This window comes from Nicotiana sylvestris, chromosome 3, assembly GCF_000393655.2.
Source record: "Nicotiana sylvestris chromosome 3, ASM39365v2, whole genome shotgun sequence".
NCBI lineage: Eukaryota > Viridiplantae > Streptophyta > Magnoliopsida > Solanales > Solanaceae > Nicotiana > Nicotiana sylvestris.
Window position 1 is genome coordinate 113,971,691 of NC_091059.1, and position 144,179 is coordinate 114,115,869.

At 38.4% G+C, this 144,179-nt stretch overlaps 1 protein-coding gene and 2 pseudogenes across 1 annotated transcript; 2 read left to right on the forward strand and 1 right to left on the reverse strand.

Moving 5' to 3' along the window:
- The first annotated feature begins 35,610 nt into the window (after nucleotides 1–35,610).
- On the forward strand, nucleotides 35,611–65,258 carry LOC104241438 (histone-lysine N-methyltransferase, H3 lysine-9 specific SUVH5-like; annotated as a pseudogene).
- Nucleotides 65,259–81,103: 15,845 nt separating this feature from the next.
- Nucleotides 81,104–93,379, forward strand: LOC104241382 (histone-lysine N-methyltransferase, H3 lysine-9 specific SUVH5-like; annotated as a pseudogene).
- Nucleotides 93,380–109,258: 15,879 nt separating this feature from the next.
- Nucleotides 109,259–111,005, reverse strand: LOC138887859 (uncharacterized). Its single transcript, XM_070169650.1, has 3 exons — nucleotides 110,417–111,005; nucleotides 110,175–110,332; nucleotides 109,259–110,035 (listed from the first exon to the last, which is right to left on the reverse strand). Exons 1-3 carry the CDS (start codon nucleotides 111,003–111,005, stop codon nucleotides 109,259–109,261), a joined length of 1,524 nt encoding a protein of 507 aa, XP_070025751.1.
- Between the last annotated feature and the right edge of the window lie 33,174 nt (nucleotides 111,006–144,179).

A 144,179-nucleotide genomic window follows, 5' to 3' on the forward strand; every position in this document is an offset into this window, starting at 1 on the left:
ATCTCATTTGACACTAATACATGTTTATCACGTAGAAATCCCGCTCCTAGGTCAATAAACAGCATTAATACAAAAGTTGTTACTCCTGTACATCCTGAAATCATGTTTTAACAATTCTGTAACTCTTTTGTGCATTTAGAGATCATGTTTTAGGAATTCTATTAATTTAAATATCATTGTCATAAAAACTGTCGTTTCTGTGCATTTAGAAATCATGTATTAGGCACTCTGTTTGCATTTGCTTAGCCACGCCTAGTTAAACTACTGATCATGAAAGGATGTAAAAACAGTCTCATATATGATCATCTTGTTTCAAATAAAACTAGTAACAATCCCTGTATTCTTAGCATGCTCTTGAACTGTTATGATTTTGTAACTATTACGCATGATCCCACGCTTAGGCAAGCCTTAGGTAATCAATCTAATAACAATTGGAGAACTATTTTCGTTTGTGTTTACTACTTAACGACTTACAGGTTTAAAATCAGTAGGCAAACTGATTAGGACCTTACTGTCGAGTTTATAAATAACAAAGTTGCATATTATTGTTCATTGACATCCACTTAGATATCCTGTTTAGGTCTTTTCTCTAATAAAAACTGCTCTTGTTTGTGTTTGAGATGTACTGCTTATGTGCATTACTTGTGGAGGTAAACATGGGCATCTTAATTGCTTTTTTCTGCATTTATCTGTTAAGTCTTATGTGTTCTTGTCTGTCGCCTAGAAATTTTTTCCTTTTCAAACACCTTAGGGGTTGTCTAGAACTGCCCAGATTTAGAGGTCCTAAAATACCTCCAGGGCCACGAGGAAGGGACGGGTACTGCACGCATAGGATATTGTCAAGGTTACTAGAACGCTTTAGGCTATGACCAAGGGGAGGGATTTGGGTAGAACAGGATATGATGACTACGCGCTAATGTCACGTGTAGCCCCTCGTTGAGGAGTGTTTACCGGACATTGCGTGGGGTGATCCTGTAGGCTAACCATCCTAGGACCCCTCTTTCCCAAATTCCCTTTACTTTCCATGTGTATACAATTTGTTTAAGCCTTTCCTTTGTCTCATTATTTGAGTCATGCAATGACCAAAACCTGCTCTTATTTGGAATTATGTGTTTAAAACTATTTTTTTGTTAATGCACTAGTTCATAAGTATAAGTTAGGCCGATACCCATCGTTGTGGATCGAGAGGGGCGCCTAACACCTTTCCCTCAAGGTTATTTCCATCCATTAACCTAAATCTCTGGTAATGCAAACAAATCCAAGAGTTATTCGCTCTAGATGCCCTAACGCACCATAATCCGTTAGGTGGAGACTCTTCAAATACCCAAATCCCAAAAGGAAACGAGTTATTACTCCCATAAATGTCGAAACCCGGACTTCTCTCCACAGAGGAAAAAAGGGGGCGCGACAGCATGGCGACTCTGTTGGGATACCTTTAGGCTCTTACCATAACAAACTTGTCTTTTGTGAATCAGTCCAAGCATGTTTTACCCCCTACCCTTTCCCCTTATTTGAATTTAACCTCCTATTTTAAGCATTTATGTTCCTTTTATTCATGAAACTGACTTTTCTCTTTGTTTTCCTTTTCCATAACTATATTTCAATTATTTAAATACTGTATTTATTTTTCCTACATACAAATACTTGACTACATGCTATTTATTGCTGCATATATCATGCTCCACATCATATTCCACTCGTGCGTATCAAATCCTATAGCAACCGTTAATGAGTGGTTGCGCTCTTCCTATTTATTACCCTTAAATTCGGAAAGGCTTATTTACGGTAAAACCAATCGATCAGCGGTGCAGTCAATGGTTTCGTGCCTTTCCCGCTTAAGTTGTCCGCTTAAGGGTACCAGTCTAAAACCCCATAGTAACCCTACTCTGATCAAAATTGTGCATGCATCATGGTCAAACCTAACCGGATCAGTTATGTTGTCAACATTATGATCCCTTAAGATAAGCCTTATCAAAAGTCCACCGAGGTTTCCATAATCCCAATGGACACAACCACGTTCTGTGGATTAATTTGGAGAAACTAAATACCAATATGCTAATCATGAATGTATAAATAGTCGAGTTTGGTGGGGGAGAAAGGCCTAACCCTTTGTTTTGCAGAAAATGAGGCACGAGGTCCTCAGATTCGGTATGGTTAGCAACGTTCCACCATTGTTGCTAGATTGGTGGGAGGACCTTTCCTCAAGTGACAAGAAACATGTAAGGAAGTACCTGGGTAACTTGCCTTCCCTGCTAGACATTGAGCCAAACAACAAGTTAATCGAGGCTGCCACTTTGTTCTGAGACAGTGAGAGGTTTGTGTTCATTTTTTGTGACATAGAAATGACACCCCTTCTAGAAGAAATTGGAGGGCTTGCAGGATTGACTTGGTATAGTCCCGGATTATTGGTGCTGGAAAACCGTACCAGTAAAGGGTTCTTAAATATGATGGGATTGAAGAAGAATGCTGACCTGGTATGCCTGAAAGAATCTTACATACCCTTCGAATATCTGAATGAGATGTATAGCCATAGCAAGTCCTACCATACCTACCATGATGATATCTCTCTCACTTCTCTGGGTCACTTCCATCACAGAGTGTTCGTGTTCATTGTATGCTTCTTGGGCCTGATAGTGTTCCCAATGAAAAGGGAAAAAATCTACACTAGGTTGGCCATGGTCGTCAAGACTTTGATGGAAGGAATCAATCGAAAAACATACACTATAGTCCCTATGATCATAGCCGACATCTACAGGGCTCTGAAGCACTGCCAAATAGGGGTCAAGCATTTCGAGGGTTGTAACTTGTTGCTGCAATTGTAGTTGTTAGAACATTTTCAAAAGGGTCACTACCGCCAAGAATTTCCGCGAAAGGCTTGGAATGACCATATTTCCTTCCATCACCCCAAGAAGATGACTTACATTCCAGACAGATTTTCTCAGCCAGAAAGTGCCAAAAAATGGGTATAGTTCTTCGACAATCTGACCGATGAACAAGTGCAATGGATGTTTGAATGGTTCCCGACAGACGAATTCATCATCAGATCCAGAGACGCTCTACACTTGGTGCTGATTGGGTTGAGAGGGATATACCCTTACGTCCCTATCTGAGTTATGAGGCAAGCAGGTAGGATATATGTTGTACCAAGGGTTGCCAAGATGAGTCACTTTAGAGCAGACTTTCAAGACGACAACGTCCCTTACAAGTGCCAAGCTCAGCACATGTGGCACTGCAAGATCATCGTTGAAAAGAACATCGTTGAGCCAGACAGGTATCATGCTAGGTGTGAACCTCTATACCCAGCATGGATAGAAGAAAATCTAAAAGGAATGGTGATGCCAGGAGCCAGTCGAGGGAATAGAGTCATAGATGAAGAAGCTGAAGCTCAAGTCAAGTATAACAGGCTGCGCAAGAGGGTCCATGACTCTGAGAATGAGCATCGAGATATACATGAGAGGAATGCGAGGTTGATTGAAGAATGGAAAGAAATGGTAGTCACTTCCAATAGAAAGTTGGAATATCTGGAGCGAGGAATAGTGGAGCTGGAAGGTAAAATCATAAAGAGGATCGAGGATTGCCAGAATGCTGAAGGAACTGAAGGAGGACATCTGGCCAGAGCCTACTTGCTGCAGGGTCTGCGTGAGCCGGGGGATCTATATGATGGAGTCAGGAATATCGAATCTGGGGAAGGTCCTTCTGGGACCAAATAGGCTAGATTTATTTGCTTTCCTAAAATGTAATAAGGCTAAGTGTCGGTGGTGACTTATTTTTATTATCTTAGTGTCATTTTGGGATTCGTCTATTTTTATATTATGAAATGAATCATTCATTGGCATTTAAAGTTTTCCAAATCTATTTGTCGCTAGGACTACCTCAGGTACAACGAGACTCCCAAATTAAGACACGAATTTACATTTCCGCAATATGTGTTTAAATACTGCAAACGTTTCAAAATCCTCACTGACTTGTTACCTTTTTGTTTTTTCCTTATTTTTATTATTCTCATCCCCTTAGGTTGGTTCACTCATACTGGCCTCATCAGCATATCACACCAGATCTCGAGGCCCTCCACCTCCTCCTCCTCCAAGCAACATAAAAGGCAAAGGAAAAGCAAAAATGAACGACTTAAGTGGCATCCGAAAAGAGAATGTTGAGAACGCAGAAACCTGCGATAGTCGTAGTACTCCGTCCCCAAATGATCTTGTCTTGAGACTGGAACAAAAGATACTAAAACTAGAAGGAGAACTTAAGCAGGTTCGCACATTGGCAAACTTGTCACTCACCTTAAATGTTCCCGACATCCACCAACAAAACACAAAGAACCCAGCACCTCCCTAGAACACACAAAACCACACAAAATCATCCCGCGCCAAATCAATACGCAACTCCACCCCAAAATCTCAATCCATTTCCAATACCAACTCCGCCACAACATCACCATCAACCAATTCAGTACCCACCAACCACCACTTACCACACTCCCCAGAACACACCACAACCCATTCCCGATCCCCAAAACTCCACCAACGACCATCATTACGCCCAAGTTCCTGGCACCCATCAAAGCAACCCTATATACGTAGAAATTGTAAATCACTCCATCCAACCCATATCCTATACATCGGAATCCTCTAAAAAGGACCTTCTCATTAAAAACATGGCTGAAGAACTCAAGAAGTTGACAAGCCAAGTTCAAGGTGTCGAAGGCGGCAAAGGAATAGAAGGTTTGAATTATGAAGACCTATGCATATAGCTAGATGTAGAACTGACAGAAGGACACAAACCTCCCAAGTTTGAGATGTTTGATGGCACAGGAGATCTCAGGGTTCATCTGAGGACTTATTGGCGACAAACTTATCGGGGTCGGGAAACATAAAAAGATCCGAATGAAACTCTTTATGAGGAGTCTTACTGGGGATGCTTTGTCCTGGTACACCAGCCAAGATCCGAAGAAATGGTCCAATCGGGTAAGTAGGGCGTCAAATTTCATGGACCGGTTCAGGTTCAACATACAAAATGCACAAGGATGTTTTCTACATCCAGAATCTTAAGAAGAAACCACTGAAACCTTCCGCGAATATGCTACTCGTTGGAGGTCGGAAGCGGCCAAGGTCAGGTCATCTTTGGACGAGGAAAAGATGAACAAGTTCTTCGTTAGAGCACAAGATCGTCAATATTATGAAAGACTGATGGTCATTGATGTAGACATGTGATTTTTGACCCTCCCCAAGATTTTTTATATTTTAGCATGTAAATATTTAGTTTAGGCCTAATATATTTATTTCAACTAATTTTGACTCTTTTACTTTATTTCGTCACAAAAAATAAAAGTTACAAAAATTATTTTAGTTTATGTATCTTTCGTAAATTTAAATAAAACAATATACAAAAATAGTACCTTATTTTTATTTTTATATAATCTTGAAAACACAAAAATAGTTTCATGTTTTAATATAGTTTAGTTTAATTAATTCAGATTAGTTTTATATTTTTATATTATAAATTGTATATTTAGAAGGAATAGTTAGTTTTGGGTTGGTTTATCTCATTTTAATCTTGTAGTCCTTTTTTTAGTCTTTGGCCCAATTTTAAGGCCCAATAATACCAAACTCATACCCCATAACCTAAATATAGCCCTAAAACCCTAAACCTAAAAAAAGGAAGCTAACCTAAAATGCCTAAGATCCCTAGGAGCTGAAAATACACAAAAAATACGCCTAAGATCTTAGACATATACACCCTAAGGGGAGCCGTTTTCTGGGTGGAGAAAAGGAAAAAACAAAAAACATATCTTCTTCTTCTTCATGAAGAACGAAGAAAGAACACATCAGAACCTAACAGGGTGAGAATTCAACCGTTTTGGACACAAAAATGAAGAAGCTAACCAAAAGACCTAATGCTCAGCCGGTGTTTTTATTGGAAAAAGATCTACAAAAACTCTTGAGCTCCTTCTTCTTCAAAAGCTGCTGCTCCTTCTTCTTCGAAAGCTGCTACTGCTTCTTCATCCCTCGCCGTTCTGCTTTTTCTTCAACCAACCAACAAACCAGCCCTCCCAAATCTCCTCTTGAAACCAAACGACAACTCCACACTTTCAGAGAACGAGCAACCACTTCGTCACCAACCACCAGCCGGGTAGACCCGTCTCTAGCCACCACTACCAAGGCTTGCCGTTGAAGATCTGACCGGTTCCCATTTTACACCTCGACAGAGTTGATTTGAGATCCGTTCGTTGGTCATTAATTCTGTTCGAATTGACGATGAGGTGCGTCGAGGTTTTCGTTGAGGTCTCCGGTCGCCGGCTTTTACTTGTATTTCCAAACAGAAATCGTTAAAGACCATTAAAGGTTCATCTCTTCTTTCTCCTTAATGTTAGTGTTCTAATTATTTGTGAAGATTTTCTTTACACATTCATGGATCATATCATGTTTGCTTTACTTTTTCTTGTTATTTGGGTTTGATTATTCTTGTGTGCTATGATTCCATAATTTGATATCTAATTGTCTTGTGGTGACATTACTAGACCGATCATGCAGTTAGTTTGGTTTGAATCTAGTTTGATTCCATAAAGAAGAAGAATGCGTTGTTGTTCGAAATGTCATGGAGATTTGATCTTGAAAAATGTAATGTGTGTTGTTGGGTGTTAATTGAAATGTTAGTGATTCAAAACAGTATTGGGGTCTTGGTATTTGGACTTGATAATTCCAAAGACTTTGAGCTGCTAGATAAACATTAATATCCGTAGCTTGCTTTAGGCACATTTAATATACGATCATGGTTATGTACATGTTCCCGTGACATAATTACGATCTTAAAAAAATAAAATCGGGATATGTGTTCGCGCAACTTCGACCAAACATTCTTAATAATAAAAAAATGTTGTTAATTGTGGACACGTTCGCGTGACATGATTTTGATGCGCCAAACAAACGGGTACACGTGCACGTGACCTATTTCAAGATAATTTCTTAATAAAAAAGGGGCAAATGCACATAGGTTCTAAAATAAGTAATTAGACATTTTGTTTAAGCCAAGTATGATCAAAGCGACCGTGCTAAAATCACGGAACTCGGGAATGCCTAACACCTTCTCTCGGGTTAACAGAATTCCTTACCCGGATTTTTGTGTTCGCAGACCGTAAATAGAGTCAAACTTCCTCGATTCGGGATTTCAAATTGGTGACTTGGGACACCATAAATTATCTTAAGTGACGACTCTGATTTTAAATAAATAATCTCGTTTCGATTGTCACTTAAATGGGAAAAAGTCCCTCATACCCCTCTAGGGGGTAATAACAAGGAGGTGTGACAGCTCTAGCGACTTTGTTGGGGATAAGAACCCAGAACTTTTGGTTCAGGGTTCAAGAATTTGAGCTTGTTAATATGATCTATGCTTGGCTTTATTGTTTGTTGATATTACTGTATTTGTGAACCTAATGTACTAATTGTTGTTTATTTATCATTTCAATATTATTTGAATTGTATTAAAATGTCTTCTTATGCCTCCCTTCTGAGTCTTCAAAAAATGGTGCACACGTTCGCGTGGCCCACTTTTTCTATTAGAAATTATACCAAATAGAACGAGGTTGGGCTAGCAATAAGGCCGGGTAGACTTTTGTGCTCCCGGTACGTTGCCCCCTCTTCGGCTCGAGTTGTCCGCTCGGGTAAGCCAGGTCAAGAACACACCCAGGTTTGAACTTAGAATAACACAACCTCATGTAGGAACGTTTGTTTGCATCACGTGCATTTGACTTTGGGGACTCAACACAGGGGTTGGGTCCGTCTAGAACAGGTGTGCCCAAAAATAAAAGACCATCCTGATGCATCCTATGTGCTACATGTTGCAATCTTCAAAGGTAAAAGGGTCATTTCGCGGACCAATGATAGGTGAGGGCAAATAAAAAAAAAAAGAAAAAGAGGGCGAAGTGTGAAAATAAAGCAAGTAGGGCCTACTTATGTTTTTTCTTTCACATTTTTTTAAGAAAAAATTTGAATATGAAAATTCCATAAAGATTTTGCATTTTCCCATCATTTTCCAAAAAATCAAAAAAAAAAAAAAGGAAAAGAAAATCCAAATTTTTTTTACATGTTTCATCATTTCTCAAAAAAAGACAAAAATATATTTTTCTAAATCAGTTATTTTTTTAAATTCCTGCCCGTATCCAATCTGCCTGAACTACGCGAACCTGATTCTCGTCTCTCGGGGCGGGATACGTAGGCAACCCACATAGGGTTCGTTCTTCTTAGTAAGTTTTAGGTTATTGGCTTCGCGGGGTCTTAGCCAAATCTTGTATTTTTAGCCACTTTTAGCCACATAGATTAATTTTAGAAAAATAGTCACAATCATGTCTTGCATATGTCCAACAAGAAGGGTTATCGTCTCACATAGTGTTCTAGGTCTTTAACCTTATTTGGTCTTAATTTTCTCATACAGGTGTGGATCTACTTACTGGAGTTTGGGCATGACAGACACCCTAGGACCATCCAGTCAGGGTCGCTCATTCAGGAGTTTGCTTAAGGAGATTTTTTTTAGTTATTATATTTCGAGTCTGTTGTTCTTTTTATGTCGTCCTTTACCTTCTAGTTTTGTACAGTAATGTCGAGTCTTTTGTTATTGTACTTCCTTTTTCTGTATTTGAAAAATGTATTGTAAATCAAAAATCCAAAAAAATGAGATTTTGCAATTTTATATTTCCATTAGAAGTTTCTTTAGAAATACTACTCCTAGAAATTAAAAAAAAATATTGTGAGGTGGTTTTTCCTTTAGAAAATTAATATTTAGAACTCAAAATAAAAATTGCTTTTATATTTTCTTTAGTATATTAAGACTAAAAATTCAAAAAAAATGAATTTTCTTTTAGTACTTCTTTAAAAGTTTTCTTTAAGATATTAATTCCAAAAATCCAAAAAGATTTTATTTTGAGGTTCTTCTTTGGGAAATTAATGAATAATGAATAGAATAAAAACTTCTTTTTATTTTTACTAGAACTTTAGGACATTGTACATAGAAAAAAAATAACATACTTTATCTTCGGTATATCTTCAGAGTTTCTCCCTTAAGTAATCAAAACTGAAATCCAAAAATATTTTTTTATCTTTTTCAATTCTTAGTTCGAAATCTTTCTTTCAGGATATCAAACGAAAACTCAAAATATTTTTCTTTGGTTCATTCTTTAGACTTCCTTCCTAAAAAAAGAATCAAAAAAAAATATTTTTCTCTTGTAGGGTTTTTTCCTTAATAGTTTCCCATAGAGTGTATGTTTCAAAAAGGAAAAAAGAAAAAATATATGCTCGTTAAGCTTTAGTTTAGAATAAGTTATAGAATATTAACTCTAGAAAATTCAAAAAAAAAAGGAATTGCTTCTTTTATTTCTCTTTTCTCATCAGAGTAGTTATTAAGGTAAAGAAAAAAGAAAAAAAAGAGAAAAAGAGAATGTTAGTTTGTTTACTTTATTCACGATCTTCCCGAACTACGCAAAGATCTGATTCATGCGGCATCATGATACGTAGGCAACCTACATAGGGTTCGATCGAATCATTTTTTTATTATTAAAAGAAAAAAAAGAGGAAAAAGAAAAAGAAAAAAAGAGAAAAATTATGGGATGTGAGAAATGAGAGGAAAGAAAAGAGTGATAATTAGAAAAAAAAAGAGGAAGGAAAATGAGCAAGCAAGTGCTAGAAAAGCAAAGAAAAGAGAGGATTGAAATGAACAAATTGGGATAATACCAACTGACTCTCATACCCTCGAAGTCATTTTAGAACTGATAACTGTGGCTAGGTGCATTGCACATAAAGTGAGATTATCTTATGTTAAATGCCCTAACGCTAACGTGATGACTTCATCTTCATTAAAGAAAGGTGGTTGGTTTGTGGTTCTTAAAGTGGTAACCCTTCTCTACAACATAAGGCCGAAAGGCAATGACAGACGGCAAGGGAATCGAGTCGGTTGATACTGGTTCCCAAAAGCAATTGGTTGAGTAGGACAATGGGTTGGTTGAAGAGGTAAGGATGTTAAGACAACACATGGAGGACATGTATCAGGCTTGGATGACTGGGAAGGCACCATCCCCGTCACCACCTAGCTTCTTAGATGCTATCCTTACCCAAACTCCGGTCATAGTTCCAGATGATCCCCCATACTCTCCAGATCCACCCGCTTATCACAGTTTTCCCAACCACCCTAGTAGCTCCATCACTTGTCCTCCAATTACCTTTCCCCAAAATTGCCCTCCTGTCATATCCACTATTCCCAACAATGAACACCCACTCAAAGCTCATGAGGCCCAATATTACCCCTCAGAGGTTGCCCACAAGGTTCCTGACTCATACAATCAGAACCCTCGAAATGAGCCTCATGTTGAAAATGAAATGGTCACAGGAAAAGAAGGGCGAGATAAGATATCCAGGAAGCTGAAAGGTATAGAATAGTCCTTAAGGAGCATGCAAGGGATGGGAAATTAGATTAACATGTCTCACAACGACTTGTGTATGTTCCCTGATGTTCATCTGCCCGTGGGGCTTAAAATGCCAAAGTTTAACTTGTATGATGGGCATGGAGATCCAGTAGCCCATCAGAGGGTTATTGCAGTGAAATGAGAGGTGTTGGCGGGAAAGAGGATTTGTTGATGACATATTTCAGCAAGGGCTTGACTAGGGCAGCCTTGCAATGGTATACTCGTCGTAATGTCAATAAGTGGCATACATGGGATGACATGGCTCAAGATTTTGTTTGACACTTTCAGTACAATCTAGAAATTATCCCATACCGCTCCTCCCTATCTAAGATGGAAAAGAAACCCGAGGAAAGTTTTAGGGAGTTTGGGCTCTGATGGAGGGAACAAGCTGCTCGGGTCAGCCCCACAGTTAGTGAAGAAGAAATGATTAAGCTTTTCCTACAAGCCCAGGGGCCCACCTACTTTAGTCATTTGATCCCGGCCTTGGGTAAACCTTTCAGTGATATGGTAAAAATGGGGGAGGTGGTAGAGGAATGAATCAAGTCAAGAAAAATCATGAGTTATTCTGCATTGAAAGATACTACAAAAGACGTTCAGAACATCTCAGTAAGTTTGGGTGGAAGAAAGAGAAATAGAAAAGATGTTGTTGAGCCCCGCCAACGACAAGATCCAGTGGGCATTCCTGCTCAATGCTTTCAGCCTCAATATCAACCACATGGATATCCCTATGCTCCAGATAATCATCCCCAATGATACTTCTCTCTACAAAATTCCCAAAGTCACACCATACCTTCGTAGTACTCCATCCACAATGCACCACCATATTCTCCACATCCACAGGACCTGCGGTGGCCTGCACCATTTTCGCAAATATCCTACCCTCCTCCTCAAGCATATCAACCACCTACTAGCTAAAGGTTCCAACCTAGGCCAGAGTACAAAATGAAAAGGCAATAGAAAAAAGAAAAGACTTTCAATCCTATTGGAGAATCATATGCCAATTTGTTCCAAAAGTTTAGGCAATTGGACATGTTGAAGCTGATTCAGATAAAAATGTCGAACCCTCATCCAAAGAATTTTGATTATTCTCAAAGGTACACATATTGCTCTAATGCCCCGGGTCACAACATAGAAAAGTGTTGGCATCTGAAAAGAGCATTTCAAAAGCTTATTGATGCAGGCGACATTATCGTGCAAAATCCAGATGCAGTAGATGCTAGCCAAAGTCCATCGCCTGTTCATAATGAGGCGCATATGGTGGGTATGATTTGTGTTGAAAATTAATATGAGAATTCTTCTGAGATCCTCAGAGGGCCACTTGCCGCAAAGTTTTCAGCGCTATCAGTCTCGGTTCCAGAAGGTGATCTTAAGAACGAGCCGACAAAAGGGACCCAAAAGAAATTTGCTAAGGTTAATGTGATGGAGACTTGTGAAGGTCCTAGTACTGCTGATACAGAACTCAGTGTATAAGATGTTAAGCTTGGTGATTGGAATATGCTCCTTTCTTGGCTAGCCAGGGAGGAGTCTTGGTGGTTCATTTCATTGTCATTTTTGTTGACCGAGTTATTTCAGGGTTGTAATCTGGATATTGTCTTGTGACTCAAACCCTTCTATCCTTTTATTTTGCCTAGTTTGTTTAGTCGTAGTGACTCGTTTAGTGTTGTCTAGGCTTGTTCCAGGATTGTAACCCCAGTTTATTTTGCTTGTTTTGTTGTTCAAACCCTTTCGTTGCCTATCCAATGCAATTTTCTATTTTATGTTATTTCTAGTCATTTTTTGTTCAGTTCTCTTCTCCTTTATAGTTCTTTTCATGCTGGCTCTTGTGATATGACATGCACACATAATTCTAGGTCTGGTCTTAAAATTTAGTTTAATCATGAAGCAATGAAACAATTTTGAGGATGATAGGGACACTTGAGGGAAATAAGTACAGATGTGGGCATTTTAAGATCATTTGAAGCTCGAACCATGTGAAACTGAGGTAGATAGTTTGGAAAGTTTGAAGAGAGTGCGTCCCAACAATTTGAAGCAAAAAACTTTGAGTTCAAGTGCATCTCAAGTTACACAATAAAGTCAAGAAATTTTTCTCCAAATTGACGGAGGATATCCATTATGAAGAGGGAATCAACCAACGAGGGTTCTGTACTTGACAAGGTGCTAAAGAAAAGTGGAAGGCATATCAATGATATCAATGTCGAAGCCGCAAAAGAAATATTATGCATGATCTTTAATCCTCAAGTTGTATGTGTTGTACTTGGCATTTTCAGGAATTGGGAGGCCCTCTTTCAGCTACCCAAACACTTATATCATTCGATACCCTTTTGAGACTGTACTGATTTGTTTGACCTTCCCTCTTTTGGAATCAAGTTAGAGTCATACAAAAAAAAAAGTTCATGTCCCAATAGGTTTATTTTAGAAAGTTCATTCCAAAAGAAAAATTCAAAAAAAAGAGAAAAATAGAGATAAAGAAAAAAAATAAAAAAGAAAAAGAAAAAGAAAAAGAAAAAAAGAAGGAAGAAGAAAAAGAAAAAGGAAAATAGTAACAAAAATAATCGTGTGAACTACGTTTGACCTGATTCTTATCACCACAAGATACATAAGCAGCCTTAGGGTTCGGTAATACCAAAAAAGAAATATTTCATAATCCCACAAAGTCGAAAGTGGGGCAGTATTTCTTAGAAATTTCATCTCAAAAAAAAAGAATCAGATTCCCTTTCTTCAGAAACTAGGGCAAAGTTTTTAAAATGGATTCAAAAAGTTGTAAATAAATTAACCCTATTATCTTAGTTGTTTTGAGCTTTTATGATATCTTTTCTTTCTAACCCTGTCCAAAAGCCATATTACGATCCAATAAAGACCTCCCAGATAATCTTTAAGAGTGGCGAGCTAGACATGCCAGGAACACATGATGTTTTTACTATGGGTAATGCCTTGTCATCTATGGAATCAGAGGAAATAAAAAGAAAAGAATAAAATGGGAGAGTCTTATTGGTGAAAACCTGCATAGGCACCATAAGACGATGGTGAGTTGAGAGAAAGAACAAAATAAGAGAGGCTTGATGGTGAAAACCTTTCGGGCATCACAAGTCGAACAAGGATCGTGAATCAGATAGAATAATCGGAGCATTGAAGCCCAGTTTCACGGTGAAGAGGTACAACAAGAGTTGAACATTAGATTTTCTTGGCAGATTAGGCCACTAATCTAAAAACGTGTGCCATGGTCATTAGAGTTGGTATCTACATTTGATAAGTTTCTACTTTATAGTTTTCTTGCTAGATCTCATGTCTTTCCATTGTCCCTTACTCTGCTCCTTTTGTTGTTCAAGTCCTCTTATGAGTGATGGTCAAAACAAGTGAGAAATGACTTCAAAATATGCTACCAACTTTCCAATTGCACAAAGCGGAGTCTGGCTAGTGCATCAAAGTGGTATAAGACAAGAAAGATCAGTATGCGCACTGAGTTGGTAACAATAAACGTGCTTTGGGGTTCATGTGAAATACAAAGGTTCGGTATATGTCAATTCATGAACAATGCAACAGATAGAGGATTTTGGGTGAACGCATCAAAGGTATTTTCTGTGATAAGGTTGACAGAGAAAGTGGTTAACCAATGACAAGCAAGGTCTTCCAAGCAGAAATCAAAGTTATCATGGCGAGTGAAGGAGCAATAAACCTCAAGGCCAAGGCCGGTGGTTTAAGTTAGGAAAGAACAGCATGCACACTAAGTGGATGGCAATTGACGTGCTTTGGGATTCATGTGAAACACAAAGGTTCAGTATATGTCAATACATAAGCACAATGCAACAGATGAATGGTATTGGGTTTGAACGGATCAGAGGTATTTTCCGTGATAAGAGTGACAGAGAAATTGGTCAGTCAATAAACAGGCAAGTTCTTTCGAGTTGAAATCGCAGTTATCATGGGAAGTGAAGGAGAAATCGCCCTCAAAGTCAAGGCCGCAAACCAACCACCATGCTTAAACTCACAAGTTTTCTTTGATTGAAATAGGGGCAGGAAATTTGGTTGTTCTGGAGAAACCCTCTATGAGGAAGGCAGGTGCTTGATAGGCTCGGCAGTAAGTTTCTAGTACCCTCCTGGATAACAGGATTTAGTAATATTTTGAGACCCTCGCAAGTGACAAGGTCTGATGAGAGTTTTACTTTTGGGTAGTATAATTTAGCATTTAAGTTTTTCACTTTTGAGATGAGACTTGGTTTGAAATTTTCCAGGATAAGGGAATTTGGATTAGAACTTATTTTGATAACAAGACTTGGTTAACACTCATAGATTTTTCCAATATCAAACTAGGGCAGAAAAATTTCTTGTGTTTTGTCTGTTTTATTGCAATCAGGCGCCCACCTAGAGACAAGGGAAGACGACACAAGTTCAAAGGAAAGCGGGTCAAGCTCAGCAATCAGGAGCCCACCTGGAGAAAAAGGAAAATGGTTCAAGCTTCAAGGGAAAATAGTTTCAAGTAACAAGAGGAGATGGGTCAAGTCCAGCAGTCAGGCGCCCACCTGGAAAACAATGGAAAATGATTCGAGTTTCAAGGAAAGCGGTTCAAGTTCAGCAATCAGGTGCCCACTTGGAGAACAAGGGAAAACGGCTCAAGTTCCGAAGGAAGACATGTCAAGTTCAGCAATCAGGTGCCCACCTGGAGAACAAGGGAAAGCAGTTCAAGTTTCAGGGAAAAGCAGTTCGAGTTTCAGCAATCAAGCACCCACCTGGAGAACAAGGGAAGACAGTTCAAGTTTCAAGGGAAAGCAGTTTCGAAGGAAAGCAGCTCAAGTTTCAAGAGGAGTCAGTTCGATGTTCAGGAATCAGGCGCCCACTTGGAGAACAAGGGAAGACAGTTCAAGTTTCAAGGGAAAGCAGTTTCAAAGGAAAGCGGTTTAGGTTCAGAAATCAGGCACCCACTTGGAGAACAAGGGAAAACAACTCAAGTTTCAAAGGAAAGTAGTTTCAAAGGAAAGTGGTTCAGGTTCAACAATTAGGCGCCCACCTAGAGAACAAGGGAAAGCCGCTCAAGTTTCAGGGAAAAGCAGTACGAGCTTCAGCAGTCAGACGCCCACCTGGAGAACAAGGGAAAATAGCTCAAGTTTCAAAGGAAAAAAGTTCATGTTCAACAATCAGGAGCCCACATGGAGAACAAGGGAAAGCAGCTCAAGTTTCAGGGAAAAGCAGTTCGAGTTTCAGCAATCGGGCGCCTACCTGGAGAATAAGGGAAGGCAGTTCAAGTTTCGAAGGAAGACAGTTTAAGTTTTGGCAATCAGGCACCCACCTTAAAAACAAGGGAATTCACTTCAGAATGCAATTCAAGTCAGCAACAAAAGAAGCTCACGGCAAGAATGCAGGTCAATAGTCCGAGATGACCAACATAAGTAGTCACAATCCAGAATAAAAAAAAGAGGGGAAAAAGAAAAAAAAAGAAGTGAATCCAAAATACAGAAATAGAGAAAGATGTGAACTGCTCAAGACGTGGTTGAAGTCACAAGCACCACATGTCCGATCTTGATCCGAAAAGCTGAAGAAGAGTGATCTAGCATCTACAGCTAACAAGCGTCAAGGTTCAAATCTAGAGTCTGCATAATGAGCCATTCAAGACTCAAGATCAAGCTTCAGAAGACTTATTGATAGGAATCTTGTAACTCATAGTTGACAAGCTTAGCTAGTTTTTTTCATTTATTGATTTTTGATGTAATAACAGGACCGCGGACCGGAACCTCGACGGAAGGGAACTTCGACAGGCTCTCCACCTTAGTATACTCCATCATCTCACTCACTTCTGAACTACACGTGGCCTGATTCCCTTGTAGCCAAGGATGTGTAGGCATCTCAGATACCAGAGCTCAGTCACATTCTCCTTTCTTTTAGCTTTTGGTCTCTCAAAATAAGGGTTGGCAAAAAACCTGTCTAGTCGTTCTTTGTCTGAAAACTCTTCGCGTTCCCAGTCAAAGAGGGGCAGCTGTAGACATGTGATTTTTTACCCTCCCCAAGATTTTTTATATTTTAGCATGTAAATATTTAGTTTAGGCCTAATATCTTTATTTCAACTAATTTTGACTTTTTTTACTTTATTTCGTCATAAAAATTACAAAAAATATTTTAGTTTATGTATCTTTCGTAAATTTAAATAAAACAATATACAAAAATAGTACTTTATTTTTATTTTTATATAATCTTGAAAACAAAAAAATAGTTTCATGTTTTAATATAGTTTAGTTTAATTAATTGAGATTAGTTTTATATTTTTATATTATAAATTGTATATTTAAAAGGAAGAGTTAGTTTTGGGTTGGTTTATACCATTTTAATCTTGTAGCCCATTTTTTTTAGTCTTTGACCCAATTTTAAGGCCCAATAATATCAAACCCATACCCCCTACCTAAATATAGTCCTAAACCTAAACCTAAAAAAAGGAAGCTAACCTAAAACGCCTAAGATCCCTAGGAGCTGAAAATACACAAAACATACGCCTAAGATCTTAGACATATACACCCTAAGGGGAGCCGTTTTCTGGGTAGAAAAAAAAGATAAAACAAAAACCTATATTCTTCTTCTTCATGAAGAACGAAGAAAGAACACATCAGAACCTAACAGGGTGAGAAGTTAGTCGTTTTGGACACAAAAATGAAGAAGCTAACCAAAAGACCTAATGCTCAGCCATTTTTTTTATTTGAAAAAGATCTACAAAAACTCTTGAGCTCCTTCTTCTTCGAAAGTTGCTGCTCCTTCTTCATCAAAAGTTGTTGGTGCTTCTTCATCCCCCATCGTTCTGCTTCTTGTTCAAACAACCGACGAACCAGCCCTCCCAAATCTCCTCTTGAAACAGAGCGACCACTCCACACTTTCAGAGAACGAGCAGCCACTTCGTCACCAACCACCCGCCTGCCAGACTCGTCTCTAGCCACCACTACCAAGGCTCGCCATCGCGGATCTGATCGATTCCCATTCCACGCCTCGACGGAGTTTATTTGAGGTCCGTTCGGTGGTCATTAATTCTGTTTGAATTGACGATGAGTGTGTCGAGGTTTCCGTTGAGGTCTCCGGTCGCCGGCTTTTACTTGTATTTCCAAATAAAAATCGTTAAAGACCATTGAAGGTGCATCTATTCGTTCTCCTTAACGTTAGTAGTCTAATTATTTGTAAAGTTTGCTTTATACATTTATGGACCATATCATGTTTGATTTACTTTTTCTTGTTATTTGGGTTTGATTATTCTTGTGTGTTATGATTCCATAATTTGATATATAATTGCCTTGTGGTGACATTACTAGACTGATCATGTAGTTAGTTTGGTTTGAATTATTATTTGTTATCATTATTTTAATTTAAAAAAAAAAAGAGAAAGAATAAAGAAGAAGAATGAGTTGTTCGAAATGTCATGGATCTTTGATCTTGAAAAATGTTATGTGTGTTGTAGGGCGTTAATTGAAATGTTAGTGATTCAAAGTAGTATTGGGGTCTTGGTATTTGGACTTGATAATTCCAAAGACTTTGAGCTGCTAGATAAACACGAATATTCGTAGCTTGATTTAGGCACGTTTAATATACTATCGTGGTTGTGTACACGTTCGCGTGACCTAATTACGATCTTAAAAAAGTAAAATCGCGGTATGCATTCGCGCAACTTCGACCAAACATTCTTAATAATAATAAAGCGTTATTAATTATGGACACGTTCCCGTGACATGATTTTGATGCGCCAAACAAATGGGTACACGTGCGCGTGACCTGTTTCAAGATAATTTCTTAATAAAAAAAGGGGGCAAATGCACATAGGTTCTAAAATAAGTAATTAGACGATTTGTTTAAGCCAAGTATGATTAAAGCGATCGTGCTAAAACCACAAAACTCGGGAATGCCTAACACCTTCTCCCGGGTTAACATAATTCCTTACTCGGATTTCTGTGTTCACAGATCGTAAATAAAGTCAAACTCCTCGATTCGGGATTTCAAACCGGTGACTTGGGACACAATAAATTATTCCAAGTGGCGACTCTGATTTTTAAATAAATAATCCCGTTTTGATTGTCACTTAAATGGGAAAAACTCCCTTATACCCCTCTCTGGGGTGGTAAAAAGGAGGTGTGACAATTGAAAATCATAAGTTCTCTGATATCATCAAGCTTTGAGAAAGGATCGAAGAAGGAATCAAGAGCAGGGTGGTAACGAATTTTGAGCCACTACAGGCCACAAATAAGGTATTACAATTAGGCGGCATATCAAAGAACAAAGATGTTGGGGCAGTTATGGTGGCTTAGGGCCCGAAATCTCTACTTACCTATCAAACACCTCCACCTACATATCAAACACCTCCACCCACATATCAGACACCTCCACCCACATACGAAGCACCACCACCCACATATCAACCCTCATCTCCCAGATATTTCCAACTAGCCACTGTCCACCACACCTATAGCTCCCAACTACCCCATTTCCAATCACCTCCAACTTGTCAAAACTTTCCAAGACCAAGACCCAACTTTGACCGCAAGCCACCCAGACAATACACCGCCATTGCTGAGCCCATCGACCAGTTGTATGAAAGGTTGAAAGTTGTGGGTTACGTCACTCTTGTTCCCGTTGTGGCATTAGAAAACCCATCCCAATGGGTTAATCCGAACAAAACTTGTGCGTACCATTCTGGTATGAAGGGGCACACCACTGCTTAGTGTCGAACATTGAAGGATAAGATCCAGACGTTGATTGACAACAAGGTCATACAGGCAAAGGAAGTCGCACCTAATGTCCGTGATAACCCCCTCCCTAATCATAGAGGTGGTGAAGTACATGTGATAGAGATGAACGAAGAGTAGGACCCTGAGGGGTCGATTGGGATTATTTGAGAAGGTGATGACTTTAAAGTTGCAGTCACACTTACTCCTATCGTGGTATAGACTTAGTCACCAATCGAGGTTGAGGTAACTACATCAGTTCCATTCGAGGTAGAGGTGGTTCCGCCTACGGCCACCCCCGCTCCATTTGAAGTAGAAGTGGTCACACCTTTCACTATGAAAGTATCAAACACACCTCCATTAAACTCAAAAGCAATACCCTGGGATTATGTTGCCGAGGCTCAGCAAAAAGGGAAAGCCAAGGTAGAGAAATTTGATACTGCACAAGGAATGACTAGGACCGGAAGGGTCTATACACCTGAACATTTGGGAGGTTCAAGTAAGGATGCCACTACTAAGCAGTGTATCATTGAGATAGGGCCAAAAGACCTGTGGAGGAAAGTACAAGCAAATGAGTATTCTGTCGTTGACCATCTGAACAAAACCCCAGCTCAGATATTTATCCTGTCATTGTTGCAAAATTTAGAGGCGCATCATTACTCTTTAATGAAAGTGCTGAGCGAAGCTTATGTACCCAAAAACATCACTGGTAGAGAAATGGCCAATATGGTAGAGCAAGTACTGGAAAGTCATAAGATTATCTTCCACGAGATGAGCTACCGCCTGAGGGGTTGAATCACAATCGAGCATTGCTTATTACAGTGCAATTTGAAGACAAGTTCATTACCAGGGTCCTGGTTGACGGAGGTTCAAGCCTAAATATTTGTCCGTTAGACACTCTGAAAAGGTTGGACAAAGATTTCCACAAAATACGAGTAGGAAGCATGAACGTGAAAGCCTTTTATGTGTCTCAAAGGGCCACAATCGGGAAAATCAACCTTTGCTTACAAATGGGGCCAACCTAGTTCGACGTTGAGTTTCAGTTGCTTGACATACTAGCCTCATATAATCTTTTGTTGGCCGACCATGGATCCATGCCACTGAGGCCGTGCCTTCCACACTACATCAAGCCGTGAAATTCGAATGGAATTGTCAGGAGGTGATCATTCACGCAGACGGGAGTAATCCCATTTACACTAGTCAAACCATCCCTGCCATTGGACATAGAATAAGGCTAGGAGGGGAAACATATCATCACATTTAATGGGTCAACGCCGTCGAGAAGGATAAATGGTGGAGTGGTAAAATAGAAAGTATACTGGCTTGGTCTGGATATGAACCCGGCAAGGGATTAGGAAAGAACCTTCAAGGTATCACTAAACCGATACAGCTGAAAAATCATGGTACCACATTTGGGCTCGGATACCAGTACACATGGCAAGAGTATAGAAATTGGTCGCCTCCATGGCATGGACCGTACTACCCTCTCGAGCAACCAGTGCCACACTTGGAACAAGCTTTTCACCAAGCTGATACAATATGGGGGACTGCAGAAGAGGAAGCACTAGCGGGGTTGAAGAATTTGTTCTTGGAGGATGAGGACATGGACTGTAGAGCCATAATTGAAGAGAAGGAGAAAGAAAGCCTCACCATTCAGACCGTAAAGAAGGGAGTTGTTCTCAGGAATTGGACCGCTACACCATTCTAGGTAGCTTGGCAGTTTTTACTTCTATAGCCATTCTAGGCATTTGAGATTTCCCGTAGTTTTGTTTTAAGATTTACTTATTTCAAAATAAATGGTCGTACTTTGTCCAGATGATTTTTCAGTTTTATCAAATACATTTGCTTTTTATTATTCACTACTATCTTCACATTTTTCCTTTCTACAGTGTTATTATTACTTTTCCTGATGAACCAGTGAATGTGACATGTAACGAGGCAACGCAACATGAGAATAGTGATTCAGATGAAGAAGATGAGATACCCGAGGAAATTGTCAGGGAGGTTGAAAAAATTGAGAATAAGCCTAAGTCCAATCTGGACGAAACCGAAGCAGTAAATTTGGGAGATGCCGTGACCGTCAAGGAAACTCACATCAGCATTCACTTGTCACCAACAGAGAAGGAAGAGTACACTCGTTTCCTAAAACAATATGAGGACATTTTCGCATGGTCATACGATGACATGACCGGTTTGAGCATATCCATAGTGGCTCACAAGCTGCCCACTAATCCCATGTGTCCGCTAGTGAAGTAGAAACTCAGAAAGTTCAAACCAGACATGAGCTTGAAAATCAAGGAGAAAGTTACCAAGCAGATCAAGGCCAAAGTTCTCAGGGTGGTTTAGTACCCAACCTGGTTAGCTAACATTGTGTCAGTTCCGAAGAAGGATGGGAAGGTCGGAGTATGTGTTGACTATCGAGATTTAAACAGAGCAAGTGCCAAGGACGTCTTTCCACTGCCAAATATAAATATCCTGATCAATAACTGCGCCAAACATGAACTCCAATCCTTTGTAGATTGCTTCGCGGGCTATCATCAGATCTGGATAGATGAAGAAGATGCAGAGAAAACAACTTTCATCACACCGTGAGGTGTATACTGTTACAAGATGATGCCATTCGGTTTGAAGAATGCTGGGGCCATTTACATAAGAGCCATGACAACTATCTTCCATGACATGATCCACAAAGAAATAGAGGTCTATGTGGACAATGTCATTATCAAATCCAAGAGGGCCGCAGATCACATAGCGAACCTGAGAAAGTTCTTTGACAGGATAAGGAGGTACAATTTGAAACTAAATCCCGCAAAGTGTGCATTCGGGGTTCCCGCAGGAAAATTATTGGGATTCATTGTTAGACGTAGAGGGATCAAGCTAGATCCATCTAAAGTCAAGGCTATTCAGGAGTTACCACCACCTAAGAGCAAAGAGGACGTGATGAGCTTCCTAGGACGTCACAACTACATCAGTCGCTCCATAGCCCAATCCACAGTCATATGTGAACCCATCTTCAAGGTGCTAAAGAAGGATGTCGAAACAAGTTGGACAGAGGATTGTCAGAAAGCTTTTGACAAAATCAAGGAGTACCTGTCCATACCGCCAGTTCTGGTCCCGCAAGAACCAGGATGACCTTTTTTACTTTATCTATCTGTATTAGATGGAGCCTTCGGATGTGTTTTAGGACAACATGACGATACAGGAAGAAAGGAGCAAGTCATATATTACCTGAGTAAGAAGTTCACACCTTATGAAGCCCGGTACTCTCTTCTTGAACGAACGTGTTGTGCTTTGACCTGGACAGCTCAAAAATTGAGGCATTACTTATATGCCTACACTACATACCTCATATCCAGGATGGACCCTCTGAAGTACATATTCCAGAAACCCATGCCGACTGTAAAGTTGGCCAAGTGGCAAATACTGTTAAGTGAGGTCGATATCATCTACGTAACTCAAAAGGTGGTCAAAGGGCAAGCATTGGCAGATAACCTTGCTGAAATCCGGTGGGAGGAGAATACAAACCCTTGAAAACATATTTTCCTGGTGAAGAAGTATCATTCGTGGGAGAAGACATTACCGAAGCATACGACGGTTGGAGGATGTTCTTTGATGGAGATGCAAATTTTAAAGAAGTAGGTATTGGAGCAGTCTTGGTATCAAAAACGGGTCAACAATATCCACTATCTGTTAAACTCAGATTTTCCTACAACAACAAAATGGCGGAGTATGAAGCTTGCATACTAGGACTCAACATGGCAGTTGACATGAACATTCAGGGGCTACTGGTGATCGGTGATTCAGATTTGCTTGTGCACCAGGTACAAGGAGAATGGGCCACCAAGAATTCCAAGATATTGCCATATATGCACCATGTGCAGGAATTGAGAAAGAGGTTCACAAAGATAGAATTATGACACGTGCCCATAATTTCAAAATGAGTTTGCCAATGCATTGGCCACCTTGTCATCTAAGATACAACATCCAGATAAGAATTACATTGATCCAATTCCAGTGAGGATCCATAATCAGCCGATATATTGTGCTCATGTTAAAGAAGAAAAAGATGGAAAGCCTTGGTTCCATGACATCAAGGAGTATTTGTCAAAGGGAGAATATCTGGAGCATGCAAACCACACTCACAAACGCATACTCCGGAGATTGTTGAATCACTTCTTACATAGTGGAGGAAATCTATATAGAAGAACTCCTAATTTGGGATTGCTAAGATGTGTCGACATAAAGGAAGCTTCTAAGCTACTTGAGGATGTACATGCCGGGACCTGTGTCCCGCACATGAATGGTTCCGTTTTGGCTAAGAAGATACTCAGGGACGGTTACTTTTGGATGACCATGGAGACAAATTGCATCCAATATGTCCACAAATGCTTTCAATGCTAGGTGCATGCCAATATGATAAAAGTGTAGCCAAACGAGCAGCAACAAGCTCACCTTGGCCATTCACCGCCTAGGGAATGAATATCATTGGTTCGATCGAGCCTACTACTTCAAACGGACACAGGTTTATCTGGTAGCCATTTATTACTTTACAAAATGGGTAGAGGTTGCGTCCTACAAAGTTGTAACCAAGAAAGTCATCGCAGATTTTGTCAAGGATCGAATTGTTTACCGATTCGGTGTTCCCGAATCCATTGTTACTGATAATGCCGCCAACCTCAACAGTGATCTGATGAAAGCCATGTGTGAAACTTTCAAAATCAAGCACAAGAATTCCACAGCCTACAAACCTCAGATGAATGGAGCCGTAGAAGCTGCCAACAAAAACATCAAGAAGATACTAAGGAAAATGGTAGAGAACCACAAACAATGGCATGAGAAGCTACCTTTTGCTTTATTGGGATACAACACTACAATTCGCATATCAACCGGGGCAACCCCCTACATGCTGGTTTATGGTACCGAAGCTGTCATCCCAGCCGAAGTAGAGATTCCTTCTTTGAGAGTCATACAAGAAGCTGAACTCAGCGATGTAAAGTGGATAAGGAGCCGCTATGAACAATTGGCCCTCATCGATGGAAAAAAGATGAACGCAGTGTGTCATGGCCAACTTTATCAGCACAGAATGTCCAGAGCTTTCAACAAAAGGGTCAAACCACGGCAATTCGCACCAGGTCAGTTGGTATTGAAGAATATCTTCCCACATCAAGATGAAGCCAAAAGGAATTCTCTCCCAATTAGCAAGGTCTGTACATGGTTCACAAGGTGCTGACAGGGGGAGCACTCATACTTGCAGAAATGGATGGAGAAATCTGGCCAAAACCAATCAATTGAGACGCAGTCAAGAGATACTATGCTTAGATTATTCACATTCCCTCATCTGATATAATTGAACTACGCATGACCTGATTCCCATTTAAGAGGGGATACGTAGGAAGCCCTGTGTGTTCGGTCATATCATAATAAAATTTTCATTTCCCCCAAGATCAGAAACTGGGGCAGAATTTTGAGAAGGATTCTCAAAATTCTGAAGCAAGTCGAGCCAACGCCATCATGCTAGAAAGTCAGAAATTGGTTAAGAAATTGGGGCAGAATTTTGAGAAGGATTCTCAAAATTCTGAAGAAGGTTCGGCAAGACCCATTATCCAAAAACGGTCAAAAGATCATCTACTAAACTGGTGCAGTATTTTGAGGAGGACCCTCACAATTCTAACATGAGAAAGCTTCAATGCCTCTGAAATATGACACAGTCACTAGTTCATCAAAATTACATAACGTATCAATATATTTCTAAATAACGCTATTTTTATCAACAATTGCATATTTTTCGAAAAATCTATTTCCATAACACTCAGGTGTTACCTATGGGAACTCGGAAGGGCTTTCAGAACGAAGCCTAGCAAGGCCAGTAGACGAAGCACGAACCAACCTCCCCCTCATAAAACTTACAATTTTTCTTTGAACGCAAGCACATCTGACGTAATGATAACATCCGTAAATATAGGCACGCAGCAAGATTACCATCAATCAGGCCATCAAACACCGAATATACATATCTAACTAAGACATATGCTACTCTTACCTACTATTCACTCTCTACATAAGGCTAATCCCTGCCTCCCTATCTGTATGAGGCTAGTCCCTGTCTCCATATTTGCATGAGGCTAATCCCTGCCTCCATATTTGTATGAAGCTAATACCTGCCTCCCCATTTGCATGAGGCCAATCCTTGCCTCCACACCTGCATGAGGCTAATATTTGCCTTCATATTTGCATGAGGTTAATCCCTGCCTCCCTATTTGCATGAGGTTAATCCCTGCCTCCACACCTACATGAGGTTAATCCTTGCCTCCATACCTACATGAGGCTAATCCCTGCCTCCCTATTTACATGAGGCTAATCCTTTCCTCCACACGTGCACGAGGCTAATCCTTACCTCCATACCTGCATGAGGCTAATCCCTGCCTCCATATTTGCATAAGGCTAATCCTTGCCTCCTCATTTGCATGAGGCTAATCCTTACCTCCATACTTGCATGAGGCTAATCCCTGCCTCCCTATTTGCATGAGGATAATTATTGCCTCTACACTTGCATTAAGGCTAATCCTTGCCTCCATACCTGCATGAGGCTAATCCTTGTCTCCATATTTGCATGAGGCTAATCCCTACCTCCCTATTTGCATGAGGCTAATCCTTGCCTCCACACCAGCATGAGGCTAATCCTTGCCTCCATACCTGCATGAGACTAATCCTTGCCTCTATATCTGCATGAGGCTAATCTTTGCCTCCCTATCTGCATGAGGCTAATCCCTGCCTCCATATTTGCATGAGGCTAATCCCTTTATCCTTATTTGTATGAGACTAATCCTTGCCTCCACACCTGCATGAGGCTAATCCTTGCCTCCATACCTCCATGAGGCTAATCCTTGCCTCCATACCTCCATGAGGCTAATCCTTGCCTCCATATTTTCATGAGGCTAATCCCTGCCTCCCTATTTGTATGAGGCTAATCCTTGCCTCCACACCTGCATGAGGTTAATCCTTGCCTCCATACCTGCATGAGGCTAATCCTTGCCTCCATATTTGTATGAGGCTAATCCCTACCTCCTTATTTGCATGAGGTTAATCCCTGCCTCCATATTTGCATGAGGCTAATCCTTTCCTCCATATCTGCATGAGGCTTATCCCTGCCTCCATATTTGCATGAGACTAATCCTTGCCTCCCTACCTGCATGAGGCTAATCCCTGTTTCCATATTTGCATGAGGCTAATCCTTGCCTCCATATCTGTATAGGGCTAATCCCTGCCTCCATATTTGCATGAGGCTAATCTTTGCCTCTATACCTGCATGAGGCTAATCCCTGCCTCCATATCTGTTTGAGGCTAATTCCTTCCTCCCTATTTTGCATGAGGCTAATCCTTGCCTCCGTACTTGCATGAGGCTAATCTCTGCCTCCCCACTTGCATGAGGCTAATCCTTGCCTCTATACTTGCATGAGGCTAATCCTTGCCTCCTCATTTGCATGAGACTAAGCGTTGTCCCTCTTCGCACAAATATTGCTCTATTTCTAGTACTATCTACTTGCTTTTCAATCGGGCTAAGCTCTACCCTTCATTTCACAAGACTAAGCTTTGTCTTGTTAACATCATTACTGCATATCATGGGCTGAAATATCGCCAATCTATCTGAAGGCATCATAGTCTAAAAGGCATCATCCTCATAGCCGAAAGACATCATGCCATGTCCTGAGGATCCCTCAAATTTGCATATCATTACATTATTTCATAGCCTGCGAATCCCTCACTAAACAATTCATGTCCTGAGACATAATGGTCTGAGGATGTCATCTTTCGCCGTCCAAAGACAACCTTCATGGTCCAAAGGGAATCTGCATCATGTTTAAATTTTTGCAAATAAATGTTTATAGCATCTTTTATCTGCAGGTGACCCGTAAGCAACTGCTATCCTAGCAGGAGTAATCTCGCTCTAGTTCCTTCAACTATCTCAAACCTTAATCGCTCACCATAGCCGCTTTCGCATCTCGTGTCCGTTCTTGCAAAGATTTCATTGGCATATTCCGCCGATAAACCCAGAACTACACATGGCCTGATTCCTGTAAAACTAGGGATATGTAGGCAACTTGAAGATCGGAGTCCAGCCTCTGCATTTCGAAACATCCTGCCCGGTCAAAATTGACCATCATTTCTTTACCCGAAAACTCTTTCATCCTTCCCGAGTAAAGAGGGGGCAGCTGTTGATACCCAATTTTTCTCTATATATTTTTTAATACATATATATACTTTCAAAATATCATATATGCATATATAAGAATGCCCAAGCTTATTATAAATTTTCTATAATTTTTAAAGGCTTTAAATTGATTTATTTCTTCCCCTTTTACTTATAAAATTTCCAATAATTATCCTTCAAATTATTGTTGTGGTAATTTAGCCATCTAAATCCTATATTTATGCCAAAATATTTCTTAAATAATTTTTTGTGCATTTTTATAATTGCATTTACATTTTGCTAAGCCAATTTGCATATAATTGCAATACTAGCCCTATTAAGGCACAATTACATTATTAATGCATAAAGGATCTTTTTTATTTTTAAAATATTAAACAATTATTTTTAATCATTTTCAGTACACGAAATATTTTGAGAAATCATTTTGTTATTTTTATAAATTATATAGTACTGAAAGTGGTAATTTAAAACTTAGCCAAATTTATTTCAATTTCAGCCTAAATTCAACCCAATACCCAGCCCAATTTCTAATTAAATTACCCGACCCAGGCCCCAAACAAATTTTACCTGACCCAGGCCCCCTAATCCTGGTCGTTGATCTCTGAGATCAACGACCCGTATTACTCTTACCATTTTTAATTACAATCGACCCCCCAAAACCTAATTCATTCTACAACCCACCCCACCGCCCTAAAATCCTCTCTACTCCCAAAACACTCTCAACCTAACCCTAATCTTCAAATGCCGACCTCCCATCTTCGGCCATCACCGGTGACCTCTCATCGTCTCTCAAGTATCCAATGGCTTCTCTCATGCCGTTCTTGCCTTCTCTAAGGCCCTCAAGGGCCCAAGACCTTGCCAACTTGCATCTAGGGTCATCTCCTGCGTGTTCATGGCTATTCCAGTGTGATTTCAAGCGAAGTCGTTCTATATTTGCTACGATATATGGGTTTTTAAACAGGTTTCTTCATCTCTGTATGGGTCTCTTTCGAAACCCAAATTTCTTTTCTATACCTCCTAGATCTGTATAAATCTAGGACGGTTTGAGTTTGTTTCATGAGTAATTTACATTATCCTTGAGATTCTTTACGAGAATCATATGATTTCAAGTGTTTCTTCACCTTTTCTAAAACTAGGGTTTTCGGAATTTCTTTTAAAAACTTTGTTTAAATGATTCTTTGTGTTTAAACTTCTATTTCTCACATATTTTGACTGATTCTATGAGTTTACTACAAGCTTAACTCGCCTATGCTGAAAGCCCTAATTTTTTAGGGTTCTTCATTGGTTTTTGAGTATTAGCATGACTGACCGGTTCTCGTTTTGAGTTTTTGTGATTTCTCGTGACTATCTTGCCTTGATATGCTTCTACTAAGTTTCTTAGTCTAAACTTTTACTAATTCTATGTGTTTGTGTTCATCTTGACTGTTCACATCAACTTGCATCTTTCTCACTGAATCAGTATTGTTTAACTTTCATCTTTTGCTAGAGTTGTGTGTCGATTCCTGACTATCCATGTCTTACTTCATTTATATATTAAACATGCTGACTCTTTTCATGACTTTCTCTTTGATTGAGCTATGTAATATTCTGAATTCCTTATCTCTTGGTTTGATTTGAACACTTTCCTTTAAACCTTCGATTCTTACCTTTCTACTCAATTTGATTGATTTGCTTGCCTTAATTAATTTTTCCGTACCTTGTTTGCATTGTTACTTGATTTTTACTGATTATTTCCTTAACTAGAATTTTCTGAACCTAGCCCTAATTGCATGTTCTATAGTTGCATTGTTTGAAGTCTTTCCTTATTTGTTATACTCTAGCTATATATGGTTTCTTTCCTTATTTGTCACCTACTTTTTACTGTTTGAATTAATCCTCTTAATTAATGGAAGACTCGAACTGATTTTATTCTGAGTTCTATGATTACTGAACAATTTGATTCTTACCTTATTTACCTAGCTTCCAAACTACTATATATTGCTCTCTTCTACAGTTTTGAAACACAGACATTAGTTCGCATCTCTCTTACACTCAAAGGCGCTTCTGCTTTCTTTATTACTTACTATTATTACTGAATTAGCCAGCTGCAAGCCAAGGCTAATTATTACACTCTCCTGTTCTTTACCTTTCGTTTGCTCTCTTTACTGGTATGTACTGATTTTAAATTCAATCTCTCAAACCACTGTGTTTCATATTGCTTCAGTTGATCATATTCCTAATCTATTTCTATCTATCATTTTGCTGTCAACATGTAATTGACCTATTACTTCACCTAGTTATGTCTTATGACTTCTAGAATCAGCATGTCTTATGAACTAGTAGTCTGTTTAAATTTGACTCTACCTTGTCTTTGAATGCTAGTTTACTTGCTAGTTAGTTTCTAGCATGAACCTTTCTTTGCAAAGTATGGTTCTGAGATTATTACTATGTTGCATCATTAGCTATCCCTAATCCCATGACCCCTTAAAGCATCTCTGATTTTGTCACTATGTTCTAATTAGCACCCCTAAATTCATGTCTTATTGTTTGCATTATTAGCTACCCCCTTAATTGCAAAGAATGTTGTTTACTTGTACTGTCTGTTCCCAGCCCCCAATCACCCTTGTATAAAGGTTTATTATTTGAGTGTTGTTGAACCTGTTTTGGCTTTATGTTTGATTTGTTGTTACATAACTCTTGTCAAAAACTATTTTACCGAACAATTCTCCTACTTATAAACTATTTCAACTGAGTCTTTTCAAATATTTCCTTCTATTAAAACCTTTTCTAAACCATGTCAAGAACTCCCACTCTACTCTAAGGTCCTTAAGTTCTGCCCCTCCAGTGTGTGACTGCCTTAGGATCCCTATGAGATCCCTCTGAACTCTAATGCACTGGAGCTGGCTCTTCCACACTGCACTTACTCAGTTCTAGTTATAAATTCTAGGTGTGAGCACTGCTCGGGATCCTTGAGATCCTTAGGAAACTCTGACGCACCTAGATAATGATATCGTCTTGGAATTTAACATTTGAGGCTATTGGAGGTTTGGGAAAGTCATTTGGGCATGCTTCAAGCTCCTTATAGTGTAACTTCTTCTTTTCCTTTATCTATTTATGTAATTTATTCAGCTGGCCTGTGATAATTATTTGTAAACAAATATTGGGTATGACTAGTGAAATGGGGAGGGTAGTTATATATTTCTATCAATATCATTGGGGTAGAAAGCATGTTATAGTCTTTACCTTATTTATATATTAGAATCCTTGCTTTAGGACCAATACATTCAAATCGTTTCATGCACTAGATATCATGCTCTTAGGTTTCACGTATACTGCTTCAGCATCTCATTTGACACTAATACATGTTTATCACTTAGAAATCTCGTTCCTAGGTCAATAAATAGCATTAACACAAAAGATGTTACTCCTGCACATCCTGAAATCATGTTTTAACAATTCTGTAACTCTTTTGTGCATTTAGAGAGCATGCTTTAGGAATTCTGTTAATGTAAGTATCATTGTCATAAAAACTATCATTTCTGTGCATTTAGAAATCATGTATTAGGCTCTTTGTTTGCATTTGCTTAGCCACGCCTAGTTAAACTACTAATCATGAAAGGATGTAAAAACAGTCTCACATATGATCATCTTGTTTCAAATAAAACTGGTAACATTCCCTGTATTCTCAGCATGCTCTTGAACTGTTATGATTTTGTAACTATTACGCATGATCCCACGCCTAGGCAAGCCTTAGGTAATCAATCTAATAAAAACTGGAAAACTGTTTTCGTTTGTGTTTACTGCTTAATGAATTATAGGTTTAAAATCAGTAGGCAAACTGATTAGGACCTTACTTCGAGTTTATAAAAAACAAAGTTGCATATTGTTGTTCATTGAGATCCACTTAGATATCCTGTTTAGGTCTTTTCTTTAATAAAAATTGCTTTTGTTTGTGTTTGAGACATGCTGCTTATGTGCATTACTTGTGGAGGTAAACTTGGGCCTCTTAATTGCTTCTTTCTGAATTTATCTATTAAGTCTTATGTGTTCTCTCCTGTCGCCTAGAAATTTTTTCCTTTTCAAACATCTTAGGGGTTGTCTAGAACTGCCCAAATTTAGAGGTCCTAAAATACCTCCAGGGCCATGAGGAAGGGATGGGTAGTGCACGCATAGGACATTGTCAAGGTTACTAGAACGCCTTAGGCTATGACCAAGGGGAAGGATTTGGGTAGAACAAGATATGATGACTACACGCTAATGTCACGTGTAGCCCCTCATTGAGGAGTGTTTACCGGACATTGCGTGGGGTGATCCTGTAGGCTAACCAACCTAGGACCCCTCCTTCCCAAATTCCCTTTACTTTCCATGTGTATACAATTTGTTTAAGTTTTTCCTTTGTCCCATTATTTGAGTTATGTAATGTCCAAAACCTGCTCTTATTTGTAGTTATGTATTTAAAACTATTTATTTGTTAATGGACTAGTTCATAAGTATAAGTCCGGTCGGGACCTACCATTGTGGACCGAGAGGGGTGCCTAACACCTTCCCTTCAAGGTTATTTCGAGCCCTTACCCTAAATCTTCGGTAATGCAAACCAATCCAAGAGTTAATCGCTCTAGGTGCCCTAACGCACCATAATCCGTTAGGTGACGACTCTTCAAATACCCAAATCCCAAAAGGAAATGAGTTATTACCCCCATAAATGTCGAAACCCAGACTTCTCTTCGCGGATGGAAAAAAGGGGGCACGACAATTTCCAAACCCCCTCCCCCTACATCCGTGAAGGGAGTGAGGAGCTTCTTGGGTCATGCAGGTTTCTATCGCCAATTCATCAAGGACTTTTCCAAGGTGGTGAACCCATTGTGCAAACTTTTGGAGAAGGATTCCAAGTTCTATTTCAATAAAGATTGTATGAAGGCATTCGAGTTGCTTAAGTTCAAGTTGACTACTACTCCTATTATCACTGTGCCGGATTGGATCTTGCTTTTTGAGCTCATGTGTGAGGCTAGTGATGTTGTGGTTGGAGCGGTGTTTAGGTAAAGAATCAACAAAATCTTCCATCCATTCTACTATGCTAGCAAGACCATGAATGATGCCCAAGTCAACTACGTAGTGACCAAAAAGGAGCTATTTGATATTGTTTTTGCTATGGAGAAGTTCCGGCCGTATTTGATAGGTACTAAGGTGATTGTTCGCATTGACCATGCAGCGCTTCGGTATTTGATGAGCAAGAAAGATTCTAAGGCAAGGTTAATGCGGTGGGTGCTTCTATTGCAAGAGTTTGATCTAGGGATTCAAGACCGCAAGGGTAGTGAAAATCAAGTGGCGGATCATTTTTTCTTGATTGGAGGAGGAGGGGAGGCCACATGATGGCCTTGAGATCAATGATTCATTTCCCGACGAGCAACTCCCCGTTTCAAAGATCGGGATTCCATGGTTTGCCGATTTAGCAAACTATCTTGTGAGCGGCATTGTATCGAATGAGTTCTCTTTAAACCAAAAGAAGAAGCTGAAACAAGATTGCCTCGACTATTATTGGGATGAGTTGTATCTCTTTTGGATATATATCGATGGTGTGATCCGGCGATGTGTGCCGGAGGAAGAACAAATAGTCCGATTCTCTATAGTTGAAGTAGGTCTAGGCTAGTTCTGAGCTGCCTCAATCTTCCTAAGATCCACTTTAATGCCCTCGGAAGATACAACATGGCCCAAAAAAGCAATCGAGTCCAACCAAAACTCTCATTTTGAAAACTTGGCATATAACAGACTATCCCTCAAGGTCTGAGTACGACCCGAAGATGTTGTTCATGCTCCTCTCGACTACAGGAGTAAACCAAAATATTGTCAATGAATGCGATCACCAAAGAATCAAAATAGGGCTTGAATACCCGGCTCATCAAATCCATAAATGTTGTTGGGCATTAGTCAAACCAAATAACATCACTAAGAACTCGTAGTGACCACACCGAGTCCGAAAAGCTGTCTTAGGGACATCAGATGCCCTAATATTCAACTAGAGTAGCCAGATCTCAAGTCAATCTTCTAAAATATTTTGACACCCTAAAGCTGATAAAATAAGTCATCAATCCTCGGCAAAGGATACTTGTTCTTGATAGTGATGTTGTTCAACTGCCGATAATCTATACACATCCCCATCATTCCATCCTTCTTCTTCACAAACAACATTGATTCACCCCCAAGGCAAGAAACTAGGTCTAATAAATCCATTTTCAACCAAATCTTGCAGTTGTTCCTTCAATTCCTTCAATTCAACTGGGTCCATACAGTATGGTGCGGTAGAAATGGGTTGAGTTCCCAGAACTAGATCAATGCAGAAGTCAATATCTCTATCGAGTGGCATTCCTGACAAAATATATAGGAAACACCTCTGGGAACTCACGCACAACTGGTGCTAAATCCATGGAGGAACCTCCGCACTAGGATCAAGGATATAGGCCAAATATGCAAGACATCCCTTCTTGACCATACGCCGAGCATTCACATAAGAAATAACCCTTCTAGTGGAATGGTCAGGAGTCCCTCTCCCCTCTAATCGAGGAAACCCTGGCAAGGATAATGTCACAGTCTTAGCGTGACAATCCAAAATAGTGTGACAAGGTGACAGCCAATCCATGCCCAAGATAACATCAAATTCCACCATATCAAGAAGTAAGAGATCTACCCTAGTCTCAAAGTTCCCTATAGAAACCACATACGAGTAATAAACACGATCTACCACAATAGAATCTCCCACGAGCATGGACACATAGATAGGAGCACTCAAAGAATCACGAGGCATAACCAGATGTGAAGCAAAATAGGATGACACATATGAATAAGTAGAGTTTGGATCGAATAAAATTGAGCATCTTTATGGCAAATCGGAACAATATGTGATGACAACATTAGATGATTCTTCCTTAAGTCTGGCTAAAAATGCATAAAAATAGGGTTGGGCCCCACCACTCTGACCTTCGCCTCTCCGACGGCCTTTAGTTGGCTGGCCTCCACCTCTAATGGCCTTACCTCCACCTCTAATGGCCTGACCTCTACCTCTAGCATCCTAACCCCCACCTCTAACTAGATGAGCGAGCAGTGGAGCAACCGGTGCCAGAACCATGGAACGAGAACCCTATTGTGGCATGTTGCCATGTGACCTAGGGCAAAATCTCACGACGTGCCTCAGATCTCTCCAAGTATAAACAGTCCTCAGTTGCTGTGACTGCTAACCCTGAAACTGACCCTGTCGACCTGCATAACTACCCTGATAACTCTAGATCAGATGTGCACTAATAGGAGTTGAAGATGCGTTGTAGGCTAGCTGCTCAGGATGAGACCCATAAGAACCACGACTACCCAAAGCACCATGGGATACCTGAACCGCTGACTGAATTGACCTGGAAAGATGGCCTCTACCAAATGAACTCCTGCCTCCAAACGAGGCACCACTAAAACTACCAAAGTGATGAGGTCTCTTCTCATATACCACATTCCTACCCTAACTATGAATCATCTCGATCCATCTAGCAATCTTTACTTCCCGCTAGAAAGAATATCATCCCTAGTCTCCTTGGCCATCTGTATCCTGATACCAAAATCAAGACCATCAATGAGTCTCCTCAGTCTCTCCCACTCAGTAGGAAGCAATTCAACTGCATGGCAAGCTAAATCTACGAATCTAGTCTCATATTGGGTAACAGTCATGCTACCTAGCTGAAGGCGATCAAATTGCATGTGGTACTCCTTTCTCAGAGTAAAATGAATGAACTTCTCCAAAAATAGCTGCAAAAATTGATCCCAAGTGATTGGAGGTGAACATGCTAGTCTGCCCTGCTCATAATCCTGCCACCACCTCTTGGCAGAACCGGTCATCTGAAATACTACAAAGTCGACTCTATTGAGCTCCACAATACCCATGTTGCACAACACCTCATGGCAACAGTCAATGAAATCATGTGGGTCCTCAGAAGGTGTGCCACCAAAGTGAATAGGAAATAACTTTGTGAACTTGTCTAATCTCATCAATACCTCATAAGACATAGCGGGCCTCTCCTCGATCTATCGCTGAGCCACTCCAACTTGCAGAACTGCCAGAGTTTGATATTTTTGAGCCATCTGCTCTGGTGTGTGAGTAATGGGAGTCTGTGCTTCTCCCCCAGCCTGAGAGATAGCTGGTGCCACCAGAAATGCACTAGTCTGGGCCATGTTCTCTATAAGGCTCACCAAGCAGACTAGAGCATCCTGAAGTACCAGGGTAGTAATAAACCCCTCCAAGACTTGAGCTAGTCCAAATGGCATGGTCTGAACAGGAACCTCCTCCTCCTGCTAGATCTGGGGCTCCAGAAGAGGTGCTACTGCACATGCTCTAGGTTGAGCTTTGCCTCTACCTCTGCCACTGGATCGACCTCGGCCCCAGCCTCTACCCCTAGTAGTGGTAGCAATATGGGACTATGGCTTCTGACCCATCGTGGATACTGTGCATGTCCTCACCATCTGCGAGAGAACAAGAATGGAATGATTCAAACCTAGAATAAAATGGCACGATAGAGAAAAAAAGAAGCAAAATTTTCCTAAAGCTCTATAGCCTCTAGAAGATAAGTACAGACGTCTCCGTATCGATCCTCCAGACTCTACTAAGCTTGCTCATGACTCGTGAGACCTATACAATCTAGTGCTCTGAGACCAACTTTTCACGATGAGGAATTTCCAACCTTGGGACCATGATGACGCCTAACATCTATTTGCTACGCAAGCCGACGTTATTAAATTAATTAACTAGTCTTTAATAATTATTACAAAGTAGATATTACTGATTAATAAACTTAGAAATTAACACAGTGTTAACAGAAATGACGTGATGCTAGCTACTCCCGGAAATTTGGAGTCACAAGCACATGAGCAGTTAGAATACTACATATACGATCTGAAACAAGGTACAACTGTTTGAAACTAAATAAACAGTAAAGTGGCTAAAGAAGGGGACATCAGGGCTACGGATGTCGTGCAGCTATACCTCAAGTCCCCAATATAGCTGAATCCGAGCAGAAACACCACTAGACGCCGCTGGGACCAACACCAGTATCTGTACAAGAAGTGCAAAAGTGTAGAATGAGTACAACTGACCTAGTGTACTCCATAAGTATCGATCCTAACACCGACGACATGGTGACGAGGCTATGACAAGAAACCTGTGTAAATCTTGTACAGGTATATACATAAAGTAACAAAATAACAAGTAGGACAATTAAAATATTCACTGGGAGGGGACATGTAGAAAGGGGAGCACGATAAGAATGACAAGTACAAAATCACCGAATAACATTTTTTCAAAAAACAATAATAATGCAACTAATTAAATCATCAAACTGGAAAATCAAGTAAAGCAATGAAATCAATAATGGCACGGTATCACCCTTCGTGCTTTTACTCTCGTCCTCATCATGTAATATCATAAATAAAATGGCACGGCATCACCCTTCGTGCTTTTACTCTCAACCTCATTTAATGTGATAAAGGATAATAAGCAATCAAATGCACGACATCACCCTTCGTGCTTTAATCCTCACAATCTCTCAAATAAATGATATTGTATGCAAATAACGCACGACAACACCCTTCGTGCTCACTCTTCCTCACCAAGCAACAACATAAATCCAAATAGCAAAATAAGGTAGGAAGTTATTTCACTTCAATCTTAGTGTAATGATAATTCATCTCAACTTTCAGAATTCTAAAACTCCAAAATAATCCATAGATATGAAGGCGAACAGTTAAAGAAGTGATAATCTAACTATGATACGGAAAACATAGTCATGGAAATGTTACACCCCATGTTTTCATACGTAAAAGTATGCCATAAGCAAATTGATGAAAGCTGGGAAATGAGATATTACATCCTGCATTTTCATACGTTAAAGTTTCGTCGTAAGTTAATCAACATAAGTTCGGGAATGGGATTATTTTGAGATTATAAGCATTATGCTATTTCAAACAAGTGATGAGTAAATTCGTGAAGTTGAGAGGGTAAGCAAATCGAAGGAAATGAATTTCATTGAAGTTTAACATATTGGGATAAAATACAGCCCGAGCTAAAATAACCGGTATTTATGGACTAGTACCATACAAGGTACCACATGACCATGATAGTAAGGTGTATAAGGTGTGTTAAAAGTGAGTAATATTTTAAGTAATTTGAGATAATTCTTAATTATATGGGTAATTGGTTAATGTGAGATTAATTAGTTAAATAATGAATTAGTGAATAATTAATACTTTTGATAAGGATTAATAAACCCTCCCAAACGTGGCAGCCCAAGAATATTGATTTAAGTGACTCTTTAGTCACATTGCTAGATGACATTCTAAGGGATTTGGGTGGCTAATGTAAGCATTATTAAGTGGGGCCAACACACTATAGAAAAAGGGACATTTCTAAAGAAATTCATTCATGTTTATGAAGTCATACGGATCAGCTATGAAATACTTCAACAAAAAATCATAGTTTTCACTAGTAACGTGAATCACTTCACCAAGAATTCATATGAGACTTCGTAGCGTAGTAGCAACAGGATTTTGTGATTCTAAGGGAGCACAGTATAATCTTTCTCAAGAATATCATATGGATTTTTCCCTACTTCGATCCGCCGCTACGTATTGTCACAATCAATGGGTGTTAAAGGGATTGTCAAGAGATATGATTCAGGTATGTTAAGGCTATCCCTTTTTTATTTTTGGCATGATCTATACCACACAAGCGAAACGAGCAAATCCACAACTTTCATAAATTACTTTATTTGTAGAAATGCTAGAGATGTGTATATTCTTATTCTCCCATGTGTCATATTATTCTATCACCTGTTCATGGGTCTCAAAAATACATAAGTTGGTAAAGTTTATTTCATGATATAAATCAGAGGCATAATGGTGTTATAATGTACCAAGAGATTTTATTAACGTATTTTATATGCATTTCATGCATTTATACATGCACATTGACCCATGATCGGATGGCGTTATATATATATATATATATATATATATATGTATATGGGATATGGGAAAGGTTATGGCATTATATACGTACCACCACCTGATCAGCTGGTATACATTGATGATTTTGCCCACAGTGGCCGAGATAATGTGATAGGATGACCTCAGAGGCTTGATGATTCTATGAACACATGTACCTATGCTTGACATGGCATTCATACACATATGCATGACACTATAATTATTTCATGAATTACAGAGTTATCCAGACTTACAGGTTGAGTCATTTACTCTATATTTCTTCCATGTCTGTTACATACTTATTTATGTGCCTTTCATACTTGGTACATTATTCGTACTGACGTCTCTTTTGCTTGGGGACGCTGCATTTCATGTCTGCAGGTCCCGATAAATAGGTTGAGAGCCCTCCAAGTAGGCTATCAGCTCAGCAAAAGATTTGGTGCGCTCTATTTGCTTCGGAGTTGCTTGTTTGGGCAGTATGACTTAGACGTGTATTGTTTGGTATGGAGGGACTCTATCCCGACCTTTATGAAAATTATGTATTCTTAGAGGCTTGTAAACAGAGTCATGTACGTAAAAGATTGTATGGCCTTGTCAGTCTATGTTTAGTATACTAGTGGTTATTTTGGTCATATAGGCCCGTATGTCTTACGTATAAGTTGGTATCACATGATGTATTCTACTTATCTCACAGTAGCCTTCTGGCTCAATTATCTATGCCAGTATGACATGAAAAGATACATTATGTTGGTACTCATTTGAGTAAGGTACCGGGTGCCCATCGCGGCCCATCGGTTTGGGTTGTGACAAAAGTGGTATCAAAGCAGTTCTTTCTTAGGGAATCTACAAGCCGTGTCTAGTAGAGTCTTGTTTATAGGTGTGTCGTGCACCACACTTATAAGCAGGAGGCTACAGGGCATTTAGGACTATCACTCTTTCTTCTTACTCTAGATCGTGTGGTAGAGCTCAGTTGTAAGAACTTAATTTTCTAAACTCTATCTTAGACATAATACGATGATGCTTACGTCCAGAAAGACAGTTGGTAAGACATATCTCTATGGAACAGTTGAGTCAGAGGAACTCGATTTTATGTGATGCTTATGATGAGTAAATATACGATCTTCACCAGATCATGTGTGCACTAAGACGTGTAATCTTCTTGATAAGGATCCTTAAGGCATGAGTATCTATCCACCCTTATAAAAGAAAGCAACGAGAAAATCAGAAGGTAGATACATGTTTCAACAAGTGAAAGAAGCAAGGTGAAGAAGGGTACGAGGCGCCCAGTTAATGAAGATTAACAGTATTCACAATTCAAGCAAAGGAATATAAGACTTTTGAGTTACCTTCAACAATAACAGAGGTACGTACAATTGGCCACACCTATCTCATTTATGCCCCATGGGGGCTAACATAAGTAGTATAAGAGAAAGATGGAAATCAGGATCCGGCTGGGATTAGAGTGACCCAAAATGATGGATGGATTGTTTGCGTCAGTTGACATTTCTGAAGAATATTGCAAATGTGCTAATACATCTCCTTGTGAGACTCTAAAATAGTATAGCTAGATATGAGCATTACAAAGATAGGCACTGAAATCCTGGAAAAGGATAAATATTACCTTAGTATTGTTACACCTCCTTTTTTACTACACCCCGAAGAAGGGAGTATAAGGGAGTTTTACCAATTAAAGTGACAATCGAAACGGGATTGTTTAAATTAAGAAATTTAGATTCGCCACTTGGGAGATTTATGGTGTCCCAAATCACCAGTTAAATCCCGAATCGAGGAGAAGATTGACTCTATTTTACAGTCCGCGAACCAAAAATCTGGGTAAGGAATTCTGTTAACCCGGGAGAAGGTGTTAGGCATTTTCGAGTTCTGTGATTCTAGCATGGTCGCTCAACTGCTATAATTGGCATAATTATATGATTTTAAGACGTTTTGAACCTATGTGCATTTTAACCTTAAAACCGCTTTTATTCATTTTAACAAAAATTTAACGTCATCTAAAACATGTCTTTGGACTACGCCACATGAAATGCACCCGCAATCCGAAACACATTTAATTCAACGTTGTTGAGATTTGGATTTGGGTCACATGAAATGTACACCCGAGTTTAGGAAGGTAATGTTATTAAAATAACGCGCCTAAAATAATTACGCATTTTTAACTTTGCGAGGGCCATGAAAATTTGCTAAATGGCGCACCTCGAATTCTAAGGATTAAACAAGATTAATTAAATGAGGGCCACGCATTTTGAGATTTTGTTGGGCGTGGCACACCTCAATTTATTTTTAAAAGGGAATTCAAACTAAATTTCGGAGGGCCATAAACTATTTTTGTTATTTAACATGGCTCACCTCCACTAATTAAATAAGGAAGATTGAAGGATTCTAATTATTTTTTAACCAAAAGGTTCTACCCGGCTAATTTACTAAAGCACATCGTATTAATGAATCAAATGCTAAAAGGGAAACTACTTCAAACATGCAACTGAACAAACCCCTTTAAAAAGTGCCTTTCAGCTTTGGGCTCAAGGTAAGCCCAATTCATAACTTGGATTTGTGGGATTGAGTTGCCTGACTCAAACTTTGGATTTAAAAATATTCAGCATACATTAAAAGGAATCTAGATCTCCTACAACTCTTTTTATATCATGTACTTCGGATCCAATCCGCTCTCACGATGATCCAATAATCAACGGATGAGTTGTTGGGCCCTAAAGACCAGACCAGCCAAACAAATTGTCTTTGCAAATGATTTCAAGTTTCAAAGCTCGATGGGCCCAAAACCTGGAAGGACAAGGCTAAGGACCCGGACTCGACATTGAGTCCTTACTACAACAGACGGCCCTTTTGCATTTAATCATAATCAACAGCCCTTTCTAATACTAACATTAATCAATCCGAAATAACAATTAAATTCATGCCTCAACTTCACTATTCTAATTTGGTAACTAATGAACGTTTTGTGTAATCTAAAATTACCAACACATTGTGGAATACAGAATCAACTACTCTTCTAATAATAATAAAAAACTGAAGAATTAAAACAAATGGGAATCATCAGGCGTTAAATATCATTCCATTTACATTTTGGCATGAGTCTCACTACTCATAGCATAGCTTTATTCTAAGCATGCTAAAATAAGAGAGTGAATCAATGAGTCAAATGGGAAAGTGAACAAAAGAGACATATAATGAAACAGAAATCTTCATTTTCTTCCTCTAAACATCACATGAGTCATCCTTTACATTTTTGAGATCAAAGGCAGGTACCTGATTATGGCAAAATAGAATCAGAAATCGAATTAGAGATCCAGAAGAAACAGCAACAGTAGTAAACAGCAGGAGCATGAATCAGCTCGAACCAACAATAAAATAGTGTTTTCCAAGCAATAAACCCAAACCAGCTTTTATAATATCTAAAATTCAACTCATTTTTAGCCTAGAATCAGTTTTCAAAACCAGATTAAACTATCCTCAAATCCATGTGAATCAGAGATGCTTCAAAAATTTGAAACCTCAGGAATTATAGAAAGCAATTCAATGGAACAATAGTTTTCTATCCAAAATCTTAGTCGTTTTTGATTTTCAGACTTTTATGCCTTATTTTCTCTTCAAAAGTCCCCCTTAAATGCCAAGTAGATATGCCTTTATAGGCAAGGCATTAGGGCAGCCCTTAGGAACTAGTTTTGCATTTTGCCCCTTTTTTAAATTTTCATATTAGCTCAAATACCCCTAAGTAGTTTTCAGAATTTCAAAACAATCCCCAATCCCACTTCCCAGAAGCTTCCCAAGCAGTTACAAAAAAGATTCCTTACCTACACTTCCCAAATTAACCCCTGAAATTACCCCTGAACCCAAACGGGTCATGGGTCAATTTTGACCCAACTGTTTCAATTCTAATTCTGGGCTAACCCCTTTCCTTTGGACCCAAGTCCATTTCAATAATTCAAATAGAGAAGTCTAGAGGACAGACAAACAGACTAGTATTGAAATCAGATGAACTTTTGTACTAATGCTCCCACTACGACCCAAAATTTAGAAATAAGGAAATTAAGCTACAACTAAACTAATGAATCCAACCAACCTAAAAGGGAAAACAACAATTAACTTCAAAACTGAACTAAGAAAAAACATGGAAAGATGATTTTTGAGAATACGGAATGAAAGAAAAAAAATAAAAGAAGATAACAATACAAACAATGGAAAAGAAAAAGCTGAGAATACCTACAAAATTGAACGAACAACCGACTTGGACCAATCTTTGAGGACTCTTCAAATTTTGGCCAAAATAGACCCTAATTGAGTGTTCTCGACTGAAAACATGCGATTAAGGTCAAATTCGACCTTAAATTCCCAACCGTTTTGTCGGTTTGATTTTCTGGGGTTTTAGGGTTCACTCTCGATCTAATATTCGAGGAGTTCTGGGGGAATTTGAAGACAGCGGAGTGGGGATTTGAGATAGGGGAGTGAGGTGGTTCTGGGGTGTAATTTTGGGGCCGATTGTTGGCCGACCGCCGCCATAGGCGATTTCCGGTGGGTGGCTGGCGGTGGCGATTTAGAGAGACAAAGGGGTCTCTGGGAGTGCAAGGTGAGAGATAAAATGGGGGGTAGGCGTTTGGACATATAAATATTAAAAAGACCTTACTTTCAGACCGTCCAATTAAATAAAATCAACGGTCCAGATCGAGGGGCCTTCAAACGGGGTCGTTTGGTCGATGGGGGGAGTGGACCGGGTATGGAGTAGGTTTTGGGCTGGGGCTGGGCGGGTATTTGGGAATTTTAATTGGGCTGGGGGAAAATGAATTGATTTTGGCCCAAAACAGATTTTTCCTCTTCTATTTCCTTTTCAATTCTTTTGTTTTCTTTAATTTCTTTGTAAATTAAAATTAAAAAAAATAAACCTAAATTAATTCCTAATCCAAATTATCTAATCAAATTAATTATTACAAACAATACTTACTACTATTAATTAAAACCAAATTAAAGGAAAACTACCAAAATTCAAGAATTAAAAAGCAAAAATAAACTATTTTTTGTGATTTTTCCAATTCTTATAAAACAACTAATTTACTACTTAATTCGAAAATGCAAAGTTAAATCCTAAATGAAAATGAAACATATTTTATATTTTTCATTAATTAAATAAAATAACATGCACAGACAAATGCAAAAAATACCACAAAAATGCACAAAATTGCAAACAATGGGAAAAATTGTTTTGTTTTGAATTTGTGGGAGTAATTCGTATAGGGCAAAAAATACGTGCTCACAAGTATGACTCTCATCCCTAGTAGAGTGAGGACGTTTAGAAACCCGAAGAGACGATCAATGAAGCAAGGAGAGCTAAAAGCGAAAGAATGTCGTGTTGAAGTTTTCACAAGAAAGGGATAGGCAGTATTAGCAGAGTAATGCGAAGAGAGATACGGAAGAATTATGAGTGAGATGTGATACATGGATGGCAACGGTAGAGTGTTACAGAGTCTATAGTCATATGAAGAAAGGGATGAAAGGTGATGGGCCTTAAGACAACAAAAGAGTATAGGCCATACAGTCACATCCTTATTTCGAGAAATAAGTTCATAACTCTAACGTGATTAACAGAAGGAAAAGTTAGACCCTAGAGTAAAAGAAATCAGTATGGACTGGTGAACAAGATAAACTAAAAATGAATTAGGGACTAAGTGATTTGATAATAGCCAGCAGCATGAGAATTTCAGGTTGCATTCCAACGATAATAGAATAGACAACAGAAGAAGATACATGATGTATTCGAAGAAGGGTTATTTAGGAAGACGCTTCCCTAAAGCAAGGTATGCAAGAAAAGTTAAGCTTAAGGGACTGTATGTGCTAGCTATACTAAGTGTCACCCTCACGAGTAAGGAAAGTTATTATACTTGGTACAGAAGGATTACCGCAAGGCATGTAAGGGTCATCGATGATGTGAGAAGACGCCAAAGCTGAATTGGTAAACATCTATAGGTAGATTGTTATAGCGCTAAATCTTAGTACTCCCCTAAGAGGGGGATATGGAGTAATATGGCATTAAGTCATAATTAAGTGATTCTAGCAATTTTGGAATGGTAAAGGAAGAATGCGATAAAAATTAGAAAAGGACGAGATTGCACTTACTCAAATCCTACTGATATGCTACGATTCCGGAACATTATGCAAACATGACATCAAGGAAAGGAATCAAGGGTTCCTGCCTGAAATGTTATTGATGGATAAGGAGCTAACGAGAGATGTAATATAAGACAGAGGAAATAACTCAAGAAAAATCTCGTAGAATATCAATATGAGAATGGGCCAGCAAATAGTTGATAGTTAATTCAGGAAGAGCCTAGTTATGGCTAGACAAGAGGATACAAACAAATCAGCAGATCATGCAAGATAAATATAGTAAAACCCAATATAGTGGATTCAGCCTCGCAGTTATGACAATACTTGAGATATATTCAGATAGGAGTTGGGATAGTTAAAGGTACCGTATGAGTATTACGGAAATAAAGAGAGTCCCACTGGGAAGATAGCCAAAACTTCAGCCTTCGAAGCAACCATACGAGCTCATAAGTGTGGAGGTAAGTAACTAAGGAATGTGTAAGTACTAATATCAAAGATTCTATTGGGAATACGATATAATAAGCTTGCAGCTTTACAAGAGTCAGAGGGTCTTCCTTAAGTACAACAACGAAAGACTAGCTGAGGAAATAAGGAAAAAGGCTTCAACCTAAGCACAGTGACCTAAAGAGTAAATGGTCTTGTAACAACAGTCTTATTACAACATTGTATGCACCCCATAAGAAAGTGGCACCTATCGTGGCCAATATGTGTGGGCACTAAGATAAACCAAGTATTCATGCAACAAGTGGCAAAACGACTAGGAAAAATAATTGCTTGCATTTAAAGAGAGTTGAGAAGGAATGAGAGGAATTATTCGATCAATGATACAGAGATAATTATATTATGAATGCACCTAAGATTTTGTGGTATTATGCAGCATATATGATTGACAATCATACATCCGCAGAAGACTCTGGTATAAGTTAAAAGAAATAATTAAGTCCAGGTTATAGACAAAGGGTTGAATTATTAGAAGATGGTATCATGGATATTCCATAGCTTCCATGAAAGGCTAAAGTAATAACTAATGTCATGAGCTAAAGATCGGAAGATAGATTAAGCCTACATAAAGGTTGATTAGAGGGAGGAGGAAATTAAAGAGTTACACCAACTAAGTAAATCAGGAGCCTGATTATTGGACCTAGAAAATTATAGACCTCATGATTGAGAACATTACAGGATCACTCTTAAATATCAGCGGTACAAGAGAGATAGTACAGTAGCCATATGCTATAAGGGCATCAGAAGAATACTAGCCTCATAAGAAGTCAGTACGAAGCTCTCACCGGATTATGTATGCACCAGAGGTGCAAGTATGATAATAAAGCTTCAAGTTATGGATGTGAATTATACCTATGTTGAAGGAAGGTCATGAAAGAGATACAAGATGTGATGCAAGATTTTAAGGTAAGTAAGGTAAAGGTGAATAACGTACGCAATACTCAAATGTAGGAGGTTATGAATAGTCCATACTTTGGATAGAAAGCTAGAAGCGCGGGGACTCAGTATCCAGGAATGATAGCGGCATCGTCAGTGGCATATATTCCAGCCTATGGTTTTTAGGTATCAAGACGTCCACTTAAAAAAGTAAAGAAATGTTAGAGACAATGTGATGTCTCGCTTGGTGTTCTAAAATAACATAAGGAAATCTATGGGGCAAGCAAGTTGAATGAAGGTTGCGAATAGTATAAATAGAGATGTATAGGTCGCAAGCTAAAGTATAGTAAAGAGACAAGGTTTTAGGACAGGAGTAAGGATGAGGAAGGGCGAGTGAGAAGGTGACGAGAATGGATAAGGTTCCAACGTATGAGAGGAGATAAGGATTCTATCTTTTAGATCAACAATAATAAGGAAACATTGAAGGACTTGGATCTATACATCTATGACAAGAAGCGAGAGAATAAGCTGGAATTTGGTAGCAGACCTCAGTAAAGATAAATCGAAGTAAGAGCGACGGTATACTAATCTACTTAGATGCAGTAAAGTCATATGAATGGATAAGCGAGACTATGAAATAAGATATAGCAATATTCGTAAGTTCAACAAAGTGTCGAGCAAAGAACTTTAGTATACTTATAGATGCCTAGAGGGACATCATATCAAGCTATGTATATGTTCACAAAGTAAGGCCTAGAGATTGGCTAAACACTGGAGGAAAAAGGAGAGAAGAGTCGCATAGGTGCACTTACAAGGCTAGAATCGTACAGGCTGCATAAAAGAAGGTAGCAACAATTACGAGATTGGAAGGATTCCGGCCACAAGACATGGCATGAGAAAGAGGTTTAAAGGGCGGGAATGCCCTGGACTTTGGATTTATTCACAGAACAATTGCCTAAATGGTAAGGAGAGTATTAAGGTATTCACAAAGAGCTATAAGTAATGAAAATGATAAGAGCATTAGTCAACATTCGAGGACGAATGTTCCAAAGGGGGGAATGATGTTACACCTCATGTTTTACTACGCCATAAACAAACTGATGAAAGCTGGGAAATGAGATATTACATCCTACATTTTCATACGTTAAAGTTTCGTCATAAGTTAATCAACGTAAGTTCGGGAATGGAATTATTTTGAGATTATAAGCATTATGCTATTACAAGTGATGAGTAAATTCGTGAAGTTGAGAGGGTAAGCAAATCGAAGGAAATAAATTTCGTCAATGTTTAATATTGGGATAAAATATGGCCCGAGCTAAAATAACCAGTATTTATGAACTAGTATCATACAGGGCACCACATGACCATGATAGTAAGGTGTATAAGGTGTGTTAAAAGTGAGTAGTATTTTAAGTAATTTGAGATAATTCTTAATTATATGGATAATCGGTTAATGGGAGATTAATTAGTTAAATAATGAATTAGTGAATAATTAATACTTTTGATAAGGATTAATAAACCCTCCCAAATGTGGCATCCCAAGAATATTGATTTAAGTGACTCTTTAGTCACATTGCTAGATGGCATTCTATGGGATTTGGGTGGCTAAGGTAAGCATTATTAAGTGGGGCCCACACACTATAAAAAAGGGATATTTCTAAAGAAATTCATTCATGTTTAGGAAGTCATACGGATCAGCTATGAAATACTTCAACAAAAAAACCATAGTTTTCACTAGTAACGTGAATCACTTCACCAAGAATTCATACGAGACTTCGTAGCGTAGTAGCAACCGGATTTTGCGATCACTACAGGAAAAACAGCTTTAGCGACAAGAAAAACGGTCCCTAAAAATTAAAATCTGGTCCCTAAAGATTAATAGCGACTAGGTTCACCTAGTCGCGATCCGTCGTTGTAGGCTTTGCCGCTAAAGGTCAATAGCGACGGGTTTTTTACACTGGTCCCTAAAGGGTTCCAACGACCAGCTCATTTCTGGTCTCTAAAAGATTTTTGAGGACCAAATTTCCGGTCCATAATAAAACAAAAATAACACCTTAAATCAATCATTATCTGGTCCTTAATTGATTTAGAGACTACTTTTCTTGTCCCTAATGATAAACTAACTGGACATTAAACTTGTCAAAATTAATATTTTAGGGGCAATCACTCTGGTCCATAAAAATATTATTGTTGGTCCCTAAAAATTTGTATCAATAAATCTCAATATTAATCAAATTCTCTAAAAACCATTGGCACAAAAAATAATATAAAGATAAATCTTTCTATTAAAATTGAGTAAGCCATGGCAAGATATATAGCCATGATGTAAGTCACAATAACTTTTACAATATCCTATAGCAAAAATACCTAATTAATATCCCTAAATTAGAAATATAATAACATATTTTGCAATAATATCCTAGCAAAATGATAGTCATCTTCTAAGATAATAGTCTTTAAAAGTTGCATCTTGACTTGTAAGTTATACTCTCCAAAACCTAGAAAAAGGATGCAAACAATTATTGTTAAGAAAAAAATATAAAGAAACTAGAAAATCAATTAATTTATTGGAATAGAAACTAGAAAATCAATTAATCTAGAATAAATAATCTATGTAGATGCAGTGCAACAAAAGTCTAGTCAGGGACACCCAGAAACACTAGATACAATAATCTATGGAGATGCAATTCTAAGGGAGCACGGTATAATCTTTCTCAAGAATATCATATGGATTTTTCCCAACTTTGATCTGCCGTATGTATTGTCGCAATTAACGGGTGTTAAAGGGATTGTCAAGAGAATTGGTTCAGGTATATTAAGGCTATCCCTTCTTTCTTTTTGGCATGATCTATACGACACAAGCGAAACGAGCAAATTCACAACTTCCATAAATTATTCTATTCGTAGAAATGCTAGAGATGTGTATATTCTTATTCTCCCATGTGTCATATAATTCTATCATTTGTTCATGGGGCTCAAAAATACGTAAGTTGGTAAAGTTTATTTCATGATATAAATCAGAGGCATAATGGTCTTATGACATACCGAGAGATTTTATTAACGTATTTCATATGCATTCCATGCATTTATATACGCACATTGACCTATGATCGGATGACATTATATACGCGTATATATATGTATATATATATATATGTATGTGGGATATGGGAAAGGTTATGGCATTATATACGCACCACCACCTGATCAGCTAGTATACGTTGTTGATTTTGCCCACAGTGGCCGAGATAATATGATGGGATTCCCTCAGAGGCTTAATGATATTATGAACACATGTACATATGCATGGCATGACATTCATATGCATATGCATGACACTATAATTATTTCATGAATTACAGAGTTACCTAGACTTACAAGTTGAGTCATTTACTCTATACTTCTTACATGTCTGTTACATACTTATTTATGTGCCTTATATACTCGGTACCTTATTTGTACCGACATCCCTTTTGACTGGGGACGCTGCGTTTCATGCCCGCATGTCCCGATAGACAGGTCGAGAGCCCTCCAAGTAGGCTATCAGCTCAGCGAAAGATATTGGTGCGCTCCATTTGCTTCAGAGTTGCTTGTTTGGTTAGTATTACTTAGACGTGTATTGTTTGGTATGGAGGGACTCTGTCCCGACCTTTATGAAAATTATGTATTCTTAGAGGCTTGTGGACAGATGTCATGTACGTAAAAGATTGTATGGCCTTGTCGGCCTATGTTCAGTATACGAGGGGTTATTTTGGTCATATAGGCATGTATGTCTTGTGTATAAGTTGGTATCACATGATGTATTCTACTTATCTCTTGGTAGCCTTCCGACTCAGTTATCTATGATAATATGACATGAAAAGATATGTTATGTTGATACTCGGCTGAATAAGGTACCAGGTGCCTATCGCAGCCCATCGGTTTGGGTCGTGATAGGAAACAATATAATATAATAAAATAATTTCCACCTGCATGCTTTAACCCAATGACAACATGTATATACTCGTCACCTTATATATATGCCATCCCCACACATAATTCACGTAGCAAATAGACCAACAAGTCTGTCACACCCTAAAATCTCTCCTTAGGAATCGTGATGGCACCTAGTCCCTAGGACTAGGTAAGCCTAACACATAAGGAGTTATTAACAGATTTAAACCAATTAACCATTAAATATGAACCAGTAGTCCCCGTACATAACCAACAACCATCAACAAATATACAACATCCCAAAACCGATAGTACAAGTCATAAGTCTCTCTAAGAGTAACTAAGAATATCAAATACATCACTGTTCGAAATAAAAGTAAACAGTAACAAAGTAAAGCTCCAGAAGGTGGCTCCAAGGCCTGCGAGCGTAGTGGCAGCTATACCTTGAAGACTCCGTAGCAAATCTTCAACAACTAGCTAACAACCGGCATGCTCAGAGGTACCTGGATATGCACAAAATATGCAGAAACGTAGCATGAGTACACCTTAGCGGTACCCAGTAAGTATCAAAACTAACCTCGGTGGAGTAGTGATGAGGTACAGTCAAGACACCTACTAGACATAATAACATGCGCAAGTACTAATATAAACTAACAGAGGAACGAATATCAATATAAGGCTAAACAAGGAAAGAATAACAATATAACACTAGCAAATGGAAAGTAGGAGCAACACATAGCAACAAGGAGTAAACAGGTGATAACGCCACAAAGTAATCAGAACGTAGCTAAAGTACCAGTGAACCCAACTAAGGAAAATCAAAAGACAACCAAATGATCAACCGTTCTTTCATAGATCACCCTCAGGTACTACATCTCATAATCACAAGTCATGGGTCCCAAATTACGAATAATAATCACATGGCATCTCGTGCCCATATTATCAATTATAACCATATGAAAAACTCACGTGTTAATACCATTGTTACATCGGATCTGCACGGACAACTCACGTGCCAATGACAACAATACCTCATAACCGCATGGACAACTCACGTGCCCATAGTAATATTATCTCATATCCGCCCGAATAACTCACATGCCACAGTCCAATCCACGCACATAAGGCATGTATACAAGAACCCATGCACATGATCATTAAACATTAAGATTCATACTCCTGAACTGATATAGGTGACATGTTATGGTATATGCTTGTGCAAGTGTACTATCACAGTTCAATTCAACAGGTAAAATGAGAGACACTGAGTAGCACATTGGAACCAACACCACAAAACCTGTAATATGCATGACACACACAAAAAGGTCACACCATACACAAATATCATCAATAATAATGCCCCCAAGGCCATCAAAAATTATCCCCAACATAGCCCAGCTTGTCCTGTCACGCACTCAACAATAAGGTAAATGCTCGCCTTGTCTTGCCACACACACATAATAATCATCCCACATATATATATATATATATATATATCCCTCATTGTCATGTCGTATGTGCAAATATTAATAATAACAATAGCAAGGGCAACTCACGTGTACCCCGAGAATTCTCTCAACAATCTCACATATGCCGAAATATAACAACACAATATAAAAACTCGCACCACATGTGACCATATGCCACAATCACACATAGCTCACGGCTCAACAACACTAGGTAGAACAGCAACAATAATAACACGGGAGTACGACAAATAAATCAACACAAAAATTATAATAACGCAATGAAACGTAAGCATAAGCTCAACAATGAAAGACATAATAAGTAATAATGAATTCAAATAAAAATAAATCAACAATGGGAGAGGTAATAGGTAACAACGACTTCAAATAAGGATAACTCAACTATGAAAGAGATAACATGGCAAATAAAGAGGCAACAACTTCAATTAAAGCATGTAAGAGTATAATTGACAATAAGAGATAGAACATGAACTAACAACTTCAAATAAAGCATGTAAGGGTAGATTTAACAATGGAAGATATAACATGATAGGGCAACCTCAATTTAATGTACATAAGAAACCTAAGAGTCTAAACCGGTCAAATTTCCACATATAAGGCCATATATACACTCGCCACCTCGTATACACGTCTTCCACGTAATTCAAATAGTGCAATCAAACAAATCCCTACGGGGTAGTTCCCCCATACAAAATTAGGCAAGATACTTACCTCAACTAGGCCAAATCAACACTAAAAAAAATAGCTTTTCCTTTATAATTCACCTCCTCTCGGCTCAAATCTAACCAAAATCGACTTAATAACATCAAATAATGCAAGAGAAACCAATTCTAATAAGTAAAGTTATGATCTTTATACAATTCCTCAAAAGTCAACAAAAGTCAACCCGGACCAGCCCGGTCAAAACCTGGGTCCAAGGGTAGATCTTGACTACCCATAACCCCACGAGTTTGTTATAAAATCTGATTCCAATTCGACTCTTAAATTCCAAATTTTCATTTTTCAAACTTACACAAAAATCCCCAAAGTTTCTCATTGATTCTCATAAATTTCGATGTTAAATCTCATATATAATCGTGAAATATAATTGAAAATTGATTAAAATCATTTACCCAAAAGTTGGTATGAAAATCTCTCCACAAAATCATCTCCCATCGAGTCTAGGGCTCAAAGTATGTTAAAATAAGACTAAGTCCTGAAATACAAAACATAACCAGCCTGTGTCACGACCCAAACCGATGGGCCGGGATGGGTACCTGGTACCTTACTCAACCGAGTACCAACGTAACATATTTTTCTTAATAGATCATCATATACACATGCATACGGGCCTAATAGGCCAACATGATCCTTTATAAACTCAAAACATAGGCCGACAAGGCCGTACAATCTTTTATGTACACGACATATGTCTACAAGCCTCTAAGAATACATAAATGTCATAAGGGTCGGGACAGAGTCCCGTCATACCAAACAATACACGTCTAAATCATACTAACCAAACGAGCAACTCCGAAGCAAATGGAGCGCACCAACATCTTCCGCTGAGCTGATAGCCTACTTGGAGGGCTCTCGACCTGTCTATCGGGACCTGCGGGCATGAAACGCAGCGTCCCCAGGCAAAAAGGACGTCAGTACGAATAATGTACTGAGTATGTAAGGCACATAAATAAATACATGAGAGATATGGAAGACATATAGAGTACATGACTCAACCTGTAAGTCTAAATAACTTTGTAAATCATAAATTACTTTTAACGTCATGCATATGCGTATGAATGTCATGTCGTGCATAGGTACATGTTTCATAACATCATCAGCCTCTGAGGGCATCCCATCATATCATATCGGCCACTGTGGGCAAAATCATCATCGTATACCAGCTGATCAGGTGGTGGTGCGTATATAACGCCATAACCTTTCCCATATCCCATATACATATATATACATACATATATACGCGTGTATAATGTCGTTTGAGTGCATACATATATATGCGTATATAACACCGTTTGAATCATATTTCGGCCACTGTGGGCAACATCATCATCATATACCAGCTGATCAGGTGGTGGTGCGTATATAACGCCGTAACCTTTTCCCATTCCATATACATATATTTACATATATACGCGTATATAACGCCATCTGGTCATGGGTCAATGCACATGAATGCAATGCATGAAAAGTACGTCAATAAAATCATTCGGAAGGTCATAAGACCACTTTGCCTCTTGAGCAATATCATAAAGTAACATCTTTTCAACTTTCGTATTTTTCTGAGACCCATGAACAGATGATAAAATATTATGACACATGAGAATTAAAGAACATAGATATTTCTATTACTTCTATGAGTAGAGTCACTTATGGAATTTGTGCATTTGCACGTTTCGTTCATATCGTATGGATCGTGCCAAAAGAAAGAAGGGATAACCTTAACATACCTGGAGTAGGAAAAATTCCGTATAATATTTCGTTGGAAAACATTCGTTGATTGAACGAAATTGGCCCCTGCTCCTTAGAAATTCACGGACAAAAATTGTTTCTGGTTTCCGAAAATTTTTGGAACGAAATCACGTTTTTGGTTTTCCTTGAAATCGTGAGAGGAACGTTTCTGAAGTTTGGTTGAATTTGAAATTTGTTCTACTTCAAATGTTCTTGATTATATTGCCAAAGCAATGAAAATGAAGCCAAGACACTTAAATGAGGCTAAGGACAGGTTCTCGATGAGATTTTACTAAAGAAAGACTTAGTCTTTTAAGTCATTATTAAATTAGTCCTAGATAGCCACCTAGATGTATAACTGCTTAGTTATTCCTAAGATTTGTGGCTTCTTGCCACATTTGGGGGTTAGTTATTAATTTGTTTATCCATTTGTTAGTTAACCGGGTAATGTTCTATTACTCGGTAATTAATCAATTACTCGCATAATTTAAAAATTACCACAAATTACTTAAAGTTCTATTTATTTTTAAAATATTTCATATATTTTTTTATATATATATATTACCGTGGTCATATGGTACCTTGCATGGTACTAATTCATAATTATCGGGCATTATCGCTCGACCCGTATTTTATTCCAAATTGACTACTTTCAACGAAACTCATTTTCTTTAATCCGTGTACCCTCTTATTCTTCATAACACTTATTTATTGCTTGCTATAAATAGCGTAAGTACGTTAACGTCAAGATGATCTCATCCCCGAGTCTTACATCGGTTAACTGAAAATAAAATTTTAACGTACAATACTTCAGGGTGCAATATCGTTGTAACTTAATACTGCGAAATGTAACATCACCGTAATGTAATACTATGGGACGTGACATCTCATTTCCAGGTTCTCATTAAATTATTTATGGCGTATTTTCATGTGCGAAAATATGGGGTTTTACACTTTGATGTCGCATTTGCGACCTGGGTTCGCAAATGCGATCGTCGCAAAAGAAAAACCTGACCCAGACCTGCTTTTATCGCAAGTGCAATAATAAGTCCGCGAATGTAAACCCAGCAGGCTCGCAAATGCGAGATATCCATCGCAAAAACGACCTGCTACAGTTCCAGCTCCCCTTCGCAATTACGCTCAAATGTTCGCAGGTGCGAACCCAGAACCCATCGCAAATGCGATATAAGTTCCGAAAATGCGAAAGTTGTTCCCCTAGCCCAACATCGCAAAAGCGAGAAGGATCTTGCAAATGCGACCAATTCCTTGCAAGTGCGAGGATTGGACGCCAGCAAAATTTCAAACTCTCTCAAACACTCCGAAACATGTCTGAAACTCACCCGAGCCCTCTAGGCTCCACACTAAAAAATCAACACAAGTCTAAAAATATCATAGGAACTCGCTCGCGCAATCAAAACACCAAAATAATATCTAGAACCACAAATTTGATACCAAAATGCATGAATTTATATTAAAACTCAAGAACTTCTAAAAACACAAATCGCGCGTCTGATTCCCATCAAATCAATTCAGAATGACGTCAAACTTTGCAGACAAGTTCCAAATAGCAAAACGGACCTATTCCAAGTTCCAAAGTAGAAATCCAAATAAAATAGCTATGAAGTCAACTTACGGCCAAACTTCGCAAGAATTCTAAATCTTTAAAATTGCCAACTTTCGCCAAAACAAACCAAATCAATATAGGAACCTCCAAATCCAATTCTGGGCATATGCCCAAGTCCAAGATCACGATATGAACCTATCGGAGTCATGAAAACACCGATTTGGTGTCGTTTTTATAAAAGTCAAACCTCGGTCAATATTTCCAACTTAAGCTTCTAAAATGAGAACTACTCATCCAAATTAATCCCGATAACATCCAAAAATTAAATTTGACTATACACACAAGTCGTAATACACAATATGAAGCCACTTAAGACCTCGAACCACTGAACGGAACGTTAAAGCTCAAAATAATCGGTCGGGCCGTTATAAAGTCCTAATCCCCAAGTCAAGGTTAACCACGATACTTACCTCACTCTGCAACTAATTAAATCAACCAACCACGACCTTACCTTTTGAACAAGCCTCCAAACCAACCAAATCTAACCAATTATCGATCAAACAATTCAAAATAAGCTTTAGAAACTACTCATGAGTGAAAAAGATTCAATCTTTAATGAATTTGAAAAAAGTCAACAAAAGTCAATCACGGGCCCGCTAGGTCAAATCTCGAGATTCGGAGCAAAACTCAGTTATCCATTCATCCCCGAGCCTGGTTCTATGATTTATTTCGAAATCCGATCTTAATTTGAGGTCTAAATCTCAATTTTATAAAATTTCCAATTCTACCAAAATCTCTAATTTCTATCATGAAAAATCCTAGATTAAAGGTTAGGATCAATGGATGTTTATGAAAATATAACAAAACACGTTAAAATTTACTAACCAATAAAGTTGGGATGAAAACCCTCTTCAAATCACCTCTAGTCCAAGCTCTAACTTCAAAATGGTGAAAAATAGTTCAAATCCTGACTTTCAGCTATTTTAATACTTGGGCGTTAGGTGTTCTTCGCATTCGTGAATAACCTGATGCGTTCCCGAAGAGCAGTGGCCAAATAGCCTTTGCGTTCATGAAGGCTTAATTGTCTTCTCGTTCGCGAACCAAAATCCGCATTCGCGAAGTGGAACAACCCGACCTTCCCCCAGATCCCACAAAACTTCGCGTTCGAGAGGGGTAAGCCCCCCTCTACTTCGCGTTCGCGACCAGCTCCTCGCGTTCGCGAAGAATAACCATCCCCCAACACAAATTTCCTTTGACGCAATTGCGAGAGATGTTTTGCGTTCGCTAAGCACAACACACCAGACACCAGAAACAGTTGAAAACCAGCAATTTCTTAAGTCTAAAATGGTCTGAAGCCTATCTGAAACATACCCGAGCCCTCGGGCTCCAAACCAAACAATACGAACTCGCTCGCATGATCAAACTACCAAAATAACACCTAGAACTACGAATCGGATGTCAAAACGCATGAAATTTCAAAGTAAACTCAAGAACCTGTAAAATCACAACCAAGCTTCTGAATCCTATCAAACCAACTCCGATTTGCACCAAATTTTGTAGACAAGTTTCAAATAGCATAACAGATCTATACAAGTCCCAAATTCAAAATCCGAACTCAATAGTCATGAAGTTAACCTACGGTCAAAACTAGGAAGTTTCCAAACTTTTAAATTGCCAACTTTCAACAAAACAAGTCAAATCAATCTAGGGACCTCCAAATTCAATTTCGAGCATACGACCAAGTTTAAAATCACAATACGGACCTGTCAGAATCGTCAAAATATTGATCCGGGATCGTTTATACAAAATATTTACCGTGGTCAATTTAGGTTGTTTTTAAAGCAAAAAACCATATTTTCTTCAACTTTTTACGTAAAAACATTCCGGAAGAAGACACGGACTGTGCACACGAATCAAGACACATCAAATGAAGTTAATAGATGTCTCAAAATATGAAAATAAGGGTTAGTACTTAAAACGGCTTATCGGGTCGTCACAACCAACGAGACAAGAAAATAAATTAATTTTACCAATATAAATAGACAGAATTTCGTGAAAGTACATCCGACGCATTCTCTTTGTTAAAATTGGTCGATATTTATAATTCTTACCCGGTTTAACCCATTATATATATATATATATATATTGAAATTTATTTTCATCGTCACGTCATATAAAAGGAGGAAACACCACATTTTCTCACAATCTTAAATTTGGGAATGTAAGGGAGAAAATGATTCACTGTTGAAAAGTCATATGAGCTGGGCTATATTAGACCCACCGTTGAGAAGGTTTGGTGTGAAAAATAATTCTCATAGTCAAAGGTGTTTAAAGGGAATTTGGGTACAAACTCAGGGGTAATTTCAGGGGCGACCCTTCCATAAAACAAGTAAAGCACTGCTTTTGTGGGGCTCCATTTTTTGTTACGCCTAATAGGCTATATATAAATTTAAAAAAAAAATTATATGAAGTGAAAATTTGATTTCTTAATGAGTATAGAGAATAAGTATTTGCAACTGCTATGATTTCTGTGAAGAAAATTGCACTTGAAATGAAAATAGAACCCCAATTTCGTAAGAAACATATGATATATAGGAAGTAACAATTTGATGAGAATGTTGATAATAAAATATTAAAATCTTTCGAAGAGTCCTTTGGAGTTGATTAATTTATACATAGTAGACAAAGCTATTTTTTTCACTTCAAAATAGATTTGAACAATTCGAAGCATATGAAAATATTTTTGGTTTTCTATTTAACGGTAAAAATTAAGATCACTACATGATGAAAATTTAAAAAAATATTGCTTTAATCTTGAATGTTCCTCAAAGCATAATAATCAATTCGATATTGATGGTTTAGATTTATTTTCACAATTAAAAGTATTAAGGAAAATAGTGCAATTAGAAGATAGTAGTTTAATTGATACACTCGGTCAAAAAAAAAAGATTTGATTCTTTTTCCAATGCCTATATTGCCTATGGAATAATATTAATAACTCTTGTTACCGTCGCTTCAGCGAAAAGAAGTTTTCAAAATTAAAATTGATAAAATCTTACCTAAGATCATCAACGTCTCAAGAAAGATTAAATAGATTAGCTATATACGATTAAGAAAGACTTATTAGGAGTTATTGATTATAAGAAAATTATTAATAACTTTGTGTATAAGAAACGCTAGAAAAATAGACTTCAAATAAATAAATATTTTAAAAAAAAAAAGTTAAGACCCCTCATAAAGTTTGGTTTTAGGTCACAAAACTTGTTGGGCCGCCCCTGGGTAATATATGTATTAAGCCCCTACTATAACCATAAAAGCGAAATAGAAGTTTAGCAGAATAGTACCATGATATAGTTGGAAAACTTTGTTCCCACTTGATATCTATATTTATATTATATTAAAAGGAGAGTAGTATGCATTTATTATTATATTTAAAGGAGAGTAGTATGCATTGTGATTAAGCCAAGTGGCAAGCTAAATGAAAGCCACTTGGCAATTTTAGGACAACATTAATAATTAGAAATTATATATAAAAACATAATTAATGGAAGTAGTTTAATGAATCTTATACATAATCTAACTAGATCTTAGACAAATTTAATCTATATATCTATAATTAAATTTATATGTATATTTGTATCTATATCTATATCTATATCTATATCTATATCTATATATATATATATATATCTATATTTATATATTGATCTACTCATAGATTGTTTTCTATATTAGCTAGAAATATGGAGGTAAAAAATTAATTAAAAACTATAATAAAAAAAATATAAAGACGTAAATTGAGATAACCTATAACTATTTATACTTTGGAGTAAGTTAAAATATAGAATAAAACTAAAATTTACTTAAGATATTAAGGATTTATTGAGTTTAAAAATTAAATAATTTCAAGCAGCAAAATAAGATCTTACATAAAGTATACAAATTATTTATAAGGTAAGAGAAAAATTAAATAATTAACAAAAGATATTTTAATAACAAGAATAATAAATTCATATTAATACTGATAAATTGTGCAATCGAATATTTTATACGTAAATATTACTACAACATTTAGATATAATGTGTTCGAACAATTAAGAAAAATATTTTTCTATGATTATATTTGAATTAAGTTCAGTTAATTTTTTAAAAATATGGTCCAATTAAAAAAATAGAATGATAAAAATTATTTGAATTAGAGATGAGAAAGTTTTTAAATCTTTATATATATTATATTAGAATGAGTGTAGCAAAAATAAATACTAATAGCAAAAATAAATACTAAATTCAAACAGACTAATAAAAATTCATATGACAATGTAATAATATTAGGTATTGAATAATATAAAATCAAAAATAACGAATAAATAAAGAAAAAATAAAAATTCATATTTTATATCATAGGAAAAAGGGTCAAACTTATTTAAATTTCAGATGAGAAAGTTTTTTATATTATACTAAGAAAAGGCATAATATAAGTCCACATAACTCAAGTCTAATAGTTAAAATCAAAAACTAAAAAAATTGAACAATAAAAATAAATTAGAGATAATGTAAGGACATTTATAAATCATAAGTTTAGAAAATAAAATAAAATAAATATGCAATACTTAAAAATATTATTAAATTTTAAATAATTTAAAATTTTCGAGCAATGTTTTTAAAACAAAATAAATATTTATTTCATTTATAAAAAAATTATATATTTATCTTATATTATTAAATAAAAGTAGTTGATAATGATATTAAATAAATTTACAAGTTAATGAAAAGCGACATAAAATGTAATAAGACTATATATTAGATTAAAAAAATAGCAAAATTATGTTAAATTATTAGAAATTTACTATTAGAAATTAAAAGAAAAGGCTATTTGAATTTGAGATTAGAAAGTTCTTAAAACTATGATGCGAATGTTCAAATTATGGATAATACCAGGAAATTCAAGTCTTACTTATGAAAAATAAAACAATAATAAAAAATAAAATTTTTAAATGACAAAATAAATTTCTAATATAGGTAATTTTACAAAAATTAAATTTGTATCTTAAAACTAAAAAAGAAAGAAAATTTATGTAAAGAAATAAAATAACAGTTAAAATATTATTACAACATTTAGATATGTTCAAACAATTACAAAATATTTTTCTATGATTAATATCTAAATCGAGTGAAGTTAGTTTGAGTTTGAATGCATAGCACAATTTTGTAAAAGTGCGGTCCATTTTAGAAAATAGAATGATGAGAATTATTTGAATTTGAGATGAGATTATTTTTTTGTTTTTTAAAATATTATGTAAAGAACTAAAATAACAGTAAAAATATTACTACAATATTTAGAAATAATATGTTCAAACAATTAAGAAATTTATTCTATGATTAAATAAAATTTTAAAAATACAAAATAAATTTCTAATATTGGTAATCTTACTAATGAAAATTAAAAATTAAATTGTATCTTATAGCTAAAAAAGAAAGAAAATTTAACTGCATCTAATACAAAATTAATTATAAGAGAACTCAACACATTTGGAACATGAGAATCAAATAACTTATGTATTAATATTTTAGACTAATTAAAAGATACAATTTAAAACAAAATATGACATTATTTTGGCTCTAGGTAAAACATTAATATAAAAACTAATTAACATTTGTAGTAGGAAGGGAATGTACATAAAAAAAATAGAGGTAGTGCGAGGATACTTATACTTTAAATTAATTTTAAAATAGATAAAATAAAATAATTAAATTATATTTAAAAATATTATTGATAAATTTAAATGATTAAAATATTATGAATAAGAGGATAAAAGCATAAAAATATACCAAATTTCAAGAATAAAATATTTATTTTTATTAAATACTATTAAAAAGATAAAAAGTAAGACATTAATTTATTTGTAAGCTAATAAACAAATTATATGATAGTATAATAATATTAAACATTAAATAATATAATAACTATAAGAAAAGAACAAAAAAAAAGAATTTATGTAAAAGTGAAGTGATGAATAAGATATATTTGACTTCCAGATAAAAATAAAGTGATAATAAGAATTTTGTTAAGATAATATGATCTAATGTGCTCGAACAAGATAGATCACAATATGACATGTTTAGTATTCTTTAATATCAACAGCGGAACGAAATACAAGTACCAAAATCAAGGGGTTAGGTTGCTACAAATATATACGAAAAAGATTGGTTGTTCACAACGAGATTTGAGCAATAATTTCATATCATGTTTCATAATTAAATTCTCATGTTATATAATTTTTATCTGAGAGGTTTATATTTTAAGGTTATTTTACATGATTCAAACAACTTACATCGCAATTTGAAATAATTTGTCTGTGCATCGCGCGGGTACTGATACTAGTATATATATTAAAGCAAGAAAGTTACCATATATAATTGACATTATGGTTAAGCCAAGTGGCGAGCCAATAAATATCAATAGTATATGGTCACTTTATTCTATATTTGACTATTTTAGTTAAATATATATATTTAAGTGAAAAGATAATTTTGAATTTATATATAAAGTTCTAAAATTCGAATTTAAATTAAAAATAAAATTTATCTTTTTTTATCATGTTAGGAACTTTTGTTATTTTTTCTAATTATTTAAATACTACTTCGCCTCTAGCAAAAAAAAAAACTACTCCATATAACTATAAAACCCTTCACATTTAAAATCATATAAGTATAGTTCTTTGAAACACTGTAGCTAGATTTGAATAAAACGAAATTATTTTAAAATAAATTTAATATATAAGGTACATGTCTATGTTTATCTAAATAACAAAAAAGAGTTTACAAAATCAAATAAAAGCTTACTTACATATATAATAAAGTAAACATACATGCTGGAGAAAGAAACATCACAAAATCAGTCAACATTAAAAAAAAAGTTATTTCTTTTTTCTTCTTGAAGAATATTTGTTTGAAGAGTCAATTTGCATAAATGGACATCAAAGAAATAACAAAACTTTGGATATACAATTGCTATCATTAATTTCAATTTAGCACATTCAAGGAATTGAAGGGTAGAATTGAAACCCCTTAATTTAGCTGTAGTCAGGCCAATAATGCAAGGATATAATATTTTTTTCGTTGAATAATATTAGTTTTGAATCATTAGATTATGTGAAAGGTTTTTTTTTTCAAGCTCAACAAGAGAGAAATTTGTTTCTAATTGATAGTTTCTATAACGACTTTTAAGTGTAACAAAGAGTATATATAAAGAAAAAATTGGTATGACGTGATTTTTTTTAAAATGTAAACAAATTATTTCGAACAAACTCTTTACTTTTTTTAATTCAAAGATAATAAAAAGATAAGATATTTTTGAACATTAGTAGAGAGTTTTATAATTATTTATAATAGAAGTTATATCATGGATAAACTTAAAAAACCGAAATCTTATGGAATATTTACATAATATCCGGCCATATTTATTGTTTACTTTTTATAGCTGATATAAATAATTATATACCGATAACACACGATATGTACATATTATATATGGATTATATATAAATTACATCATTCAATTTTTTAATTTAAGTGGTCGGGTGAGCACCTATTTAGGCTGATTAGATAAAGCCAAAAGAAAGATATGAAAGAATTTCAACCAAAGAGTAAAAATATAATTAAAGTTTATATGTTGACAATATTTTATTAAAACTCATCCTTTTATAGTGAAATAAATTAATTTTTTGTAACAAAAAATATAATGACATAAAAATAAGATAAAAGAAAATAAATATTGAAAAAAAATGTTCGAAAGATCTAAAAAGGAGAAATAAAAGATGACAACAAATTTCTTCTTATGTTTCATCTTTGTTGAATATAAAAAATTTGAAATTAATCTCATTGATTTCAAATATTTGTTTTTCCCAACTCAAATACATAGATTATAAGATAAGGATATCTTAGAATATTTTCTTAATTTACATTATATATCGTTTTTAAAAATCACTATTACTAACAAACTGATATGATATTTGAATTTGAATTGGAATGCAATTTGAGTAGTTTGCATTGAGGTTAAGCCAAGTATGGTATCGAAAAATAAACTACTTGACAATTTTAAGACAATATATGCAATATTTTATAATAATAATCAACTAATTTAACATTTAATGATTCAGAGAACAAAATTTTTGTATATATAGGGTTTTAAAAATTCAAATTCTGGGGCTAGAGATATCGATAAACCTAAAGTGGAGTTATACTGAAATAAATCCGGTCAAAGAATCATTTAAATTTTAGATAGCTTATTAAAGTAAATTTTAAACTAATGATAGCATCTTCACTTGCATCATTATAAAGATAATCATTATTATAATATATATAAAGTTTTAGAAATTGAAATTTCAAAATAGAAATATTTTTTGAAAGATAAAATCATACCAAATAAGAGTTCAAATCGTAGTATAAGAGTCACGTCGTAATCAAAGAATCGTTTATATCGTGTCAACCTTTGTGCTTTGCCATAAATATAAGTTATTATTTCACTTTGTGGTTATTTTTAGGTTCCAATAATACCTATGAGAATAGTGCAAAAATAAAATTATTATTACGAGAATTGAGAAAATGTTAGTCTTTTTTCATGTAGTGTTTCTTAATTAATATCTGACGATTATCTATAATTATTTAGAAGGTTTAAATGCTAAGGTTATTTACATATAATTCAAATAACTTAGATATTTAACATGGTTAATGTCAAATATCAAAATGGAGTAAAAAAAATTCACTAGCTAAAGAATTTTTTATGTTTTTAGATAACCAACTAAAATGAGTTTTGAATTAAGAATAATATTTTCAATTACATTATTATAAAAATAATTATTATTGAAAAATAATGTTTTAGTAACAGAAATTTTAAGAAAGAAATTGTGACGACCCGGCCAGTCGTCTCATGAGTCACCGCTTCGTTTTCCCCATTTCTGCTTCTTTATGCTTGTTATCCGTGTTTTATGTGGTCGAGTTGATTGGTTTGCGTTTGGTGTGATTTTGGTAAGAAATGAGACACTTAGTCTCTTTTAAGAAGGCTTAAGTTGGAAAAGTCAACCGAAAATTAGAAAATTAGTGTTTCTTAATTAATATCTGACGATTATCTATAATTACTTATGAGTTTGTTGTGGACTATGATATCTCGCAAGGAAAGGAGAAGATACCGATCCCTGCTGTCAATGCAATAGATGACGAGAGACCCCCACCGTTCACTTACATTACCAGAATGCAATATCCAGATTGGTATTATATTTCTATGCCACAAGGTTGCAGTTGCACAAATGGATGCTCGGATTCTTAGCAATGCTCTTGTGCTTCTAAGAATGGAGGTGAGATTCCATTTAACTCAAGAGGGGCTATTACTAGAGCAAAGCCACTTGTTTACGAGTGTGGTCCGTCTTGCAAGTGCCCCCCTTCTTGCAAAAACAGAGTTAGCCAACGTGGTCCTCGGTACCATTTGGAGGTTTTCAAGACCGAATCAAGAGGATGGGGTTTGAGGTCTCGGGATTATGTATCATCTGGAAGTTTTAGATGTGAATATGTTGGAGAGTTGCTTGATGAAAAGGAAGCCGAAAAAAGAATAGATCATGATGAGTACTTGTTTGATATCGGCAACTATGATGAAGAAATCCCCAAAAGGAATAATAAGTTCGACGTAGAGTCAAATTGTTTTCAGAGGGAGGATGAAGATGGCTTTACCCTTGATGCAGCAAGATATGGGAATGTTGGAAGATTTATCAACCATAGCTGCTCGCCGAACCTTTACGCTCAAAATGTCATGTATGACCATGGTGATAGGAGAGTACCTCACATAATGTTTTTCGCTTCCAAAAGTATTGCTCCATTAGAGGAGCTTACTTATCACTACAACTACAAGATTGATCATGCTTATGATGCAAATGGGAATCTGAAGAAAAAGAATTGTAGATGTGGTTCTCCTAAGTGTTCGGGGAGAATGTACTAAGAAGTAGTCGTGTAAACTATTCCTTTGTACTTTGAAATTTCAAGCATACTTCCATGTTATTACAATCTGACGTGCATTTAGATACAGTTGTCTCAGGTTTTCTTGAAATATCATTTGTTGATATTGCAATTGTTGTAAAATGAGTTTTATTTTTGTTGTTTTGACAAATTGATGATTGTGATTTATTCTTTATGATATTTGAAACTTATTAATTAAATTTAAGCTCATTTGACGTAAATTTGGGTGTTGAACAGTATTTTTGAAAAAGAACACGTTATAGTTAATTTTTATTTTGTAATAACTTCAACACTATTGCATTATTTATATTTATAAAAAATTCTAGATATTTTATTTTCTATGAGTTTTTTTAATTCTTTAACTCTTAATGTACTTTATATATATATATATATATATATATATATATATTTTTTTTTAATGTATTTTAATTTATTAATTAAAAATTTGAAGATCCATAGGGCTTACGTTCCATGTCTCGAAGCTTACGCCTAGCCCTACATTAAGTAAAATGCCCCTCTCACACATCCACCTTTTAAAACACTGGTGTTTGAACGGTGTGTTGAATTGTTGGAATTCGAATAATGAATTATTGTTTCTGGGCATAAATTTATTCACTTGAACTTCTTGTGAAATGTCTGTAGTGAAGCCATAAATGTACCTGAATTTCATGCCAAAATATTTAAAGTGCAGCCATTATATGTCCGTAGTTTGGCCTTGCTAAAGTCACAACTTCCATAAAGAAAAATGCCCAAAGTTTGATCTTGCCATTGCCACAACTTCTCTCAAAATATGTCCGAAGTTGACCTTGGTAAGCCAAGGCACACTTCCGACAAAAAGTCCAAGTTTGACTTGACATGGCCATACTTCATGCAAAAGATGTTCAAAGTTTGCCAAACTTCGTACATGATTTTTTCGCTACTTGAGACTCATATGTCTAAAGTGTATTTGAAGTGGATAAATTTATAATTTTTTTGTATATTAGGTATGACTTCAATGATAGCCCTAAAATCGGGTATATATCTATACTTACCCTTCGAATGTCATATTTGTGCAAATCTCCCTGTATAGAATGACAGCCCACAAAACATTAACCATTATGGTATTAACTAGTTGGCCTATAGAGCGTCAACACAGGGGCGACTGGAACGTGAAGCAACTAAGGCAGTTGCTTTAGCCCCCAAATTTAGGGAGGCCCATTTTTCAGAAATAATAGGCCTTTAATTTTATCTCTCTCTCTCTCTCTCTCTCTATATATATATATATATATATATATATATATAATTATTTTTTTGGAAAAATTTGCCAAGTTTTTAGCTCTCTAAAGTGACCCTTTAACTTAAAAAAATTAGATGAATCATTACTCTCTTTTACCCTTTTTCATTAGAAAAATGTGAAGCTTTATACTCTCTTTCTTGGTTTGTGAATCACAATCTTTCATTTTACCTCTCTCATTAACTTACATACATTGGGGGCCGGGGGGATCAATTTACATACTTTGTCTTCTATTTTTTCTGACTTTCTTCGAGAGTTTATGTTACGACCCAATTGGTCGTTTTGAGCTCTAGCATGTCGTTCCGAGGTTTAAGATCTTGAGTAACTTCACTTCATGTTTTATGACTTGTACATATGGTCGGAATTGAATTTTGGGAGGTTCGGAGTTGATTCGGATGAACTTGGGCGTATGTTCGGGTTGATTATCGGGTGGTCCGAGAGTATTTCGACGCTTATTGTGGAAAGTTGGCAATTCGAAGGTTTTAGAATTTTCTAAGTGTGGTTTGAAGTGCACTTTGGTGTTATCGATATCCGTTTGAGGTTCTGAGCCTTGAAATAGGTTTATATTGTGATTTATGACTTGTACGTAAAGTTTGGTGTCATTTCGGAATGTTAAGTGTAACGCGGACGTGTTCGTCAAAGTTTGAATGTTTGAAAGTTAAGAGAAGGATTTTATCATCGATTCGTGGTTTTGATATTGTTTTGTGTAATTTGAGGCCTCGAATAGGTTCATATTATGTTTTGGGACTGGTTTGTGTAATTTGACGGGGTCCCAGGGGCTTCGGGTGTGTTTCGCATGTATTTGGGTTATATCATGCTCTTATTCGATGTTTCAACGTCATTTATTTGGACATAAAAGGGTACCCTATTGAGCAAACGACCTTTAATTTGTGATTGGATCGAACCATTAGATCCATATGTAATTAGGGAACCATAGCAACAAGAATCATCGATTCCGAGGTCGTATGAGTGGGTAATGCTCATTTTCGTGTCATGAATAAATACTAGTTTCTGGTGCGGACTTTGTTTTTCGCAAAAGCGAGGGAGGTCCCGCGAACGTGAAGAATGAAATTTGGGTTGACCGGTCAACACAAAAAAATTGCTTTTCGCGAATGCGAAGGTGTCTCACTAAGGCGAAGAACAAAAATCGCTTGGATAGTGGTTTAAATGGACAGACCGGGCAATTTATTATTTTGAGCATATCTTGAGTTCTATAGCTCCGTTTGAGGTGATTTTTGCGGAGTTATTCTCGTCTCAACAAGGGGGTAAATATCTGACCTTTATTTTGATATTTTTCCATGATTATATTTATTGTAGAAATTGGGGTTTTGAGCCCCAAAGTTATGAGATGGTAAATCCTTGATTTGAGGTTCATCTCAAGGGCAAAATTGGATTATTTTCGAAATTTATACTATATAAGTTATGGGTAATAATTATTTTTGATAATTTTCTGAATCCGGACGCGTGGGCACAGAGATTGACTTTGTTGACTTTTCTTAAGGAGTTGAGAATTATTTCTAATTGTTAAATTACGAGCATTGGAGTATATTTTGATTGATTTGCACATTGTTTGATTAGTTTCGGACCGTCTGGCGTCGGTTTGAGGTGTTAGAAAGGCGTTGAAGCCGGTTATTAGATTTCGGAGCGAGGTAAGTCTCATGTCTAACCTTGTGAGGGGAAAATTACCCCGTAGGTATTATATTTGTTATGTGCTATATGTTGTGGGACCTACGCACGTATGAGGTGACGAGTGTCCATGCGTATGCTAGAATTTCTGATGCAGACTTAGACTCACGCCATGCTTTCATTGTATTATTTATGTTATTCTTGCCTATTCAATTGCTTTAATTTGCCTTATGACCTGAGACTAGAATAGCGTAACGTAATGGACTCGCTATTTTAGATACTTGACAAGCTACTTTTTCAGCCATATAAATTGTACTTCCCTTAGTGATTTCTCCCGCATTATGCATATCCATCGGAAAGTTTTCTTCAATTTCATAACTCACATATATATTCATGAGTGGAATCAAAGACCCGTAACATCTTCATATTCTAATTGGATCGGGCCGTTCGCCTCTGCATTATCATGTAACACTCTTATGGGATTGGACCGTTCGCATTGGCAGTATCATGTAACACTCTTATGGGACCGAGTCGTTCGCATCAGCAGTATTATGTAACACTCTTATGGGATCGAGTCATTTGCCTCAGCAATATTATGTAACACACTCTTATGGGATCGAGCCATTCGCCTCGGCAGTATCATGTATCATACTCCTATGAGATCGGATCATTCGCCTCGACAACTTCATGAAATACTCTTATGGGATCGGACCATTCGTTTCGGCAGAATCATGCGTAATATTTGACAAGAAACCAGTGTATCCGTGAGTTTTTCTGACTTGAGTTGTGATGACCTATCTTGTGGGGACCACATTATATACTCTATTTGAGGAGGTAATCGATATTTGAGGACTTGTGTTTACTGTTCAGATGAGGATCGTATCATGTACCTATATTTGCTTTCACTGTTCAAATATCGTGCTTCATACTTGTTTACTTTCTACTGTACTTGATTTATTGGACCACTAGTAAGTATCGATGTTGACCCCTCGTCACTACTTCTCCGGGGTTAGGCTAGATACTTACTGTGTACGCATTAATGTATGTACTCATACTACACTTCTGCACTTATTGTGCAGGTATATATATTTCTAGTGGTCTTTTAGGTGCAAAGGCACAGCTATTGCGGGGACTTTACGGTGAGCTGCATCCCATGTTATAATCCGCATCATACGGAGTCTCCATCATAATTATTTACATTATCCTATTTATCTTGTATTCCAAACAGATGTTGTATTATTATTGTACTTCCTAGTAGATGCTCATGCACTTGTGACACCGGATTTTGGGGTGTTCTAGGATTTGTTTATGATTTTGCTTAACATTGAGACACTTTTACTTTATATTTTACTTAATGGAAAAGGGCTAAAAATATCCCTCTACTATGCGAAAAGGATTATTTATACCCTCCGTTATACTATTTGTCCGCAATTGCCCCTAACGTTATAGAATTAGTACAAAAATACTCTTCCGCCGTTGGGGCCCTCCGTCATGGCCAATAGCATCCCACATGGCCTGATATTTTGCTAAGGTGGAAGCCACATGAGATGCCACCTCATCTCACCAACCCAATTTTACCCCCTTCCCCCAATTTTTCCTCCAGCACCACCTACCCCTTCACCTAACTGGATATATCAAATTTGGGGCAAAATTTGAGAAGAGAATGCATACTCATTTGGTTTACAAGCTTGAGTTTCCAGCAGAGAATGAGAAAAATGAACCCCCAAGAGGAGTTGAACATAAAGCAAGAATGGTCATTTCTGATTCAGATCAAGAACTTGGATAAAAATGGAAGTGGGTCGTAGTTTAGGCAAACTTCAGAATACGGCATTTCTAACACATACAAGGTGCTCAGTTGATACACCGTACTGCAGACCTTTCGATGATCGATGAACATATAACTATATAAGAAGGATTTCATCTTTGAACTACCCCATTAAGGCATTAAATACAAATGGAATATATACAAATCCTTTTCTTTGGATGAACACAGAGTAAGTATATTCGTAAATAACTTCGTGGAATCATCATAAAAAGTTTGATCTATTTTCATCAAACTGAAAGACTAAAAAGTAAAATAGCAGATGGGTATCAATCAAAGTATGTTATGCTTCAAAGCATAGTCAATTTGAATTAAGTAATTTGACTAGAGGCCAATAGTAAGTAGCCAACCATAAACCCTTTAGTAAGCCATTTTTTCTCATTACAGCTCGCCTTTTTAACATAGTATCAAGAGAAGTGAAAATTTAAACAAAATAACAATGAAAAACCAAAAGACTACAATATATTAACAAGAAGAAGCAATATGGTTCCTAAGACTAATACGTACAACAAAATAAGAATCAATTTCCAATTATATTTCACTGCCAAAATGCTTCAAAATGCAATCTCAAAAAATAAGCAAAATAATTCCAGTGTAAAGAATGGTTAGCTGAACGAAGAAGTGGTATTGGAGGGAATATTGGGGGATGGGGTAAAATTTGGTTGGTGCGCTGAGGTGGATCCCATGTGGCTTCCACCTTAGCAAAATGTTATGCCATGTGAGACGGTATTGGCCATGGTGGAGGGCTCTAACGGCAGGGGGGTACTTTTGTACTAATTCTATAACATTAGGGGCAATTATAGACAGATAGTATGACAGAGGATATAAATGATCCTTTTTGCATAGTATAGGGGTATTTTTGACCCTTCTCCGTTTACTTAAATCATACGTATCTACGATTTTTGATGCATCAATCTCTCTACCTAATAATATTCTTGATTTCGAAAATAATAAAATAGACAATTAAGTTGGTAGTTCACCGTTGGCTTGCCTAATGGCAATGTTGGGCACCATCATGACCTATAGTAGGTTTTGGGTAGTGACAGCTTAATATCAAAGCTCTAGGTTCACTTGGGTCTCACAAGTCATGAGCGAGTCAAGTAGTCTTATAGATCGGTACAGAGATGTTTGCACTTATTTTCGAGAAGCTACATGGCTGTTAGGAGAACTTCCCTTCTTGATTCCTCGTCATGCAATTTGATTCCACTAAAGCTTATGCTTTCATTTCTTTCCTACTCATTCTTATACAATGTTGAGCGCTTGTTATCAATTGGGCATCGAAGAGTTGTAGTGGTACTGCAAGTATGGTGTAGGATATTTCTCCCTACGTATTCGAGCATGCTATTATTGGTACCTTGTGGAAGGTATTCAGACGTGTCAGCCCAATATTAGAATTGCCTATAGTTTTGAGGCTATGCACAAATTATTATGATGTTCATGTGTTATTATCGCGTAGTGTTGGTGTAATGGTATGGTACTTATTTACATGTCGAGGCAGTGAATGACTCGAAAGGAGTATTTTTCGGTGCATGGTTTAGAGGTTCGACATTTAATTCTAGAGGAGGAAAAGCAATTGGACTATGGGTGTTCAGACCTTGATTGATGGAGTATTCGAGCTTTGTACCAACTATTTGGACCCTTCGGGGATTGTTATCACTGTTTCTTCACTATTTAACATATTACTTGATCTCAGTCCTATTGTTTAATACTGTTTTACAAACTCAGCCACTTTTACTCAGATTTGAAACTTAAATAATATTTCTAATGACTTTTTGGGCTGAGGACTACTATTTTATTATTGCCCGAGGGGCTTATGTGATTTCTGGACTAAGAATGGGATCGGGCTGCGCGCCGCAACAGTATTATATCGATATTGAGGCCGAGGGCCTAGTTCATGCCACGAGATGGCTTGTTATTGCGTTTGGGCCGTATGGGCCCCTCCCAGAGTCTGCACACCCCCAGTGAGCGCCGTCGACGATAAATAAATAGATCGGGCTGCACACCACAGCGGGTACTAGAGAGTATCGTTTTATGTGTTGCATTTCCTTATTTATCTGTCATTTATCTGCTTATCCGTTGTAGTATTTCTATATTTCGATTTCATTGGTTTATCGCTTTCATTCTACTTGTCTTAAACTGCCTAGTTATAGATTAACCTGTGCTTTTCTATGATTTCTTATTCTCAGCCATTATTTATGTTTGTTACTCATTGGGTCGGAGTACTCACATTACTCCCTGCACCTTACGTGCAGATCCAGGTGCATCTGAGGCTGAGTGAGGATTATTTCAGTTGAGCAACGCATATCCGAGAGCATCGAGGTAGCTGCATGGCGTCCGCAACCCTGATCTCTCCCTTCTATCCTTGTTTTTAATTAGTATTCCCTAGATGGACATGTATTAGGTTGATAAACCTGTATTAGAGGCTCAGACTTGCGACACCGGATCTTTTTGGGCTATGTTGTAGGATTATTATTGAGATTCCGCATGTTTTAGCTCTTATTTCAGATTTCAAGTATTATGACTTGGTAAATTATCTGTGTTAATTAATCACGAACTGTGTGAGAAATGGGTTAAGGTTATTATATGGTCGGGCTTTCCTAGCAGTGTGTTGGGCGCCATCACGACCGGAGTTGGGGTCGTGACAGAAATATTTTTTAAGAGATATCAACACACCAAATAAGGGTTCAAGTAGTAATAAAAGAGTTAAGTCTTATCCAAAGAGTCATTCATTGTCTAAACATTTGATTGTTTAACCATAAATATGGGTTATTATTTTGCTTACTGACTATTTTTAGGATCCAATGACACCGGCAAGAATGATATCAAAAAAGAAAAATAGAAGAAATGGTTAATTTTTTTATATAGTTAATATCCAATAATTATCTATATTTACTGAAAAAGTGTAAATTTTAAAATTACTAAAATACAATCCAAATAACTTAAATATTTGACATGATTAATGTCCGCACATCCGCGCGGGTACTAATTCTAGTTTGCATTTAATGACTATGTTTTGCCTATGAACTTTAATCACTTATGTATTACGTAATCTCCATCGGTCATTACTCTTTAACTTAAATTGTCTGACTTGTTATAAACACATATAAGTATTTTCCATATATAAATCGGAGAGAACGGGGAAATATAAAATATTGATGTTACCCACATTGCACTTGTAATGCTTGGAGATCAAGTTATTTGTGGAACCCAAGATTTCATAGGAGAGGATTTTGCCAATTCGAATTCAAAAGGGAAAATAAAAGAGAAAAAAGAGCAAAAGGAAGACTTCATAGTTTTACCTAAAATTAGGATTGTAATTATGGCAATTTTGTATAAGACTTCGGCGTAAACCTAAGAGACCCTATTTGAATAGGAATCGAATGCCAAGGGGTTTTTTACATGTATAAATAGCAGCTTGGTATCGGCATACCGCATACCCTTATTCGTCTTCTTCTTGCAGCAAATAATTTTTGTACAAGGGTTTTAGGTTTTAAAAGTATTTGGATCTTTTGAAGCCAACACTTGATATCTTACTTCAGGTATGTTATTGCTTTTCTTGATGTTTCCTTTAGTTACCTGACATAATTTTCTCTCTCTGTACGGTGCATTAGGCAGTTCAATATATAATAACGAGATGAGTATATGTAGGCATAGCTTTTAACCATTGATTCTATATTTGTGTAATGTAGTGCTTTTCTTTCTATTTGGCTTCAACTCATTTCATCTGTTTTTACGGTAGATGACTTGTTTGGTCGAAACATTATAAGTTAGTTTAAACATCTTTCGTTGGATTTAATTTCGTCTGAGTCCTCATTCAGGGTGAGGTGCTTGAAGAACGCCTTGAAGCACTTGTCTCGTGAAGTTTACCCTCCATGCCTTAAGTGCGTTCATCGCCCTACTCGTAGTACCTGTCCAATAGTTTCTGCGCAAATCTAGGGGTGTTCAAGAAAAACCAAAAAAAATCGAATCAAATAAAAAATCGAACATTACGACCGACAAATCTTTAGTTTGGTTTGGTTTGGTTCGGTTTTCAATTTCAAAATACCGATATATATTTGGTTTATTTTGTATTTAAGAAAAATTTAGATCCCACATATTTTAAACATGGATTTCCTTATATGGTCTTCGAACATTCTCATCTTCTTTAGGCCTTTAGTTAGGCCTAAAGGTTTATTTTTTAACATGCTATCAGAGCTCAAGTTCATCCACAAATTTCTTTGTTTACTCATGTTGGGCCTCCATGTTATTTTGTCCCTGCTTTAAATATTTAGTCCTAGCTGTGCGAGAGGTTTAAGATACCATATCCATGGATATTTAAAAATGGATCTCTTTATAGAGTTTTGTACAATTCTCATCTCATAAGCTATGACACAGATCCATCACTCACTTTCTTCTAATCAAGCCCTTGATCAAATCACTCCTTTTGTCCAGTCGAAACCTACTATTGTTGTTCAACCTTAATAATGCCTTGTCTTGTTAGATGTATATAAGCATATTCTTCGATTTCTTGTAATGTATTTTGCTTCATCATCGTGTAGATGTCTGTGTTAATGGAAACAAGTCCCTCAATGATGCGTGGGAAGAGATTACATCAGAGCGTATACGATGAATATCCAAGATGTCCGTCCGCGTTTAAGCGCCTAAAAATTGATGCTTCCCGGAATTTTCCCGAAAATTGTGGTCCATTTATTTCTCAAACGAATGGAAGCGGTATTCAATTCTATGGTGATGCTGAGATCGTCCCGAAGTTTCCATCCAATACTAAGCGTGTAAAAGTTGGTGCTACGCGAAATTTTCCTCAGAATTGTAGCACGCGCGTTACCCAAGTGGATGGAATCGATACTCAATGCTCTGCTGAAGCTGAGATCAAAAGTAGTTCTAGTGTTGCTTTGGAAATGTCTAAGTCGGGCAAGCCTTTAGGAGTTTTTGTGCCAAAAAATTTGAGTGGTAACCCTGCAATTCGACCAAAAGATGTGCAAATGGATTTGCCATTAACTCCCGGGAAGGCTAAAAAGGATGAGTTGGTTCAAACTAGTGCACCTCTAAAAGAGGTTGGTGATTCAAGTAATTTGAGAACCTTATGTGAGCAACTCCCACCTACTAATGGAAATCAACCTTTGAAGATGAAAGAAATTGAAGGTCAAAATGAACCTAATAATGAAACAAGCAACAGAATTCATCACGAAAAAGTATTTGGTGATGAATCCGAGACTATCGTAGATGATGATAAAATTTGCATTTTATCACGCTTCGAGTGGAGCTCTTTAAAATCAAGTCTCAAGTCTCGAAGTACTTGACAACAGAAAATCTACTACTGGATATTTATTTACATTTTCAGGGGGAGCTATATCATGGCAGTCTAAGTTGCAGAAGTGCGTTGCACTTTCAACAACTGAAGCAGAGTACATTGCCGCTACAGAAACTGGCAAGGAGATGATATGGCTCAAGCGATTCCTTCAAGAGCTTGGATTGCATCAGAAGGAGTATGTCGTCTATTGTGACAGTCAAAGTGCAATAGACCTTAGCAAGAACTCTATGTACCATGCAAGGACCAAACACATTGATGTGAGATATCATTGGATTCGAGAAATGGTAGATGATGAATCTCTAAAAGTCTTGAAGATTTCTACAAATGAGAATCCCGCAGATATGCTGACCAAGGTGGTACCAAGGAACAAGTTCGAGCTATGCAAAGAACTTGTCGGCATGCATTCAAACTAGAAGACAGTGCTACCTCCTCTGGATGAATGAGACTGGAGGGGGAGATTGATGATGTCCATCTCATTGAAGAAGTATTAGGCATGTGCCTAATAAGAGTTTTCTTTGGTTTGGTAGCCAACCTTGTTGACTTGGTTTGGTTGGTAACCAACCTTGTTGAATTTCTTTGGTTTGGTAGCCAACTTTGTTGAATTGTGAAAAATGTGTGTAAATTGTCAAATATTGTAGGCTTTAGAGGGTGAAGCTTTGGCTATAAAAGGAGAGCTTCAACTCTCATTTCTACACACCAACAAAGAGAGAAAGAAAGAGTGAGGTTTCACAGACAAGGTATAAGAAAATAGTCTGTGAGGAAAATAGAGAGTGAGCGATATTGTAGTGAGGTGGGAATATCAAAAGAGGGTTATTTCTTTTGAGTGTTGTAGTGGTCTTTGGAGTATTTACCTCCGACCTACAAAGTTGTAAAATTCCTTACTATAGTGATATCAGTTGCTCCTCTCGGGGTCGTGGTTTTTTCCCTTATTCAGAAGGGTTTTCCACGTAAAAATTTTGGTGTCATTGTTACTCTTTTATTCTTGTTAATTACCGTATCTCGGTGCTACATTATTATTCCGCTTTATTACCGTGAATATTATTTTGGTAAGGGGTTTATTCCCAACAACTGGTATCAGAGCACGGGTTCTGCTCGTTCACTGAAATACTATTCACTGTCGGTAGTACTATACTTGGTGAAAAAATAAAAATGTCCGGAGTAAAGTACGAGGTAGCAAAATTCAACGGAGATAACGGTTTCTCAACATGGCAAAGAAGGATGAGAGATCTGCTCATCCAACAAGGATTACACAAGGTTCTAGATGTTGATTCCAAAAAGCCTGATACCATGAAAGCTGAGGATTGGGCTGACTTGGATGAAAGAGCTGCTAGTGCAATTAGGTTGCACTTATCAGATGATGTGGTAAATAACATCATTGATGAAGACACTGCACGAGGAATTTGGACAAGGTTGGAAAGCCTATACATGTCCAAAACGCTGACAAATAAATTGTACCTGAAGAAGCAGTTATACGCCCTACACATGAGTGAAGGTACGAATTTTTTGTCACATTTAAATGTGTTTAACGGACTAATCACACAGCTTGCCAACCTCGGAGTGAAAATCGAGGAAGAAGATAAAGCCATCTTGCTATTGAACTCGTTGCCATCTTCGTACGATAACTTGGCAACAACCATCCTGCACGGTAAGACTACTATTGAGTTGAAAGATGTCACATCGGCTCTTCTACTCAATGAGAAGATGAGAAAGAAGCCTGAAAATCAAGGACAGGCTCTCATCACAGAAGGTAGAGGCAGGAGTTATCAAAGGAGTTCGAACAACTATGGTAGATCCGGAGCTCGTGGGAAGTCAAAGAACCGATCCAAATCAAGAGTCAGAAATTGCTACAACTGTAATCAACCAGGTCACTTCAAAAGAGATTGCCCAAATCCAAGGAAGGGCAAAGGTGAAACCAGTGGCCAGAAGAATGACGACAACACAGCCGCCATGGTGCAAAATAATGATAATGTTGTCCTCTTTATAAATGAGGAAGAGGAATGCATGCACCTGTCAGGTTCAGAGTCGGAATGGGTGGTTGACACAGCGGCATCTCACCATGCCACACCGGTAAGAGATCTTTTTTGCAGATATGTAGCAGGTGATTTCGGCACAGTGAAAATGGGTAACACAAGTTACTCAAAGATTGCGGGGATTGGTGACATTTGTATCAAGACAAATGTCGGATGCACATTGGTTCTAAAGGATGTGCGGCATGTACCTGATTTGCGGATGAACTTGATCTCGGGAATTGCTTTAGACCGAGATGGATACGAGAGTTATTTTGCAAATCAAAAGTGGAGACTCACTAAGGGATCATTGGTGATTGCAAAGGGAGTTGCTCGTGGCACGTTGTACAGGACAAATGCAGAAATATGCCAAGGTGAATTGAACGCGGCACAAGATGAGATTTCTGTAGATTTATGGCACAAAAGAATGGGTCATATGAGCGAGAAGGGATTGCAGATTCTTGCCAAGAAATCACTCATTTCTTATGCCAAAGGTACAACTGTAAAACCTTGTGACTACTGTTTATTTGGTAAGCAGCATAGAGTCTCATTTCAGACATCGTCTGAAAGAAAATTGAATATACTTGATTTAGTATATTCTGATGTTTGCGGCCCAATGGAAATTGAATCAATGGGCGGTAACAAATATTTTGTTACTTTTATTGATGATGCTTCACGAAAATTATGGGTTTATATTTTGAAAACCAAAGATCAGGTGTTTCAAGTTTTCCAGAAGTTTCATGCTCTAGTAGAAAGGGAGACGGGTCGAAAGCTAAAGCGTCTCCGAAGTGACAATGGAGGTGAGTACACTTCAAGGGAATTTGAAGAGTATTGTTCAAGTCATGGGATCAGACATGAAAAGACAGTTCCTGGAACCCCACAGCACAATGGCGTAGCCGAGAGGATGAACCGCACCATTGTGGAGAAGGTGAGAAGCATGCTCAGAATGGCTAAACTGCCTAAGTCATTCTGGGGTGAAGCAGTTCAGACAGCCTGTTACCTGATCAATAGGAGTCCATCAGTTCCGTTGGCGTTTGAAATCCCAGAGAGAGTCTGGACCAACAAGGAGGTGTCCTACTCGCATCTGAAGGTGTTCGGTTGCAGAGCTTTTGCACATGTACCAAAAGAGCAGAGAACAAAGCTGGATGATAAATCTATTCCCTGCATATTTATCGGATATGGAGATGAAGAGTTCGGGTACAGACTGTGGGATCCTGTAAAGAAGAAGGTCATCAGAAGTAGAGATGTAGTCTTCCGAGAAAGTGAAGTTGGAACTGCTGCTGATATGTCAGAAAAGGCGAAGAATGGTATAATTCCTAACTTTGTTACTATTCCTTCTACTTCTAACAATCCCACAAGTGCAGAAAGTACGACCGACGAGGTTGCCGAGCAGGGGGAGCAACCTGGTGAGGTTATTGAGCAGGGGGAGCAACTTGATGAAGGTGTCGAGGAAGTGGAGCACCCCACTCAGGGAGAAGAACAACCTCAACCTCTGAGGAGATCAGAGAGGCCAAGGGTAGAGTCACGCAGGTACCCTTCCACAGAGTATGTCCTCATCAGTGATGAGGGGGAGCCAGAAAGTCTTAAGGAGGTGTTGTCCCATCCAGAAAAGAACCAGTGGATGAAAGCTATGCAAGAAGAGATGGAATCTCTCCAGAAAAATGGCACATACAAGCTGGTTGAACTTCCAAAGGGTAAAAGACCACTCAAATGCAAATGGGTCTTTAAACTCAAGAAAGATGGAGATGGCAAGCTGGTCAGATACAAAGCTCGATTGGTGGTTAAAGGCTTCGAACAGAAGAAAGGTATTGATTTTGACGAAATTTTCTCCCCCGTTGTTAAAATGACTTCTATTCGAACAATTTTGAGCTTAGCAGCTAGCCTAGATCTTGAAGTGGAGCAGTTGGATGTGAAAACTGCATTTCTTCATGGAGATTTGGAAGAGGAGATTTATATGGAGCAACCAGAAGGATTTGAAGTAGCTGGAAAGAAACACATGGTGTGCAAATTGAATAAGAGTCTTTATGGATTGAAGCAGGCACCAAGGCAGTGGTACATGAAGTTTGATTCATTCATGAAAAGTCAAACATACCTAAAGACCTATTCTGATCCATGTGTATACTTCAAAAGATTTTCTGAGAATAACTTTATTATATTGTTGTTGTATGTGGATGACATGTTAATTGTAGGAAAAGACAAGGGGTTGATAGCAAAGTTGAAAGGAGATCTGTCCAAGTCATTTGATATGAAGGACTTGGGCCCAGCACAACAAATTCTAGGGATGAAGATAGTTCGAGAGAGAACAAGTAGAAAGTTGTGGCTATCTCAGGAGAAGTACATTGAACGTGTACTAGAACGCTTCAACATGAAGAATGCTAAGCCAGTCAGCACACCTCTTGCTGGTCATCTAAAGTTGAGTAAGAAGATGTGTCCTACAACAGTGGAGGAGAAAGGGAACATGGCTAAAGTTCCTTATGCTTCAACAGTCGGAAGCTTGATGTATGCAATGGTATGTACTAGACCTGATATTGCTCACGCAGTTGGTGTTGTCAGCAGGTTTCTTGAAAATCCTGGAAAGGAACATTGGGAAGCAGTCAAGTGGATACTCAGGTACCTGAGAGGTACCACGGGAGATTGTTTGTGCTTTGGAGGATCTGATCCAATCTTGAAGGGCTATACAGATGCTGATATGGCAGGTGACATTGACAACAGAAAATCTACTACTGGATATTTATTTACATTTTCAGGGGGAGCTATATCATGGCAGTCTAAGTTGCAGAAGTGCGTTGCACTTTCAACAACTGAAGCAGAGTACATTGCCGCTACAGAAACTGGCAAGGAGATGATATGGCTCAAGCGATTCCTTCAAGAGCTTGGATTGCATCAGAAGGAGTATGTCGTCTATTGTGACAGTCAAAGTGCAATAGACCTTAGCAAGAACTCTATGTACCATGCAAGGACCAAACACATTGATGTGAGATATCATTGGATTCGAGAAATGGTAGATGATGAATCTCTAAAAGTCTTGAAGATTTCTACAAATGAGAATCCCGCAGATATGCTGACCAAGGTGGTACCAAGGAACAAGTTCGAGCTATGCAAAGAACTTGTCGGCATGCATTCAAACTAGAAGACAGTGCTACCTCCTCTGGATGAATGAGACTGGAGGGGGAGATTGATGATGTCCATCTCATTGAAGAAGTATTAGGCATGTGCCTAATAAGAGTTTTCTTTGGTTTGGTAGCCAACCTTGTTGACTTGGTTTGGTTGGTAACCAACCTTGTTGAATTTCTTTGGTTTGGTAGCCAACTTTGTTGAATTGTGAAAAATGTGTGTAAATTGTCAAATATTGTAGGCTTTAGAGGGTGAAGCTTTGGCTATAAAAGGAGAGCTTCAACTCTCATTTCTACACACCAACAAAGAGAGAAAGAAAGAGTGAGGTTTCACAGACAAGGTATAAGAAAATAGTCTGTGAGGAAAATAGAGAGTGAGCGATATTGTAGTGAGGTGGGAATATCAAAAGAGGGTTATTTCTTTTGAGTGTTGTAGTGGTCTTTGGAGTATTTACCTCCGACCTACAAAGTTGTAAAATTCCTTACTATAGTGATATCAGTTGCTCCTCTCGGGGTCGTGGTTTTTTCCCTTATTCAGAAGGGTTTTCCACGTAAAAATTTTGGTGTCATTGTTACTCTTTTATTCTTGTTAATTACCGTATCTCGGTGCTACATTATTATTCCGCTTTATTACCGTGAATATTATTTTGGTAAGGGGTTTATTCCCAACAGAACTTGTTATGGTCGGACTACATCGCCAATTTATTAGAGGTATCGATTATGTGAATATTAACAGAAAAGATGTTGCAATTAGTATCGTGGATTCTGGTCGGTACGCCAACGAAGCCGTATCTTCTCAAACATTCATTTACGTAGGTCAAGGTGGGAATCCAAAAATTTCTGGTACGAGAGTGGAAGATCAAAAGCTTGAAGGGGGTAATCTTGCCTTGAAAAACTCCATGGACTTAGGATATCCGGTGAGGGTTATTCGTAGTCGACATAGAGTGAAAGATGAAAAGAGTGATATAAGATACATTTACGATGGGCTGTACACCGTGACGAAGTATTGGCAAGAAAGAGGTCCAACTGGAAAATTTGTTTTCAAGTTTGAACTGAAAAGAAATTTTGGCCAGCCTAAACTTACTCGTGAGCTAGTGTCACAGCCAGCTAATTTAGCCAAGGTAAATCACTATCATCCAAACATTAACAAGGAAATGCAATCAGTTACGGAGCAGAAGTTTGTTGTGGACTATGATATCTCGCAAGGAAAGGAGAAGATACCGATCCCTGCTGTCAATGCAATAGATGACGAGAGACCCCCACCGTTCACTTACATTACCAGAATGCAATATCCAGATTGGTATTATATTTCTATGCCACAAGGTTGCAGTTGCACAAATGGATGCTCGGATTCTTAGCAATGCTCTTGTGCTTCTAAGAATGGAGGTGAGATTCCATTTAACTCAAGAGGGGCTATTACTAGAGCAAAGCCACTTGTTTATGAGTGTGGTTCGTCTTGCAAGTGCCCCCCTTCTTGCAAAAACAGAGTTTGCCAACGTGGTCCTCGGTACCATTTGGAGGTTGTATTGGGAAAAAACTGAATTTACATTGAAGGTGACGTGACATGACACGTGGATTGGTCAAATGGGCAAAACATGAGGATCAGTTAAGACAACAGATACGGGGAAAGGAAAGCTAAATAGGCACGAGAGACAATTTGAATAATACACGCTTCGTACCTGTTTAGGTCATTTAAAGCCAAGAGATCAGAAGGCATTGAAAAAATGGATATGATGACGAAAAGGAGTTCAAATTCAATATTAAATACCCAATACGTTAGAGAATTGGTATTAAATAGGAATGATTGTGTAACGTCTTATTTAATGTCATTTATTGCTCATAATTGTCTCATTTAGACAAATGCATAACACCTTCTCCTAGAATCAAATATAAAAGGAGAAGGACTCAACATCTGTAAGGACACGAAATACGATTGAGATCTTACTGAAATACAAAACTATTTACTGCTTTACCATCATTCTCAAAAATATTTTATTTTCGTCTCCTGATTATCAGTAACCCGAATTTCTTTATAGCTTTGACTAAAGACTCAGATTTTTGGTTAAACAAATTGGTTCCGTTACCGGGAATCTGATAATCTTTCTTTTAAGCTACATCTTGTCCATTGTTATCACCATGTCAAACACCAACACCAACAATAACAATGAAAACATTTTGGGAAACCCTGGAAATCAAATCCATCAAAATCAAGGAGATTTACATAACATTGAAGTGGTTCCCTCCCCTCAAAATTCACCACGTCAATCTCGTGAAGGCACTCCTGAATCTCGTGCTGATCAACAAGAACAATCTGAACACTTTGAAGGTGGTACAAATGAAGTTTTACAAAAGCTAATTGATGCACAGGTCGGCAAAGCTCTTCAGACTCTAGTTAGTCGATTGCCTGTTGCACCACCCACTCCAACTCCTAATAATAATACATTGGAGAATCCCCGTTCTGGTCTTGTTAATTCTGGAAATGGAGGAACCACCAGTGAACCACAGGAAGGGGAACCAGGTAATTCAAATAATTCCTATTTGCAAAATTTAGTACTAACCTTGCAGAAACAGATTAAGGAACAAAATGAACGTATTGAGCAAATCCCTGGAGTTCCGCCTGTAATAAAAGGAGTTGACATGGACAAATACTCACAACAACCTTGGAAGCTAAGTGCTGCTCCCCTTCCAATTCTGAAAAAGTTCAAAATGCCTGACATCCCAAAATATGATGGTACTATAGACCCATGTGACCACGTGACTGCATTTACAACAGGCATAAAAGGCAACGACTTGACCAAACAAGAAATTGAATCAGTACTGGTCAAGAAATTTGGAGAAACACTCACCAAGGGTGCATTAACCTGGTATTCTCTTTTATCTGAAAATTCTATAAATTCTTTTGCTGAGCTTGCAGATTCTTTTATTAAAGCACATTCGGGAGCACAAAAGGTTGAGAAAAGAATGGAAGATATTTTCAAAATCAAACAAGGAGATTCAGAGTTGCTCAGAGACTTTGTTGATAGATTCCAGCGTGAAAGAATGACTCTACCCCGTGTGCCTGACAACTGGGCTGCAATAGCTTTTGCAAGTAATTTAAATGACAAAAGTTCTGAAGCCACGAGAAGACTCAAAGAAAGCCTTCGAGAATTCTCTGCAACCACGTGGAATGATGTTTACAACAGGTATAGTACGAAGCTGCGAATTAAGGAAGATACCGTACCTAAGTTTCATCATGAAGAAAGGGGTGGTTCCAGAAGATCAGAAACGAAAAAATATCAGGTAAAAATAGGTACGATCCATATATGGGACCTGTAGAAAAAGACCCACGGTCAAAACAAGATAGCCAGCAATATAATCAAAAATCGAGGAATAGGGACTCTGGTTCTTCATCGAAATTCAGAAATTATCGGAACAGACAAGAGCCACGAGATGATGACAGAAGTTTAAAGGCACGATTCGGCAGATATAACTTTAATGTCACTACCTCCGAGCTCGTGGCTGTTTTGAGAAGTATGGGAGATAAGGTGCGGTGGCCAAACGAGATGCGGTCAAATCCAAATAGACGCAATCCAGATCATTGGTGCGAATTCCACAATGATCACGGGCACAAAACTTTAGAATGTAGATTCTTGCAGAGTGAAGTGGACCATCTATTGAAGCAAGGGTACCTTACTGAGTTATTTAGTGAAAAAGGTAAACAGGCCTATATGAAAAATAGGCAAGAGCCACCAAAGCCTCATTCACCCAAGAGAATAGTGAATGTGATAAGTGGGGGAGAAGATATTCACGGCATAATCTACACAGCCTCCAACAAGGTTTCTAAAGTAACAATTACACACGGGAAATGGGTACGACAAATTTTAGAAAATGAAAGTATTTCATTCGATGATGCAGATATCGAAGGAGTGATAACTCCATATAATGACGCACTGGTAATATCTTTACTTGTACATGATACTAATGTAAAACGAGTTTGATTGATCCAGGGAGTTCCGTAAATATTATACTACTAAGGGTATTACGTGAAATGCAAGCTGAAGACAAAATGATACCCAAGGCGCATACCTTGTCAGGATTCGACAATTCAAGTGTGATAACAAAAGGAGAGGTAATTCTAACAACCTTTGCTGCAGGTGTTGTTAAAGAAACTAAATTTCAGGTGGTAGATATGGAAATGGCTTACAATATGATCATGGGGAGACCGTGGATACATGATATGGATGCTATCCCGTCAACTCTACATCAAGTTATTAAATTCCCATCACCATGGGGAATTTGCCAAATTCGTGGGGATCAGCAGATAGCTAAGAGTATCAACGCTGTAACAGGTACGAGCACTGTAAATAAAGAAAAATAGCAATTACAGGAAACAGTTGAAGGATTCAAGAATCAAACCTCAATTGAACAAGAAAAGACGGATTTAGACTCGAGACCTGATACAATTCAAAAACCTAAAGAGAATGAAAATATCAAAACAACAATTGAAGAACTCGAAGCTGTGATATTATTCGAACAATGGCCTGAACGGAAGGTTTACATTGGAGCCAATTTAAGCTCAGATATGCGAGGTATGTTGATTAAATTTTTAAAAGCTAACGTTGACTGTTTTGCTTGGTCCCATGCTGACATGACAGGGATACCACCGGATGAGATGACTCACAAATTAAACGAAGATCCATCCTTTACACCAATAAAGTAAAAGAAAAGAAAGCAAGGAGCTTTCAAAAACCAGATGATTCAAGATGAGGTCCAAAAGCTATTAAAAATTGGGTCAATCTGCGAGGTAAAGTACCCTAATTGGTTAGCCAACACAGTTGTTGTACCTAATAAGAATGGTAAGTGTCGAGTCTGTGTAGATTATACAGATCTTAATAAAGCTTGTCCAAAAGATTCTTTTCCTTTACCACATATAGATCAACTAATCGATGCAACTGCAGGACATGAACTTCTAAGTTTTTTAGATGCATATTCAGGGTACAACCAAATTAAGATGGACCCTAGTGATGAAGAAAAAACTTCTTTCATTACAGACAGGGGGACTTACTGTTATAAAGTAATGCCTTTTGGTCTCAAAAATGCTAGGGCAACCTATCAAAGGTTGGTTACCAAAATATTCCAAGAATATTTAGGAAAAACAATGGAGGTATATATAGACGATATGCTCGTCAAAACCCAGCAGTCTCATGATCATATTTCTCATATATCTGTTACATTTGAAATTTTGCGAAAATTTAATATGAAACTCAACCCAGAAAAATGCGCATTTGGAGTTGCATCAGGTAAGTTTTTGGGTTTTCTTGTTTCTAACAAGCACTTATTGGCAAAACCACCGTTAAATTTCAACAAGCCCTTAGAAATTTGAAAGCTTATTTGTCAAAACCACCGTTATTGGCAAAACCAAAGGTGGGAGAAAAGCTTCTCATCTATCTGGCTGTATCTGAAGTTGCGGTAAGTGCTGTTTTAGTTCGTGAGGACCGAGGTAAACAATCTCCCATTTATTATGTAAGTAAGTCCTTATTAGATGTTGAGACACGATACCCACAGCTAGAAAAGTTAGCATTATCTTTGATCATGGCATCTAGAAAATTAATACCTTATTTTCAATGTCATCCCATTAATGTAGTTACTGCTTTTCCGCTTCGAAATATTTTGCATAAACATGAACTGTCAGGAAGATTAGCAAAATGGGCTATAGAACTAAGTGAATTCGAAATCATTTATCAACCCAGGACCGCTATAAAATCTCAATTACTAGTTGATTTCGTGGCTGATTTTAGTCAGGGGATGCATTTAGAAGCAGAAAAAGAATTACAAGTTTTTAATGGTGCAAACCCGGGGACTTGGGTTTTATTCACTGATGGTTTATCTAATATAAAAGGAGCAGGTCTGGGTATAGTTCTCATACCACCTACGAGTGAAATTATTAGGCAAGCTATAAAATGTCATTCTATAACTAACAATGAAGCAGAGTATGAAGCTGTAATTGCAGGTTTGGAATTGGAAAGAGAACTCGGCATAACACAAATTATAATCAAGAGTGATTCTCAACTCGTGGTCAATCAAATGCTGGGGACTTATACAGCCAGGGAAACTCGAATGCAAGAATATCTCGAAAAGGTACGGGAACTAATTAAGCAATTCCAAACTTGGAAGGTAATGCAGATCCCAAGAGATGAGAAAGTAGAGGCAGATGCTTTAGCTAATCTCGCATCTGCAGCTGACTTAGCAAACAACGCAAATGCTTCAGTCATACATTTATTTCATCCCGTTCTCGAACTTGATAAGAATGAGGTAAATTTTAATCATCTAACATGGGATTGGAGAAACAAAATTATTGCTTTTTTACAGTACGGAACCGTGCCTATTGACAAAGGGAAGGCTCACGCACTTCGCAAAAAAGCCGCTCGATATTGTTTGTATCAAGGAAATCTTTATCGAAAGATGTTCGGTGGACCACTAGCACAGTGTCTCGGACCCTCTCAAACAGAATATGTGATAAGGGAAGTGCACGAAGGACATTGTGGAAATCACGCAGGGGGAAGGTCGCTGGTAAGAACATTGATTCGAGCAGGATATTATTGGCCTAAGATGGAAGAAGAGGCAAACAGTTTCGTGTCCAAATGTGATAAATGTCAAAGATACGACAATAACATGCACAGACCAGCTGAGTTACTACACCCTGTTATAGCCCCGTGGCCCTTTATAAAATGGGGAATGGATATCGTAGGTCCACTTCCACAAGCAAAAGGTCAGGTAAAGTTTCTACTTGTACTCACAGATTATTTTACTAAATGGGTAGAAGCAGGAGCATTTAAACAGGTACGAGAGAAGGAAGTTAAAGACTTCATATGGAGAAATATAATATGCCGTTTTGGAGCACCAAAAGAGATCATGTGTGACAATGGACCACAATTCATAGGAGCTCAAATCACAGAATTTCTTCAAAGTTGGCAGATTAAAAGGATAACGTCTACGCCATACCATCCAGTGGGTAATGGACAAGCGGAATCCACTAACAAAGTCATTATCAACAACTTGAAGAAGAGGTTACAGGATTCAAAAGGTAATTGGCCTGAAGTATTACCTGGAGTATTATGGGCTTATCGTACAACGACAAAAACAAGCATTGGAGAAACACCATTTTCAATGGTTTATGGTGTGGAAGCCTTAATTCCAGTTGAAATAGGTGAACCAAGCACACGGTACATTCGGGCAACAGAGGAATCTAATGATGAAGAGATGCGGGTCAACCTTGATTTGCTTGAAGGAAGAACAAAGGCTGTATTGATAAGAATGGCAGCACAAAAGCAAGTTATTGAACGATATTACAATAGGAAAGCATGCCTCAGATTTTTCAAAATTGGGGACTTCGTGCTTAAAAAGGTGTTCCAATCTGCAAAGGCTGCTAATTCAGGAAAACTAAGTCCAACGTGGGAAGGACCATACAAAGTTCGTGACATTGCGGGAAAAGGAGCATACGAGTTGGAGACAATGACGACAAAGTTTTACCCTCACATTGGAATACCGTCCATTTAAAGAGGTATTACTTCTGAGAAAGTACCCACGGTCAGGTATCGCCATGTTAAAATTTTTCTTTTGAATTATTAATGTTTTACTAACGATTTTTGATGCTAGGCAAAAACCCTAACTCGTGCCAAATGATGAGTCACGACCTGCAAGGCAAAATGGAGTATTCTAAAATTCCCAGCCTAGGGTTACAATTAATCTGATGGAAATACACACGAGTTAGGTAGTCTTCATCTATAATCACATATTTTTCTGTTTCAGGAAAAGGTCCAGATTGAAAGAAATAAACAAGTGCTCGAGGCTTCATACTTCACCGCTCAAACACTTGGGGGACTACATATTATACACAGATATGTGTAGAAAAACAGATATGAATATCGAACAAAAGTTGGCCACAAAGAGACAAGTATTGAGAAAAAGTTACGAAGTCTTCAGCATTCATGAGAACAAGACATTCTTCATCATCGTGTTCAACAAACACAATATATGCATCATAATGTTTTTCCCATAAGAACAACAGAGTCACCTCTCAAACCCTTCCTAATATATAAAGATAGGGTCATGATTATGTACTGAAACAGGTTATGAAGAAAAACCTTGTTTATTTTATGTTATGAAAAAATCTGTTACAAGAAAAACAGTTACGAGAAAGTTATAGATGTATTTTAATACATGTAATAGTCAAAAAACTTGTTAAAGTTCATGAATAAAAACTTGTCAAAGTTGTTTCATACAAAACATGTGTATTCCTATTTCTTTCATCGTATTATAACACCATTATGAAGTTGAGACGTCTTCTTCATTAAGTGTCGATAAAATAAAAGGGCCCTCTTTTATAAGCCTCATGTTAATAAGTCATGAGAAGAATCATAAAGCATTTTCAAAGGATAAAAATGCTAAACTATTCTATAAGTCCTAAATAAGTAAGGAAAAGGCAAGAATAGAACACATTGAAGTACTAACAAAACTTCTTAATATAATTAAAAAGACTAAGTAGAAACTTAGTCAATAAAAGTTTATACAAGTGCCCCATTATGATAATTGGGGACTTTCACCAAAAAAATCCCTTAAAAGCTAAGGGATAAAACCATTATCCAATTGAAGGGGTTAGCACATCAGAAGTTGCAATATTAATTTCACTTTCATCCACATGCACGGTGGCAACTTCTGAAGAAGTAGCAACATGAACGGTTTCAGCTGAGCTTGAAATGTTAGGATCAACGAGGGAAGCAAGAGTTACAGAAGCTTCAACTTCCACAGACTGAGTCATAGAAGTTTCACCCTCTGAAGCCTGAATTGCAACATTTTCAACTTCAACTGCCATAGCAGCGACTTCTTTATTTAAAGGTTCTTCAGCCACGGGAGCTTCAATTGACGGAGAGGGAAAGTCAAGTGGTTGTTGGGTTCTCTCAATGGTCTCTAAAACTTTGGCCAACTCTGAGTTTAAGTTTAAGTTTTCTTGACTGGCCTCTATTAAAGCACCACGACGAGAGTTTAGAAAAGCCCAACTCACCTCTATGTTAAAATTCTCCTCAAGAAGTTCATACTCCCTTTTCCACATAGCAAGATCATTCTTTAACACTTGATTTTCAGCTAAAGTGGATTCAAAGGAAGCTTCAAGGGAGGCATGAGAACTCTTCAAAGCACATATCTCGTCAGAGGAGATCCTTAAGTCAACCTGAGCTTGAGTCAAGCTTTGCACTAACTCCCCCGCATATTCTTCTTTCTTCTCCACAAGTGCTTTAAGCTCTCTGATTTCTTCACTGGCCTTTGATAATTGTTTTGAAAATGAGCACTCCAAAAGCTCCTTATCTTTTTTAAATTGGCTTGAAGAAGCCTTGGCAATTGCTAGCTCAGAAGTCAAACCACGCTTTTGCTGCCCCAGGTGATTTCTACTTTCTTGCAACTCCTCTATGGTCCCCTGAGCATTCTCAAACTGCTCCTTCCAGTTTGCTGCCTCAAGCTGGGTTTCATTGGCTATTCTTCTAGCCTCAGAGATAGCCTTCGCAGACTCTCGATCCTTCTTCTCTAGAGTGGAGATTCTTCCCATTAACTCAGTACCAATAAGATTAGCCTACAAGGGAAAGGCATCAAATGTGAGAATATAGAGAGATATAAAAAAAACTTGTAAGTTAAAAGAGAAGTACCTTCAAGGTAGAATGAACTATGTCATTCATCAGAGTCAAGAAACTGTGGTTCTCCATCTTCTTCTTCTCAATGCCTCCGATTAGAGGCTTGAGCCAAACATCAGCTCCACCAGTCTTTCTCAAAAGGCTATGATTGGCAGGAACTTCAAGAGTCACACTTCTCATAGCCATATCTCTGCTGCTAGAACCCGCCTCTGTATACTGAACAGAGGGAAGGGGAAAAATAGAAGGAGGAGTAGTAGAAGAGGTAAAAACAATGGGAGTTGTGGGAGTCAAAGCAGGGACAGCAGGAACAGATATGGGAACCAAAACAGGTAAGGAAACAGGAGTCGATAAAATAGGCAAAGAAATACTCGTGGTTGTCAAAGGAATAGAAGAAATGGGAATAGAAGAAGAGAGGGGAGTTTCATCAAGAACTGGTCCAAACTCTTCACTCTCAAAACCACTAACGAAGAGACGACGAATTGATTCATCAGAGCCTCTTGGGGTGGTATCCTCATCAGAAAGGATTTGAACAGGCTCGGAGATAGAGGCTCGAGCAGGAGTATCTTCAACTTCATCTCCATCAATGATGCGTCTCCTGGCTCTTGGCCTAGCTATCAAAGAGGTATTCTCTTCTTCCTCATTCTCAGAACTTTCTTCTACAACCTTTCTTTTTGGTAGCGTGGCCCGAGTCTTTTCCAAATCAAGAGAAGCGGTTGAAGATGCTCGAATGGCAACAGCTACCTCAGCTGTCATACCCCTGATATCAAATCCTGATAAAAAGAGGGATAAAGAACTAAAATAAGAAAGAATTCAATATACAACAAAGCATAAGGAAATACATACCATGGGTATTCACTTTCCAACCATTCAAAAGAGAAATTGATTTCCAAGTTCTCGACTCCATAGGCGCAATCTTCAAAATTGAATCTACCCAACCACGGAAGTTAGGAACGTGTTCCACATCTCCCATGGTTGCTACAAAAAGCCAAAAAGAGACGAGATTAGAAAAGAAATCAAAATTCTTAAAAAATAGATACGGTAAGAAAAAGAAAAACTTACGTGCAAAATTCCACTTCTCAGGGAAGGGAATGTTTGTTTCATCCAACAAATCCACCGTACGTACAGCAATGTAACGACAATAACACCCTCGATCCTTGTCATCTTCGGGGTTTACCAAAACCTTCTTGCTTTTTGCAGTCAAGTAAAAACTCCATGGCGGAATAATTTGGGGTGGTATAGGTGAATAAGATGGGAAAATGTAAAATTAACATTGGCTTTGGTAGACAAATACCTTAAGCAAGCCACAGCTCTCCAAACAAGAGGACCTACTTGTGCTAAGCAAATTTTGCAAAAGCGGCAAAATTCAAGTATAACTGGGTCAATGGCAGGATTAAATCCCAAAGTAAAGGGATAAGTATAAACGAAAGAGAATCCAATTCTGAAAGAAGAAATTCTCTGGTTTGGGGCAGGAATCATCATACGAAGATTATCTCTCCAATTACAATCTTTCCTAACAGTGGGAATCACAAGTTCAGTTATTAAAGAAGGATAGGTGTCAGCTTTTTCTAAATTTTTAACTTGTTCTTGGAGAGATCTTCTATCATTCCCAAAAGATAAATCATTGGGTACGATTTCTTCAACTAAAGGTTCCTGAGTAGGTTCAGAAAGTTCTTTACCTTTAGAAGAGGGGGTCTGATGAACTACCACGAGTGGATCCTAGGCTCAAGCTCCGAAGCCTACCTCCTCTGCCTCTCCTATGTCTTACGGGGGCATTGGGGAAGTGATCTAGAATTGGAACTTTTCTAGGGTTAGGGTTTGGAGATGACATTGTTGAAGAAGGATGAACTGAAGAAAAAGCAAATGTGAATAATAAATTGCTTGTGGAAGATCTATGAAGAAGAAGACAAAATAAAGAGGGTTAAATATATTTATAGTAACAACCGTCGAACTTAGAAGTGTAATGATGGAAAGCCAATAATAAAGGCAACGATCACTTCGTGAATAGTGGGAATAAAGAAGTCTTGAAAAAAGGACGCAGAATTGCAGAACCAATCAGAAAGTGACATATGTGTATAGCATTAAAAAAGGGTGACACGTATGCAAAGCATCAATTAGAAGGGACGATTGAAGCGTCAGTACTGTCATGGTATTAATTACGGCAAAAATTTTCTTTTTATAAAGATCCACTTCCCAGATATTTAATTGATAAAATAAATGGAAAGTGGGGGGACTATCTGTATTGGGAAAAAACTGAATTTACATTGAAGGTGACGTGGCATGACACGTGGACTGGTCAAATGGTCAAAACATGATGATCAGTTAAGAGGCACGAGTGACAACAGATACGGGGAAAGGAAAGCTAAATAGGCACGAGAGGCAATTTGAATAATACACGCTTCGTACCTGTTTAGGTCATTTAAATCCAAAAGATCAGAAGGCATTGAAGACATGGATATGATGACGAAAAGGAGTTCAAATTCAATATTAAATACCCAATACGTTAGAGAATTGGTATTAAATAGGAATGATTGTGTAACGTCTTATTTAATGTCATTTATTGCTCATAATTGTCTCATTAAGACAAAGGCATAACACCTTCTCCTAGAATCAAATATAAAAGGAGAAGGACTCACCATCTGTAAGGACACGAAATACGATTGAGATCTTACTGAAATACAAAACTATTTACTGCTTTCCCATCATTCTTAAAAATATTTTATTTTCGTCTCCTGATTATCAGTAACCCGAATTTCTTTCTAGCTTTGACCAAAGACTCAGATTTTTGGTTAAACAGAGGTTTTCAAGACCGAATTAAGAGGATGGGGTTTGAGGTCTCGGGATTATGTATCATCTGGAAGTTTTAGATGTGAATATGTTGGAGAGTTGCTTGATGAAAAGGAAGCCTAAAAAAGAATAGATCATGATGAGTACTTGTTTGATATCGGCAACTATGATGAAGAAATCCCCAAAAGGAATAATAAGTTCGACGTAGAGTCAAATTGTTTTCAGAGGGAGGATGAAGATGGCTTTACCCTTGATGCAGCAAGATATGGGAATGTTGGAAGATTTATCAACCATAGCTGCTCGCCGAACCTTTACGCTCAAAATGTCATGTATGACCATGGTGATAGGAGAGTACCTCACATAATGTTTTTCGCTTCCAAAAGTATTGCTCCATTAGAGGAGCTTACTTATCACTACAACTACAAGATTGATCATGCTTATGATGCAAATGGGAATCTGAAGAAAAAGAATTGTAGATGTGGTTCTCCTAAGTGTTCGGGGAGAATGTACTAAGAAGTAGTCGTGTAAACTATTCCTTTGTACTTTGAAATTTCAAGCATACTTCCATGTCATTACAATCTGACGTGCATTTAGATACAGTTGTCTCAGGTTTTCTTGAAATATCATTTGTTGATATTGCAATTGTTGTAAAATAAGTTTTATTTTTGTTGTTTTGACAAATTGATGATTGTGATTTATTCTTTATGATATTTGAAACTTATTAATTAAATTTAAGCTCATTTGAGGTAGATTTGAGTGTTGAACAGTGTTTTAAGAGGCTTTCTCGGGACTCGCCTTGGATGGGGCACTATCAAAACACCCTGAGGCTCATGTGTGGGGCTTAGGTTTCCGAGGCTTACACCCCAAGCGTCCGATTGTGCGCTCAAAACACGCCCAATGCTTACTGCTCGAGGCTCGCCTAATAGTTCCTAACGCAAATCATGCATCAAATTCCCTAATTAGCGCCCTTCAAAATTCTTAATAAATGAATAATTAAAGTTCTATTCATCTATAGAAATATGAAGATTGAGAGTAACTCAAAATAATGAGCCAAAATATTACATATTTACTAGTAGAGAACATCGTGAGGGTGAATATCATTTGTATATCCAAAATTTATCTTCACTTATTATATGTCTTAATTTCTAAGTTCTATGTCTCTCAAAACTATTAAAGAGAAAATACATAAGTACCCCTTGAACTAAGGTCGAAGTTCCAACTACACACCTTATCTTTGCGGGGATTCTATCACCCTTCGTCCTCTCCCCTACCCCCCCCCCCGCGCCGAACTTTTTTAAAATAGATTAAATATCACCCTAATTCTTGGCCGGCAGTGAAATATACGTACCTTTACATGTCTATTTCGTAATTTTTGAACTTTTTTCTCTTTCTTTTCCTTTTTTCTTTCTTTCTTTATCCTATTACACTTTTTCTTTTTTCATTCTTTCTTCAAATTTAAGTTTTTCAACTGTTCATGAAGATTCGTTCTTTGATCCAGTCCTTGTTTGATTAGACTCTATGTATGTGGGTTTGTTGCTTGTTTCATATTGAAATTTCAGGAACTCTATTTTCATCGTCGGGGGAGTTTGTTGTTACCGATTGTGAGTTCCGGTTTTGATTTTATTTTTCAGTGACGTCTACATTCCAATGGGAAGCTGGAGAGATAAGATCTGGGTTTGAGTAATGATGATGGTGCCGAGGTAAAGATTAAATGGGTGAAGAATAAAAATGAGGTGGGAAAAGGTGAGGGTGGTGGTTACGTTATCAAGGTGGTGGTGAGAGTGAAAGGAAAAAGAGAAAAATAAAAGAAAGGAAAAATAGTTCGCCGGAGAAGGTCATCAGCGTTCATGGTCTTTGTCGGAACGAAGAATGTGTTTTTTTTTAATTATAACAAAAAATTACAAAAATAAATTTTTTTCAACTTTCTTCGCTTCTCACTCAGAGTAGAACACACTCTCTATGCCACCTCAACATTTAGGGGGTTAATAATTGTATTATTAATTAGATAAGGTGTGGAGTTGGAACTTCGGCCCTAGTTCAGGGAGATACTTATGTATTTTTCCACTATTAAACTTTTATTATTTTGCTACTTGAAAGCAATTTTATATTTACTCATAAGGAGTAATAATTTAAATTTATTAAGTTACAATATGGATACAGTTTATAACTTATTAACTTTTAGAGAGATAAGCTGTATAGTTTGATGTAATATATTTTAAAATATTATAATTTTTTAATCGTTTGAAAGAGAACACGTTATAGTCAATTTTTATTTCGTAATAACTTCAATACTATTGCATTATTTATATTTATAAAAAATTCTTGATATTTTATTTTCTATGAGTTTTTTTAATTCTTTAACTCTTAATGTACTTTATATATATATATATATATATATATATATATATATATCTTTTAATGTATTTTAATTTATTAATTAAAAATTTGAAGATCCATAGGGCTTACGCTCCATGTCTCGAAGCTTACGTCTAGCCCTACATTAAGTAAAATGCCCCTCTCACACCTCCACCTTTTAAAACACTGGTGTTTGAACGATGTGTTGAATTGTTGGAATTCGAATAATGAATTATTGTTTCTGGGCATAGATTTATTCACTTGAACTTCTTGTGAAATGTCTGTAGTGAAGCCATAGATGTGCCTGAATTTCATGCCAAAATATTTAAAGTGCAGCCATCATATGTCCGTAGTTTGGCCTTGCTAAAGTCACAACTTCCGTAAAGAAAAATGCCCAAAGTTTGATCTTGCCATCGCCCCAACTTCTGTCAAAATATGTTCGAAGTTGACCTTGGTAAGCCAAGGCACATTTCCGGCAAAAAGTCCAAGTTTGACTTGACATGTCCATACTTCATGCAAAAGATGTTCAAAGTTTGCCAGACTTCGTACATAATTTTTTCTCTACTTTAGACTCATATGTCTAAAGTGTATTTGAAGTGGATAAATTTATATTTTTTTTTATATTAGGTATGACTTCAATGGTAGCCCTAAAATCGGGTATATATCTTTACTTACCCCTCGAATGTCATATTTGTGCAAATCTCCCTGTATAGAATGACGGCCCACAAAACATTAACCATTATGGTATTAACTAGTTGGCCTATAGAGCGTCAACACAGAGGCGGCTGGAACGTGAAGCAACTAAGGCAGTTGCTTTAGCCCCCAAATTTGGGGAGGCCCATTTTTCAAGTTTTTAGCTCTCTAAAGTGACCCTTTAACTTAAAAAAATTAGATGAATCATTACTCTCTTTTACCCTTTTTAATTAGAAAAATGTGAAGCTTTATACTCTCTTTCTTGGTTTGTGAATCACAATCTTTCATTTTACCTCTCTCATTAACTTACATACATTGGGGGCAGGGGGGGGGTCAATTTACATACTTTGTCTTCTATTTTTTCTGACTTTCTTCGAGAGTTTATGTTACGACCCGATTGGTCGTTTTGAGCTCTAGCATGTCGTTCCGAGGTTTGAGATCTTGAGTAACTTCACTTCATGTTTTATGACTTGTACATATGGTCGGAATTGAATTTTGGGAGGTTCGGAGTTGATTCAGATGAACTTGGGCATATGTTCGGGTTGAGTATCGGGTGGTCCGAGAGCATTTCGGCGCTTATTGTGGAAAGTTGGCAATTTGAAGGTTTTAGAATTTTCTAAGTTTGGTTTGAAGTGCACTTTGGTGTTATCGATATCCGTTTGAGGTTCTGAGCCTTGAAATATGTTTATATTGTGATTTATGACTTGTACGTAAAGTTTGGCATCATTTCGGAATGTTTAAGTGTAATGCGGACGTGTTCGTCAAAGTTTGAATGTTTGAAAGTTAAGAGAAGGATTTTATCATCGATTCATAGTTTTGATATTGTTTTGTGTAATTTGAGGCCTCGAATAGGTTCATATTATGTTTTGGGACTGGTTTGTGTAATTTGACGGGGTCCCGGGGGCTTCGGGTGTATTTTGCATGTATTTGGGTTATATCACGCTCTTATTCGATGTTTTAACGTCGTTCTTTGGATATAAAGGGGTACCCTATTAAGCAAACGACCTTTAATTTGTGATTGGATTGAACCATTAGATCCATATGTAATTAGGGAACCATAGCAACAAGAATCATCGATTCCGAGGTCGTATGAGAGGGTAATGCCCATTTTCGTGTCGTGAAAGAATACTAGTTTCTGGTGCGGACTTTGTTTCTCGCAAACGCGAGGGAGGTCCCGCGAACGTGAAGAATGAAATTTGGGTTGACCGGTCAACACAAAAAATTGCTCTTCGCGAATGCGAAGGTGTCTCACTAAGGCGAAGAACGAATCGCCTGGATAGTGGTTTAAATGGACAGACCGGGCAATTTATTATTTTGAGCATATCTTGAGTTCTATAGCTCCGTTTGAGGTGATTTTCGCGGAGTTATTCTCGTCTCAACAAGGGGGTAAATATCTGACCTTTATTTTGATATTTTTCCATGATTATTTTCATTGTATAAATTGGGGTTTTGAGCCTCAAAGTTATGAGATGGTAAATGCTTGATTTGAGGGTCAATTCATGGGCAAAATTGGATGATTTTTGAAATCTATACTATATAAGTTATGGGTAATAATTATTTTTGATAATTTTCTGAATCCGGACGTGTGTGTTCGGGGGTTGACTTTGTTGACTTTTCTTAAGGAGTTGAGAATTATTTCTAATTGTTAAATTACGAGCATTGGAGTATATTTTGATTGGTTTGCACATTGTTTGATTAGTTTTGGATCGTTTGGCATCGGTTTGAGGTGTTAGAAAGGCGTTGAAGCCGGTTATTAGATTTCGGAGCGAGGTAAGTCTCATGTCTAACCTTGTGAGGGGAAAATTATCCCGTAGGTATTATATTTGTTATGTGTTATATGTTGTGGGACCTATGCACGTATGAGGTGACGAGTGTCCATGCGTATGCTAGAATTTCTGATGTAGACTTAGACTCACGCCATGCTTTAATTGTATTATTTGGGTTATTCTTGCCTATTCAATTGCTTTAATTTGCATTATGACCTGAGACTAGAATAGCGTAACGTAATGGACTCGCTATTTTAGATACTTGACAAGCTACTTTTTCAGCCATATAAATTGTACTTCCCTTAGTGATTTCTCCTGCGTTATGCATATCCATCGGAAAGTTTTCTTCAATTTCATAACTCACACATATATCATGAGTGGAGTCAAAGACCCGTAACATCTTCATATTCTAATTGGATCGGGACGTTCACCTCTGCATTATCATGTAACACTCTTATGGGATTGGACCGTTCGCATCGGCAGTATCATGTAACACTCTTATGGGATCGAGTCGTTCGCCTCAACAGTATTATGTAACACACTCTTATGGGATTGAGTCGTTCGCCTCGGCAGTATCATGTATCATACTCCTATGGGATCGGGTCATTCGCCTCGGTAACTTCATGAAATACTCTTATGGGATCGGACCATTCGCTTCGGCAGAATCGTGCGTAATATTTGACAAGAAACCAGTGTATCTGTGAGTTTTTCTGACTTGAGTTGTGATGACCTATCTTGTGGGGACCACATTATATACTCTATTTGAGGAGGTAATCGATATTTGAGGACTTGTGTTTACTGTTCAGATGAGGATCGTATCATGTACCATATATTTGCTTTCACTGTTTAAATATCGTGCTTCATACTTGTTTACTTTCTACTGTACTTGATTTATTGGACCACTAGTAAGTATCGATGTCGACCCCTCGTCACTACTTCTCCGGGGTTAGACTAGATACTTACTGTGCACGCATTGATGTATGTACTCATACTACACTTCTACACTTATTGTGTAGGTATATATATTTCTAGTGGTCTTTTAGGTGCAAAGGCACAGGTATTGCAGGGACTTTACGGTGAGCTGCATCCCATGTTATAATCCGCATCATACAGAGTCTCCATCATAATTATTTACATTATCCTATTTATCTTGTATTCCAAACAGATGTTGTATTATTATTGTACTTCCTAGTAGATGTTCATGCACTTGTGACACCGGATTTTGGGGTATTCTAGGATTTGTTTATGATTTTGCTTAACATTGAGACACTTTTACTTTATATTTTACTTAATGGAAAAGGGCTAAAAATATCCCTCTACTATGCGAAAAGGATCATTTATACCCTCCGTTATACTATTTGTCCGCAATTGCCCCTAACGTTATAGAATTAGTACAAAAATACTCTTCCGTCGTTGGGGCCCTCCGTCATGGCCAATAGCATCCCACATGGCCTGATATTTTGCTAAGGTGGAAGCCACATGAGATGTCACCTCAACGCACCAACCCAATTTTACCCCCTTCCCCCAATATTTCCTCCAGCGCCACCTGCCCCTTCACCTAACTGGATATATCAAATTTGGGGCACAATCTGAGAAGAGAATGCATACTCATTTGGTTTACAAGCTTGAGTTTCCAGCAGAGAATGAGAAAAATGAACCCCCAAGAGGAGTTGAACATAAAGCAAGAATGGTCATTTCTGATTTAGATCAAGAACTTGGATCAAAATGGAAGTGGGTCGTAGTTTAGGCAAACTTCAGAATATGGCATTTCTAACACATACAAGGTGATCAGTTGATACACCATACTGCAGACCTTTCGATGATGGATGAACATATAACTATATAAGAAGGATTTAATCTTTGAACTACCCCATTAAGGCATTAAATACAAATTGAATATATACAAATCCTTTTCTTTGGATGAACACTGAGTAAGTATATTCGTAAATAACTTCGTGGAATCATCATAAAAAGTTTGATCTATTTTCATCAAACTGAAAGACTAAAAAGTAAAATAGTAGATGAGTATCAATCAAAGTATGTTATGCTTCAAAGCATAGTTAATTTGAATCAAGTAATTTGACTGGCGGCCAATAGTAAGTAGCCAACCATAAACCATTTAGTAAGTCATTCTTTCTCATTATAGCTCACCTTTTTAACATAGTATCAAGAGAAGGGAATATTTAAACAAAATAACAATGAAAAACCAAAAGACTACAATATATTAACAAGAAGAAGAAATATGGGTCCTGAGACTAATACTTACAACAAAATAAGAATCAATTTCCAATTATATTTTACTGCAAAAATGCTTCAAAATGCAATCTCAAAAAATAAGCAAAACAATTCCAGTGTAGAGAATGGTTAGGTGAACGGAGAAGTGGTATTGGAGGGAATATTGGGGGATGGGGGTAAAATTGGGTTGGTGCGCTGAGGTGGATCCCATGTGGTTTCCACCTTAGCAAAATGTTAGGCCGTGTGAGACGGTATTGTCTATGGTGGAGGGCCCTAACGACAGAGGGGTACTTTTGTACTAATTCTATAACATTAGGGGCAATTATAGACAGATAGTATGACAGAGGATATAAATGATCCTTTTTGCATAGTATAGGGGTATTTTTGACGCTTCTCCGTTTACTTAAATCATACGTATCTATGATTTTTGATGCATCAATCTCTCTACCTAATAATATTCATGATTTCGAAAATAATAAAATAGACAATTAAGTTGGTAGTTCACAGTTGGCTTGCCTAATGGCAACGTTGGGCACCATTATGACCTATAGTAGGTTTTGGGTCGTGACAGCTTGGTATCAAAGCTCTAGGTTCACTTGGGTCTCACAAGTCATGAGCAAGTCTAGTAGTCTTATAGATCGGTGCGGAGATGTCTGTAGTTATTTTCGAGAAGCTACATGGCTGTTAGGAGCACTTCCCTTCTTGATTCCTCGTCGTGCAATTTGATTCCACTAAAGCTTATGCTTTCATTTCTTTCCTACTCATTCTTATACGATGTTGAGCGCTTGTTATCAATTGGGCATCAAAGAGTTATAGTGGTACTGGAAGTATAGTGCAGGATATTTCTCCCTGCGTATTCGAGCATGCTATTATTGGTACTTTGTGGAAGGTGTTCAGACGTGTCAGCCCAATGTTAGAATTGCTTATTGTTTTGAGGTTATGCACAAATTATTATGATGTTCATGCATTATTATCGCGTAGTGTTGGTGTAATGGTAGGGTACTTATTTACATGTCGAGGCAGTGAATGACTCGAAAAGAGTATTTCTCGGTGCATGATTTAGATGTTCGACATTTAATTCTAGAGGAGGAAAAACAATTGGACTATGGGTGTTCAGACCTTGATTGATGGAGTATCGAGACTTGATATTTTCGAACGTGGTGGAATTCTCATTTGTGATATGGTGTAGTCGTCTTTGTTGAAATGCATTAAGGCTTCTTGGTGTTATAGCTCCTTTCAATTGCCTTCGGGGCAGGGTATTGCGGGATGGTGCCTAAGCAGCAATTATTAGAGATGATAGTGTAAGGCAGCTTCAGGGTTAAATTAGTGTTTCTAGTGTTGATGGTTCAAGAAAGATGATCTTTATGGAGGCTTAGAGTTGGTGGCAATTCATTAGTTCGGAAGTTTGAATATACTGGGGAAGTTTGAATAAGACGGAAGAGAGTTTGCTTGGGATGTAATATGACTTCGAGTTCTGGATGCATCGCTAGACCTTCATTTGGTGTTGATGGGAACGAGCGGGCACTTTCTCGACTGGTGGGTAAGTGTGGACTCAAGAGGATTAACTGATTTCGTGGTGGTTGTAGTCTAATTAGGGCAACATCATTGGAAGATGTCAATCTGGGTTTACACAGGTAGGCTATCTCCTGAGAGGTGTTAGAAGTTGCATGATTTCTAGTAAAGACCCTCTGAAGAACTTTATTTTCTATCCAACATAAAGTATGTACTACGATGTGAGCTGGGGGTCGCTTGAAGAAGATGGTATGACTTTCAGGAGGTCGAGTGTGATTTTGTGGCTGATAATTCGGGATGTGTTATGATTAGTGCAACAAAAACTTAGGAGAAATTTAGTTGCGCAATGGTGTGAGATCATGGTAACTGAGGAGGAGGAGTCCTTGTGACTTATGAAATTATGTAATTATGGCTTAAAGCTAGGTGGGGGAGACCACCTCTATGATAATGTGCCTTTGCAGTTTCGGGTTATCAGTACTGTAGACAATAAATTTGGGTCGAAAAAATAAAATCAAGACCGAAAATATCGCAACAATCGTAGTATTTTATTTCGAATATTTGAGTGTACAATCTCTATGAATCCTCTGATTCTTCTTTTCAATAGTAAATAAATTCAATGGCCTTTGAGCTTGATCTTGAATATGTACTTGTTGTCACAAACAATGATCTTGTTCTTGAACTTGACCTTGATTTGTTCTTTGTTCTTGAACTTGAACTTGATTTCTTGAACTTGTGGAGAAATTTGCAGCGTTTGATCCACGAGCTCTTTCTTGCTTCTTGTTATAACTTCTAGTGTCTTTCTAAGTTATGAAGACCCCTATTTATAGTTGTGGAAAGGAAGAGTTATGATAAGAACAAACTTTTTTCGACCAATCAAATTGAAGTGTGGCATGGCCGCATTCGATTGGCCAGAACATGTCACTTGCACACGTGGTGCGATTTCATTGGCCTTTTAGTGTGGCTTGGCATGCCTTATCATTTTGATACGTGGCATGATCCTATTGGCTCTTTCGTTTGACTTGGCGCGCCACGTCATTTCACGCGTGGCACCAAATTGGGCCTCTAGGAAGATGTCATCTTGGGCTTAATGAAGTGGGCTCATTACTTTGGCTCAATTAAGTGGGCTAGCCCAATGGATTAAGACTTATTTATTTAACCCATATATATTGGACTTATATAATTAATTCATTTATATATTAGCCCATAATATTTATTTGGACCAATATATCTTGAATTTAAAATATAGTCCAAATTATTTTACGGATTTAATTCCAATAAAATTTATATGCCTACAAATCCCCCTACTTCAAGACTTGTTAAAATATCAACGTATTAGAGACGAGGCTTGAAGTACTGTGCTTGGACGATTGAGCGACTCGCACTTTGCTTGTCAACAAATGAAATGCTATAAATTTTCAAGCTTTCCAAATTAAACCATTTCCCTCCTTTTAGTGTATAATCCATGCCAAGACCTTAATTTAAATCAACTAATTCATGTGAGCAAATAGCAAAATCAGAGATAATCTCACATAAGACAAAATAATTCGTGGAAACTTTGATTCACATGTTTCACGTAATCAAAGGTCAAGTGACCAAAGACCAAAAAAATGTATTATTTTAATATTACACCTAGTCCCTATGTAGGCTTTCATTTGCAAAGACCTGAGCAACTTAATATGAATAGAATCGTGAATAGTATCCATATTAACGTTGGATGCGTCGACGACTGCTTTTTCCTCCAGCCTTTACGTAGTTTCTACCACTCTCGCCTAATCCATGCTTGAGACAAACTGTATTTGCCGCCTTAGCACTGATCTCACATCGCCCAACAAATTTTAACGCCACATATCGATAGCTATATAAACCCGTACGCATTCCCTTTACGAACATCAATTGCAGCGTTTGCTAGCTACTTCAGAGTCTACTTTGGACGACTTGAAAGCATTGATGCGAAGGTAATTTCTTCTTCTCTTGTGCTTTCTTCTTTTATTGGTTTCTCTTTCTTTTTTTGTAGGTCGAACAAGAAGGATTTGTTCTTGTTCAACGAGATGATCCATGCATGAAGAAGACAATCTTGGGGTGTGAGGGAAAGAGTACTCATCCTTGCCCGACTATCGGAGGGATTACTCTCAAAACGGCCCGACTATCGGAGAGATTACTCTCAATGTGGCCTGACTATCGGAGAGATTACTCTCAATTTGGCTCGACTATCGGCGAGGCCAACTTAAGGTGCAAAGGGACTTATATGTCCACCTTAAGATTGGAAGACTTATATGTCCACAGAATGTGGCTTGACTATCGGAAAGATTACTCTCAATGTGGCCTGACTATCGGAGAGATTACTCTCAATGTGGCCTGACTATCGGAGAGATTACTCTCAATGTGGCTCGACTATCGGCGAGGCCAACTTAAGGTGCAAAGGGACTTATATGTCCACCTTAAGATTGGAAGACTTATATGTCCACAGAATGTGGCTTGACTATCGGAGAGATTACTCTCAAAACGGCCCGACTATCGGAGAGATTACTCTCAATATGGCCTGACTATCGGAGAAATTACTCTCAATGTGGCTCGACTATCGACGAGGCCAACTTAAGGTGCAAAGGTATATGTCCACCTTAAGGTTGGAAGACTTGTATGTCCACAGAATGTGGCTTGACTATCGGAGATATTACTCTCAAAACGGCCCGACTATAGGAGAGATTACTCTCAATGTGGCTTGACCATCGGAGAGATTACTCTCAATGTGGCTCGACTATCGGCGAGGCCAACTTAAGGTGCAAAGGGACTTATATGTCCACCTTAAGGTTGGAAGACTTATATGTCCATAGAATGTAGCTTGACTATCGGAGAGATTACTCTCAAAACGGCCCGACTATCGGAGAGATTACTCTCAATGTAGCCTGACTATCGGAGAGATTAATCTCAATGTGGCTCGACTATCGGCGAGGCCAACTTAAGGTGCAAAGGGACTCATAGGTCCACCTTAAGATTGGAAAGTTATAGTTCCTTTTAAGGATAATCCCGCGAAGTGGCCAACTTAAGGTGCAAAGAGACTTATATGTCCATCTTAAGATTGGAAAATTATAAAGCTTCAACTCGAAGATGACATCGACTTGAACACTTGGAAACTTTGAAGATTTGGCGGACTTTGCAGACTTCAACTCGAAGATTCGGAGGGCTTAAATATTTCAACTTGAAGATCGGCGAATTTGAAGATTTCAACTTGAAGACCGACGGACTTGAAGACTTCAACTCTGAGACTTGGAGGGCCTAAATATTTCAACTTGAAGATCAGCGAATTTGAAGACTTCAACTTGAAGACCGACGGACTTGAAGACTTCAACTTTGAGACTTGGAGGACCTAAATATTTCAACTTGAAGATCAGCAGATTTGAAGACTTCAACTTGAAGACCGACGGGGTTGAAGGTTTCAACTTGGGGACTTCAACTTGAATACACTTGAAGACTTCAACTTGGAGACTTCAAGGGCTTAAATATTTCAGCTTCTCTTTTGCTTTACATTGTTCGACTTTTATCTTAGTCGCATAATTTTCAGCTTTACGTTCTTGTAACAAATGATTCATATTTTGTCGTGGGAGAGTCCAAATAATGAACCATTTGATGACTTCAATATCTAAAATATATCCAATACTCCGAATCAAAAACCTTCAGAATTGCGCCGGATAATATTTTGAAACCAACTTTAGATTTCACCCTATTAAAAATTTCAGATTTGCGCAGTCTCACCAAAAGAATCATATCTTGGTGTAGAAATATCGAAATTACAAACCGTTTGATTTCAAGAAAACTAGACTTCAAGATCTAGAACATATCCAAAATTCTCAATAAGACAAATTCAGAATCGTCCCAGTTAATATTTTGAAATCAACTTTATATTGCACCACGCTATCAATTCCAGATTTGCGCAGTCTCACCAAAAAATTCATATCTCGGTGTAGAAATATCGAAATTACAAAACGTTTGATTTTAAGAAAACTAGACTTCAAGACCTAGAACATATCAAAAATTCTTTATCAAACAATTTTTGAATCGTCCCAAATAATATTTCGAAATCAACTTTACTTTTCACCATGTTATCAATTCCAGATTTGCACAGTCTAACCAAAATATTCATATCTTGGTGTAGAAACGTCGAAATTAGGAACCGTTTGATTTATTGAAAACTAGACTTCAATATCTAGAATATATCCAAAATTTTCAATCAAACAACTTCGGAATCTTCCCAAATAATATTTTGAAATTAGCTTTACATTGCACCACGCCATCAATTCCAGATTTGCGCAGTCTCACAAATATTCATATCTTGGTATGGTAGCTCGAGATAGGAAGATGTCTTCTTTCCATCAATCAAAATTTAAGAGTCATATTCTCACAAATATCTTGAGTTCAAGTCTCACTGAATTTAAAATGTTGTGCCAAGCAATCCTTTCCTTATACTTGTGTTTCCTTTTGGTGTCTCTCTTCTCTTCCCCTTTTTTTAAGGCAGAGGGCTGACTTGGAGACCAACAAACTTGAAGGTTTGGAAAACTTGAAGACATAGAGAACCCCCGGACTTCAATGCAAATACTTGACATCCTCCTCAATCTGCCCATCGAAGATATCAATTTACCATGGAGGGTTTTCCCCTTTAAATCAAATGAGGTCAAAGTTCAGTAGGAGGATGGCATTTCAGCTTGATCTTACATTCCTTCATACTCCATTCGAACAACAATTGGGGCAGTATATTTCTTTTGAACTTATGCGACTGAACATAGAATGAAACTCTAAGCTACCTATGTACCTCGGTGAAGAGGATCAAGTCATACCGTAGTTTAGACTGGTAGATTTTTTTTACGTCCTAACTTTTGCCTAGGCCGCCTCTTTTGAGATTTTCAACCTAGCGGACTTTGTTTTTGGGTCGTACACAGTTTATACTCTTGCGGGCCAGGAGTGTAGCAACATGCAGTTTAGGTTCATGCGTCAAGAAACATAATGACTTGCAGTTTAGGCTCATACGTCGTGGAGCGTTGCAACTTCAAGGATAATACTTCTTCAAAAACTTTCCATTGATAAGGTCGATCCTCATACCATCTGCATCAACCAGCTTGTAAGCCCCACTTGAGTAAGCTTCTTGTACGACATATGGCCCATCCTATTTTGAAGTGAACTTCCCTACAGGTTTATGGGAAGTAATTATGGGTCTTCGTATGGCAAGGACTTGATATCCTACTTGAAAGGATCTCGGGCGAACTCTTTTATTGAAGGCGTGAGATAATCGAGCTTGATAACATTCAAGACTCTATTGAGCTTCCAATCTCTTTTCATCAAGAGCTTCCAATTCTGCTAACCGAAGTCGAGCATTTTCTTCATCAGTGATCCCTTCTTGAATAGCCAGTCGGAACGAAGGTATTTGGCGCTCAAGTGGCAAGACGGCTTTGACTCCATAAATGAGTGAATAAGGAGTCACCTGTGTTGGCGTGCGGTGAGTCGTCCTATATGCCCATAGAGCTTCTTCCATACGGTCATTTCAATCTCGTTTGGATTTTGAGACGACTTTCTTTAATAAGTTGTATAGAGTCTTCTTGAATGCCTCTGCTAGACCATTGGCGGTAGCATTGTACATCGAAGAGTTATGTTTCTTGAAGCCAAAGAGCTCACAAATCTTATTCATCAACCAATTGTCGAATGGCTTGCCATTATCCGTTATTATGTAACGGGGAATGCCAAAGCGATAGATGATGTTTACTCGGATGAAACTTGCAACATTTTCCTTCTTTACCTCCTTAAGAGCAACAACTTCAGCCTATTTTGAGAAGTAGTCAGTTGCAGCCAAGATGTATAGGTGGCCACCAGAGGACTTTGGCAGTGGTCCAACAACATCCAATCCCCCAGCGTCAAATAGCCAGGATGCAACAGTCGGGTGCAACACTTCAGGAGGTTGATGAATAAAATTCGCATGGAATTGACAAGCCTTGCATCTTCGGGCGTAGTCCAAGCAATATTTTACCATCGTTGGCCAATAAAATCTCATCCTTTTTATATGGAAGTGGAGCTTTGGTCCAGACTGGTGTAACCCACATACCCCAGAATGTGACTCTTGAAAAGCTTGGAGCGCTTCTTCTTCTCCTAGTCATCGCAAGAGTACTCCCCCGAACGACCTTCTGTATAGAGTATCCTTGTAGTAAAGGAAGCGAGGTACGCGATGATGAATTTCAGTCCTTCTCCTTGGATTTTCTGGAAGTATCCCATAACATAAGTAGTCGATAATGGGTTGTCGCCATTCTTCTTTCTCAACTTCAAACACAGCGACAAGATGTTTGAGTTCGTTTTCTTCACCTTCAGCCTTATTTAGCGGCAGTACTACCCATTTTTGGCAGATGGTAACTTGCGCTTGGTCAGGCAGGGCTAATGATGAAGCTAGAGCATCTAAAGCATCAGCCTTCTTATTTTCCTTCCTTGGCACATGCTGAATAGTCACATCCCCGAGCCACCCCATCAACTTTTTAGCGTAATCATGATATGGGCGTAGTTCAAGATTTTTGACCTCGTAACTACCCAAAAGTTGATTGACCACTAACTAGGAGTCACCAAAGACTTGAAATTGCTTCATATCACCGGCCATTTCAAGCCCAAGTATTAATGCTTGATACTCAACAACATTGTTGGAACAGAGTTGTGTCAAGGTGAAGGAGTAGGGTAAGACTTCACCTTGGGGAGTGACAAATACTACGCCAGCCCCAGCTTCCCCACGATGTGTAGCACCATCAAAGTACATCTTCCATGGAGGTTGAACTTCAACGACCATTGTGTCTTCATCAGGTAACTCATCAGTTAGCTCCCAGTCATCAGGTATCAGATGATCTGCCAAGAAGTCTGCCAATGCTTGTCCTTTTACAGCCTTTTGAGGGATGTACAAAATCTCGAATTGTTGAAATTGGAGGTACCATCTCGCTAGTCGATCACTAAGAACAGGTTTTGATATCACGAACTTGATGGGATTTGCTTTAGAAACAAGACGGACAACATGAGCTTGAAAGTAGTGCTTCAACTTTTGAATTGAGAAGACTAGCGCCAAACACAACTTTTCAATTGGCGAATAATTCAACTCGTTAGGTGTCATCATCCTGCTCAAGTAGTAAAGAGAGTTTTCCTTCCCCTTACTATTTTCTTGGGCCAATAGTGCTCCAACAGACCTTTCCTGCGACGCAATGTATAGTATCAATGTCTTTCCAGGTATAAGAGTTACTAAAACTGGAGGCTTCATCAAGTAGGTTTTGATACTTTCGAAGGCATTGCAACAAGCCTGGTCCTACTTGAAAGGAATGCCTTTCTTCATGAGGCAACTAAATGGTTGGAACCTTCCATCCAGGTTTGATATGAATCTTCTAAGGTATGCTAGGTTTCCTTGCAGACTTTTCAATTCATGGATATCTCGAGGCTCAGGCATTTTCAAAATGGCATCCACTTTGGCTTGATCAATTTCGATCCCTCGATGTTAGACAATGGAACCAAGGAACTTTCCAGAAGTAACTCCAAAGGCACATTTCAATGGGTTTATCCTAAGTTAGTATCTCTGGAGCAATTCAAATATCATCCTCAAGTCTTTCATGTGGTCGCCCTTCTCTCTTGATTTCACTACCAAGTCGTCAAGATAGCATTCAACATTCTTGTGGAGAAGATCGTCGAAAATATTTTTCATAGCCCTTTGGTAAGTAGCATCAGCGTTCTTCAAGCCAAAAGGCATTACCTTATAGCAACAAATATCCTTTGGGGTACGGAATGCAGTAAGCTCTTCATCTTTTGGTGCCATGCGTATTTGGTTATAGCTCTATGAACCGTCCATGAAAGACATTGCCTCGTAACCAGTAGTAGCATCGATCATCAGCTCTGGAATAGGAAGCGGAAATTTATCTTTCGGACATGCATTGTTGAGATCTCTAAAGTCAACGCACACTCGAATCTGGACATTCTTCTTCCTTACAGGTACTATACTTGAAACCCATGTTGGGTATTTAACTTCGCGAATAAAGCCAGCTTCGATGAGTTTGTTAACTTCGGTTTCAATCAAGGGAACCAAGTCTGGCCTAAAACGCCTTTGAGCTTGTTTAACAGGACGAGCACTATTTTTGACTGCAAGGTGATGGACTACTACTTTCGGGTACAAGCCAGGCATCTCTTTGTAACTCCAAGCAAAGACATCCCTGAACTCTTTGAGTAACTTAATATAAGTGCTCTCTTCATCAGCTTCTAGTAAAGCACTTAGGTAGGTAGGTCTTGGTTCTTCATCGGTGCCAAGGTTAACTTTTCTTAAGGCATCAGTTGTCATCTTCACTCCTTCTTCAAGTTCAGGTGGAGCATCTTTCACATCTTCATCTTCTTGGGGCTCCCCATCACTGAAGGATATGTGATAACACGGCGAAACAACCTCCAATTTCGCATTATCTTCCATTGAAGATGGAATGCCATTCTCGATTTGTACAGTAACATGATACGAAGAACCCACACTTTCTTCGTCTTCATCACGTTCCTTAGTATAGACCAGAGTATATGGCTTTACCTTCAATACTTCTTTACATGAAACCACAAGTTTTGTTTGTCCCTCATTCTAGAAGGAACCAAACTTTGGAAATCCTTAGAGATCTCATGGATTTTGGTGAAGCGGGTGTCCTTATGCTTTAAGAATTTCTCCGGAACTTGTTCCCCTTCTTTAGTGGACCCAATCTTTCAAACACGGAGGTCCTCACAGGTGATTTTCTAAGTCGATCAAAGACGGAAGGCTTGTTAGAATCGGCTGATTCATTTTCTACAGTGATATAATTGCTGCTTGCTCTTCTTATTGAGATGCGCACTGGTGACGGTTGCTTGTATCCCAAACCTTCACGTGGTTGCCTCGTTGCAGCTTCTGATAGGAGCTTCCCTAACTTTGACAGCTCATTGGGATTGTACCCAGCTTTTGCAAATAGCTTGTAAGCGTTAGGGTCAAAACCTTCATATGTTCGCTTTGTAGGGAGTGCCACATTCTGCAAATGATTTTGGGCTACAAACGTTGCAAGCGGCATTGAGGATGACTTTACTGCCTCAATTCGTTTAACTGGAAGAGTTAACTCCTTCAGCATGTTAGCTTGGTGATTAGATGGTTTACCTTCGTCTTTCTTCCTTTTAGGGATATATTGGAGCACCGGACTTACTTTCTTGCCATAAGACGTAATATTCCCTCTATAAGGTTTACTCACATTGGGTTGTACCTCTTTACTAACAGCTTTGGCTTCACAAGTAGTCACCTCTTCTCTTTTAGTTGAGGTCTCTTTATTCTTGCTTTTCATTCCATCATCAGCTTTCAGCTCCTTCACAACGCGGTTCTTCAAGTAGAACTTTGCATCGGCGAAGTGTGACTCAGCCTCGGTGAATGGCTCATCATCAACAACTACTGTCTTCTCGACTTCACCCTCGTAGTATTTTAAACATTGATGGTAGGTAGATAGAACTACTCTATTCTCATGTACCCAAGGCCTCCCAAGCAAAACATTGTATGAAGTCTTCGCATCGATCACATGCAACCATGCACTTGATTGCATATCTTCAATAGTGATTCCCAGCCTGATCGCGCCTATGGATCTTTGCCCCCTTGGTTGAATCCTTGGATCATCACACGACTTTCTGAGAGTTCGTTCATGGGAATACCAAGTTCTTTCACATTATGTATTGGCAAAATATTCACTGAGGATCCTCCATCAACCAAAATTCGATTTACCCTTTCGTCGCACATATAGCCAACCAGGTACAATGGGAGGTTATGAGGAGTGTCACCTAGTAAAAGATCGTCATTTGTGAACGTGACATTTTCCTCACAAGCATTAACTTCTTGAGGAGTGGACTCGATGGGTTTTTTCGAAGATGGCGCCAATGGTAGGTCAACACTCCCTTCTTCCCCTTTGTCAGCATGGCAACAAGAGGCATCAATGCCCTCATGGGAAATCTTCGTGCGGAACCAACTTGGTAAGAACTCCTCCAAGGTCACTGGATGTCGTGGCTTTTGAGGGTGGTGCATCTCCACTTTTGCTTTCTTCAAATGCCTAACTGGATTCTTTTTCATTGGTCTTTTTACCATCATCTTCCTTATTGGTTGTTCTACTGATTCTTTCCATGGGCTCCTTTTGTGGTGCCTACAACGAGTCACCAACGTCTAACCTTCATCATCATCAGGTTGGTCGTCTTCAACTTTGTTGGTCTCCAGTAATTCTTCATTTTTTATTCCTTTTAAACTGCATAACTCCTCTAGATAGAATGAGCCAAAGGTGATAGAGACTTGGTTCGCGCTTGCTTTCTCATCTTCAAGAACGATCTTCTTTTCACGAGCCAAATCCATGACTTTATCCTTGAAGACAAAGCACTTCTCCAGAGGGTGGCTTACAAGACGGTGATATTTGCAGTAGTTTGGGTCATTTGTTTTCCCAGCTTCATTTGGTCGCTTCATCTCTTGGAGCTCAATGAGATTTAACTCAAGGAGTTCTTCAAAGATAGCTGGCACATCAGAATCTAGAAATGGGTATTCTTTCTCTTGCATTTCTTTTAGAGTCAACTTTCCACTTGGCTTATCGTGAAAAGAAGTGGATTTCATACTCTGCTTCTTGCTCACCTTCGTCGTGAACTTCATAGGTGACGTATTGACATTCATAGCTTCTTTGCTTTCAAACTTGGGTACGAACTTGCCCCACTTCCTGACTTCTTGCTTGTCATTCCCTTTGCGAGGTTCATAGATGGGCAGCCTTTCATTTCCAGCGGAGGCCATGCTCAATTCCATGTCATGGGCACGAGTTACAAGTTCTTCGAATGTGCCAGGCTTGATACCTTGCAAGATGTAGCGCAATCCCTAATACATGCCTTGGATGCACATCTCTATGCCTGAAGCTTCACTAAGCCTGTCTTTGTAGTTGAGTCTTGCATTCCTCCAACGATTGATAAAGTCGATAACTAGTTCCCCCTTTCATTGACGAGTATTTGTAAGCTCTATCATACTCACCGTGTGTCTTGTGCTATAAAAGCGATTGAGGAATTCTTGCTCTAGTTGATCCCAACTGTCGATAGATCCAGCCTCGAGGTCCGTCTACCAGTCAAAAGCATTTCCTTTTAGCGAGCGGACAAACTGCTTGATGAGGTAATCTTCATAAGTCCCAGCATTGTTGCACATCTCCACAAAGTGCGCTATATGTTGTTTTGGGTTACCTTTACCATCAAACTGTTGAAACTTCGGAGGTTGATAGCCAGTAGGCATCTTCAACATATCGACCCTTGCAGTGTACGGCTTTGCATATGTAAGGGAGGATTTGGCAGCAACTTTATATTTGTTCTTAATGGTTCCTTCGATGAACTCCTTCAGTTGATCGATTGGAATCATCCCTTCAGATGAGACAGGGATAGCATTAGTGGATGTTGTTTGTCTTGGGGGAGAGTCACTCTCTAGAACTTCTGGGAGCTTGTCGGGTGCATGGGTAGATTCTTCTTCCATCAAGATTCCCACCCTGTCTGTTAGATTGTCAATTCTAGCCTCTTGATTTTGCATGCATTTGGTCAAGCCAACGATTGCTTCCGTCAAGTTTGCCAACTGCTCCTCCATAGATGAAGTGTTTGTCACCAAGGCTTGCATGATTGTCGTGGATGACGGAGAGTAGCATGGATTTTCACACAGATTGATCCTTGATTGGCTCACGCTATGTGGTGTAAGTGGGGAGGATCCATCGCTTGAAGCATCATCATCTTCCTTCACAACAGAGTGCTTGGAGCCGGAGAGGTCAAGCAGAGCAAGAGTTTTCTTGATCTTTTCAGCAACATCGCTTCCTCCTTCAGATGCGTTTGTGTAAGATATTGCTCCTTTTGAGAAAGAAGATCCGAAAACAAGGGTTGATACGGACAACACTTGGGGTGCTTGTTGTCCTAAAGAGCTTGCTTTGCTCCTCGTAACTGGTCCAAAGCTTCCAAAGGTGACATCGAGGATGCTTTCCACATCAGCATAGAACCTGGAGTTAGCAGCCTTGATGGATGTTGATCTAGAGTTGATTTTCTTCGAAGCCATTTCAATGTTCTTGAACTTTGGTAATTGAAAAGTTGAGATGAGAGGTAGAGATTGTCCCACTGGCCGTGCCAAAATTTGTAGACAATAAATTTGGGTAGAGAAAATAAAATCCAGACCGAAAATATCACAACAATCGTAGTATTTTATTTCGAATATTTGAGTGTACAATCTCTATGAATCCTCTGATTCTTCTTTTCAATAGTAAATAAATTCAATGGCCTTTGAGGTTGATCTTGAATATGTATTTGTTGCCACAAACGATGATCTTGTTCTTGAACTTGAAGTTGACCTTGATTTGTTCTTTGTTCTTGAACTTGAACTTGATTTCTTGAACTTGAAGCTTGAAACTTGTGGAGAAATTTGCAGCGTTTGATCCACGAGATCTTTCTTGCTTCTTATTATAACTTCTGGTGTCTTTCTGAGTTATGAAGACCCCTATTTATAATTGTGAAAAGGAAGAGTTATGATAAGAACAAACTCTTTCCGACCAATCAAATTGAAGTGTGACATGGCCACATTTGATTTGCCAGAACATGTCACTTGCACACGTGGCGCGATTTCATTGGCCTTTTAGTGTGACTTGGCATGTCTTGTCATTTTGATACGTGGCATGATCTTATTGGCTCTTTCGTTTGACTTGGCGCGCCACGTCATTTCATGCGTGGCACCAAACTAGGCCTCTAGGAAGTTGTCATCTTGGGCTTAATGAAGTGGACTCATTACTTTAGCCCAATTAATTGGGCTAGCCCAATGGATTAACACTTATTTATTTAATCTATATATATTGGACTTATATAATTAATTCATTTATATATTAGCCCATAATATTTATTTGGACCATTATATCTTGAATTTAAAATATAGTCCAAATTATTTTACGGATTTAATTTCAATAAAATTTATATGCCTACAAGTACATTGGTGGATTAGTTATTACTATGGGAAGAAAACCTCAGGGGGAATTTGAGTAGGGGACTTGATGGATGTGATGTATAAGGGAAAGTATTCATTCGGTTGCTTCATTGGAGTGCTCATATGCTAACGGAGCACTAGTGGTTTGGTTAAATAATTGGGACCGGACTAGAGTGGGTGACTCTTAATAGTGGTTCTAGTGGATTCGAGAATTTAGGTGTAGTAACGATTTTCAGGTTCGTTATATGATCGAGGATTGGGTTTTATAGTAGAGTGTGAAGTGTACTTGGAGCATTTCTATGTTATCAACGGTTCTGCGGTGGAGTGTTAGAAAAATGGGAGAAACAACTTCGGATTCGTAGAAGATCTAATCAACGTAGTTGTATTAGTTAGAGTTACTATAGACTGCATGGGGAGGGTACGAAATGTATTATGGGTATTGAGATGATCTGGTCTTGTGATATGGGTCACTCGGGATGAGTGTTGTTTGAGGTCTCTTATGTCTTTGAATAGAACTGTTATTTCAAAGGCATGCCGAGAGTATATTAGGAGAAGTTGAGTAAGTTAGTAATGGCTTCAATCAACATGGTTGTGTAAATGATCAGTTTCTTCGGTATGTTAGGCAATATGGGTGTTTCGCGGTTATACGTGTGGGCTTGACAGCCTTCGTCATTTGATTGATTTGGAGGTATTTGATTTTGATGGTTTTGATTATGTGTAAAATGGGTACCGGAAGAGTTATGACGGTTTATAACACGACTTGAGTTCTATGTCTATTGCAGCTATAGGAAGTTGGTTGTGTGTCACGATTCTTCTTCTAAAATGAATTAAGTGAAAGGTTCTAGCCGATGAAATATTTATTCTACTGGTGGTTCAGAAGTTATGATGAAATTCATGTACTCTCACGTAGCAGTATGATAGGTACATTGAGCGGTATGGAATTGGAATTTGATAATCAAGGTTGTGATCCAGTTTTGACAGGAAAGTCACAAGGTCGGAATAACTGGGGAGAGATTTCATATATTCAGAGTATGCTGGCATTATTTTCAGGCAGCCTAAGGATGGTCTATTTTGTGGTAGGAGTGTTAGGTATTGAAATGCGGATTCTTGGCTAGTACTATACAAATAGCATGGTCGATGGACATCGATGTTCAGATTTTGCTACCTGGTGCGGAAGGTTGTGGGAGTATATCCCATAGGAAGATCGTATAAGTGTGACATGTTATTCATTTGATTGTTAGGGATCAAATTTAGGTATAGAGATTTTGGTACTGTCGCTAATGGGAGAGTTTATGCCTGAGGGGAGCTCTATTCCTTTGGTTGTGGACTGTGGGGGGTTTGTTCCGGATTGTACGACTGCTTCTAAGGTATTTTAAATAGTAAATGTCACTAGTCAGTTTACAATGAGGTAATGGTCTTGTCAAGCGGAGTGACTCCATGAGTTATTGATTTGGCAGGCAGTTATGAGCTTTTACGGGTCGCTCTCATCGTTGCAATATCGCGAGGGTTGGATCAGGGCTTATACGCATTATGAGGAATAATACGGGCATCAGGATAGTGAATTTGCAACTTCTACAATTGGATGATGTTATTATGGGCATACGAATTATGCGGTGCATTATGTGATTTCAGCATGGGTGCATGTTCATATTACGTACAACGGGTTGAGATTGATACAGTGTTCGTATGTTAGAATTAGGCCTCATAGACAAATTTGGATGTTGGAACTTGGTTCTAAGGCTTGTGGGCTAAGGTAGCAGGAATGATCTTCAGTTTGGATCAAGCAAATGTCCTCATATAGGTTTTGGTGGCACGGGTAGGTGCACAGGGTGTTAAACAATAATTTTGGGCAACTCTGGAAAAGTTCTTGACACGTTCGGGGACAAATGTATGTTTAAGTGGGGAAGAATATAACAACCTAATTGGTCATTTTAGGCTCTAGCATGTCGTTCGACGGTTTGACACCTTGAATAGCTTCACTTCATGTTTTATGACTTGTACGTGTGGTCAGAATTGAATTTCGGGAGGTTCAAAGTTGATTCGGATGGAAAATTCTAAATTCGGAAGCTTTGAGTTGTGACTTTTGAGTAAACGACATTGGAATCGGGATTTAAAGGTCCAATAGGTTCGTATGATGATTTCGTACTTGGGTGTATGTTTGGGTTGACAATCGGGTGGTTCGGGAGCATTTTGGCGCTTATTGTGGAAAGTTGGCAATTCGAAGGTTTTAGAATTTTCTAAGTTTGGTTTGACGTGGACTTTGGTGTTATCGATGTTTGTTTGGGGTTCTGAGCCTTGAAATAGGTTCATATCATGATTTATGACTTGTACGTAAAGTTCGGCGTCATTCCGGAATGTTTAAGTATAATTCGGACGTGTTCGTCGAAGTTTGGATGTTTGAAAGTTAAAAGGAGGATTTGATCGTTGATTCATGATTTTGATGTTATTTGGTGTGATTTGAGGCCACTAGTAGGTTCATGTTATGTTCTAGGACTAGTTTTTATAATTCGACGAGGTCCCGGGGGCCTCAGGTGTGTTTCAGATGTGTTTGAGTTATATCGTGCTATTATTTGATGTTTGAACATTGTTTCTTTGGACATAAAGGGTACCATATTGAGAAAACGACTTTTTATTTGTGATTTAATTGAACCATTAGATCCGTATCGTAATTAGGGAACCATCTCAATAAGAATTGTCGAATTCTGAGGTCGTATGAGAGAGTAATGCCAATTACTGTATCGGGAAAGATTGTTGGTTTTTGGTGCGGACTTTGTTCTTTGCGAACGCGAGGGAGGTCCCGCGAACGCGAAGAAGGAAATTTGGGTTGACTGGTTAACGCAAAAAAATTTCTCTTCGCAAACGCGAAGGTGTCCCTCGAAGGCGAAGAACAAAAATTGCCTGGACAGTGTTTTAAATGGACATACCGAGCATTTTAGTATTTTGAGCATATCTTGAGTTCTAAAGCTCTGTTTGAGGTGATGTTTGCATTGTTTTGCATCCAAAGTTATGAGATGATAAATCCTTAATTTGAGGGTCAATTCATGGACGAAATTGGATGATTTTCGGAATATATACTATATAAGTTATGGGTAATAATTATTTTTGATAATTTTTGGAATCTGGACGCGTGGGCCTGGGGGTTGAATTTTCTTGAGGAGTTGGGAATTTATTTCTAATTGTTAAATTACGAGTATTGGAGTATATTTTGATTGGTTTGCACGTTGTTTTATTAGTTTCAGATCGTTTGGCATCGGTTTGAGGTGTTAGAAAGGCGTTGAAGCTGGTTATCGAATTTGGAGCGAGGTACGTCTCATGTCTAACCTTGTGAGGGAAAAATTACCCCATCGGTGTTATATTTGTTATGTGCTACATGTTGTGGGAGCTACGCACGTATCAGGTGACGAGTGTCTGTGCGTATGCTAAAATCTTGATTATGTCCGGGTAGACTTAGACTCACGCCATGCTTTAGTTGTATTATTTGCATTATTCTTGCTTGTTAAATTGCTTTAATTTTCATTATGACCTGTGACTAGACTCGCGTAAAGTATTGGACTCGCTATTTTAGATACTTGACAAGCTACTTGTTCAGCCAGATTTCTTTCGCATTGTGCATATCCATCAGAACGTTTTCTTGGATTTCATAACTCACATATATATTCGTGAGTGGGGTCAAAGATCCATAATATATTCATATTCTAATGAGATCGGGTTGTTCGCCTCGTAGTATCATGTAACACACTCTTATGGGATCATGTCGTTCGTCTCAGCAATATCATGTAACACACTTTAATGGGATTGGACCATTTGCCTCGGCAATATCATGTAACACACTCTTATGGGATCGGGCCATTCGCCTCGGCAGTATCAGGTAACACCCTCTTATGGGACCGGGTTGTTCGCCTTGGCAGTACCATGTAACACACTCTTATGGGATCGGGTCATTCGCCTTAGCAGTATCATGTATCACACTCCCATGGGATCGGGCCGTTCGCTTCGACAACTTCATGAAATACTCTTATGGGATCGGGCCATTCGCCTTACCAGTATCATGTAACACCCTCTTATGAGATCAGATGGTTTGCCTCGGCAGTATCATGTAACACACTCCTATGGGATCGAGTCGTTCGCCTTAGCAGTATCATGTAACACCCTCTTATGGGATCGTACCATTTGCCTCTACAGTATCATGTAACACTTTCTTATAGGATCGGGTCGTTCGCCTCAGCAGTATCATGTAACACCCTCTTATGGGATCGGGTCATTCACCTCGAAAATATCATGTAACACACTCTTATGGGATCGGGTCATTCGTCTCGGCAGTATCATGTATCACACTCCTATGGGATCGGGTCGTTCGCATTGGAAACTTCATGAAATACTCTTATGAGATAGGGTCATTCGCCTGGGCAGAATCGTGCATAATATTTGATAAGAAGCCAGTGTATCCGTGAGTTTTCCTGACTTGAGTTGTGATGACCTATCTGGTGGAGACCACATTATATACTCCATTTAAGGAGGTAATCGATATTTGAGGACTTGTGTTTACTGTTCAAATGAGGATCGTATCATGTACCTATATTTTCTTTCACTGTTTAATTATCATGTTTTATACTTGTTTACTTTCTATTGTACTTGATTTATTGGACCACTAGTAAGTGTCATGTCGACCTGTCATCGCTACTTCTCCAAGGTTAGGCTAGATACTTACTGTGTATGCGTTGATTTACGTACTCATGCTACACTTTTGCACTTATTGTACAGGTATATATTTCTAGTGGTCTTTTGGGTGCAAAGGCGCGGCTATTAGGGTGACTTTCCAGTGAGCTGCATCCCATATTACGATCAACAATATACAGAGTCTCCATCATAATTATTTACATTATTCTATCTATCTTGTATTTCAGACAGATGTTGTATTGTTATTGTACTTCCTAGTAGATGCCCATGCACTTGTGACACCGAGTTTTGGGGTGTTCTAGAATTTGTTTATGATTTTGCTTACCATTGAGACACTTTTACTTTATATTTTACTTAAATCATACGTATCTACGATTTTTGATGCATCGTTCTATCTGCCTAATAAGATTCATGATTTCTAAAATAATAAATAAACAGTTAAGTTGTTTGTTTCACCTTTGGCTTGCCTAACAGCAACGTCGGGCGTCATCACGATCTATAGTGGGTTTTGGGTCATGACAGTTTAACTATTGGTTGTTTGAAACTTTTGATAATTCTCTCTTCAAAAATAATGTTTAAGATTACTAGTAATAAAATGGAAAAATAGTTCGGGACCCCCCAGAACTTGGCAATTTCTGTTTAGTTCCCCCTAAAAACTTCATGTGGTCTTTAATACCCCCACTGAACCTTGCAATTTTATAATCTCAACCCCCCTAGCTGCTAACAATCCATGAGAGTGTGACACACACGTTGCCACATGAATTTTTTTATACATGTGGCATTGTTTACAATAAAATATATATTTTTATTTTTCTAGGTCCACCAACTATTTAAATCATTTTTTGTGCCAAAATCTATTAAAAATTTGGAGAAACAACGTTATTTTGACTATAATTTTTTATTTGGCTAAAGATAATAATATTTTAATCAAGTTACTTCTACATATTTGGTTAGGAAAAGAAGGAACACACCGTTAGAATATATTATCATTTCATCTAAAAAATACTTTATTGGAACTCCATTGTCACGACCCCGTTTCGCCCTCGGTGATCCATCGTGACGACACCTAGTCTCTATGACGAGGTAAGCCCAAAACACGGAAGATAAACCAATTTACGGAAGAATACAATTTAAAACAGAAATAATGTAATAAAACAGTGTTTTAAAAGTGTCGCTCGGCATAAAAAATATAACTCCCAAATCCAATATATATATCTCTCAAAACCCGGAAACCCATGAATCACAAGCTAAGGATATTACATAGTGCTCTAACTCCAGAATAGTCTAAAACAAGTAAATACAGAAGGGTTATAACTACAAAAGAGAACAGAGAGAGACTCCTCGGTCTGCAGACGCGGCAGATATATCTCGAAGTCTCCGAAGGGTCGCCTCTCCTCAAGGATGGTAAGTCTGAGTCAAGGTACTTGGATCTGCACATGAAAAACATGCGCAGAAAGGGCATGAGTACACCACAGTAGTACTCAGTAAATGCCATGCCTAACCTCGGTCGGGTACTGACGAGGAAGGTCGGGGCCCTATTGAAGTAAAATAAAAGTATAAGATATGACAGTATAAGATAAGCAGTACAGTCGAAACAAACACAAAGAATTTAATACAGGAAAACAAGGAATTCAACAACTGAAACAGAGGCAAAAACAATCACAAGGAAATAATCGGGATCTCTCAGTATCCCGAGGATCTCTTAGTACCCTCAATGTATGCTAGAGATCTCTTGATATCCCGAGGATCTCTTGGTATCCTCAATATATGATAGGGATCTTTTGGTATCCGGAGGATCTCTTCGTATCCTCAATGTATGATAGGATCTCTTGGTATTCTGAGGAACTGTTGGTATCCTCAATATACGTGCTGGGGATCTCTCGGTATCCTGCACTTCAGCTCAAATCGTAAATGTGTACAGGGGATCTCCCAGGATGTCGTCCCGTAGTCCCAAAGTAAAACACACAACAATGGCACAAGGAATACTCAAATAAACTCAACTTCATAACAAGGTAACATAGACAATTCTAACCTAGCATGCTTCACGCAATACAAATAAGGCAGTTAAAGAAAATAAAGCAATTAAGTCAATTAGACATGCTTCTCTCTAACTAACAGCAGGTTTAAAAGTGCAAGTAGAATAAATAGAAAGGGAAAGCACAATTAAAGTTACTTAATGAAAACCGGATTTTCAACAATTAGCTCAAGCACGCACTCGTCACCTCACGTACAAGGCATTTCAATTATCACAATATCAATCCTAAGGGAAAAGTCCCCCACACAAGGTTAGACAAGTCACTTACCTCGAACCGGCTCAATAATCAACCCGAGACCACGTCCTTGCCACGAGTACTCGACTGCAAATGGCCCAAATCTATTAAATTCAATTGCATAATGTAAATAACACTTCAAGTAACTGATTCGATAATTAAATTCTAAGCTAATACGCGAAATTAGATAAAATGACCAAAACGCCCCTCGGCCCCACATCTCAAAATCGGGTAAAATTTATATTTTCAGAATCCTCATACTCTCACGAGTTCATGCATACAAAAATTATCCAAATCTAAGGTCAAATTTCCAATCAAAAGTCAAATTATAGGTCTAAGAACCTTCTTCCAATTTTTCCCCAATTTTCAACTCAAATCCGAAATTAAATGATGAATTCATGTTTAGATTAATGGGTTACGAGCAAAAAGGAGTAAGGAATCGTTACCCAATTGATATCTCTGAAAATCCCTCAAAACCTCGCTCAAATCTGAGCTCCCAAGCTCTAATTTTCACAAAAATGGCTAAACCCTCGTTAAACATTTTGCCCAGCTAATTCCTTTTTCGCGAATGCAGAAGGACCCTCGCGTTCGCAAAGAACAATTACACTTGGGCCCAGATTTCTTCATCGCGAATGCGATGCATGGGACGCGAACGCGATTCAAAACTTCCTCCTCCTACGCGAACGCGGGAACGCCATCGCTAACGCGTAGGTATAGAATTTCCAGCTTCGCGAACGAGGGAGACACTTCGCGAACGCGAAGCACAAATTCCTTGCCAACCCCAGCACCTCTTCGCGAACACCAGACCCCACTCGCGAATGCGAAGAAGGAAACCAGAACTAACTACTGCAACATTTTCTGCAATTTCCTAAGTTCCAAAAATGACCCGTTGGGCATTCGAAGCACAGCCGAGGCCCTCGGGACCTCAACCAAACCTACCAACATATCCCATAACTTCATTCAAACTTGCTCCAACCTTCGGAACGCTAAAAACAACATTAAAATACCTATTTTTCATCGGATTCAAGCCTAAGAATTTCAAGAAATCTAAAAATATGCTTTCGATCAAAAGTCTATCAAACCTCGTCTGAATGACCTGAAATTTTGCACACACGTCACATTAAACACTACGGAGCTACTCCAACTTTCGGAATTCTATTTTGACCCTCGGATTAAAATCCCACTATCGAACTGGAAACTTCAAAAATTCAACTTTTGGCATTTCAAGCCTAAATTAGCTACGGGCCTCCAAAACACAATCCGAACACGCCCCTAAGCCTAAATTCACCCAACAGAGGTAACGAAACCATCAAATTTTCATTCCGAGGCCGTCTTCACACTGTTCTGACTAGGGTCAACTTCCTAAAACTTAAGCTCTCATTTAGGAACTAAGTGTCCCAAAACTCTCTGAAACTCAAAACCGAACATCCCAGCAAATCAAAATAGCAGAAATAAACAAGGAGAAAGCAGTTAATATGGGATCGGGGCATTAATTCTTAAGGCGACCGGCCGGGTCATCACATCCTCCTACACTTACACATTTGTTCATCCTCGAACGAGCATAAAGACATACCTGAATTAGTGAAAAGATGAGGGTAACGGCTGCGCATATCCTGCTCGGTCTCCTAGGTTTCCTCCTCGACCGGCTAGCCCTGCCACTGAACCTTTACCGATGCAATGTTCTTTGACCTCAGCTTTTTAACCTGCCTGTCCAATATTGGCACTGGCTTCTCAACATAAGATAGATCTTTGTCTAACTGGGCTGAACTGAAATCCAACATGTGCGACGGATCATCGTGATACCTCCGGAGAATCAAGACTCTACTAGACACGACTCATAGACAACCCCTAGGACAGACTTGCTCTGATACCAAGTTTGTCACGACCCAAACTGAAGGGCCATGACTAGCACCCGACCACACTTGCCGAGCACCAACGTACATTTCATCTAACCTTCATTATTATCTTTTAAGGCTGACGAGATCAATATAAATGGTAGACCTAGATCATGGACAACCAGCAATAAAATATGACGGCATGAACATACATAGCAGGGGATGACCAGACAATCAAGAAACTACGTATAAGGTATGAGCTACCACGCTACTATGAAAGACTATACAACAAAAACTAGCCGACAAGGCATACCAAACTATACATGAGCCGACACCTGTCTATGAGCCTCTAAAAGAACATAAGTGTTGCAACATAGCCGGAACAGGGCCCCGACATACCCATAATGTCTATAACAAAAATTGCATACCAAGACCAAGGCAAGTCCGGAGAAGGGATCTCGCCAATCACCGCTGAACTGGACAGTCTACTGTGGTGGGGGAGCTGCACCTGCCTGTCTATCAGGACCTGCAGCACGACATGCAGCGTCCACAAATAAAAGGACGTCAGTACGAATAAAGTACTGAGTATGTAAGGCAAGGAACCATAAATACGATCAGTAATGTAAGCAAGGATAGAGAATATACAACCTGTAACATCTTAGTACCTCTGAGGGCTACTTACATGAAATGCATGATACATATGTATAAATACATAAACCTTTAAAGCATTCGCCTCTGTGGGCATCATCATCATCATATCGTACCCGGCCATAATAGGCTCGGTAGAATCGTACCCGGCCACGTGGAGCTCGGTAAAACCCAACTGATCAGTGGTTGCACAATAGGTGCCGTACCCGGCCAACTATAGCGTGGCTCGGTAGAGTAAAATAGATACATATATATAATGCATGCTCGACTCATGGAATCACATTCTAAACCTTTCGGAGTGACGTAAGGTCGGTATCCTCTGTACACGTTATTAGGACTAACTCTTCACTATGAACCTTATAAGAATCAGGAAGTACCAACAACATTGATAACATAAGACTAAGAGAAGCAACATTAACATCAATCGTTCCATAAGAGGGAAAACAATGTAAGTACTGCTAGCTTCTAAGAGTAGAGTATCTTGGAAGATCGTTCATTACATTATGTGCAATCGGAGTCGTGCAAAAGAAGGAAAGGGATAGCCTCACATACCTTGTATATACTGCCCCAATCTCAAGCTATGCAATTGTCAAAACTCCTTAGTCTACAATAAGAGAAACGATACTATCGTTATCATTTAAGCGTCATAACTATTATGTATCGACCACAACCTATTTTACGATGAAACGGACAGCACCTCCCCTATATATATGACCTCACACCATTCAAAACAGTCACCAAACAGCCCAAACAACATCAATAATAAACATATTGAGCCTCCCAAAATAGTCCACACACAGCCTAATCACTTCATACATACGACGACCACCGTAGTCGTGTCAAACAACCTGGAAATGTTACGGATAACTATCAGCCCATAACCCTACATATATATGGTGTTTATCCACACCCTTCCTCCTCCAAAACTCCACAAGATAGTAGTAAAATACGCAGCCCAACAACAACGCAAAACAGTCCACAAAACAATAACATTACTACCAAGCCTTTCGATATATATCTCACAAGTTCTAGCTTCAATGGCTTAGCCGCAACTTGGATAATCTTAAATACATATAGAGTAAGAGGTTCCTTACCTTTATACAGAAATAACAACTCCAATTTGACCTTAAATTTCCATGAAATATCCCTCCAATGCTGCCACCACAACAAAAAAATGAAACTAGCGATCAATTAGTGTTTTTCGGTACTAGAATCACTTTAGAAGGCTTGAAATCACCTAGGATTGATATTAAGAACATTAGGGAGTATTTACAGAACATAAAACCTTTAAAACAACCTCCCACACGAGCTGGAACGACACAAAAATGAGCAACAACAAGAAGAATAAGAGACTTACTAGCGCCACGGAATTCCCGACACTTGATTTGTGTTGTTTGCCCTTTTTTGGGTCTTGAATCTTGAGAGAACCTTGAGAGGATGTTCCTAGGGTTCTAAGGTCTGAAAATAGTGAAAATAAATGACTTAAAACGGGTTGGAGTCATCCTATATAGGTCCAAATATCTTAAACCGACTTAGTGGGCCCCATAGAGAGGTGCTTGGCGCAGTCTCGCGAAAACGCGAATATCTCTCTACTCCGAGATCGTATCGATGAACGGTTTAATGCGTTGGAAACTAGACTCCTAGATCTTTAATTTGGTTGGTAGATCACCCCGTAATTCCTTGTAAAATATGAGAAAAGATTAGAAACATTTGACCCAATGTTTAAGTAAAATTATGAACCTAAGTTGCGACAACTTTTGTCGACTTTTGTTTCATAACTCGTTTGACTTTAAGACTTATGATACGGATATTATATGATTAAAATACCTTAATAAATGACCTCTTGAGTGTATTAAGCACCGCTAGATTACCTGAAAATACGAGTTACAACATCCTTGATTCATTTAACTTCTAATACTGGTTAATCACCCTTATACACTCTTGTATCACTTAAGACCAATAGGATTGACTTCTTATCATCTAAAAGATAATTCCTTCTTGGATTTATGTTAACTAATATATGGCATGAACTAACACATGTGGATATGGGTTGTAACACCCTCCCCCCCTTAGGAACATTCGTCCTCGAATGTAAGGGTTTATGGGGAGTTTAAATCATCGTGGATTCCAATGGAAATTTCCGATCAATTTTCCCCTATAAAATGGTCACTAGCAAAACTTGCAAGTAATTAAGCCCAACATATGGCTTCACAAGGCTACACAAAGCATTATGCGTATTTACATTATCTACATATCACCATTTTGTATTAAGGAGGAGTATTCTCAAATTATTGCTTACCTCATAGAGCCGTTTCTTCTTCCAATGTATCCTGTCTTCCACCAGCATCCTTGTTATCTTCATTGTGGAATAAGTAAGGGTATTTAAACTTCATCTCCTCTTCTGCTTCCCATGTCATTTCTTCCATATTTTTGTTCCTCCATAATACTTTGACGGAAGCTACATCTTTTGTTCTCAGCTTGCGGACTTGCCGATCTAATATCGCCACTGGCACTTCTTCATATGATAGGTCCTCTGTAACTTGTACATCTTTGATAGGGACGACTCGAGAAGGGTCTCCAATACATTTTCTCAACATAGATACATGGAATACCGGGTGGACAAATTCCAATTCGGATGGCAATTCTAACTCATAAGCAACCTGTCCAATCCGTCGAAGAATTTTATACGGCCCGATATACCTTGGACTCAGCTTACCTTTCTTCCCAAAACGCATAATACCCTTCATTGGTGAGATCCTCAGGAAAACCCAATCACCAACCTCAAACTCTAGATCACGACGTCGGACATCAGAATAAGATTTTTGCCTGCTTTGTGCCGTCCTCAATCGCTCCTGTATCACTTTCACCTTCTCAATAGCTTGGTGAATCAAATCTGGCCCATATAATTCTGTTTCACCGACTTCGAACCATCCAACTGGTGATCTACATCTCCTCCCGTATAGTGCCTCGTATGGGGCCATTTTAATACTGGAATGGTAGCTATTGTTATAGGCGAATTCTATGAGTGGAATATGATCATCCCAATTCCCCTTAAAATCTAGAACACATGCTCGTAGCATATCTTCCAGTGTCTGAATGGTACGTTCAGCCTGTCCATCAGTCTGCGGATGAAATGCAGTGCTGAGATTTACCTGTGTGCCTAAACCCTTCTGGAAAGACCTCCAAAAGTTAGCCGTAAATTGAGCTCCTCGGTCTGATATAATAGATATGGGCACACCATGAAGCCTAACAATCTCCTTGATATACAACTTTGCATAATCTTCAGCCGTGTAAGTTGTCTTCACTGGCAGAAAATGGGCACATTTTGTAAGTCGATCAATTATCACCCAGATGGAGTCAAACTTATGATAAGAGCGAGGTAATCCAATAATGAAGTCCATATTAATCACCTCCCACTTCCAGGTCGGAATCTCTATATTTTGAAGCAATCCACCGGGTTTCTGATGTTCTATCTTTACTTGTTGACAATTGGGACACTGGGCTACAAATTCTGCAATAGACTTCTTCATATTATCCCACCAATACTGCTCCTTGACATCATGATACATCTTTGTCGAGCCGGGATGGATGGAATATCGGGATTGATGAATCTCATTCATAATCTTCTCTCGCAACCCTGCCACATTAGGCACACACAATCGGCTCTGGTATCTCAGTGCCCCATCTTTTCCGATCCCAAAAGCCATACTTTTACACTGTTGAATGCTTTCTCTTAATCGTACTAAGATAGGATCTTCATATTGTCGTGCTTTTACCTCGGCTACCAAAGATGATTCTGATGTATTCTGTACAGTAACACCTCCGTCATCAGAGTCTAACAATCTGATTCTCATATTGGCTAGCTGATGAAGCTCTTTAATCAACCCCCATCTACCTGCCTCAATATGTACTAAGCTTCCCATTGATTTACGGCTGAGAGCGTCTGCCACAACATTGGCTTTACCGGGATGATACAATATCTCGACGTCGTAGTCTTTCAATAATTCAAGCCACCTACGCTGCCTCAAATTCAACTCTTTCTGCTTGAAGATGTATTGTAAACTCTTGTGATCTGTGTAGATGTCAACATGGACGCCGTATAAGTAGTGCCGCCATATCTTCAAAGCATATATTACTGCAGCCAATTCCAAATTATGGGTTGGATAATTCTTTTCATGCTTCTTCAATTGTCTTGATGCATAAGCAATCACATTCCCACGCTGCATCAATACGCACCCCAAACCTATACCTGAGGCATCACAATATACCACATAACCTTCTGTTCCTTCAGGAAGAGTGAGCACTGGTGCAGATGTCAATCGATTCTTCAACTCCTGAAAACTACGTTCACAAGTGTCAGACCACTGGAATTTGGTAGCTTTTTGTGTTAACTTAGTCAATGGTGATGATATAGAGGAAAATCCTTCTACAAACCGCCTATAATATCCTGCTAGCCCTAGGAAGCTGCGGACTTCTGATGGTGTTGTAGGTCTCGGCCAATTCTTTACTGCATCGATCTTCTGAGTGTCGACACTAATACCCTCATCAGATATCACATGGCCAAGGAATGCTACTGAGTTCAGCCAGAATTCACATTTGGAGAGCTTAGCATATAACTTACGATCCTGAAGCGTCTGTAATACTATCCGCAAGTGGCCCGCATGTTCCGCCTCCGAACGAGAATATACTAGAATGTCATCAATGAATACAATAACGAACACATCAAGATAGGGCCTGAATATAGTATTCATGAGATCCATAAAAGCTGCTGGGGCATTTGTTAGCCCGAACGACATCACCAAGAACTCAAAGTGCTCATATCTTGTCCGGAAGGCCGTCTTTGGAATATCCTTCTCCCTAACCCTCACCTGATGATACCCTGAACGTAAATCAATCTTAGAGAAATACTTGGCACCCTGGAGTTGGTCAAACAGGTCATCAATTCTTGGAAGTGGATACTTGTTCTTTATAGTAGACTTATTCAACTGTCGATAGTCGATACACATCCGTAACGACCCGTCTTTCTTCCGCACGAAATAGGACTGGTGCACCCCAAGGTGAAGTGCTAGGCCTAATAAAGCCCTTATCTAGCAAGTCCTTCAACTGCACCTTCAACTCTCGCAACTCTGCCGGGGCCATTCTGTATGGAGGAATAGAGATCGGTTGAGTGTCAGGCAACACATCAATGCTAAACTCAATCTCCCTTTCAGGAGGAAGGCCTGGGAGTTCATCTGGGAAAACATCTGGGAATTCGTTGACCACAGGGATTGATTGTAAAGTAGGCGGTTTCGCCTCCGCATCCCTAACGCGAACGAGATGATAAATGTAACCTTTTGAGATCATTTTCCTTGCCTTAAGATAGGAAATAAACCTACCTTTCGGTGTAGCAATGTTCCCTTTCCATTCAATGACGGGTTCACCCGGAAATTGGAACCTAACCATCTTCGTACGACAGTCAACATTTGCATAGCATGAGGCCAACCAGTCCATTCCCATTATCACATCAAAATCAACCATTTCTAACTCAAATAAATTTGCCGAGGTTTGACGACTACAAATCATCACAGTGCAACCTCTATATACCCTTCTAGCAATCACAGAATCTCCTATCGGAGTAGATACCGCGAGGGGTTTACTTATCAATTCAGGTTCAATGCCAAACTTATTAGCCACAAAGGGTGTAACATAGGATAATGTAGATCCCGGATCAATCAACGCATATACATCATAAGAAAACACAGATATAATACCTGTAACAACATCTGGAGACGACTCGAGATCCTGTCGACCTACTAGAGCATAGGTTTGATTTTGAGCACCACTCGAACTCGGCACTGCACCTCTACCCCTACCACGACCTGTCGACTGCTGAAAACCCCGTGCTGGAGGTCGAACTGATGAGGAAGAACCAGACACAGATCCAGTCGGCTGAGCCATACCATCACCTCCTCTATTAGGACAATCCCGCATCATATGGCCAGGCTGCCCGCACGAATAGCATGCATCAGAACCTCGACGACACAGTCCAAAGTGGGCCTTGCCGCACTGATCACAATGTGGTGTTGGGGGTCTCATCTGACTAGTATCCCTGTGATGTTGCGAGCCAGATGCCCGCGAACTCTGACCTGGACCAGAATAGGATCGATCATATCGAGGCCTCTGAAACTGTGGAGGAGCACTAGCTACAGGTGGCGCCGAACTCCTCGAAAACTGTGGCCTGATGCGGCCTCTGAAGTCATCAGAATACCCTGCAAATCTCGCCCTCTTATGCTGGCCTCTATCCTGCTCCCTAACTGCCCTCTGCTGGCGCTTACGATCCTCTAGGGTCTGGGCATAAGCTTGAATACGGGAAATATCCATGCCCTCCACCAAGGAGGTTGTCGTACACTCATTTATTAGATGTGGTCCCAACCCATTCACGAACATATGCACCCTATCACTCATCTCGGCCACCATATGGGGAGCATACCTTGCCAAAGAATCAAACTGCATACTGTACTCTCGCACACTCATATTACCTTGTCTAAGGTTCAAGAACTTATCAGCTCTAGCTCGTCGTATCTCAACTGGCAAGTAGTGACGAAGAAAGGCCTCAGAAAATTCCTTCCACACAGCTGGAGGAGGGTTCGGACCCCTGGATCTCTCCCAACTATCATACCAGAGAACCGCTAAATCCCGTAACCGATAAGAAGCCAACTCTACTGCCTCTGTATCACTAACATGCATAACCCGAAGTGTACGATGAACCTGGTCAATAAAAGTCTGTGGGTCCTCCTTGGGGTCTGATCCGGTAAACACTGGAGGGTCTAAATTAATAAAATCACGAACTCTTGTACTAACTGGTTTCTCAGCAGCACCTGTATTCTACCTCTGATCCTGAGCAGCTACCAAGCTAGTCAATAACTGCAAAGCACTCCGCATATCCTGGTCTGGACTGCCAGACGGAGGAACTGGAGGTGTTGGGTGCCTTCTAATATCCTCTGGAGGAGATGGAGTAGATGAGGTATGAGAGGGCATCTCACTTTGAGCCTCACTTTGTCCTGCTCTGACTTGGGGCACCTGATTGGTACCCTCTCCCGCTGCTGTATCAAGCCGTCTACTAATCGTTTACTTCCTAGTCGAAGGCATCACTGAAAAAACAAGGTGAATATTAGAGACGAACACTTACGACTCAACTCTACGCACGATCTAGATTCAGGAAGAAGGTAACAACCCTAGATGTCATGTAGCCTCCTGATTATAAATGTGGCGCGCTACACATCCATAATCAAGACTCTACTAGACACGGCTCATAGACAACCCCTAGGACAGACTTGCTCTGATACCAAGTTTGTCACGACCCAAACTGAAGGGCCATGACTAGCACCCGACCACACTTGCCGAGCACCAACGTACATTTCATCTAACCTTCATTATTATCTTTTAAGGCTGACGAGATCAATATAAATGGTAGACCTAGATCATGGACAACCAGCAATAAAATATGACGGCATGAACATACATAGCAGGGGATGACCAGACAATCAAGAAACTACGTATAAGGTATGAGCTACCACGCTACTATGAAAGACTATACAACAAAAACTAGCCGACAAGGCATACCAAACTATACATGAGCCGACACCTGTCTATGAGCCTCTAAAAGAACATAAGTGTTGCAACATAGCCGGAACAGGGCCCCGACATACCCATAATGTCTATAACAAAAATTGCATACCAAGACCAAGGCAAGTCCGGAGAAGGGATCTCGCCAATCACCGCTGAACTGGACAGTCTACTGTGGTGGGGGAGCTGCACCTGCCTGTCTATCAGGACCTGCAGCACGACATGCAGCGTCCACAAATAAAAGGACGTCAGTACGAATAAAGTACTGAGTATGTAAGGCAAGGAACCATAAATACGATCAGTAATGTAAGCAAGGATAGAGAATATACAACCTGTAACATCTTAGTACCTCTGAGGGCTACTTACATGAAATGCATGATACATATGTATAAATACATAAACCTTTAAAGCATTCGCCTCTGTGGGCATCATCATCATCATATCGTACCCGGCCATAATAGGCTCGGTAGAATCGTACCCGGCCACGTGGAGCTCGGTAAAACCCAACTGATCAGTGGTTGCACAATAGGTGCCGTACCCGGCCAACTATAGCGTGGCTCGGTAGAGTAAAATAGATACATATATATAATGCATGCTCGACTCATGGAATCACATTCTAAACCTTTCGGAGTGACGTAAGGTCGGTATCCTCTGTACACGTTATTAGGACTAACTCTTCACTATGAACCTTATAAGAATCAGGAAGTACCAACAACATTGATAACATAAGACTAAGAGAAGCAACATTAACATCAATCGTTCCATAAGAGGGAAAACAATGTAAGTACTGCTAGCTTCTAAGAGTAGAGTATCTTGGAAGATCGTTCATTACATTATGTGCAATCGGAGTCGTGCAAAAGAAGGAAAGGGATAGCCTCACATACCTTGTATATACTGCCCCAATCTCAAGCTATGCAATTGTCAAAACTCCTTAGTCTACAATAAGAGAAACGATACTATCGTTATCATTTAAGCGTCATAACTATTATGTATCGACCACAACCTATTTTATGATGAAACGGACAGCACCTCCCCTATATATATGACCTCACACCATTCAAAACAGTCACCAAACAGCCCAAACAACATCAATAATAAACATATTGAGCCTCCCAAAATAGTCCACACACAGCCTAATCACTTCATACATACGACGACCACCGTAGTCGTGTCAAACAACCTGGAAATATTACGGATAACTATCAGCCCATAACCCTACATATATATGGTGTTTATCCACACCCTTCCTCCTCCAAAACTCCACAAGATAGTAGTAAAATACGCAGCCCAACAACAACGCAAAACAGTCCACAAAACAATAACATTACTACCAAGCCTTTCGATATATATCTCACAAGTTCTAGCTTCAATGGCTTAGCCGCAACTTGGATAATCTTAAATACATATAGAGTAAGAGGTTCCTTACCTTTATACAGAAATAACAACTCCAATTTGACCTTAAATTTCCATGAAATATCCCTCCAATGCTGCCACCACAACAAAAAAATGAAACTAGCGATCAATTAGTGTTTTTCGGTACTAGAATCACTTTAGAAGGCTTGAAATCACCTAGGATTGATATTAAGAACATTAGGGAGTATTTACAGAACATAAAACCTTTAAAACAACCTCCCACACGAGCTGGAACGACACAAAAATGAGCAACAACAAGAAGAATAAGAGACTTACTAGCGCCACGGAATTCCCGACACTTGATTTGTGTTGTTTGCCCTTTTTTGGGTCTTGAATCTTGAGAGAACCTTGAGAGGATGTTCCTAGGGTTCTAAGGTCTGAAAATAGTGAAAATAAATGACTTAAAACGGGTTGGAGTCATCCTATATAGGTCCAAATATCTTAAACCGACTTAGTGGGCCCCATAGAGAGGTGCTTGGCGCAGTCTCGCGAAAACGCGAATATCTCTCTACTCCGAGATCGTATCGATGAACGGTTTAATGCGTTGGAAACTAGACTCATAGATCTTTAATTTGGTGGGTAGATCACCCCGTAATTCCTTGTAAATTATGAGAAAAGATTAGAAACATTTGACCCAATGTTTAAGTAAAATTATGAACCTAAGTTGCGACAACTTTTGTCGACTTTTGTTTCATAACTCGTTTGACTTCAAGACTTATGATACGGATATTATATGATTAAAATACCTTAATAAATGACCTCTTGAGTGTATTAAGAACCGCTAGATTACCTGAAAATACAAGTTACAACATCCTTGATTCATTTAACTTCTAATACTGGTTAATCACCCTTATACACTCTTGTATCACTTAAGACCAATAGAATTGACTTCTTATCATCTCAAAGATAATTCCTTCTTGGATTTATGTTAAATAATATATGGCATGAACTAACACATATGGATATGGGTTGTAACACCAACACGCCTCAATATCTCAAAAGGCCCAATAAACCTCGAACTCAACTTTCCCTTCTTCCCAAATCTCATAATGCCCTTCATAGGCGAAACCCGAAGCAGAACCCGCTCTCCAACCATATAGGAAACATCACGAACCTTCCAGTCCGCGTAACTCTTCTGTCTAGATTGGGCTGTACGGGGTCTATCCTGAATCACCTTGACCTTCTCCAAAGCATCCTGAACCAAGTTCGTGCCCAATAATCTGGCCTCACCCGGATCAAACCAACCCACCGGGGATCTACACTGTCTACCATATAAAGCCTCATACGGTGCCATCTGAATGGTGGACTGATAGCTGTTATTGTAAGCAAACTCCGCCAAATGTAAGAACTGATCCCAAGACCCTCCAAACTCGATCACACACGCACAGAGCATATCCTCAAGAATCTGAATAGTGCGCTCAGATTGTTCGTCCATCTAAGGGTGAAATGTTGTACTCAACTTTACCCAAGTACCCAACTCATGCTGAACGGCTCTCCAAAATCGTGATGTGAACTGAGTACCCCTATCTGAAATGATGGACACTGGAATACCATGCAGACGTACAATCTCCCGGATGTAAATCTCCTCCAACCGCTCCGAAGAATAAGTAGTACACACAGGAATAAAGTGAGCGGACTTGGTCAGCCGATCCACAATCACCCAAATAGCGTCGAACTTTCTCAAAGTCCGTGGGAGTCCAACTACAAAGTCCATGGTGATCCGCTCCCACTTCCACTCCGGAATCTCTATCTGCTGAAGCAATCCACCCGGTCTCTGGTACTCACACTTCACCTACTGATAGTTGAGGCACCGAGCTACAAATCCAACTATGTCCTTCTTCATCTGCCTCCACCAGTAGTGCTGCCTCAAATCCTGATACATCTTCGCAGCACCCAGATGAATGGAATACCACGAGCAATAAACCTCCTCTAGAATCAACTACCAAAGCCCATCAACATTGGGTACACAAATCCGACCTTGCATCCTCAATACACCATCATCGCTAATAGTCACATCTCTAGCATCACCGTGCTGAACCTTGTCCTTGAGGACAAGTAAATGAGGGTCATCATACTGACGCTCCCTATCAAATAAGGAAGACCGAGAAACCACGCAAGCTAGAACCCGACTGGGCTCCGAAAGATCCAATCTCACAAACTGGCTGGCTAAGGCCTGAACATCCAACCATTGGCCTCTCAGATGCTGGTAAATAAGCCAAACTCCCCAAACTCTTTGTCCGGCGACTCAAAGCATCGGCCACCATATTGGCCTTGCCCGGGTGATACAAAATAGTGATATCATAGTCCTTCAGCAACTCTCACCACCTCCTCTGGCGCAAATTTACATCCTTTTGCTTGAACAGGTGCTGCAAGCTCCGATGGTCAGTATAAATCTCACAGGGAACCCTGTATAAATAATGGTGCTAGATCATCAAGGCATGAACAATGGCAGCTAACTCAAGGTCGTGGATAGGGAAATTCCTCTCATGTACCTTCAACTGTCTGTACGTGTAGGCAATCACCCTACTGTCCTACATCAACATCGCTCTAAGGCCAATCCTCGAGGAATTACAATAAACCGTATAAGACCCCGAACCTGTAGGCAATATCAAAATTGGGTTGTGGTCAAAGCTGCCTTGAGCTTCTGAAAGATCGCCTCACACTCCTCCGTCCATTAGAACGGAGCACCCTTCTAGGTCAGTCTGCTCATTGGGGCTGCAATCGATAAAAACACATCAACAAAACGGCGGTAGTAACCCGTCAAGCCAAAGAAACTGCAGATTTCCTGAGGATGGTTGGGGCCAACTCTGCACGACCTCTATTTTCTTCGGATCCACCTAAATACCCTCACTTGACACTACGTGGCCTAGGAATGCCACTGAATCTAACCAAAACTCACATTTCGAGAACTTAGCATATAACTTCTTCTCTCTCAGAGTCTGAAGCTCAGTCCTCAGGTGCTGCTCATGATCTTCCCGACTACGAGGATACACCAGAATATCATCAATAAAGACAATGACGAATGAGTCAAGATACGGCCGGAACACACTGTGCATCAAATGCATAAAGGTTGTTGGGGCATTAGTCAGCCCAGATGACATAACAAGGAACTCGTAATGACCATACCGAGTCCTGAAAGCAGTCTTCGGGATATTTGGCTCCCGAATCTTCAACTGATGGTAACCTGAGCGCAAGTCAATCTTAGAAAACATCCATGCACCCTGAAGCTGGTCAAACAGGTCATCAATACGAGTCAAAGGATAATTGTTCTTAACTGTAACTTTATTCAACTGATGATAATCAATAGACATACACATAGAACCATCCTTTTTCTTCACAAACAATATAGGAGCACCCCAAGGTGATACACTGGGCCGAATAAAACCCTTATCAAGCAGTTCTTGTAACTGATCCTTCAACTCCTTCAACTCAGAAGGAGCCATACGATACGGAGGAATAAAAATAGGCTGAGTGCCCGGCAACAGATCAATGCCAAAATAAATATCTCTATCAGGTGGCATGCCTGGAAGATTCAGCTAGAAACACATCGGGAAAATCCCGTACTACTGGAACTAAATCAACCGAAGGGGTATCAATACTAACTTCTCTCACATAGGCTAAATACGCATCACACCCCTTCTCAACCATATGCTAAGCTTTAAGAAAATAAATAACTCTACTGGGAGTGTGATCTAAAGTACCTCTCCACTCAACACGCGGTACACCTGGCATAGCCAGCGTCACGGTTTTGGCGTGATAGTCAAGAATAGCATAATGGGGCGACAACCAGTCCATGCCCAAGATAATACCAAAATCTACTATGCTGAGCAATAATAAATCGGCTCTGGTCTCAAAACCACTATGAGCAACCAAACACGACCGATAAATACGGTCCACAACAAGAGAATCTCCCACATGAGTAGAAACATAAACAGAGGAACTCAAAGAATCTCGAGATACACCCAAATACGGAGCAAAATAAAAAGACACATAAGAGTAAGTGGAGCCTGGATAGAATAGAACCGATGCATCTCTGTGACAGACCAATATAATACCTGTGATGATAGAATCGGAGGCAACAACCTCAGTACGGGCAGGAAGGGCATAGTATCTGGCCTGGCCTCCACCTCTAGGGAGACCTCTACCTCCCCGACCTCCACCTCTGGCTGGCTGAGTAGGTGGGGTAGCAACTGGAGCTGTAACCATAGCCTGAAAACTCTGCGGGGCGCGCTGTGGCTGAGAAGTCTATGGAGGCGCACTCCTCCCAACTCTAGGGCAGTCCATCACCACATGGCGTGTGTTACCACACTCAAAGCAAGATCTGGGAGGACGTGGTAGTTGTGACTATATTGGTCCAGGTCTGCTGGACTGACCTTTAAAAGCACCTCGCGTAGGAGGCACGCTAGATACTAGAGGTGCATAATAAGGATCCTGAGGTCTAGGAGGAGCTGGAATACCGCTGGCTACTGGAAGAGCAAAATGGACAGGGCGACTCATATAAACCCTACCATGACGACTTGCTGCTCGGGCACGGGCACCAGAGAAATGGCCCGACTCTCGAGACCTCTTGGCCTCCCTCTCCTCTCTCTCCCTAGTATGCATACCCTCAATCCTCCTAGCAATTCTCACTACCAGCTGATAAGAAATATCCATCTCCAACTCATGAGCCATGCTAGACCTGATGTTAGGAATAAGGCCCTCAATAAACTAGCGAACCCTCTCGCGAATAGTAGAAACCAAGGCTGGGGCATGTCTAGCCAAACTAGTGTAACAGACAGCATACTCTGAGAGAGTCATAGCACCCTGGCGCAAATGCTCAAACTCTACGCGCCATGCGTCCCTGAGGCTCTGAGGAACATACTCCCTCAGGAACAGATTTGAAAACTAAGTCCAAGTCCGTAAAGCAGCCTCATCCAGACTGTCTAACTCATAGGTGCACCACAATTCATAAGTGGCCCCTCGAAGTTGGAAAGTAGTGAAGGAAACCCCGCTCGATCCTGATATACCCATGGTACGGAGAATGCGGTAAAACACGTCTAGAAATCCCAGTACATCATCCGATGCTAGACCAATGAATACAGGAGGCTTGTACTTCTTGAACCTCTCAAGCCTCAGATGTTCATCCTCGAAAGCTGTTTCCCTGACCTTGGGCTAATCTCGGACTGCAGGTTGTATAGGAATAATCTCAGGGACTTGCTCAACATGCACTCGCTGCTCAGGAGTGCAGGCGGTGAGAATCTGTGCTCCTCCCCGGCCTGAGATGTAGCTGCAGCAAGGGGAAGCAACCATGCCTGAGCCAAAGTGGTGTACATGCTCATGAACTATGCTAGAGTCTCCTGAAGTATTGGAGTAGTAGTAGTAGTAGGTGTATCAGGTGCCTGAACTCCGGCTAGATATGTTGGTGGTACCTCGGCGGCAGCTCGCGCAGGTGCTCTGGCTGTACCACGTGCGCGTCCTCGACCTCTACCCCAGCCCCGGCCTCTGACGGCTGTAGTAGGGGGTGCGGGTGCCTAATCATCTCGGGTAACACCTCTCCTCACCATCTGTGAGAGAATAGAAGACAGAAGTTTAGAATTGTGATATCAAAATCTCCCACAACAAGGAAATCAAATGAAGTGGAATTTTTTTCCAAACGATTACATAGTCTCTCGTAGATAAGTACAAACGTCTTCATACCGATTAGCGAGACTCTAATAAACCGGCTTGTGATTCATGACTCCAATAAACCTAGAGCTCAGATACCAACTTGTCACGACCCCGTTTCGCCCTTGGTGATCCATCGTGATGGCACCTAGTCTCTACGACTAGGTAAGCCTAAAACGCGGAAGATAAACCAATTTACAGAAGAATACAATTTAAAACAGAAATAATGTAATAAACCAACATTTTAAAAGTGCCGCTCGGCATAAAAAATATAACTCTCAAATCCAATATATATATATCTCCCAAAACCCAAAAATCCATGAATCACAAGCTAAGGATATTACATAGTGCTCTAACTCCAGAATAGTCTAAAACAAGTAAATACAGAAGGGCTGTAACTACAAGAGAGAACAGAGAGAAACTCCTCGGTCTGAAGACGCGACAGATATATCTCGAAGTCTCTGAAGGGTTGCCTCGCCTCAAGGATGGTAAGTCTGAGTCAAGGTACCTGGATCTGCACATGAAAAACATGCGCAGAAAGGGCATGAGTACACCACAGTGGTACTCAGTAAGTGCCAAGCCTAACCTCGGTCGGGAAGTGACGAGGAAGGTCGGGGCCCTATTGAAGTAAAATAAAAGTATAAGATATGACAGTATAAGATAAGCAGTACAGTCGAAACTAACATCAAGAATTTAATACAGGAAAACAAGGAATTCAATAACTGAAACAGAGGCAAAAACAATCACAAGAAAATAACTGGGGATCTCTGAGTATCCCGAGGATCTCTTAGTACCCTCAATGAATGCTAGGGATCTCTTGGTATCTCGAGGATCTCTTGGTATCCTCAATATATGATAGGGATCTCTTGGTATCCTCAATGTATGATTGGGATCTCTTGGTATCCCGAGGATCTCTTATAGGGATCTCTTGGTATCCCGAGGATATCTTGGTATCCTCAATGTATGATTAGGATCTCTTGGTATCCCGAGGATCTCTTAGTATCCTCAATATACGTGTTGGGGATCTCTCGGTATCCCGCACTTCAGCTCAAATCGTAAATGCGTACAAGGGATCTTCCAGGATGTCGTCCCGTAGTCCCAAAGTAAAACACACAATAATGGCACAAGGAATACTCAAATAAACTCAACTTTATAACAAGGTAACATAGACAATTCTAACCTAGCATGCTTTACGTAATACAAATAAGCCAGTTAAAGTAAATAAAGCAATTAAGTCAATAAGACATGTTTCTCTAACTAACAACAGGTTTAAAAGTGCAAGTAGAATAAATAGAAAGGAAAAGCACAATTAAAGTTACTTAATGAAAATCGGATTTTTAACAATTAGTACAAGTACGCACTTGTCACCTCACGTACAAGGCATTTCAATTATCACAATACAAATCCTAAGGGGAAAGTCCCCCACACAAGGTTAGACAAGCCACTTACCTCGAACCGGCTCAATAATCAACCCGAGACCACATTCTTGCCCCGAGTACTCGACTCCAAATGGCCCAAATCTATTCAATTCAATTGCATAATGTAAATAACACTTCATACTCTCACGAGCTCATGCATACCAAAATTATCCAAATCTAATGTCAAATTCCCAATCAAAAGCCGAATTCTAGGTCTAAGAACTTTCTTCCAATTTTTTCCCAATTTTCATCTCCAATCCGAAATTAAATGATGAATTCATATTTAGATTGATGGGTTACAAGAAAAAGGAGTAAGGAATCGTTACCCAATTGATATCTCTGAAAATCCCTCAAAACCTAGCTCAAATCCGAGCTCCCAAGCTCTAGTTTTCACAAAAATGGCTAAAACCCTCAATTTTGAACTTAAACATTCTGCCCAGCTAATTCCTTCTTCGCGAACGCGGAAGACCCCTCGCGTTCGCGAAGCACAATTACACTTGGGCCTAGATTTCTTCATCGCAAACATGATGCACGGGACACAAACGCGATTCAAAACTTCCTCCTCCTACGCGAACGCTAGAAAGCCATTGCGAACGCGTAGGTATAGAATTCCCAACTTCGCGAACGTGGGAGACACTTCGCGAACGTGAAGCACAAATTCCTTGCCAGCCCTAGCTCCTCTTCGCGAACGCGAGACCCCACTCGCGAAAGCGAAGAAGGAAACCAGAACTGACTGCTGCAACATTTTCTGCAATTTTCTAAGTTCCAAAAATGACCCGTTGGGCATCCGAAACACACCTGAGGCCCCCGGGACCTCAACAAAACCTATAACATATACCATAACTTCATTCAAACTTTCTCCAACCTTCGGAACGCTCAAAACAATATCAAAACACCTATTTTCATCGGATTCAAGCCTATGAATTCCAAAAACTCTAAAAATACGCTTTCTATCAAAAAGTCTATCAAACCTCGTCCGAATGACCTGAAATTTGCACACACGTCACATTAAACACTACAGAGCTACTCCAACTTTCGGAATTCTATTCTGACCCTCGAATTAAAATCCCACTATCGAACCGGAAACTTCAAAAATTCAACTTTTGGCATTTCAAGCCTAAATTAGCTACGGGCCTCCAAAACACAATCCGAACACGCCCCTAAGCCTGAAATCACCCAACGGAGGTAACGGAACCATCAAATTTTCATTCCGAGGCCGTCTTCACAGTGTTCCGACTACGGTCAACTTCCCAAAACTTAAGCTCTCATTTAGGGACTAAGTGTCCCAAAACCCTCTGAAACTCAAAACCGAACATCCCGGAAATCAAAATAGCAGAAATAAACACGGAGAAAGCAGTTAATAGGGATCGGGGCGTTAATTCTTAAGACGACCGGCCGGGTCGTCACATCCATATATGAGCTAAGTAAATATTTTAGCTAAAATAATAAAATTCGACCAAATATTTGCGAATTTGACTTGAAAAAGAAAAATGCATACTTTAAATAAATAGTCATTGCATGAAAATAAAAATTAAAATTAAAATACATAGTATTTTTTAGTAGAAAATACACCATTTGAACTTCACTACTTTGGCTAAATTTTCTTTTTATTGGGCTAAAATAAAATTATATATTTTACCCAAAAAAGAAAAAAAGATAAAAAAAATACATAGTTAAAATATATATTCATTGTATCTAAAAAAATATAATTGGGATAAAATATACCATGTATATTAAGAAGAATCAATGAGATACAATTGGAACAAATAAATCATTATGTTTGATTATGTGGCAATTAATATTTAAAAAATACCCCATTTAGAAGCTGATTTTTTATTTTTCTTTCTCCCACGCGCCAAAAAAGTGTATTCACGCTCTTTGTCACATAAGCATATAGGGGTGTCAAGATTATCGGATTTCCAAGTTCACGGGATATTAAAGACTACGTTAAGTTTTAAGGGGGAACTAAATAAAAGTTGCCGTATGGGATGTCCCAAACATTTCTGCCTTAATAAAATATATTGTGCATCACTTTTTGTTGGAAACGGAAAATTTTATTTCAACCAAGAATATGTTGTGCATCATTTTCTGCTTTTTATCACATTTCAAGCTTGCGGGAAGTATTTTGAAGCAGCAAACAAATATTTCAAAATTAAATTTTCAAACTTCTTGAATCAAGGTTTGTCATTTTAACTTTCTAGTATTTGTCAATCTTATATTTGTTACTTTTACTTTATAGCTATATTCTTTTTAAATAGAAAAATTATTATTTGCATCTCAAAAGGCTAGAAAAATATATATGCTTCAAATAAAAGTATATATTAAAATATTTTAAGTTTAAACTCAAATTAGACTTTAGCTTTAAGCCACAGATATTGTTGTGCTGCCCTGCGTCAACAATCTATATATTTATTTATATATAAAAGTGGGAATGAAAAAGATGACTTGGCACATCTCTTAGACAAGGATTGCTATTTATCTTTTTTTCTCATTTTTTTGGAATTTGTTGGTCTTTTCCTCATTTTAAAGCAATTATTCAATTATTAAATGAGCAATACTTTTGGTTCTTGGAAAGTAACTGTCAAATAATTCAAAACTGTCATGTGTATTACCAATAATTTGAAACTGCTCAAATTAAATTCTCTTAATAACACCTTTCTCTCTTCCTCTTCCATGGGTTTCTTAATTAAAAGTTATCACGGTTAATCCCACGTTATTTATATGATGAAATACAAGGATACAACCGTGCAGTTGAGCCTCCTCCAAATTAGTGTGTCCATATGTAATTTTGCTTAGTTCTACGATAATAAGGTATCCTCTACCGAGATTCTTGAGTAGCTTACTACTCCACTTTATTCTTATAATGATTTGGGTTATCTCTATATTAAAGGCTATGGAGTGGAAATGAAGAACAACACTAAGGTATTGTTAAAATTCAATTATTAGTCGTTTGTTTAAAGTAAACGCTTAAATATATTTTTCTACTTTTGGTCTTAATTTTTTATATATACAGTAAATTCTAAATATTTATATTCTATAAAAATGTGAATCTTGAGAAGAATTTTGAAGAGGAAGTGTCAAACAGTGAGACAAAGATCAAGTAAGGTCTTTTTCTTTTTTTTTTTCAAAAGTAAAGCATATTTCACAATTTTCATTAACGGTCTTTGATTTTGACATCTTTAGGTTTATGTTGTATATAAGTTGAAGTATCTGTTACTTTGTCCAAATAATACTCAATTGAGCTCCTGATATCCCTTTTCTTTTAATATAAATTGAATTATTCAGTTTCTTCTTTAGATAAAAAAGTAAGTTTGGTATACATTTTGACGGAGTACAAAAGAAACTTATTATATTATAGACAAAAATATTTTTTTTTTTGAGAGAGTATGAGCTTTTGAGAAGGATAGATTATAAAAAAAAATTCGCTAATGTTAGGTTGTAGGGTTTTGGTAGTTTAAACCTCTTTAACGCTAGAGAAGGTGTTAGTGTACAAAATGAAGTAGTTAAAGATTTTTGTTTGCATCATAGGTGATTGAAAGTTAGTGGTGTCCATAATCATCCGCCAAATGATCATTCTTTTTCAGCTTCTAGATTCACAAAAAATTAAAGTAGTTTTAGTTCATGTTTAGTTGTTATCAATAGATTCTTTTAAGAAATTAATTAATTTTTTGTTGAATATCCCTATGAAGTGTGAATACCGACAGTTTTGAATTATTTGACAGTTACTTTCCAAGAACCAAAAGTATTGCTCATCTAATAATTGAATAATTGCTTTAAAATGAGGAAAAGACCAACAAATTCCCAAAAAATGAGAAAAAAGATAAATAGCAATCCTTGTCTAAGAGAGGTGCTAGGTCATCTTTTCCATTCCCACTTATATATATGTATATATATATATATATATATATATATATATATATATATATATATAAATTTCACCTCTCAATTACTAATAATTATAGTTTAAATATTTTTATTTGTGTACTTGAGTAGTTTTAGGATTTTATGTAACTTTCTTAATTAGATAAAACTTTAAATAAGCTTCACTGATATAATATAGTTAACTATACATTACATCGATTATCCGCTATAAATAAACTAAATTTATAAATTAAATCAAATGTATGTTATTTATAACTTGCTAATCTTCTTATAATTTTATTAATGTTGATTTACTAGTTACCATAATAAAACAGTTGGCGTACAAATTAAGAGTCAACGAGAAAGACTTAATATTAATTGTGAGGCACATAACGTG

Bases quoted from the DNA above. Each gene is read 5' to 3' on its own strand.
- LOC138887859 (XM_070169650.1), bottom strand. From the start codon at position 111,005: ATGCAATCAAGTGCATGGTTGCATGTGATCGATGCGAAGACTTCATAC. The intron at 110,333-110,416 runs GTTTTGACCCTA...AGCTCCTATCAG, and splicing joins TACAAAGCGAACATATGAAG to AAGCTGCAACGAGGCAACCA. The intron at 110,036-110,174 runs GTGAGGACCTCC...GGTTCCTTCTAG, and splicing joins ATCGACTTAGAAAATCACCT to AATGAGGGACAAACAAAACT.